Source organism: Scyliorhinus canicula, chromosome 12 (assembly GCF_902713615.1).
Source record: "Scyliorhinus canicula chromosome 12, sScyCan1.1, whole genome shotgun sequence".
Classification (NCBI taxonomy): Eukaryota; Metazoa; Chordata; class Chondrichthyes; order Carcharhiniformes; family Scyliorhinidae; genus Scyliorhinus; species Scyliorhinus canicula.
In genome coordinates, this window is record NC_052157.1 from 61,297,304 (window position 1) to 61,419,199 (window position 121,896).

At 49.5% G+C, this 121,896-nt stretch overlaps 1 protein-coding gene across 2 annotated transcripts; it reads left to right on the forward strand.

The window, feature by feature from the left end:
- Positions 1 to 29,496: 29,496 nt before the first annotated feature.
- LOC119975258 (myelin-associated glycoprotein-like) lies at positions 29,497 to 121,096 on the forward strand. Of its 2 annotated transcripts, XM_038814947.1 has the most exons (12): positions 29,497 to 29,682; positions 37,038 to 37,293; positions 39,176 to 39,257; positions 61,677 to 62,033; positions 69,338 to 69,694; positions 96,370 to 96,663; positions 98,673 to 98,954; positions 101,464 to 101,739; positions 106,357 to 106,650; positions 108,545 to 108,641; positions 118,051 to 118,132; positions 120,678 to 121,096. In XM_038814947.1, exons 3-12 carry the CDS (start codon positions 39,218 to 39,220, stop codon positions 120,924 to 120,926), a joined length of 2,328 nt encoding a protein of 775 aa, XP_038670875.1. In that variant the 5' UTR covers positions 29,497 to 29,682; positions 37,038 to 37,293; positions 39,176 to 39,217; the 3' UTR covers positions 120,927 to 121,096. The 2 variants fall into 2 exon arrangements, with proteins under 2 accessions (XP_038670875.1, XP_038670876.1); XM_038814948.1 differs by lacking the exon at positions 37,038 to 37,293.
- The last annotated feature ends 800 nt before the right edge of the window (positions 121,097 to 121,896 follow it).

The following is a 121,896-nucleotide window of genomic DNA, read 5'->3' on the forward strand; positions in this document are numbered from 1 at the left end:
AGACAGTTCAAGGACCATCGCTCCCGGAGTCCAGGACATCAGCGGAACCACCACCATCGGCTGAACCAACATCACCAACTCCACTGCGGCAGTCTGCCAGGACGTCACGGGCAACAAAAAGGCTGATCGAGTCCATTTAACTTTCAACACCACCATGGACCTTGTATGGACAGTATGTACTGTTGTTAAATGTCTGGGCCAGTGGGAAGCCAAGGATACTTTTTTTTCCCCTTCTCTCACTACGACTCATACCACCAGTTCTCCCCACCCCCCAGCTCTCATTGACACCCCCCCCCCCCCCCCCCCCCCGGCTTCTTTCTCCGCAAGGGGTGAATGTGGTGGGATGATTAGCATAGCTGCCTGCCATTGGTGAAGAACACTGGCTTACCATTGGCCCTGGTCGGTCATGTGCCTCTCGACCGATTGGTTGAGACCAGTCATGTGACGGTTCCCCGATTGGTCGAGAGGCTGAGTTAACCCCGTCTCCAGGGCGGGGTATAAATACCCACTGCTCCCGGCAGTCGTCCTTATACTGTAATCGACCGCAGGGCTAACATCTAGCTGATTAAAGCCATGCTTTTGTACAGCAACTCGTCTCGCGTTCAATTGATGGTACATCAGGGGAGCTCCAAGAAAACCAGTATATTCACAGCACAGCTGTCATCCCACCCTCCACCAGCGCAGAGACACACACCTCAGTGGGCGACAGTAGTGGACAGGCTTCTGGGGCACATTTTCCTGAGCACCACAGAGTGGAGGCAGGGACGACCAGATTCGTCAGCAGTCGGAGGTCTTCAGGATCCCAGGACCCTGTTGGGTCCCAGTCAGATGCTGGGCCTCTGGACAAGGTTTATCTGGAGCTGATGCCGACAATGGGGTGTCATTGTGATATTCAGAGGTGACACTCCGGCAGGGCCATAGCTGATTGGAGGAGTCCCAGAGGCTATGGACACAGTAGATAACACCACCAATGCATGGCACAGAGGCCAACACTGCTAGGGTGGCGACCCAGTGGAGAGCCTGGTGCACGATGTTGGCAGCATGAGTGGAGGTGTCGAAGGCGTGGCTCAGCCAGTGATGACCATGGCTGAGTGTCTAGTCGCTGGGGGATATGTCCCAGTCCCATGTAAACCTTGAATTTTAAAAAATAAATTTAGAGTATTCAATTGTTTTTTTTCCAATTAAGGGGCAATTTAGTGTGGCCAATGCACCCAGCCTGCACATCTTTTGGGTTGTGGGGGCGAGACTCACGCAGACACGGGGAGAATGTGCAAACTTCACATGGACAATGACCCAGGGCCATGTTCAAACCCGGGTCCTCAGTGTCGTGAGGCAGCAATGCTAACCACTGCGCCACCGTTCCACCATGTGAACCTTGATGAGGTACTGCGGAGCATGTCCCAATCTCAGGTGGACATAGCCGAGGCACTGTGGAGAATGTCCCAGTTTCAGGTGGGCATTTCCAGGGCGCTCCAGAGCATATCCCAGTCACTGAGGAGCATCACCGAGGACGTAGACACATTGCTGCTGACTTTGGGGTGCCGCCAGGGCTGGCAGAGCTAGATGATGGAGGGGCAGCTGGGGCTCGATCCAGGGAGGCGGGAAAGCGGGAAGGGAAGGGAGAAAGGGGTGCGATGACGGACTAGGCCACGTCCTATGTGTAATGGGTGAGGGCTTCCCTGGTCCTCTGGGCTTGCCGGACCCTCAACGCTGTCACCTGTCCTCCACCCTCTGGCTGGTCCTGCAGGTTCGGGCTGGGCTCATCCTTCTGGTCCTTCCTGGTCCGACGCTCCTTGTCCTCATCCTCCGATGTGGCCACATGTTCCTCCTCCTCCACCTTCAGCAAGCACCCCACTGCTGTGCTAGGTTGTGGAGGGCCCAACAGACCACCACAAAGCGGGTGACCCTCTTGGGGTGTGCTGCAGTGCACCACCAGAGCAGTCGAGGCATCGGAACCGCATCTTGAGGAAACCGATCCATCGATCAATGACAGCTGGATGGCCACATGGGCTTCGTTGTATCAGTTCTCCGCATCGCCACTGGCATACGTATTGGCGTCATTAGAAAGGGCCTCAGTGGGTATCCCTTATCCCCCAAGAGCCAACCAGCCATTGTGTGGTGGTCCTCGAAAAGGCCCATGATGTACAAGGATGTAGCTGTCGTGCACACTCCCTGGGAAGCGTGCACGCATGCATTATCTTCATGTAATGGTCGCACACAAGTGGACCTTCAGGGAGTGGAACCCCTTATTATTAATGTAGGGCACTCCCAGATGGCCCAGCGAGAGCAAGGCGACATGCGTGCCATCTATTAACCCCTGGACCTGGGCAACCAGGTGATGGCGGAGAATCTAACTGCCTGGGCACCTTGTTGGGTCAGGTCCATGTCAATTTTGACATAGTCAGCTGCCTGGGCAAACAGGGCATCCGTGACCTCACGGAGGCATTTGCGGGTTGTAGCTTGTGGGAAGCCACACAAGTCCCCCTCGAAGAGAATGGTCATGAGGTGTAAAAGTTGAGGGCTGCAGTGACCTTGACGGCCACCAGGAGCAGGAGCATCCTCGTCCTCCATGTGGTGCCAAGGCCACCAGGACCGTCGCCTTGTTGAGGCGGAGCCACCTGCAGCACACGCTGTCCATCATCCGTTCAAAAGACCAGCGACACCTGTACACCTTGGGCCATCACGGGCCTCCCCCTCTGGGTCCATCCCCGTCCTGATGGGCGGCTGGGTCCTCAGGGTGTGGGGCCGCTGCCTCTAGTCTCTGTCGATGCTGCTGATGCTGCCTTTTCCCTGCCAGCAGCACCACTGGGGCAGCTTCTGCGGGGTCCCAGATATCATCCATCCTGTGTAATATCTGTCAGGAATTGAGGAGGTGTGAGAATGACAACCAGCGGTGTCTTCCACGCAAAGACCCGCCATTCCTCCATTGCTCCCCCCATCCCCACCATCCGACACGCTTTGCCCATGCGTCCCCGGCCTCAGTGAGGGCCCCTGGTCACTGGATTCCACACCCTGTATCCCAGACACCCGCACATAATTTTACCTGGACCGGGCGCTAGTCCCTTCCCTGGTGCACACAACCACCCTCTTGTTGCCGAAATGTTCCCGGTGCAGGCGTTCAGATGTTGGCTGCTGCATCCGTGATGTTGCCTCCCGCAGTGTTCAGGCTTCACAGTCTGATTGAGACGCCAGGCAATAACTCCCACTTGCTACATGGCACGCCCATCCATGGGTATCCACTTGGGAGCTGTAAAGTGCTCACTTAACTACGATTGTCAATCCCCTAACAGCAATAACCTTTAGCCATGCGGCCAGCGGCCACCACGGTCAGTGGGAGTTATGGGTGGTCGGTGGGGAAGACAGGCAGGGCTGAACCTACGGGCACTGAGGCACGCATCTGCCCAACCACCCCCCCCCCCCCCCCCCCAGCCACCCCCAGCTCTACACCCACCTCCCCACCCCACCACCGATGGCGGTACAACGCAACCGAGACCATTCCCTCTCTCCAACCCCCTCCCCCCGGGACACCCGGGCAGCAACCCCAGTGCCCCCGGGCTCATTCCCCGAGAGCGAGGAAGACCACTCACCTCCTTTGGTCCCTGCAGCAGCCATTCCGCCACATTCAGGTTTTTAAAAGGGTGTACTAATCAGCGCCCGCGTGACCACTTGCTGGGGAGGCAGTTAGATCATGGGAGCCGTTAGATAGGGGGTCACTTCCATTAATTGTATGGAGGTTGGCCTTAAGTGGTGATTATTGGATTCTCACCATGCCACAGCGGGATCCTACTTTTGCCAACTGGAGCGGGCAGGTTAGATCGGTGTGGTTCTCGTTTTTGGCCCCTCCCGCGGTCTAATGGCCTCACCGTGCTCTCGCTGAAAAGCAATGCAGTTATTAAATCACACCCTAAATCTCTCCAAAGGTATAACCTCAGACTTTGTAAAATTAATTTTATAAGAGAAAAGGCTAAATAATAGCGGGAATAGAAACATCCAGCTAACAACTGGTCATGCACATATAGTGTAATCTCCTGCTGCTCCACTCCACTGTGCAACCCAAAAGCCAAAGGATCCTGTCTGCTTGCCTCCATTCGGGGCTCAATACCTGTTATGAACAATAACAGGGATCGTGGGCATCCCTGCTGGAGACAAAAACAACCTATAACTATTGGTGAGAATTACCACCAGCGGGCTTTTATAAAACACTTGTATCCACTTCACAAACACCCCTCCTCGCCCAAACCTTTGAAGTTTATAAAATAAATTCCATTCCACCCGATCAAACACCGTCTCTGCATCCAAGGAGATTCCTAACCCATCTAACACCCATTTTTCATTGAATCATATAGTACAGAAGAGGCCCTTCGGCCCATCAAGCCTGCACTGATAAAGAAAACCTACTCTGATCTGGACTAATCCCACTTCCCAGCATTGGGCCCATAGCCTTAAATGATATGACATTTCAAGTGCTTTGAAAGACCCGAATGACATTCAACAATTGCCTACCATGTATTTCGGCCCTTTATGAACCCGATCTGATCATCCAGGAGGTTCAGAGTGTTGACCGAGAAACTGTTCGACAGACACAAGAAAACATACAGTCAACTGTGGTTCTATTTTGTATGTGTATTGCAATCTTCAATATCAATCACACAGAATATCAGTCAGACTTACAGCTCAGCTCTAGGTATTGGCCGCACTGGTGGAGGTGGCTGGCCAGGTTCCGATCACTCGGTGCAGAAATCTTCTTTTCTGAGCTCCGAGCTCAGTGTTCTTCTCCTGCGATGGTTGCTCACGGCGGTTTCTGGGTTGTTGCTGATGATGTATTCCAATGACCCTTTTTGTACCCAGGTTCTGCCAGCGCTAAGTCATGATACATACACGTACACCTGGCCTGAGTTCTATTGTCCCATCAAAATGTAAACTCATTAATAGAAATAAACAGGACACTCCAGTTTAACCAAAGAGATTTAGTCAAGATCCATTATCCTCTGAAACACCCTTGCCTGACCAGCTATTAGCCCATTATGGAGTCTGATGGCGTCTTTGTACATCATCCTTCCTGTTGCGTTGTTTACTGTCTCGAAGTTAGTTGTATATTCATAGCATGGCCATTTGTCCTTTTCCGGCTCACAAACAGCAACTCAAGCGTGCTGAGCCAATCAAGAAAACCGTGCAGTGCTGGTCCGAGGCATTACATGACATCCTCTGCGATTGCTTGGAGTCTGTGGACTGGTGCATATTCAAGGCCATGGCAGCCAACCTGGACAAGTATGAAACCACAGTCACAGACTTCAGTGTGTCGAGGACTGTGTACCAAAGACAATACGGGTGGGTGTTCCCCAATCGGAAATCTAGACTCAACCAAAGGATCCACTCCCTGCTGAAGTCCCGGATGGGAACGTTAAAGTCTGTCGACCTAGATCTATATAAGAAATCCAGGTATGATGTACGGCAAGCCATCAGGGACACCAAAAGACGATACCGGATCAATCTAGATTCCCAGGCCAATGACAGAAACCCACAACGTCTAAGACAGGGCTTACACGAGATCACAGAGATAACAAGGCCAGGCGGAATCTCTGGGGCTGGAGCATCCCTCCCCGATGAAGTGAACAAGTTCTAAACCTGCTTTGAACAGTTAGCCAATGTATCAGTGCCACCCACCCCAACAGCCCTCCTGGACACACCCATACCCACTATTACAGCCTTAGGGGTAAGAGCTGCCTTCTTGTGAACCCGCGGAAAGTGATGGGCCCCAATGGAGTCCCTGGACGAGCACTCAGAGCCTGTGCTGACCAGCTGGCAAGTGTTTCACTGCTCCGACGTCCCCACCTGCTTCAAGATGACCACCATAATACCAGTACTAAAGAAGAACAAGGTAGCTTGCCTCAACGACTACCGACCAGTGGCCCTGACGTCTGTTATCATGAAATGCTTCGAGCGGCTAGTCATGAGACAGATCACTGCCAGCCTCCCAGGGGTGTCGATCCATTGCAGTTTGCTTATCACCGCAACCGGTCCACAGCAGATGCTATATCTCTGGCCCTACAATCAACACTCGAACATCTCGACAACATGGATACCAACGTCAGACTGCTGTTCATAGACTACAGCTCCGCCTTCAGCACCATTATCTTGACAAGACTTATAACTAAACTCTGCAATCTTGGATTTGACCCCTCCCTGTGCAGCTGGATCCTTGACTTCTGCACCAACAGACCACAATCTGTCTGGATAGATAACAGCATCTCCTCAACAGCAGTCCTCAACACCAGGACCCCACAAGGATGTGTGCTCAGTACTCTACTGTACTCCCTTTACGCACATGACTATGTGGCAAGATTTAACTCCAATTCGATCTATAAGTTTACGGATGATACGACTGTGGTGGGTCGTATCTCAAACAATGGCAAATCAATCAGACTACAGAAGGGAGATAAATCACTTGGTTTCATGGTGTACCGAAAATCTCTCTAAATGTTGGAAAGACCAAGGAAATGATCATCGACTTCAGGAAGCGCAGCACAACCCCCCCCCCCCACCCCCCCCCCGGTCTACATCCATGGCTCTGAAGTGGAGATGGTCGATAGGTTTATGTCCCTGGGGTCACCATTCCCAATGGTCTGTCCTGGCCATATATCTACCTGCCGCATCACCATAGTGCGGCAGGTAGATGTCACAGAGGGGGTTGCAGGCGGGGATGGGTGGGTGCGGGTGGGATGTGCTGTCCGTGTCACTGGCCAGTTCCCCCCCCCACCCGCCCCACCCCAGTCGTTGAACCTGGAAACGATCAGAGCGACCCGTGCACTTTGGCCCTGCCACACATGTCGTGCGGCCTCCCTTGCCTGCCCACATCCCATGTCCTGACATCCTCACCCCCTCACGCATCCTCCTTATCGGAGGAGGCCTAGCATTCATCCTCCTCTTCCAGTACGTCACCCCTCTGCTGCGCGATGTTGTGGAGGATGCAGCAGGCATCCACGATGCAGGCGACCCTCCCAACATCAAACTGGAGAGCCCCTCCAGGCACCTGAACCGCATTTTCAGGAGGTCGAAGCACCACTCGATCATACCTCTGGTCGCTGCATAGGCTTCATTGGAGTTGTCATCAGCCATGACCGCAGTGGATAACCCCTGTTCCCAGGAGCCAAGTTCCTAGCTGTGGGTGAGCCTCAAAGAAATCGGGAATCATCGAGTGTGCCAGGATGAAGGTGTCGCACACACATAGAAACATAGAAAATAGAAGCAAGGACATAAGAATATAAGAACTAGGAGCAGGAATAGGCCATCTGGCCCCTCAAGTCTGCTCTGCCATTCAATAAGATCATGGCTGTTCCTATTGTGGACTCAGCTCCATTTACCCGCCTGCTCACCGTAACCCTCAATTCCTTTACTGTTCAAAAATCTATCAATCTTTTCCTGATAAACATTTAACGAAGTAGCCTTAACTGCTTCAGGTCAGGGAATTCCACAGATTTACAACCCCTTGGGTGAAGAAGTTCCTCCTCAACTCAGTCCTAAATCTGCTTCCCCTTATTTTGAGGCTATGCCCCTTAGTTCTAGTTTCAACTGGCAATGGAAACAACCTCCCTGCTTCAATCTTAACTATTCCTTTCATAATTTTATGTAAGATCACCCTGATTCATATAAATTCCAATGAGTACAGTCCCAGTCTACTCAGTCTCTCCTCATAAGCTAATCCTCACATGCGGAATTAACCTGTTGAATCTCCTCTGCACCCCTTCCAGTGCCTGTACATCCTTTCTCAAGTGAGAAGACAAAAACTGTGCACAGTACTCCAGGTGTGGCCTCACCAGCAACCTATACAGCTGCAACATAACCTCCCTGTTTTTAAACTCCACCCCCTGGGAATTAAGGTCAAAATTCCATTTGCTTTCCTAATTATCTGCTGCACCTGCCAACCAATATTTTGCAATTCATGCACTAGGATACCCAGGTCCCTCTGCACAGTAGCATACTGCAATTTTTTACCATTTAAATAATAGTCCATTTTGCTGTTATTCCTACCTAATTGATCACCTCACATTTACCAACATTGTACTCCATCTGTCAGACCCTTGCCCACTCATTTAAACTATTTATATTCCTCTGCAGACTTTTAGTGTTCTCTGCACACTTGGCTCGACCACTCAGCTTAGTGTCATCTGTGAACTTTGACACATTACACTTGGTCCCAACTCCAAATCATCCGTGCAAATTGTAAACAATTGCAGTCCCAAAGCTGATCCCTGAGGCACACCACTAGCCACTGATCGCCAACTGGAAAAACACCCAGTTGTCCCCACTCTTTACTTTCCGTTAGTTAACCAATCCTCTATCCATGCTAATACAATACCGTATCGCTGTGCACCCTTATCTTATGCAACAGCCTTTTGTGCGGTACCTTGTCGAATGCCTTCTGGAAATTCAGATTCACCACCTCCATCGGTTCCCCATTGTCCAGCGCGCTCGTAATGTCCTCAAAGAATTCCAATAACTTAGTTAAACATGACCTGCCTTCCATGAACCAATGCTGCGTTTTCCCAATGGGACAAATCTATCCAGATGTCTCGCTATTTCTTCCTTGATGATAGATTTAAGCATTTTCCCCACTACAGACGTTAAGCTAACCGGCCGATAGTTACCCACCCTTTGTCTACTTCCTTTTTTAAACAGTATCGTCACATTTTCTGTTTTCAAATCTGCCGGAACTGCCCCAAAGTCTAGCGAATTTTGGTAAATTACCACGAACGTATTTGCTACTTTGCCCGCCATCTCTTTCAGTACCCTGGGATGTATTCTATCAGGGCCAGGAGACTTGTCTACCTTTAGCCCCATTAGCTTGCCCAACACTACCTCCTTAGTGATAATGATCATTTCTACCTGCCATAACCTCCTTGCCATCAATTATTGGCATGTTATTTGTGTCTTCCATTGTGAAGACCGACACAAAATACCTGTTCAATGTCTGGGCCATTTCCTCATTTCCCATTATTAAATTCTCCTTCTCATCCTCCAAAGGACCAATGTTTACCATAGCCACTCTTTTACGTTTTATATATTTGCAGAAAAGTTTGCTTTGTTTTTATGAGCTCATTTACTCTCATAATCAATCTTACTTTTCTTTATCGTTTTTTACATGGCTTTCTGTTGACTTTTAAAGATCCCCAATCCTCCACTTTCCCACTAAACTTTGCAACTTTATATGCATTTTCTTTCAATTTGATACCCTTCTTTATTTCCTTAGATATCCATGGTTGATTAGTCCTTTTCCTACAGTGCTTCCTTTTCATTGGTATATACTTTTGCTGAGCACAGTGAAAAATCACTTTAAAGGTCCTCCACGGTTCTTCAATTGTCTCACCATAAAGTCTTTGCTCCCAGTCTACTTTATTCAACTCCTCCTTCATCCCATTGTTGTCTCCTTTGTTTAAGCACAAGACACTGGTATTGGATTTTACCTTCTCACCCTCTACCTGTATTTTAAATTCTCTGAGAGGATTCCTAACTACGACATCATTAATTATTCCTGTCTCATTACACAGGACAAGATCCAGGATTGCTTGCTCCCTCGTAGGTTCCTTTACATATTACTCGAGGAAACCGTCGTGGATACATTTTATGAACTCCTCAAGGCAGCCTTGATCGACCTGGTTTGACCAATCAACATGGAGGTTAAGTTCCCCCATGACAATTGCCGTACCATTGTTATGTGCATCAGTTATTTCTTTTCTTATTGCCCGCCCGGCTGTGATGTTATTATTTGGTGGCCTATAGACGACACCTTTCGGCAATCTTTTCTCCTTACTATTTCTAAATTCCACTCAAATGGATTCCACATTTCTCTCCATAGAACCTATATCATCTCTCACTACTGCCCTGATGTCAACCTTAAATATCAGAGCTACCCTACTTTCCAGTCTGTCCTTCCGAATGGTCTGATACCCCTGGATATTTAACTCCCAGCCATGACCACCCTGCAACCATGTCTCTGTAATGGCCACTAAATCATACTCATTCGCGCTGATTTCTTCTGTCAACTCATTTACCTTGTTTCGAATGCTACGAGCATTCAAGTAAACTGCCCTTATTCTTGTTTTTTTTAACCTTCTTTTTGAGTCTTAATACCTCCATGAATAACATCTCCTGCATTCTTATTCCCTTTCACATTTTTCATAATTTTCCTGGAGTTGAACCCTCCTCACCACATTCTAACCTGGTGCTATGCTTCTCATTAACCATTATTCTTCCTGTAGTTTCACCCTTACCTCCCCCCCCCCCCCCCCCCCATTTGCTAGTTTAAAGTCCTTGTGACCACCCTTTCCGCTCGAACACTGGTCCCAGATCGGTTTAGGTGATGACCCTCCCAACAGTAGAGATCCCTGCTGTTCCAATACTGATGCCAATGCCATTGAAAAGGAACCCTTCTTTCCCACACCACTCCTTTAACCATGTGTTTACTTCCCTAATTTTCTCACCTCAATGCCAATTCACACATGGCTCAATGAAATTATAACCCTTGAGGACCCGTTCTTTAATTTAGTTCCTCGTGCATGATAATTCCTCAACAGGTCCTCTTTCCTCCTCTTGCCTATGTTGCTTGTCCTCATGTGGACCACGAAAAGCAGGTTAGAGGTGTCCCTCACCCTGGCACCAGGCAGGCAACATAGTATTTGGGATTCTTGATCCTGCTTACTGTCTTGTTATGCTCTAGGTGTAGCATAAGCGGTTTCCTTGTGGTGCACTTGACAAAGGAAGGATCAAACGTGGAGATAACTTCAACACGTTTAATAAACTATATACACTTCTATAACTTGGGTTCGACACTACTGTTAATCCTACTATAGCTACTCAGACTGACTAACCAGACTGCTACAATCCATGTGGTGGGAATGATATCAAATCAACCCTGTGTCTGTACTCACTGACTGTCTCCACTGGAAAGAGGCAGATCATGTGTGTGGTGTCCTTTATATATGAGTTGGTGTAATGCCCTCCTGTGGTAGTGTCACCTCTGTGTGTATCGTGGATGCCCATTGGTAGTGTCCTATCTAACTGATCTATTGGTTGAGTGTGTGTGTGTGATGTCTCTGGTGCTCCCTCTAGTGTCTAGCTAGTCTCCATGTATTTACATTAACCCCTTGTGTATTTACAGTGATGCACATCACCACATCCCACTTTTTTATATGTTGCATATTTTCTGTACACTAAGAAAATTGAACAAAAAACAGGTGGATAAGTTAAGGTATATACAAGTCATGGGAACAGTGATTAAACAATACGTCCAAATCATATGTGTGAGTCCAAAACCCATTATCATGGTTGAATGTCATTCTTGTTTGGTTGGTGAGTTGGTGATTTTGATGGTGGCATGTCCTTGTGAACGCCATCAGTGTCCCTGTACATAAGGAACCAAGAAGTGGTCAAATCACTTTGTTGTCTGATTTGGAGTCTTTTTTTCTTCCGATGCTTGTGATAGTGAGTTGGATGGCATCTGTCCTGAAAGCCAAGTTGCCTGTTGGTAGTGCAGCATACGTGAATTGGGAAGATGCATCTTCCAGCCATGGTATGTACTGAGCTGCGCAGTAACAGTGTCCCTCATGGGCAGAGTTGTACTATGTTGTACCAGTCGTAGTTCCTTTGGTGTAGCCTTTGTCGTTGGTACGCGTCATGTCGTTGTCTTTGATATGGTATTCAGATGTTGTGTTCGCTGCACTTAAGGACCACACTCTGGATAATACGAGTCAGTCACACAGTTACTTGTGTCAGTGTGCGTTGTGGCATCTGCTGTCACCTTGAGCGTGCCATCACTGAGGTTGCGGCACTCCCCGTCTGGAGTCAAGTCCGTGTCACCTGAGTCAGGTGTGGTTTGTCGGTGCTCCTCGTCCAGAGTCTTAGCAGGTTCACTGGAGTCCGCTGAGATGTCTTGAAGCTGCACGTCTGGAGTTGGAACATGCAGGAATGCATTGACATGTAGTGAGGTTCGAGCGAATGAGGTTGGAAGTATCGTGGTGTCACTGGAGTCACCAGTGGTCTCACAGTGATCGTCGAGTGCCTCTGTGCACACTAGCTGAGGTCTGTCACTTTGCACATCTGGCATGGGAAGTGGGATGCTGTCATCACTCATCTCACATACCATGGGTAGAGCCTCAGTAGCTGCTTGCTGTTCACTTGGTTGGGTAAACTGTCAGAGTCTTCATCTGGTGGCGTAAACAATGTGGGTGGACCGTCATTGTCTTGCTGTCGTTCTGCACTTGGGCTTGGACCGTCACCTTGTTCTGCACTGGAGCATGATAGACCGTCATGGTCGTCCTGCTGTGCGTTGGAGTGTGGTGGACTGTCATGGTCTTCCTGCTGTTTGCTGGAGCATGGCAGACTTGCATCGTCTGCTGCTAGCTGGTCAGAGGCAGTTGCTAGACCCTCATGGTCTTGTCACCTGCAAGGACTGCGCATTGGAGTCTTGCATTGCTTCTATTGCGTCGGATCTGGCATTGGGCTCGCGAGGTCCAGAGAAAATATAAAGGTCGGTTTCAAAGTATTCCAGGTCAGGATCATCGTTTGGGCATAGGGAACTGCTTATTGCAGGGTTTCTTGGAGGTAAGTTTCATGTTCTGGTTCAATTTGAGGCATTGTGCAGTTATTCCAGGTGAAAGAATCTTGTTTTACGGCTTGACGGATTTTTTTTCACGTTTTGGGACATTTCCCCTTTAAGTGGGCGTGGTCTGGGGCCTCTAACGTCATGACACGTGTGCAGTAGGTCGCAGGAAGCGACTGAGCGTACTCAGATCGCTGTTCCTTTACTGGGGGCCTTTTTCTCCACTGCACATGTGCAGCACCTTTACCAAGATGGCCGCCGATCAAAATTTTTCTCAGCTCCGGGATCACGGCCTCGTGGTAAGTACAAACGCTTTTCTTACCTTTTCTGGCTGGTTGGAATGAGTTTTCTTCACAATATTTGCCGAATTTGTACAGGACTGCCTGGAAGTTGCTTCTGTTTTGCCTTTTGGCGAACTTTAATTTTTCAAAGATTTCTTCTGCTCTGGCACCGGTGATGGTGAGCAGAAGCTCTACCTTTTCAGCATCGGCCACATCTTGTCGGTATAAAAGTTCAAACCTTTGCCGGAATGCCCGCCAGTTTTCACGGAGATCGCCGTGGCACTGGAGCTGCTGCGGAGCGTGGAACTCGAACATCTTGCCTGGGTACCGTTGCTGGTTGTCACTGTCCGCTGAGGGATGGCTATATGGATTGAAACAGTAAGAAGTCTTACAACACCAGGTTAAAGTCCAACAGGTTTGTTTCAAACACTAGCTTTCGGAGCACTGCTCCTTCCTCAGGTGAATGGAGAGGTATGTTCCAGAAACATTTATATAGACAAAGTCAGAGATGCTGGGTAATCAAATCATTACAGATCCAGGGAGAGGGTTAATCACAGGTTAAAGAGGTGTGAATTGTCTCAAGCCAGAACAGTTGGTAGGATTTTGCAAGTCCAGGCCAGATGGTGGTGGGGTGGATGTAATGCGACATGAATCCAAGATCCCGGTTGAGGCCGCACGCATGCATGCGGAACTTAGCTATACGTTTTTGCTCGGCAATTCTGCGTTGTCGTGTGTCCTGACGATGCTCCACTTCGCCAGCATTCACCCGAAACACATTAAAGAAGCCATGTATTTACATTAACCCCTTGTGTATTTACAGTGATGCACATCATCACACTTACAAAGGATACTATCAATCCCCCTAATTATAGAATCCCCAACAACTACCACTTGTCTTTTTGCTCCCTCCCACCACCCCGCTTGAATGGCTTCCTGTACCACGGTGCAGTGGTCAGCTAGCTCATCCTCTCTACTGCCCTTTTCCTCATTCACACAGGGAGCAAGTATCTCATACCTGTTGGATAAGGTCAAGAGCTGAGGCTCCTCCGTTCCTAAATTCAGCATCGTTCTAGCTGCCTCACCTGCAGTCATCAAACCCTGCTGTCCCTGACCACTGACTGGCTTTGAAGTACCTAGGGCGGAATTCTCCGCTCCCCACGTGGCGTGGGAGAATCGTGGGAGGGCCTCTCGACATTTTTTACGCATACCTGGCGCCCCCAGCGATTCTCTCCCCCCTCCCCCCCCGGCTGAGAAAAATCGGCGCTCGCCGCTTTTTACGGCGAACGGCGATTCTCCGAGCCCGATGGGCCGAGCGGCCGGCCCTTCACGCCCGTTTCACCACGGCAGCAACCACACCTGGTCGCTGCATTCATGAAACGGCCGCCAGATGCCCGTTTGGGGCATATAGGGGCCCGATTTGGACGGGAGCACTGCGACTGTGCTTGGGAGGGGACAGGCCCGCGATTGGTGCTCACCGATCGTCGGACCAGCGTCCAAAACAGACGCACTCTTTCCCCTCCGCTGCCCGGCAAGATGAGGAGAAAGACGGCCACCGCGCATGCGCGGGTTCGTGCCGTCTGCGTGATGAAGTCATCCGCGCATGCGAGGGTTGGAACCGGCAACCCACGCATGCGCGGATGACATCACATTCCCGGCGTGACGAGGTCGCTGCCGAGAAAGACGGAGGCCCGCTCCTAGCCCCCTGGGTGGGGTGAATTAGGTGCGGGGAGCGGGCTCCGAGGCCGTCGTGAACCTCGGCCGAGTTCACAACGGCCTTCACGAATTCGGCCCCCTGCAGAGAATTCCGCCCCTAATCTGCGGGGTGTGACCGCCTTCTGAAACAAAGCATTCAGGTAACTCTCCCATCCCGGATGTACTGCAGTGTCCGAAGCTCAGATTCCAGCTCATCAATTCTGAAATGAAATTCCTTGAGCAACCAGCACATGCTGCAGATGTGGTCACTGCAGCTCGCAATGGGATCTGCCAACTCCCATACAGCTACAGGACATTACCTACACAGTCATCTCCATCTAGTTAATTAATTCATTAATTAGTTTTGCAGTGCTCTCCTTCAAATTCCGCAGATTAATCTCTACCCCCCACCGCCCCCCCCCCCCCCCCCCCCCAAGACTGTGATCTCCAGGGAGAGGTGAAAAAAAACAGAGTTAAAAACCCAGGCCCAATGTGGGGAAGAATTCTGGGAAAATTTGTCCCTGACCCCTTGTGGCGATCAAAACGAGCCCAGGACATCACTGTGGCCGGGATGATATTTAAAATGAACTCTCTCCTCTCTCCCCGCTGTTCAATATGAACTCTTGCCTCTCTCTCCAAGCTGTACAATATGAACTCTTGCCTCTCTCCCCGCTGTTCAAAATGAACTCTCTCCCCGCTGTTCAATATGAACTCTCGCCTCTCTCCCCGCCATTCAATATGAACTCTTGCCTCTCTCTCCCAGCTGTACAATATGAACTCTCTCCTCTCTCCCCGCTGTTCAATATGAACTCTCGCCTCTCTCCCCGCCATTCAATATGAACTCTTGCCTCTCTCTCCCAGCTGTACAATATGAACTCTCACCTCTCTCCCCGCTGTTCAAAATGAACTCTCTCCTCTCTCCCCGCTGTTCAATATGAACTCTCTCCTCTCTCCCTGCGCTTTTTGAAATGAGCTCTCTCCTCTCTCCCCCGTGCTTTTCGGAATGAACGCGTTCTGTTGTGTTCGGTGTTCGATGTCTAGCAAGGAATTTACCATACGACTTGAGACTTGTCCAAACCAGAATCTTTATTGAATGACACCTGGTAAGATAACGATCTGTTACAGAGCAAGTTATCATGGATTTTTCTTTGTACTCCTCTGGAACTACCCTCGGGACGGCTGTCCACTTGTATATCTTACAACCATCTGCCAATGACCTTGGTGCCCCACTTATATTGGACTGCCTTGTCACATGACTACTGTCTTGAGACCGCATGGTGTGTCTGTACCGACAACTGCTGGTTGGAGGTTGCACCATGATATTGCTTACAGGCATATCATCATATCCCTCTTCCTCAGAAAACATTAACATTTGTTTCCAACCATCATTGCTGTTTTAACTTTATACATTCATGATATGTTTAACAATGTGAATAAGTTTAACTAGGGTGTCCATAAGCATGATATGCCTGGCCAGTGTCCGTCTCTTTAGGATAGGTCATTGTGCCTCCCTCACGGGATCAACCCTGTAATCATTTGGGCTTTTGCCAGCCTTTTCGAAGACTGGTTTACGTGCCGGCCTCTTACTTCTCTCCTCTTTGCTCTGTGCCTTTGGAAGGCATGGATCCGGGATCCTTGCTTTCTGGTGTCTGGGTGGAGGTTGGAACTACAGCAACAGGTGGCGCCTCTTATTGGCTCGCTGGAGCATCGCTTAATTGCTCTTCTTCACTAGGGACGACGATGCTCTCTGGTCGTGATGATCCAGGCATTGGGTCATCATGGTCTAGTTCGAGAATGTATGAGTGATCCGTTGAGCTGCATAGCGAGTTGTCATCAGCTACTCCTCTGTTTCTCACTTGGAGTTGTCAATCACTTCAACATCAGAGTTGTGGTCATCGTATTCATCATCAATGTCTTCCCATTCATCCTCAGTGTCCTCGAGGATCTCCGCTGTTTCACTCTTGGAGTCGTCAAACTCTTCAGCATCAGAGTTGCTGTCATCGTTTGCATAATCAATGTCTTCTCACTCATCCCTAGTGTCCTCACTGATCTGGGAATCGACCACAGGAATCGTTTCAAAGGCCTGGAACGAGTCAGCGAGTACCTCTGGAGTACGTTTCTCTAATATTAGGGCGATACCTTCTGTTTCTAGCTTGGTCAGTGACTAGTCCTCCATGGTATCAGCAGCTTCAATTTGAGTTTTTGTTTTGGAGTGCGCGATATCCGAGCTCCCGCTCTTCTCAGTGTCCAGCACGGTCTGGGCGTCCCACGTGACCACCTTGCCGTTGCATCCAAACCATCGGAGTAGCATTTCTTGAGCCTTTTCATTGACCCTGTCTTTGCTCCTGCGAAAAAGATTTACAAGCAGTTTATACCGGTCTTCATCTGCCTCACCTTCCACGCCATTACTGTCTGCATCCTCTTCGAAGTCTTCAAACATATATTCATGGTACTCATCATCGGATTCAGCATTGCCTGCAATGATTTCTCCTGTAAAATACAGATTGCCATGGAATTATGTGTTCACACAGGAGGCCGCCAAGTTCATAGTCAGCTTTGAGTTTGGCTGCCGAACTTTGGCTTAACATTCCACCCTGTGAAACCTCAGGTGGACTGAAGAAATTAAAGAACGACTCATTTGGTACAGTTTTGGTAACCGTTCTGCACGGGGTTCGGCCTCTGTGTTTCGGATGAGTTCGAATTGTTTTCAACGTTACATTTCTACCCTCTCTCTGGTCTTTCTTACAGCCTGTGCACCCAATGATTTCTGGTTCATCAAAGAATGATTGAAGCGGCTGTGAATCCAGCTGATATACTTTTGTGATCACTGTTATATTACGTATAGTAATGTCTTGTTACTCATTCGCTTACTTCCAGCATGGTCGGATGGTTGATGTTCAGTAACACTCTAAGTCTTCAAATTAAGCAAATATTGTTTATTGAGTAACGATTATAAATAACTATGGGCGCGATTCTCCGCTGCCCACGACGGGTCGGAGAATAGTGGGAGGGCCTTCCTGACAATTTTCATGACCTCCCGCTATTCTCCCCCCCCCCCCCCCCCCCCCCCTCCGGCCGCCCCCGACACGAATCGCTGCTCGCCGTTTTTTACGGCGAACAGCGATTCTCCGCAGGCGGATGGGCCGAATACCGCGGAGTTTACGGCCGTTTTCACGGCCGCGATCACACCTGCTTTCAGCGTTCGTGAAAACGGCCGCAAAGTGCCCGCCCCGGACAACCATGGCACCGATTGGCACGGCCGCACCACGGCCGTGTCAAGGGTGGCATGGGCCTGCGATCGGTGGGCACCGATCGCGGGCAGCGGGTCCGATACCCGCGCACTATTTGTTCTTCCGCCGCCCCGCAGTATCAGTCTGCGCATCAACCCGCGCATGCGCGGCTGACGTCATTGTGCGCGTCAGCCGCTGTGACTCTTGACGGGCGGAGTTAGCGACGTTCGCTAACTCCGCGTCGCCGTGATTCCCTGGGCCCCGATACTAGCCCCGCCCGGGGGGGAGAATCGGGTCCCGGGACGGAGCTCCGAGGCTGGCGTGGAACACGGCCAGTTTCACGCCAGCCTTCACGGCACACCGGATTTGCGGAGAATCGCGCCCCATGAGTTTGTTCACTCTTCCACAACTATAACTGAAGATTTGATAAATAAGATTAAGTAGGGGCTGGTTTAGAACAGGGCTAAATAGCTGGCTTTTAAAGCAGACCAAGGCAGGCCAGCAGCACAGTTCAATTCCCGTACCAGCCTCCCCGAGCAGGCGCCGGAATGTGGCGACTAGGGGCTTTTCACAGTAACTTTATTTGAAGCCTTATAGCTTTATAGTAAAGTATAGCTTTATTTGTGTCAGTTTTAAAGTCTATTGATCAAGTCAAATTTTATGCGAGTACAGAATCTAAAAAGTTCGTTTGTCGAATGCAAATACAGATGATTGAGTTGAATTCAAAATATAATTCAGTTCACGGTAATTTCTTCAGATCAAAATGCACAATACAAAAATGAAACAAAAGCAAATAGCAGTTTGTAAAGCAAAGTAAAGAATAGGTTTCAAAAGTTAGGTTAAAGATGATTTTGGAGAGAGCAAAAAAGGTTCTCTCCCAGTCTGTTGAGGAAATCATAATCTTTTAAGGTTCTGTCCCCTTTCTGACTGTGATTGGGTTCAAATAATTATAATTCATCTAATTTGACCAAAATGTCTGTCTACCAAGTGGTAAGAGATAATGTGGCATGAGAGAATTTCTATATGTTTCCATAATATAGAACATAGAACATAGAACGATACAGCGCAGTACAGGCCCTTCGGCCCTCGATGTTGCACCGACATGGAAAAAAAAACTAAAGGCCATCTAACCTACACTATGCCCTTATCATCCATATGCTTATCCAATTAATTTTTAAATGCCCTCAATGTTGGCGAGTTCACTACTGTTGCAGGTAGGGCATTCCACGGCCTCACCACTCTTTGCGTAAAAAACCCACCTCTGACCTCTGTCCTATATCTATTACCCCTCAATTTAAGGCTATGTCCCCTCGTGCTAGCCACCTCCATCCGCGGGAGAAGGCTCTCGCTGTCCACCCTATCTAACCCTCTGATTATTTTGTATGCCTCTATTATGTCACCTCTTAACCTTCTTCTCTCTAACGAAAACAACCTCAAGTCCATCAGCCTTTCCTCATAAGATTTACCCTCCATACCAGGCAACATCCTGGTAAATCTCCTCTGCACCCGTTCCAAAGCTTCCACGTCCTTCCTATAATGAGGCGACCAGAACTGTACGCAATACTCCAAATGCGGCCGTACTAGAGTTTTGTACAACTGAAACATGACCTCATGGCTCCGGAACTCAATCCCTCTACCAATAAAGGCCAACACACCATAGGCCTTCTTCACAACCCTATCAACCTGGGTGGCAACTTTCAGGGATCTATGTACATGGACACCGAGATCCCTCTGCTCATCCACACTACCAAGAATTTTACCATTAGCCAAATATTCCGCATTCCTGTTATTCTTTCCAAAGTGAATCACCTCACACTTCTCCACATTAAACTCCATTTGCCACCTCTCAGCCCAGGTCTGCAGCTTATCTATGTCCCTCTGTAACCTGCAACATCCTTCCGCACTGTCTACAACTCCACCGACTTTAGTGTCGTCTGCAAATTTACTCACCCATCCTTCTGCGCCCTCCTCTAGGTCATTTATAAAAATGACAAACAGCAACGGCCCCAGAACAGATCCTTGTGGTACGCCACTCGTAACTGAACTCCATTCTGAACATTTCCCATCAACTACCACTCTCTGTCTTCTTTCAACTAGCCAATTTCTGATCCACATCTCTAAATCACCCTCAATCCCCAGCCTCCGTATTTTCTGCAATAGCCGACCGTGGGGAACCTTATCAAACGCTTTACTGAAATCCATATACACCACATCAACTGCTCTACCCTCGTCTACCTGTTCAGTCACCTTCTCAAAGAACTCGATAAGGTTTGTGAGGCATGACCTACCCTTCACAAAACCATGCTGACTATCCCTAATCATATTATTCCTATCTAGATGATTATAAATCGTATCTTTTATAATCCTCTCCAAGACCTTACCCACCACAGACGTTAGGCTCACCGGCCTATAGTTACCGGGGTTATCTCTACTCCCCTTCTTGAACAAAGGGACCACATTTGCTATCCTCCAGTCCTCTGGCACTATTCCTGTAGCCAATGATGACCTAAAAATCAAAGCCAAAGGCTCAGCAATCTCTTCCCTGGCTTCCCAGAGAATCCTAGGATAAATCCCATCCGGCCCCGGGGACTTATCTATTTTCACCTTGTCCAGAATTGCCAACACTTCTTCCCTACGCACCTCAATGCCATCTATTCTAATAGCCTGGGTCTCAGCATTCTCCTCCACAATATTATCTTTTTCTTGAGTGAATACTGACGAAAAGTATTCATTTAGTATCTCGCTTATCTCCTCAGCCTCCACACACAACTTCCCACCACTGTCCTTGACTGGCCCTACTCTTACCCTAGTCATTCTTTTATTCCTGACATACCTATAGAAAGCTTTTGGGTTTTCCTTGATCCTACCTGCCAAAGACTTCTCATGTCCCCTCCTTGCTCATCTCAGCTCTCTCTTTAGATCCTTCCTCGCTTCCTTGTAACTATCAAGCGCCCCAACTGAAACTTCATGCCTCATCTTCACATAGGCCTCCTTCTTCCTCTTAACAAGAGATTCCACTTCTTTGGTAAACCACGGTTCCCTCGCTCGACCCCTTCCTCCCTGCCTGACTGGTACGTACATATCAAGAACATGCAATAGCTGTTCCTTGAACAAGCTCCACATATCCAGTGTGCCCAACCCTTGCAGCCTACTTCTCCAACCAACACATCCTAAGTCATGTTGCGTTTGGTTAGGAACCATCCAACAATTTGATTTAAATTGTTAACTTTGGATGGTTCTACCAGTTTTAACCTGATAGTTACGCTGAACAAGTTGGAGGAAACAAAAATTGCTTCGAACCACAGGGCCGGGAATCTCCCCTACCCCTACGGGGCGAGGGCACCCGGCGTGTTGGAGTGGTGTGAACCACTCCGGCGTCGGGCCGCCCCAAAGGTTCGGAGGTCTCTGCACCTTTTGGGGCCAAGCCCTCACATTGAGGGGCTAAGCCCGCGCCGGAGTGGTTCCCGCTCCGCCGACTGGCGTGAACGCCCTTTGGCGCCACGTCAGCCGAGGCTGAAAGGATTTCGCCGGGTGGCATAAATCTGTGCATGCGCTGGAGCGTCAGCGGCTGCTGACATCATCCCGGCGCATGCGCAGGGGAGGGTATCTCATGTGCTTCCGCCATAGTGAAGACCATGGTGAAGGCGGAAGAAAAAGAGTGCCCCCATGGCACAGGCCCGCCCCGCCGATCAGTTGGCTCCGATCACGGGCCAGGCCACCGTGGGGGCACCCCCCGAGGTGAGATCGCCCCATCCCCCCCCCCCCCCCCCCCCGCCCCCAGGACCCCGGTGCCCTCCCGCGACGCCTGCTCCCGCCGGTAAGGTATGTAGTTTAATCCATGCCGGCAGGAGAGGGTTGACAGCGGCGGGACTTCGGCCCATCGCGGGCCGGAGAATCGCCGCGTGGGGCCCGCTGACAGCGCAACGCGATTCCTACCCCCGCCAAATCCCTGGTGGCAGAGAATTCGCGGGGCGGAATTGACACCGGCCCCGCTCGATTCTCCGACCCGACGGGGGGTTGGAGTCTCTCACCCCAGATAACTATTTAAAAAACCCGCATGGGACACCACCCACCCGAGGGCAGTGACCTGACAGTGCAGCGCTCCCTCAGTACTGACCCTCTGACAGTGCAGCATTCCCTCAGTACTGACCCTCTGACAGTGCAGCATTCCCTCAGTACTGACCCTCTGTCAGTGCAGCACTCCCTCAGTACTGACCCTCCAACAGTGCAGCACTCCCTCAGTACTGACTCTCTGACAGTGCAGCTCTCCCTCAGTACTGACCCTCCAACAGTGCAGCACTCCCTCAGTACTGACCCTCCAACAGTGCAGCACTCCCTCAGTTCCTGACCCTCTGACAGTGCAGCACTCCCTCAGTACTGACACTCTAACAGTGCAGCATTCCCTCAGTACTGACTCTCTGACAGTGCAGCTCTCCCTCAGTACTGACCCTCCAACAGTGCAGCATTCCCTCAGTTCCTGACCTGACCTCTCCCCATCATTACCTCATTCCCCCACTCCCAGGCCCGACACAACCATGCCTCCTGCCAACCCAATACCCCCTTCCGATGGAACCCAGTCTAAACCCCTCTCCCCTTGCGACCCAGTCGGACATCAGACCCCATACTGAACACCCCCCCCACCCCCATTTGGACTGACCGATCCCTCCAGTTCAAATCCCCAGCTCCCCTTCCCAGACTGACTTCCCAAGTCTCCCTCGCGGCCTGTTCTGTGTGACCGAGACTGAGCCCCTTACCTGGACTGAACCCCCATTAGATTTCCAATGCCCCCTCGAGGACTGAAGTCACCATCGCAACTACCTACTGCTCTTGAACTGACCCTCTCTCCCTCCTGGACTGACCACTCCTCCGGAATGTCCCCTCCCCCTCCTGGACATATAGTCCCCCTCCCAGACTGAGACCGTTCCCACCTTCCTGGACTGACCTCCTCCCAGAGTTGAATAGTCTACTCCAGCTCCTATTTCTTATGTTCTTAGATTCTTATATAGCCACAGGGTTTGTTGATAGGTGAAGGCAAAGTGCTGTTTTCTCACTTCTATCCATTGTCCTCCTTTAAATTTTTTTTTAGATTATCCAATTATTTTTTCCAATTAAGGGGCAATTTAGCGTGGCCAATCCACCTACTCTGCATATTTTTGGGTTGTAGGGGCGAAACCCACGCAGACATGGGGAGAATGTGCAAACTCCACACGGACAGTGACCCAGAGCCGAGATTGAACCTGGGACCTTAGCGCCTTGAGGCAGCTGTGCTAACCACTAGGCCACCGTGCTGCCCCATTGTCCGCCTTTTGACATGTGGTAACAGGAACTCCAGGCGACCATCAGCAGATAACAGCAACAGTTTATTTCGAGGCAAAAACTATTCACAGAAAGTATAAATGAACATTACAATACCAGCCAGCAACTCCAACTCTTCTCCCAGACTGGATCTATTCTGTAGGTTTTAAATGCCCCCAATCTGCTAGATTGGGAACCAATTCAGCAGTGACCCAGTGGACAAACTCACACCAAGTCTTTTTCGCCCATCACCCCTGTGCACGCTGATATAACCTGACTCCCAGTCTGACAACAGAATTGGAGAAGAGCAAAGATCTCAGGTTGTAGGGACTGGAGGAGATTATCAAGGAAATGAGTGGCGAGGGAGGTGATAAAGGGATTGGAAATCGAGGATGAGAACCTTAAAATCAAGGTGTTGCTAGACTGGGGGTCAATGTAGGTCAGTTAGTGAAAGCGGGGTGATATTTTGAGTACAAAAGTAGGGGTAAAAACTATGAATAAAATCTATCTCAATGTTCGAACTCTGATAACAATGGCCTGAAAGTTGGGTCTTTTGCTGATTTTAGTCAGAATTTACATGAAGACAAAACAGCAGCTCCGAGAATAGACGGGCTGTTCAGCGTCACACTTCCTGTCCATTCTCACCAAGCTGGAAACTTCAATAAGGGTGAAAGATAACTGAGAGAGAGAAGGAAGACAAAGCGGTCAGTAGAGAAACGTGTCAAGCATTCCGTTGCATATTTATCTTTGCTCTTGACACGCGCAGAACTCAGGCTGGAGGTGCTTTGCTCGTGTGCTTCACAGTTTCTGCTGTAGTTTTGTTCATGAAAAGCTGTTGTTTTGAGAAATACCTTTGTCCACATTGACTTGCCAGATCCATGGGACCAGTGATATAAAGATTTTGATATAAAGATTTTTAAATAATAGGTTTAAGGCAATAGCCATTTTACACACCACAAGAGCCAGATTCACCAAACAGGGGCCTGAGGACATGAACCGATGTAGAATTAACTTGTCCACTCCTGTGTCCAGGATTCTCATCCACCTGTTCTAAAACCTTGGGGAGTCCTTGTGTGTCGGGTAGATGGTCCACACTGCAGACACTGTGCACCAGTGATGTGGGAGTTGATATTGAGACTACTGGATCTACAAGCTCTCTAGTGTTAAATATTGATATTTCTCTCCCCAGTTAGACTGTCACAAGAGTGGATGGAAATGTGACACTCCACGAGAGGTGACAGCACAGGAAGGATCGCGTGTACAGATCTCACAACATTCCAGATATCCATCATATTTGGTGGAATCAGTTTAAAGGTGAGGTCTGGGTCTCTTGTGGAACATGGTCCAGAGCCTTTCACTCCAAGGATCACAAGCACGAGTTGCCACAGTTCTGTCATTGGACCGGGCTGTCTGGAATCCTAAACGATGGCAAATTTCCCTGATTACAAACAACATCACACGGGATGATGCAGGACCTTTTTATTTCAGAATAAGAATTTGATAAGAATAGCTACAATAGCTACAATGACGATGCTATAATCCACCATCACGTTTCTGGTAAGTGCGGTTTTATAATTACTCAACAATTCGCACTCAACGGGAAATAACACAAACTGCGACGTTTACATATTAAACACAGCTTATTATAACACTGTGTCTGAGCAGCAAGAGAGAAGGTGTGATATTTGAAGTTCTGCTTCTTCATTTGGTGCAATTATGCTCATACTGACCATGCAGAGTCTGCCTGCTGTCCATGACAGCTTCACTGAGTAGGCAAATATTTGTGGGATGTAATATAAGGAGGGATAATGTCTGCAAATCCACTTTGGTAGGAAGAATAGAAAGATAGGTGGTGGAATTCTCCACGGCAGAAACTAAGTGTTGACGCCGGGACTGAATTGGTGGTGTTCTACGACAGCAAATTTGGCATCGTTCCCAGACCAATCTGCTGACCGTTAAGGGGCTAGCACAGGCTCCACGTGGAATACGACCGATTCAATGAAATTTGGTGTCTGATTCACTGGATACGGTATTGGCATGTGAGAAGCTGACAAGCTACAGTCGCATATAAGCACTCCACTCCCACACACACCATCCCAGCCTGTTGGCAGCAAAAAGAATGGCACCCCGATTCACTGATGCTGAACTGGAGACCCTACTAGCCGCAGTGGAGGAGAGGCGGGCCAGCCTCTAACCCAGGGTGGGGAAGTAGTTGCCACCCGCCAGCGTGCACCAGGCCTGGGTGCAGGTGGGAGAGGTCGTGAGTGCCGTAGGCAACACCGCTCCGGTGACCCACCCCCCACCCCACTGACCACCCCTGCCCCATGGCCCTCACCTCCGACACCCCAGGGATCTGATGGGACGGTGTAAGAGAACGGCCAGCTCACATGCAGGGATCACCCAGGTGGATGGCGGAAATGCTGCCATGGGCAGGAGTTAGAAACGATGTGGAGCACCAAAGCTCATCGCATGATGGATTGTCATCCTCCTCCATCCCATGGGCCAGACCTGCTGATGCTGCCAGCCCAGGACCCCCAGCCTTTAGTGAGGCAGGTAGGTACCATGAAGGGGCTTGCAAAGGTGGATCGGGGTATTCATGGGAGAGGGTGGCTGGCCAGTGGTGGGGGGGGGGGGGGGGGGGGGGAGGGGGGGGGTAGGGGGGGTGGGGCATCCTCGACCTCTCCCGAATCTACCACGTTGGATAAGGACTGCCGCTCATCGAGTGCACTAGGATGAAGGCGTTGTGCACACTGCATTGGTATCGGGCACAGACAGGCATGATGAGCAGCTCATGGTCACACATACCAGCTGCACATTAATTGAGTGGAACCCCTTTTGGTTTGTGAAGACCGGCCAATCAGGGTGAAGTAGGACATTTTCTAAGGCTATATTGGATTCGTATTAATATTTACATCATCAAAGCATTCTTCATTTATTGGACTGATTGGCACCATTTATGATGTAAAGGGATGGGCATTCGTTTGAATCCCATTTTTGCACAGCTGAGAAACCTTTTTAGAACGAAATGGAGAATCTATAATCTGCCTAGCAACAGCACGAAGCTGCATCTTAAAACGACACCATGGCCAGAAGATCGGGATATCTGCGAGTCAAGACCCTGACAGTGGGGCAGATATATATATATTTTGATTAAAACTAAGACTTATAAAAAGAAATGTTATAAAATGAAATGTTGTAAAACCAAAATGACCCAGGCAGGCAAAAGAAACCTAAGGATTAAATATATTGATTAGATTAGTTTTACACACAGACACAAATCCTATCAAACAGGAGGCTGACACAATATGTTCCCCGGTTAACCCAGGAACCACACTCAACACCTAATCAAGGTACAGCATAGAGATAATGGGACCCCATTGTAAGTCAAGGGAACACCTATTAAAACCAAGCAGATGCCGAGACATTGACGTCAGAGTCAGGATGCCCGGGAAATCATGTATCTGTACTATTTATCTGTACTATTCAAATGTAAAACGGCAAAAGCCCGCCAAAACCTTGCAAATGCTTGTACTCTCTATAAATATTGAACCTCGTCTGCATATCGGGGAGATCACCGTGGTCAAGCCATTGTTAGGAGCTGGCTGCGTGGGTCTCCCTGAAGGACTTCAGGACTTGTACAATACAGTAAAAACGCTTTGAATCTTGCCTTGAGACTCGACCTCTTGAATTCACTGGCACAAGGGATTTTTCCCTACAACAAGGGGCTGGTGCTCGAATGACAACATGTATCCCATAAATCACTCTCTGGATCCGGGGAATCTCAGAGATAGTGTCAAACCCTGTTGTCCGGACTTCCTGGTGAGATAGGTCCACATTGAACTTGATGAATTGAGCGCCCTGGGAATATAGGGCTTCCGTGCTAGCCCGGATGCACCAATGCGCCGAGGTCCGAGATTCCGGACAGGTCCCCACTCGGCGCCTGGAAGGACCTCATTGCTTAAACATTCAAGGCGACTGTTTCATTGAAGGCCACCCAGAGCGGGTGTCCTCGCATATTCCCCAGGTGCACCATGATCTGACAGATATCGCATGGTCCCCCTGCTCAGCCAGAGTCTTTGACAGCAAGCCCGGAGTGACAAGTCCTCAAATGACAGGCACTGCCAGTACGCACAAGGCCTTATGCAGCGCCTCCTTTGCACCTCCTACTCCTTGGCCTGTTGGGCGGCTGGCTCTCCAACCTCACCGGCTGACTCCTGTTCCTCTGGGGCAGTCTCTGCTGCTGTAGCATCCTCCTCGAGTAGCTCCAGCTTGTTCAGCCTCAGTGCATTTCCCAGGCTGCGGCGACCAGCAGGAAGGCCACCATTACTGACTGAATTTTGAAGTCCATTGTCTGCAGGGGGTGAAAGGCTGATATGTTAGCATGGTGCATACCCCCATGCCCAACCAGATCCACCTGGCTACACGGTGGTCCTAGTCTGCACTGCAGATTCTGCTCCCACATGTCCCCCTCCCCATCCTTGGCCATTCCTCCTCGCACCTGTGCCCACGGCAAGCCTGGGCCCCATTGAGGCCCAGCACTGTGGGGGCCTCTTGCTTTGACCCTTGTCCCTGCTATCAGGGGTACCAGTGGCTGGAGCTACCCATGCCAACGGACATTCCACCACCGCAGTCTGGCACCCACCTGTAGGGGCTACTGTGGCTGTTGCCTTTGGGAGGGTCGCATGCTGCCCCAGCAGGTGTTGGCCGTTTGGTGGGAGGAGGTAGTCAGTGGGGCTAGGAATCAGGGGTGGGTGCACCCATACAGCCGATGTCACTCCGCACAACCAGGGGCCACGGTGGGCAGTCAGTGGGGTGCGCAGCAAGATGCTGCCATGCAGGCCGCGGCAATGGTGGACTGTGCCTGGACACCCCGGTCTCTTGAGGGGTCACCCCGACCCCACTGCCCATCCCCTGGTCACCCCCCGCTGCCATTTCCAGGCTTGGCAGGATGCCCCTCCCCCCACCCTGCCAGCCCTGCCAGTAGCAGGACCGGCAGCCTCTGCGTGTCCTACCTCCTCTCTCTCCCTCATCAGCCAAGGCACCTGTTGGAATGCATTGATGCCGCTGTCGAGGTGCCGGAGCATTGAAAATTGGCAATTTTGGATTCACGACTGATTTTCCACTCAATCGCCTTTCCCGATTTCAGTGTTGGCCCATGGAAAATCCCTCCGGGTCGGAGAATTGCCAGGGGAGGCGGCGTGGATCCCGCCCCTGCCGGCTGCCGAATTCTCCGGCGCCGGGGTTTTGGCGGGGGCGGGAATCGCGCTGCGCCCATTGGGGGCCATTGGCAGCGCCCCCCCCCCCCCCCGGCGATTCTCCGGCCCGCGATGGGCCAACTGGCCGCCCATTTTAGCGGGCCCCCCCCGGCATTAATCACAACAGGACCTGGCTCCACAGACGGCCTGCAGAGTCCTCTGGGGGGGGCGCGGGGGGATCTGGCCCCATGGGGTACCCGTCCGCGGGCAGGCCTCCGAATCGGCCACTGTCAACCTCCGCCATGGCCGGTACGTAAAAGAACCCCCCTGTGCATGCGCTGGGATGATGCCAGCACACGCTGGCGCTCCCGCGTATGTGCCAACTCGGGCCAGCTGGCGGAGGCCCTTCGGCACCGGTTCGCGTGGCGCCAAGCCCTTCCGCGCTGGCTGGCGTGGCGCCAAACACTCCGGCGCTGGCCTAGCCCCTGAAAGTGCGGAGGATTCGGCGCCGCAGTGGCCCGCCCCTCCAGTTTGCGGAGAATCTCGCTCGTCCTGTCTGATCATTTGAACATTCTGAATTCTCCCTCTGTGGACCCGAACAGGTGCCGGAATGTGGTGACTCGGGGCTTTTCACAGTAACTTCATTGCACTATAAATTTAAGCCTACTTCTGACAATAAAGTTTGTTATTATCATTATATACTTGCATTGGAGAGAGTTCAGAGAAGGTTCATTAGACTGATTCCTGGGTTGAAGGGGTTGTCTTGTGAGGAAAGGTTGATCAGATTGGGCTGGCACTCATTGGGGTTTAGAAAAATGGCAGGTGATCTTATTGAGATGCTAAAGTTTCTGCGGGAAGTTTGACAGTGTGGCTACTGAGGGGGGATTTGCCCTCGTGGTGGAATCCGGAACAAGGGGACAGTTTTAGAATTAGGGATCTCCCATGTAAAATGGAGGTGATTGGGTTTTCCTCTCTTCGAGGGTAGTTAGTCTGTGGAATTCGCTCTGCCAGAGAGCAGTGGAGGCTGGGCTGTTGAATGCCATGAGTGAGAGTTTTGAGAGAGTAGGGAGTCAAAGATTATGGAGGCAGGCAGGAAAGTGGAGTTAAGGGCAGATCATAAATTATAGTATTGAATGATGGAGCAGCCTCAAGGGGCTGAATGGCCATCTTGTATTACTACTTTGTTCTGATATTTTTTAACCGCAGGGTTTGCTGGAAGGGAAGGGGAAAGTGCTCTTTTCTCACTTTGATACAGCTTCCTCATTTTGAGTCAAAGTGACAGATCAAGCCTTTCTGGTGAAATGCACAGAGGGAGCAGCAGATGAAGAGCTCATTCAAACCAAGCAGATTGTGTCGACACTAGCTCTGCAGTCAGGCAGCCGGACAGATCCTGGGTAAGTAATAAACAAATGGAATTTACATCCATGACCAACATTGTCCGTTGTTGATTTTGTAACTTTATGAATTCAGATTCCAATGATTGATGCCTTTGAAAGGTCTCTACTTATTGAGATCTGGATGTGAAGCTCAAGTCTATCGTACAGAATATCTTTCTAGCTAAATGGACGGGGGACGTTCAGAGACATAAATTTATGAATGTTCTGAGGTGGTGAAAGGTGCAAAAGAAATGCAAGGCCTTCATTGTTTTTCTTTCTCAAAGCCTTGTAGCTCTCTATGGAGTGCAGCACTCCCTCAGTATTGACCCTCCCCAGTATTTAAATGTTCTTATCCACCCCAGTATTTAAATGTTCTTATCCACCTTTCAAAATTTTTCTGTTTGATTCTTTCATATTCAAGAACGTTTGACCTGCCTCATTCTTAAGATTCCTAAACATCTGTCTGTCGGCTTTGGGTCCTAGTTCAGCTGGTATTACTCACCTCATCATAACCCCTAGATACCTCCTCTGATAGTGATGTAAACACTTCACTAGCTCTACCTACCAACATTGTTTGAACCAACAATGCCTGTATGGCCTTTGGCCAATTCAATTGCTTCCTCAAATGAGACCTTAACAAAAGGCTTCCACATCTTTGTCATCAAACCATGGCAGTGCTTGAATATATTTCAACATATCCCAGCTGGCTTTTGACAAGGAGGGTTTTCTCCTTCCTCTGGACTTTCCTCACTGTCTGCCAATGTTTGAAATTGTTATTCTCTATTCCTTTCCATCTCCCTCTCCTGCATTTCCATTTTGTGATGTTCAAACTCTCTATCTTTAAGCTTTTCTCTTGCCATTACCTCTCTCTCTCTTTCTCTTTCTCTTTCTTTTGCTTCTGCCATAGGCTTACTCTCTGTTTCTTTTTCTTCTCATTAAACCTGTCTCATTTATTCCAATGCTCCACACTGTGTGTTTGGTAAATATAAATGCTGAGCTATCACTGTAATTATTTCATGATGTGGAGATGTCGGGTGAGCACAGTAAGAAGTCTTACAACACCAGGTCAAAGTCCAACAGGTTTGTTTTGAATCACTAGCTTTCAGAGCGCAACTTCTTCCTCAGGTGAATGAAGAGGTGGGTTCCAGAAACATATATATAGACAAAGTCAAAGATCAGTACGATACTTTGAATACGAGTCTTTGCAGGTAATTAAGTCTTTACAGGTCCAGATGGAGCAACTGGAGAGAGTCACAATCCCAGGTTAAAGAGCTGTGAATTCTCTCAAGCCAGGACAGTGGGTAGGATTTTGCAAGCCCCGGCCAGATGGATGTAATGCGAAATGAATCCAAGGTCTGGACCTGTAAAGACCTAATTACCTGCAAAGAAATGTTTCCATTAGTGATAGTGGGAAGTGCAGAGAGTTTCCTGACGCTTGACCTGGCAAGGCCGTTATTGGTATCAAACGTTAATGGATCCACGTAACGGTGAACCGCGGGCATAACTGCAAATGATGGTCCCGCCAGCTGATTCGCTGGACAGTGCCTGCCGCTCCCCATCAATAAGCGGGAGGAGCACTTAAACTCATCCTGCAGGGCAAATCCCACACGACTTGCAGACATGCCACAGAGGCTAGCCCCGCGGTTTAGGGTTTCCAACCTGGTCGGATTGTCGGACACTGTCGAGTCCAAACAAGGTGTCCTGTTCCCCCGAGGAGCTCAGTGGGAGTTATGGGTGGTTGGTGGGACAGGCAGGCAGGGGCTGGGGTTGCTCCCGTTATGGGTACACACAATCCAGGGGCCTGCAGGTGCTGAGATATCCCGATCCCACCCCAACGCCACCCTCCATGGGGGCTCCGCTCTGGGGCAGCAACCCCAGGCTAATTGCCCAGGTGTGACGATGACTACTCACTGTGGGAGTTGCTGCAATCCTGACTATTTTCTGAAATAGGAAGTGGTTAAGTCAAAATCCCTCAAATTGCCTTACACAATAGTTCAAGTTACAGAATCTGGTTTTGTTACTCTAATCCTTTCTTTCACAATAACGCACAGAAGAAACATACTGATGTAGCTGAGGTTGACAGAAATCTCAAACCAAAAATACACTTTCGAAAGCAATTTGACCATCTGTCTCCTAAAGCAATCCCAAAGCATTTTTCTCATCCCTTACCTTCTCTCACACTCCCGTAGCTCACACATCCACACCTTCACCAGTGTGCAACTGGCAACAGTCACTCCCTCAGCCAGTCTCGGTCACAAAACTCTCAGATTTCCAGTACAGTTTTTCCATGAAGAGATATCTCAGCACTCTTTCCATCATGTTAGTCTCCGATGCTTTGAAGTATCAGAGTAAAACTGTAAAATTATCATTTATCTTCACCTGAGTGGGCAACTGGAACTTAATTCTTCTGAGCACCCTCAGTACTGACCCTCCCACAGTGCCGCGCTCCCTCAGTACTGACCCTCTGACAGTGCAGCACTCCCTCAGTATTGACCCTCTGACAATGCAGCACTCCCTCAGTACTGACCCTCTGACAGTGTAGCAATCCCTCAGTACTGACCCTCCCACAGTGCCGCGCTCCCTCAGTACTGACCCTCTGACAGTGCAGCACTCCTTCATGTTATGAGCCAGGGTTTAGAGAACCCCAAAGTGTATCATGGAGTTCACCTGACCCACAACCTTTCATAGATTGTGGTGTGGGGAGCACACAGCCCCATCTACAGGAGTGGCAGAGCAGAAATGGCAGCACGGTAGCATTGTGGATAGCACAATCGCTTCCCAGCTCCAGGGTCCCAGGATCAATTCCGGCTTGGGTCACTGTCTGTGCGGAGTCTGCACACCCTCCCCGTGTGTGCGTGGGTTTCCTCCGGGTGCTCCGGTTTCCTCCCACAGTCCAAAGATGTGCAGGTTAGGTGGATTGGCCATGATAAATTGCCCTTAGTGTCCAAAATTGCCCTTAGTGTTGGGTGGGGTTACTGGGTTATGGGGATAGGGTGGAGGTGTTGACCTTGGATAGGGTGCTCTTTACAAAAGCCGGTACAGACTTGATGGGCTGAATAGCCTCCTTCTGCACTGTAAATTCTATGAAAACAAAACAATGTTTATTCTATGAACTCAAGTTAATCTTTTTCAAACATATAGTTAACATCTTCACAACCATCAATTCAAATGCAACCCCCAAAGAATACAACACTAAGTAATCCTTAATAACTTCCCAAACAACATCCAGACGACAAATGAAACACCCTTTAACAGAAGCACATTAGGTTTACATTCACTACTGAGAACATTTATAATTCTGAATTCACCAAATAAGCAAGATATAGTCTTTTCATGGCAGAGAGATCAACAGTACACCTGCTCTGTCTGGCTTCATCTCCAACACTGAAAACAAAACTAAAACACGCCCTGCAGAAAACAGCCTAAAAGAAAGTAAAAAGCTGACAGACAGCCCAGTTCCACCTACACTTTGACATCACTGATAAACACCCATTTCTTAAAGGTACATTTCTTAAACACCCATTTCTTAAAGGTACTCTCACATGACACTCAGTACTGATCCTCCAACAGTGCAGCACTCCCTCAGTACTGTCCCTCCGGCAGTGTAGCACTCCCTCTCTAATGCTTCCAGAGGAGTGGATCAGAATCATGAAGCTCAATATTCTGGATTAGGACTCGATAACCATATTTTCTCTATCTGAGTCGACATTGAGGATTCTCATCGGAGAATCTTGCTCAGCTTCGAGCAGATCTACCAGCAGATCTCAGGGATCCGTGTTGGGCCCACAATTGCTCACAATTTACATAGATGATTTGGAGTTGGGGATCAAGGGCAATGTGTCCAAGTTTGCAGATGATACTAAGATGAGTGGTAAAGCGAAAAGTGCAGAGGATTCTGGAAGTCTGCAGAGGGATTTGGATAGGTTAAGTGAATGGGCTAGGGTCTGGCAGATGGAATACAATGTTGACAAATGTGAGGTTATCCATTTTGGTAGGAATAACAGCAAAAGGGATTATTATTTAAACGATAAAATATTAAAGCATGCTGCTGTGCAGAGAGACCTGGGTGTGTTAGTGCATGAGTCACAGAAAGGTGGTTTACAGGTGCAACAGGTGATTAAGAAGGCAAATGGAATTTTGTCCTTCATTGCTAGAGGGATGGAGTTTAAGACTAGGGATGTTATGTTGCAATTGTATAAGGTGTTAGTGAGGCCACACCTGGAGTATTGTGTTCAGTTTTGATCTCCTTACTTGAGAAAGGATGTACTGGCACTGGAGGGTGTGCAGAGGAGATTCACTAGGTTAATCCCAGAGCTGAAGGGGTTGGATTATGAGGAGAGGTTGAGTAGACTGGGACTGTACTCGTTGGAATTTAGAAGGATGAGGGGGGATCTTATAGAAACATTTAAAATTATGAAGGGAATAGATAGGATAGATGCGGGCAGGTTGTTTCCACTGGCGGGTGAAAGCAGAACTAGGGGACATAGCCTCAAAATAAGGGGAAGTAGATTTAGGACTGAGTTTAGGAGGAACTTCTTCACCCAAAGGGTTGTGAATCTATGGAATTCCTTGCCCAGTGAAGCAGTTGAGGCTCCTTCATTACATGTTTTTAAGGTAAAGATAGATAGTTTTTTGAAGAATAAAGGGATTAAGGGTTATGGTGTTCGGGCCGGAAAGTGGAGCTGAGTCCACAAAAGATCAGCCATGATCTAATTGAATGGCGGAACAGGCTCGAGGGGCCAGATGGCCTACTCCTTCTCCTAGTTCTTATGTTCTTTTGTTCTTATGTTCTTATGTACCATCACAGAATCAGTTTGATACGGTCAACATTTTGCTGAAAGCTCAAAACAACGAGAGTTTCTCACTGTTCACACACTTCCTTATTTTGAGTCTCATTGACACATAAACCCTTTCTAGTTAAATACACTGATGGAACAGCACAAGAAGAGGTCATTCAGCCCAAGCAGATCCTGTCGGCAGTTACTCCCCAGGCAAACAGTCGGGCAGGTCCTGAATGAGTAACGTAACGATTGGAATTCAGTTTCATTACCAACATTGTCCTTTGTTGATGTTGTCACTTTATAAAGACAGATGCGAATGATTGATGCCTTTGAAACATTTCTGCTTATCATTGAGATCTGGGTGTGAGGCTTAGGTCTGTTATAATGAATATATTTCTAATTCAAAGTGCAGAATTCTCTGATGGTTAACGCCATCAGGTGGAGAATCGCTCGTGAGGTGAAAATCGTGGCCAGTGGCACGTGCTCGACAAAATGCCATGCTCCAGTACCTTGAAAGCGGCATCAATGAATTCTAGTCTGCACATACAGTAAACGGCATTGGCATATCAATGGCGGGCCTGACTCGGTGTTTTCTGGGTCATGTGCGATGCTCCGCCACCACCGGGAGGAATTACCGAGGGCAAGTTTCACTTGTAGTTTTAAAAATCTGGAATCAGGTGCCATGGCTGATGAGGGAGTGAGGGTAGGTAGGACAGACAGAGGCACGACTGTGGGCTGCTGATCCTGCTGCTGGGGTGGGGGCATCTTGCCAACGCTGGGGGGGGGGGGGTGCAGCGGGGGAGTGACGGAGGTGACCAGCGGATGGGCCGTGTGGTTGGGGTGACCTCCCATGACTGGGATGCCAAGGCACGGACCGCCATTACGGTCACAGAGGTCCTTTATGCTCACTTGGTACAATATATCAAATATTAAATGTGGACTGAGCCACCAGGATACCTGGGCAGCGGGGTTCGCCATCATCGACGAGATGCTTCAGATCCAGGTGGTGATTGATGGGATGCATGTCACCCTCCGAGCACCAGCCCATGACAGGCCGGTCTTCACAAACTGAAAGGGGTTCCACTCGATGAACATGCAGCTGGTGTGTGACCATGAGTTGCACATCATGCACGTCTGTGCCCAAAAGTCGGGCAGTGTGGTTGACACCTTCATCCTGTCACACTCGATTGTTCCTGACATCTTTGAGGTGTACTCCTGGATGAGGGGCAGGTTCCTGGGTGAGAGGGATTATCAATAGCGGCCATGGTCGCTGGTGTCCACAGACCGCGCAGAGACCCGCTACAACAATGCTAATGCAACAACCAGGGGAAGTTATCGAGCCGTGCTTCAGGATCCTTAAGATGTGGTTCAGGTGTCTGAACTTTTTTGGAGGGGCCCAAAAGACCCAAAAGAGACTTTCCTGGCGCTAGGAGAGTCTCCCACATTGTGGTGGCCTGCTGCATCCTCCACAACATCGCACAGTACAGGGGCGTTGTGCTGAGGGGGAGGATGAATGCCCGGCCTCATCCGATGAGGAGGATGTGGGGAAGGGCGAGAATGGGCAGGTAATGGGGTCCAGGCAGGCATAGGAGACTGCACAAGGTGTGCACCTGGGTTGGCGCGCACGGGACACTCTAATTGCCTCCAGGTTCACCGATTAGGGAGCCTGGCCAGAAGACGCATTCCCATGACCACCCACCCTGTGCCACATCCCACCCAGTGCCTCCCAGTGCCCCCTCTGCAGCCAGCCCAGCCAATTCCTCACACCCTTCTGACAGAGCACCAATGGAGGCTGAAATGTTGTGAAGATGTGTTATTGTGAAACAGTGAACATATTCAGGTTTGTGCTCTAGCCCCGCACACTACACTGTGTGCTGCACCTGCGCTAACTTAACTGGTGTCTATCTTTCTGGCCTTTATGGGCCTGAATGCTATATCTAGGTGGATCCCTAGTTGGTATATCAGCAATGGAAGCGGCCTGCTGTGGTCCCGCCCTGTGACTGGATCCCCTTTGGCGTCCGTCCTGTGGAGCAACCGGACCTGGATGGGCCCAGTTGCTGCTCCGGTGTCCCAGGTGACGTGGTGCCACCCTGTTCTGCCTGTTGCCTGTCAGATGTGCCAGGGAATGGGGGGGGGGGTCTGAGGTGCTGAGGGGAGTCATCGGCACGGGCCTCATCACCCCCTCCTCCATCAGGTTACTCCTTGGGACAGGGGTGTGAATGGAGCTATCACCACATCACCTGTAGCTCCCTCGCCATCTGGTGTTTCCAGTCTAGAGGCTCACTCCCATCTTGACCAGGGTCTCAATGCTCACAGCCATGGAGCACAGGGAGTAGACCACCTCCCACTGGCACTGTACCACATCAGAGAGTAACTCTGCCACCTCCTTCTGTGACTGGTTCAGATCAGCCTGCACCCTCAGCCATGACCTGCTGTGACTGCACCAAGTTCTTGAGCATTGCTGCGAGGAAATGAGACCCCGCTTGGTTGCGGTTCCCCGTAACACGTGTGTTCACCCACTCCAACATTACCCCCACCCCCCCTCCTCCCTGGCCCGCTGTCTAATCATACGCCTTGTCTTGTGTCTTGCAGGACCTGCAAGTGATGGGGCGGGTCCACCTGGTTTCACCTGCCCCCAGCCAGTACCACAGCCGGAGCTCCCCTGTGAGCTGAGCAGCAGCCCACCGCCTGAGATCCAGGGCACTCCGGAGCTCGACTCCGATATTGACACAGATTTCCTGTCACTGCGGCTTCAACACTCTCCATCTCGATTGGGCACTTCAGTGAAGAGGCTCCTGGGACACTCTCTGATGCCCACCACACAGCTGATCCTTGTCATCAGGTGGAGGTAGGAACTCCTGAGGGGGTGGATGGTCGGAGGGCAGGCCAACCCGAGCAACTAGCTTCCAACCATACTGGTTCTGGAATACATGAACAGACAGTCCCATCTATAGTGGAGATGCAGTCACAGAGCCAGGGACTACATGAGGGGCTTTCGACAAGCATCCAGCACCTATAGGTGCAGCAGGAGGAGTCCAACCGTGTGCAGGAGAGGTGGTGGTGTGCACCATGCGTGCCGCCCAGGCCAACACCGCACGGCTGGCATCCGCGGTGGAGGCATTGAGGGCGAGGGTTTTGGCTATGGATCAGCTTGTATAAGGCCTGGGGCATTCTGTGCAGGCGCTGGCTGTGGTCCAGTACAGAGTGGCCAAATCACATGCAGCCACGTGTCAGAGTCGCCTGGAAATTGGCGCTTCTGAGCATGGCCCAGTCACAGCCGGCAATCGCTGAGAATGTGCCAGACATTGCCCAGGCGTGGCTGACATGGCACTGATCAGGGGGAGGTGGCCCAGCCCCAGAGCGAAATGGCGCAGTCACTGGCTGATATGACACATATTCAGAAGGTGGCAGAACAGTCAATAGGTGATGTGACGCAGTCCCAGATGGCGATGATCCAATCCCTGTGCTCCATGGCTGGGAGAATGCAGACATTCAGACATGCAGACACTGGTCGAGACAAGATGGCTGCCTTGAAAGCCGTGGTAATGGCAGTCTGTGCCTGGACACCGCCCCAGTCCCGTGGGGGCCACTCCGGCCACAAAGCCCATTCCCCCGTCACCCACAGCCCCCCCCCCCCCCCCCCCCCCCCCGTCCAGGCCTTGGCAGTGCCCCTCCCAAACCCATCCAGCCAGGCTAGTGTCCTGCCCGGCAGCTCATGGGCACTCCTTGTCCTATCTCCTCTCTCTCTCTCTCATCAGCCACAACGCTGGTTTCACGATTTTAAAAGCACAAGTGAATCACGCTATGGGGAATTCGGCCCAATGGAGGCAGAGAATCGCGGAGGCCCCAGAGTATATCGGGTCCAGACTGCTAATGATATGCCAACGGCGTTTACTGTCTGGGCGTTCTGGAACGCATTGACGCTGCTGTCGAGGTGACAGAGAATTGTGATTTGGCGTTGGAACTGATTCTCCGCCCAATCATGTTCCCCGATTCCTGCGTCGGCCGACGGAGAATCCCGCCCTTCGTTTTTGGATCAGAGAATCCTGCCCATGAGCTCTGGAATATCCTGTGGTGGTGAAAGGCACCATAGAAATGTAGATCCTTCATTGTTTTTAATTCTTAAGGCTTTGTAACTTTCTGAAGAGCACCTATCATCCCACACAGAATCCAATTAGTCTGTGAAGACATTGTCTAAAAGCAGCTCTGATCTCTCGAGAGCTGTCAGACAAGAAGCGAGCAGCGGGATTCTCTGTCGTTGGGATCGTCCGCTTTGCCAGCAGCACACCCATAGGTTTCTCTGCGGCGTGAGGTGGCTACAATGGCAAATCCCATGGTCCGGTTGCTGGAATGGAGGATTCCGCTGCTGGCGAGGCTGCGCTGCATGGGAAAATGCTGGTAGCACAGTGGTCAGCTCTGTTGGTTCACAGATCCAGTGTCCAAGGTTCGATTCCCGACTTGGGTCACTGTCTGTGCGGAGTCTGCACGTTCTCCCCGTGTCTGCGTGGGTTTCCTCCGGATCCTCTGGTTTGCTCCCACAAGTCCCGAAAAACATGCTGTTAGGTGAATTGGACATTCTGAATTCTCCCTCAGTGAAATCGAACAGGCGCCGGAGTGTGGCAACTCGGGAATTGTCACTGGAGCTTCATTGCAGTGTTAATGTAAGCCTACTTGAGACAATAAAAATTATAAGAATCGCGCCGAGATCTCATAACTCCTTTCTCTTTCAGATCTTGAGATTGTGAAACTGGTGAAATATTTGGGAGTGGACAATGATTGGGAAATCTTACTTCCTCCTATCACTTCTCCAAGGTAACACCATCGTCAGCTCGTACAGATATATGATAAATAGTGTTTATAAACGATCATTCTTCTTGAGCTCTGATTGGGAACCAATTCAGCAGTGACCCAGTGGACAAACTCACACCAAGTTCTATTCACCCACCACCCCTCAATGATATATACTGACTCTCTGTCTGACAGCAGAATTAGAGATGTGGGGGAGGCACGGTGGCGCAGTGGTTAGCACTGCAGCCTCACGGCGTCGAGGACCCGGGTTCAATCCTGGCCCCGGGTCACTATCCGTTTGGAGTATGCACATTCTGAATTGACCACACTAAACTGTCCCTTAATTGGAAAAAAATTGGATACTCTAAATTTAAAATAAAGAATTGGAGATACGGACTAAGTTACAGAGAGGGTGGGGAGGGGAGATGGACGATTTGGAACTTGCAGATAAGAGTTTTAAAATCGAGCCTTTTCTGCACTGGAAGCCAAAGCGAGTGAACAAAGAAGTGATGGTTTGAGCAGAGAACCAAGGATAAGAACTGGGGAATTAATTCTATCCCGACGCCAGGACTCCAATTGCAATGGCCTAAAATTTGGTGATTTTAGTCAGAATTTCCCATGAGCACAACACATCAGCTCCTAGAATAGACGGGCTGTTCAGTGTCACACTTCCTGTCCATACTCACCATGCTCGAAACTTCGATAAGAGTGCAAGATAACTGAGAGAGAGAAGGAAGATAAAGCAGTCAGTGGTTAAAAGTGTGAAATATTTCCAGTTCTCATGATTGTATCTGATCTGCTGCAAAGTTTAAATTTCACAGTCTCTGAACTTTGCAGCTCAGATGGAGACCATTGACTCACTGGCTGAAAGGGCGCTGAAAGCAGATTCAAGAGGAACTTCCAAAATGGGGAAATTGAACAAATACTTGAAGGCGATAAATTTACAGAACTGTGGGGAAAAGAGCCGGCGGTAGAGTGGGACAAATTGGATAGCTCTTTCAAAGATCCAGCACAAACATAATGTCAAATGGCCTCCTTCAGTGCTGTATCATTCTATAATCCGATGATAAAGACTCATATCTGCAACTCTTCAGATTTCTGCTGAAGTCATGGGTGTTTGGGAAGGACAGTTTCTGGTGTCTTGTTCATCTTTAGTTACCATGACAGAAGTGTATCGAGCTAATGAACCTCTGAGTTTCTAAAGTGCTCAGGCAATTGGCCGGTACACCCAGATCTGCACTGGCCTGCCAAACATTAGCTCTGCTGGTCATGAAATAGCTGCACTTAAAGATGTCGCTCTGAGATGTAACATTGCAATGCGCAGATCTTGCTTGCTCTACATTGGAGAATTAAGGGTTTCACCACGCAAATTATTCATTCAGCTAGGCTGTTAGATCTAGGCTAATGAAGAGAAGTAGTTGGTTCGATATTCCATTTCTCACTCAAATCCTGAATTGATTCCCCAATAATTTATCGGGACACATCAAATAAACTGAAAATAACATGACAGTTGTGCGTGACGGATTGTGCAGTTGTCAAATAATGGGGTATTTGGCAAACAAGTCGATGTTGCCAATGAAGTCAGAAGCAAGGACATAAAAGAGATGGGATCTAATTTTGGACGATGGCTGTGTCGGAACTTTATGTGAATTCAATGCTACCTTGGCTTATGCTTATTTTTTTTAGAACAGTACAGCACAGAACAGGCCCTTCGGCCCTCGATGTTGTGCCGAGCAATGATCACCCCACTCAAACTCACGTATCCACCCTATACCCGACATGCTTCATACTTGATGATGACTCTATGTAATTCTGGCAGATGCGTAACTAATTTGAATAAGACCAAAAAGGACTCACACGAACATGGACATACTGGATTGAATCAGACCATTTTCGATTATGCTTTTCTCCAGTTTTTGTAGCGTGGTATTATTAGGCTCGAAAATGTAGACAAGGATCAAGCACTGAATTTGGTTCATATGATTTAGTAAAGATGGTAAAGTGGCCAGGAGAGAAGGTCTGCCTTAACTCCAGGTAAGAAGTCAGACAGAAATCACCTCGACTTACAGACACGAGGGTACACGTTTTTTACAGTTTTATCACTCCTCTTTGCTCCTCCCACTATTCTGTAGCTAGCCCTTCCCTCACAAGTATTGTTTATTCAACTCAAGATCTCCATGGTAACACTATTATTCTTCATATCCGAGTAGTTTCCCGTGACCTTTAGAATTGATAACAGGCCATGACCCCAGACATTTGTTAGCCGGAGACTCCTTCATCCAACAGATGATCAATTGGTGACTGCTACCCCCCTGTAACAGGCTAGCACTGGCAGCCTGTATTCCTGTCCTTATTAGTTAACTCACCATGAGGCTCCAGCCAGTTTCACAGCAGCTTTGAAAGCTGTACCAGGTCTTTTTACTTTTAATACAAAGCATAGTATGGTCATCACTCGTAATTCACATCATATTTTATAATGCTTGATGTAATACAAATTATACTTAAGGTCAGACAAGGTGTGTCCTTAATATAACCATATATCCCAAATTACCATTTTTAAAGGTTATACAGAGTGAATTCATAACATAAATGCCTGGCATTAATCACAGTTTATAATGTGACCTTCTACATCACTCCCTACATATGTTTTAGTTAATACATAGTGTTGAATAATAATAGGTAAACTTGTGTCATTCCAAGTTAACCATATACTGTTTATTTATTTAATAATCTTTATTGTCATAAGTAGGCTTATATTAACACTGCAATGAAGTCACTGTGAAAAGCCCCGAGCCACATTCTGACGCCTGTTTGGGTACACAAAGGGAGAATTCAGAATGTCCAAATTACCTAACAGCACGTCTTTTGGGATTTGTGGGAGGAAACCGGAGCACCCGGAGGAAACCCACACAGACATGGGGCGAACGTGCGGACTCCGCACAGACAGTGACCCAAGCTGGGAATCGAACCCGGGACCCTGGAGCTGTGACGCAACAGTACTAACCACTGTGCTACCGTGCTGCCCGCATTAATTAATGCATGGGAACAGGAGAGGAGGCTGGGGGAACTGCAACTTTGGTTGATGGTGGCAAGTTTTCGCTTCCTTGGGATACAGATGATGTGGAGTTGGGCCCAGCTGCACAAGCTGAACTTGGTGCGGCTGGTGAATTTTAAGAGGTGGGATGTGCTGCGATTGCCTTTGTTGGGTTGAATACAGGCAGTGAAGATGACAGTGCTGCCAAAGTTTTTGTTTATATTCCAGAACCTCCCAAGTTTTGTTGATAAGTCCTTTCTTCGGAAGGTTAATGGCATGGGATGTGATGACCTGAAGTGCTGCCAGCCTTTTTAGCACCTCTTCTTTATCCATCACTATACTACTCAGTTGCTCAACACTCACATTTTAAATTTGGCCATTGTCATCATCTTCTAATTTGGTAAGGACAGAAGAAAAGTACTGATTTAGGACTACCGCCATACTCTCCATTTCAGTGAGCAGTTTACCCTGCTGTGTACGTTAGGTGGATTGATCATGCTAAATTGCATCTTAGGGTGGGGTTTCAGAAATTGGGTGGGAATTTGGGCCAAGGTAGGGTGGTCTTTCGAAGGGTCAGTGCAGAGTCGATGGGCCGAATGGCCTCCTTCTGCACTGTCGAGATTCTATGAGATTTTATTATTTTGAGGTTTGTGTGGGTGGGGAAGGCTCTGTGGGTTAGGAGGGTGTTCATGGAGAGGGATCAACGGGTGGGGGTGGGTCAGTTTAGGGGCGAATGGAGGCAGCCTCGTGTCAGGGGTCAATTTGAGGTCACTAATGTTGACCCCCCTTCCGTTCACGCCGGTCACATACTCCACGAGTCTGGTGGTGGTATCAGCATTGAGGGTTTGGAACCAGTGTCGGAGCACTTTAGATTGGAAGGTATGTCGCTGTGGGTGCCGATTTGCGACATTCATAAGTTTGTGCCAGTGGTGTTGGATGCGAGGATCCGGAGGTGGCGACAGGTCGGGATAAAATGTTTTCGGGATTTGTTCGTGGAAGGGAGGTTGGCAGACCTGGAGCAGCTGGAAGGCATGTTCCAGTTACTATGGGGGAATAGGTTTAAGTGTCTGCAGGTTAGGGAACTTGTTCGGAAGGAGATCATCTCGTTAGAAGCTCAGGTGGACAGGTCGGCAAGAGGCGAACAGCAGCGGCTGGTGGAGGAAATTTTGGAAGTGGATGGGAAGTATGCAGAGGATCCCACTCCAGAAGTCCTGTTGAGGAGGAAGGAAATGCACACGGTTTGAACTTCTGTCCACAGGGAAGGTGTTTCTGCTGTTAAGGCGGGCGAAGGGGGTAGTGTATGAATATGGGGAGAAGGCCAGCTGTTTGCTGGCGGGCCAGCTCCGCCGACAGGCGGCTGCACGATAGATTGTTGGGGTCTGGGATGGTGGTGGCGCCCGAGCAGGTGAACAAGGCATTTGAGGAGTTTTATAAAATGTTGTATAGCTTGGAGACCCCAGTGGTCAAGTCAGACATGAGGAATTTTTTGTGGGGGTTGGAGTGTCCTAGGGTAGCAGAGTAGGAGAGGGCAGGGCTGGAAGAGCCATTGGGGATGGAGGAGGTTTGAGCGGCGATTGGTACGATGCAAACAGGCAAGACACTGGGGCCGGATGGGTTCACAGTGGAATTATATCTGATGTTTTTGGATAGGTTGGCGCTGCTATTGGTGGAGATGCTCAAAGATGTTGTGATTAAGGGGGTAGTCCCGGAGACGATAGGACAGGCATCCATTTTGTTGTTGTTATAAAGGATAAGGAACCGGTGGAGTGTAGGTCGTGTAGGCTAATAACTCTACCAAAAGTGGATGCCAAGATTCTGGCCAAGGTGTTGGCGGTTAGGGGGGCTGGAGTGGTTAGCACTGGGACTGCGGCGCTGAGGACCCTGGTTCGAATCCCAGCCCTGGGTCATTGTCCGCGTGGAGTTTGCACATTCACCCCTTGTCAGCGTGGGTTTCACCCCTACAACACAAAGATGTGCAGGTTAGGTGGATAGGCCACGCTAAATTGCCCCTTAAGTGGTAAAAAAATGTAAAAGTTAAAATTTAAATTTAAAAAAAGAAAGAAAACAAAAGGTGTTGCCGGTTAGGTTGGAAGAGTGTCTTCTGCAGGTGATTGGAGACGATGAGATGAGGTTCGTAAAGGATAGGCAGGTGTCTTTTAACGTGCACCGTTTGTTAAATGTGGTGCTGTCCCCATCAGAGGGGAGGGAGCCGGAGGTGGTGGTGGCGCTGGACACGGAGAAGGCATTTGACCTTGTAGAGTGGAGTTATTTGTTTGCAATGTTGGGGAGATTTTGGATTGGGCCTAAGTTTGTGGCCTGTGTCAAGTTATATAGGGTACCGAAGGCGAGTGTGTGCATGAACAAGGTGAATTCGGGGTACTTTAAGTTACATAGGGGAATGCGGTCGGGGTGCCCATGTCCCCCATCCTGTCTGCGCTGGTGATAGAGCTCTTGGCCATTGTACTGAGGTGCGCAGATCAGTGGAAGATGATGGTGGTGGTGGTGGTGGGGGGGGGGGGGGGGGGGGGGGGGGATTTATTGAATTGGGATAACCTTCCCTATCATTGGCAGGCCGGATGCAGGCAGTGAGGTTGAACATTTTGCCACGGTTTTTATTCTTATTTCAGTGCCTGTCGGCCTTTTAGCCGAAAACATTTTTTATGGGGGTGGCACTGTTGCTCTTTTCGTTTGTTTGGGCAGGTAAAGTAGCAAGGATTAGGAAGAGGGTGTTTCAGAGAGGACGGCAGTCAGGGAGTCTGGCCAATCCTAACCTGTTGTATTATTATTGTGCAGTGAATGCCAAGAAGTTACAGGGTTGGGGAAGGGAGACGGAGGCTTTGTAGGTGATGATGGAAGCAGGCTCTTTTTAGGGATCGGAGTTGCGGGCACTGGTAACAGCATCGCTCCCGTTCGTCCCAGGAAAGTATTCGGGAGTCCGATGGCGGTAGCCACGCTGAAGATATGGATATATTTTGGTCGCACATTAGGTTCATGGCGGGGTGGATGTTGATCTGACGGAATCATGTGTTTGAGCCGGAGAGGCGGGATGCTTCGCTCCAGGGATGGGATGAGCCAGTTAGGTGGCGGAGATGAGGGACTTATTTTTAGAGGGACGATTCGCGAGTATGGAGGAATTGATGGAGAAGGTTGGAATTCCGCGGTGGAGGCCTTTGGGTATGTGCAGCTATGGGAATTTGCAAAGAAAGTGTTCCCAATTTTTCAGATGGTGCCGCCTTCGTTGTTGGAAGGGATGCTGACAGTGTAGTGATCTGCATATCTGTATGTACACAAGGGGTTAATATATAGGCATACCAGCTAAGTAATCATTAATGGGCAGCACTAGAGATGGATATAAAAAGACAGACTCAAGCCAAGATCCGTCTCTTCGTAAGGACAGTGACTAGTGACCAGAGGTAGAGAGAGACAGCTCAGTGCAGGGGTAGTTAATCATAGTTAATTCTTATTCTTTTATAAAATAAATTTAGAGCACCCAATTAATTTTTTCCAATTAAGGGGCAATTTAGCGTGGCCAATCCACTTACTCTGCACATCTTTTGGGTTGTGGGGGAGAAGCTCACGCAGACACGGGGAGAATGTGCAAACTCAACACGGACAGTGATCCAGAGTTGGGATCGAACCTGGGACCTGGGCGCAGTGAGGCAGCAGGGCTAACCCACTGCACCACCGTGCTGCCCGTTAATTCTTATTCAACCTTGTTCATTTAACATCTAGTATAAGTATTGGAGAGAGACAAAACTCACAGTTTATTTGTGAACGTTACTCAATAAAGTATTTGCTCTAATCAGAAGACTACAAGTGTTAACCAACTTCGAGTTAAAGATCATTCTGGCAAGAAGCAAATAAGTAAAATATATTGCACAAAGTAATATAACATTACTACCAGGAGCAATAATATAACATGGTACCAGGGAATTGACTTCAAATAAGTTTACTAAATAGATTAGATAAGAATTAGAAAGAAAAAAAGGAGAAATTTTGTGCTGGCTTTTCGACTTTGGAAGGCTTTGCTGCATTCGGATCCCTCGAAGAACAATCGACTTGATGGACCACGTTCAAGCTCCACGTCAACTAAAAACTACCGGTAATCTTAACTCAAAGTGGAAAGTTTTCAAACTGCAATTCCAAATCTTTCCCGAAGCACATGATTTGATCACCACTTATGAAGCTAGAAAAATAGCTCTACTTTTATCTATAGCAGGACAGCAGGCTGCAGAAATATCCAACTCTTTCCCTGATTCTGAAAGGGAGAACCAAAGCAAACTTGATGTAATATTTAACAAATTTGATGACCATTGCAAAATGCAGACAAATGAAATCTTTGAGAGATTCTGGTTCAGCAGACGTATGTGAAAACATGGGGAATCTTTCATCAGTTTTGTCACCGATTTAAAATTACTGGCACAAACTTGCAGCTGTGCAGATCTGCACAATTCTCCAATCAGAGACCAGGGGTTGGATTCTCCGCCCCCGCCGGCTGCCGAGTTCTCCGGCGCCGGGGATTTGGCGGGGGCGGAAATCGCTCCGGTCGGGGGGCCATTGGCAGCGGCCCCCTCGGCGATGCTCCGGCCCGCGATGGGCCTATTGGCCGCCCGTTTTCGGCCGGTCCCGCCGGCATATGTTACGACAGGTACTTACCGGCAGGACCTGGCTCCGCGGGCGGCCTCGGGGAGGGGGGGGGCCGCGGGGGGATCTGGCCCTGGGTGTTCCCACATGGTGGCCTGGCCCGCGAGCGGAACCCACCGATCTACGGGTGGGCCTGTGCCGTGGTGGCACTCTATTCCTCCGCTTCGGGCGCTATAACAGTCCGCGATGGCCGATGCGGAGATGACCCCCTTGGCACACGCGCTGGGATGACACCAGCACACCCTGGTGCTCCTGCGCAGGCGCCAACTCGCACCGGTCAGCGGAGGCCCTTCGGCGCAGGTTGGCGTGGCGCCAAGCCCCTTCCTTGCCGGCCGGCGCAGCTCAAACCACTCCCGCGCTTCTGGATTCCGCATCTTCAGGGTGGCCCGACCCCGGAGTGGTAACACGCCATTTCTTCGCGCCAGAGTTGCCCGTCTCGCCGGTTTTTGAAGAATCCCACCTCAGATTGTACATGGATTATGTGATGAGTGCCTCCGAGAATCATTGTTAAAACAGCAAGATTTAAAGCTGAAAATCTGAATTCAAACGTGTTCATCTCACGAACAAAGTGAAAACCAATATAATGAGTTTTACGACCATGAAAAGGGCCCACAAGTCCACCACGAGGTTGAGGCTGTTAAAATGGTGTCGCAGGCAGCCAAGAAGCACATTTCAAACGACAGCTGTCCTGTGTGTGCACACTCCATCCGGGACATATGCACTTTGCACAAAAATGCGAGACTGAAGAAAAGGCGTCTGCGCATGCGCGAACTTGTTTAATGCATCAGAGAGACGATGTCATGACATGCCACCAATGTGGCAACGCCCACTTAAAAGGGTAATGTCCGACTCAAGGCAAACAATGTTTAAAGTGTGTAAAACTCAATCACTATGCCTCACAATGCAGATCTGCAGTGCAATTTAAAACTCCGAAACCAAAACAAAGGAACATCAACGTTCGCAGTGTGGATTCATCGGAGCATAAAAAATCCGAATACAATTATTCTTCAGAAGAGGACAATTACTCATTAGAAAACAAGCCTTTTGTGGGAAAAATTGAAAAAAGTGAGGAACTTAAAGCAACGACCAGCACTCCCCAATGATCGACTCTAGCAATGAATGGACTTCAACAATGCAAGTTAACCATTTTCCAATACTGTTCAAGCTTGACACTGTGGCTTCAGCCAACCTGCTAACAAGCAAAGTTCTCCACTATATTCCAGGAGAACATGAGAACATATAGCAGCGGGAGTTCAGAGACAGACAGCCCAGAAAGCGGTGGGAGTTCAGAGACAGAGGGAGCCCATAAAGCAGCGGGAGTTCAGAGACAAAGAGCCCAGAAAGCGGCGGGAGTTCAGAGACAGAGGGAGCCCATAAAGCAGCGGGAGTTCAGAGACAGAGAGCCCAGAAAGCGGCGGGAGTTCAGAGACAGAGGGAGCCCATAAAGCAGCGGGAGTTCAGAGACAGAGAGCCCAGAAAGCGGCGGGAGTTCAGAGACAGAGGGAGCCCATAAAGCAGCGGGAGTTCAGAGACAGAGAGCCCAGAAAGCGGCGGGAGTTCAGAGACAGAGAGCCCAGAAAGCGGCGGGAGTTCAGAGACAGAGGGAGCCCATAAAGCAGCGGGAGTTCAGAGACAGAGGGAGCCCATAAAGCAGCGGGAGTTCAGAGGGACACAGGATAAAAGAGCGCGAGGAGAGCGGCAGTGAGTCAGTGAAAGAGCGCGAGGGGACACATTGAGAGCGGCGGGGTGCCAGTGGGAGCAAAGATAATATAAGGCGGGAACCGGAAGTACGACCCGCGGACTTCTGGGAAGGATTTTCTCCTAGCCAATAAATTCTGGTGGAGAGGATACCCGAGACACTACACGTGTAGTGTCTCCCACCCGCCCTCCTCCTCTAACCTAATAATAAGACCCATTGGTGTGAGCAGGTAAGTGCTATATTATATTATTATTTTTTATTTGTTTTATATTTGTTTACCAGAACTTGGTTGAAATTAAGTGGGATGGCAGGGAAGGCAGTGCAATGTTCCTCCTGCAGGGTGTTTGAGGTGAGGGATGCCATTAGTGTCCCTGCTGATTTTACCTGCAGGAAGTGCAGCCAGCTCCAGCTCCTACAAGACCAAGTTACTGGAGCTGGAGTTGGATGAACTTCGGATCATTCGGGAGGCAGAGGTGGTCATAGATAGGAGCTTCAGGGAAGTAGTTACACCAAAGACTGGAGATAGATGGGTAACTGTAAGAGGGACTGGGAAGAAGCAGTCAGTGCAGGGACCCCCTGCGGTCGTTCCCCTGAGTAACAAGTATACCGTTTTGGATACTTGTGGGGGGGGACGACTTACCAGGGGTAAGCCATGGGGTGCGGGACTCTAGCACGGAGTCTGTCCCTGTTGCTCAGAAGGGAAGGGGGGAGAGGAGCAGAGCATTAGTAATTGGGGACTCAATAGTCAGGGGCACAGATAGGAGATTTTGTGGGAGCGAGAGAGACTCACGTTTGGTATGTTGCCTCCCAGGTGCAAGGGTAAGTGATGTCTCAGATCGTGTTTGTCGGGTCCTTAAGGGGGAGGGGGATCAGCCCCAAGTCGTAGTCCACATTGGCACTAATGACATAGGTAGGAAAGGGGACAAGGATGTCAGGCAGGCCTTTAGGGAGCTAGGATGGAAGCTCAGAGCGAGAACAAACAGAGTTGTTATCTCTGGGTTGTTGCCCGTGCCACGTGATAGTGAGACTAGGAATAGGGAGAGAGAGCAATTAAACACGTGGCTACAGGGATGGTGCAGGCGGGAGGGATTCAGATTTCTGGATAACTGGGGCTCTTTCTGGGGAAGGTGGGACCTCTATAGACAGGATGGTCTACATCTGAACCTAAGGGGCACCAATATCCTGGGGGGGAGATTTGTTAGTACTCTTTGGGGGGGTTTAAACTAATTCAGCAGGGGCATGGGAACCTGGATTGTAGTTTTTGGGTGCGAGAGATTGAGAGTAGAGAGGTCAGGAGCACAGATTTGACTTCGCAGGAGGGCGGCAGTGTTCAGGTCGGTGGTTTGAAGTGTGTCTATTTCAATGCCAGGAGTATACGAAATAAGGTAGGGGAACTGGCAGCATGGGTTGGTACCTGGGACTTCGATGTTGTGGCCATTTCAGAGACATGGATAGAGCAGGGACAGGAATGGTCGTTTCAGGTTCCGGGGTTTAGGTGCTTTAGTAAGGTCAGAGAAGGGGGCAAAAGAGGGGGAGGTGTGGCGCTGCTAGTCAAGGACAGTATTACGGTGGCAGAAAGGATGCAAGATGGGGACTCTTCTTCCGAGGTAGTATGGGCTGAGGTTAGAAACAGGAAAGGAGAGGTCACACTGCTGGGAGTTTTCTGTAGGCCACCTAATAGTTCTAGAGATGTAGAGGAAAGGATGGCGAAGATGATTCTGGAAAAGAGCGAAAGTAACAGGGTAGTTGTTATGGGAGACTTTAACTTTCCTAATATTGACTGGAAAAGATATAGTTCGAGTACATTGGATGGGTCGTTCTTTGTACAATGTGTGCAGGAGGGTTTTCTGACACAATATGTTGACAGGCCAACAAGAGGTGAGGCCACTTTGGATTTGGTTTTGGGTAATGAACCAGGCCAGGTGTTAGATCTGGAGGTAGGTGAACACTTTGGAGACAGTGACCACAATTCGGTGACCTTTACATTAGTGATGGAAAGGGATAAGTATACCCCGCAGGGCAAGAGTTATAGCTGGGGGAAGGGCAATTATGATGCCATTAGACATGACTTAGGATGTGTAGGTTGGAGAAGTAGGCTGCAAGGGTTGGGCACACTGGATATGTGGAGCTTGTTCAAGGAACAGCTATTGCGTGTTCTTGATCAGTACGTACCAGTCCGACAGGGAGGAAAGGGTAGAGCGAGGGAACCGTGGTTTACCAAAGAAGTGGAATCTCTTGTTAAGAGGAAGAAGGAGGCCTATGTGAAGATGAGGAGTGAAGTTTCAGTTGGGGCGCTTGATAGTTACAAGGAAGCGAGGAAGGATCGAAAGAGAGAGCTAAGACGAGCAAGGAGGGGACATGAGAAGTCTTTGGCAGGTAGTATCAAGGAAAACCCAAAAGCTTTCTATAGGTATGTCAGGAATAAAAGAATGACAAGGGTAAGAGTAGGGCCAGTCAAGGACAGTGGTGGGAAGTTGTGTGTGGAGGCTGAGGAGATAAGCGAGATACTAAATGAATACTTTTCGTCAGTATTCACTCAGGAAAAAGATAATATTGTGGAGGAGAATGCTGAGACCCAGGCTATTAGAATAGATGGCATTGAGGTGCGTAGGGAAGAAGTGTTGGCAATTCTGGACAAGGTGAAAATAGATAAGTCCCCGGGGCCGGATGGGATTTATCCTAGGATTCTCTGGGAAGCCAGGGAAGAGATTGCTGAGCCTTTGGCTTTGATTTTTAGGTCATCATTGGCTACAGGAATAGTGCCAGAGGACTGGAGGATAGCAAATGTGGTCCCTTTGTTCAAGAAGGGGAGTAGAGATAACCCCGGTAACTATAGGCCGGTGAGCCTAACATCTGTGGTGGGTAAAGTCTTGGAGAGGATTATAAAAGATACGATTTATAATCATCTAGATAGGAATAATATGATTAGGGATAGTCAGCATGGTTTTGTGAAGGGTAGGTCATGCCTCACAAACCTTATCGAGTTCTTTGAGAAGGTGACTGAACAGGTGGATGAGGGTAAAGCAGTTGATGGGGTGTATATGGATTTCAGTAAAGCGTTTGATAAGGTTCCCCACGGTCGGCTATTGCAGAAAATACGGAGGCTGGGGATTGAGGGTGATTTAGAGATGTGGATCAGAAATTGGCTAATTGAAAGAAGACAGAGAGTGGTGGTTGATGGGAAATGTTCAGAATGGAGTTCAGTTACGAGTGGCGTACCACAAGGATCTGTTCTGGGGCCATTGCTGTTTGTCATTTTTATAAATGACCTAGAGGAGGGCGCAGAAGGATGGGTAAGTAAATTTGCAGACGACACTAAAGTCGGTGGAGTTGTAGACAGTGCGGAAGGATGTTGCAGGTTACAGAGGGACACAGATAAGCTGCAGAGCTGGGCTGAGAGGTGGCAAATGGAGTTTAATGTGGAGAAGTGTGAGGTGATTCACTTTGGAAAGAATAACAGGAATAAGGAATATTTGGCTAATGGTAAAATTCTTGGTAGTGTGGATGAGCAGAGGGATCTCGGTGTCCATGTACATAGATCCCTGAAAGTTGCCACCCAGGTTGATAGGGTTGTGAAGAAGGCCTATGGTGTGATGGCCTTTATTGGTAGAGGGATTGAGTTCCGGAGCCATGAGGTCATGTTGCAGTTGTACAAAACTCTAGTACGGCCGCATTTGGAGTATTGCGTACAGTTCTGGTCGCCTCATTATAGGAAGGACGTGGAAGCTTTGGAACGGGTGCAGAGGAGATTTACCAGGTTGTTGCCTGGTATGGAGGGAAAACCTTATGAGGAAAGGCTGATGGACTTGAGGTTGTTTTCGTTAGAGAGAAGAAGGTTAAGAGGTGACCTAATAGAGGCATACAAATGATCAGAGGGTTAGATAGGGTGGACAGCGAGAGCCTTCTCCCGCGGATGGAGGTGGCTAGCACGAGGGGACATAGCCTTAAATTGAGGGGTAATAGATATAGGACAGAGGTCAGAGGTGGGTTTTTTTACGCAAGAGTGGTGAGGCTGTGGAATGCCCTACCTGCAACAGTAGTGAACTCGCCAACATTGAGGGCATTTAAAAGTTTATTGGATAAGCATATGGATGATAAGGGCATAGTGTAGGTTAGATGGCCTTTAGTTTTTTCCATGTCGGTGCAACATTGAGGGCCGAAGGGCCTGTACTGCGCTGTATCGTTCTATGTTCTATGTTCTATGAGATAATACCTGCTGCATGTAGGCTGAAAGACTACAATGGTAATCAGATCACATCAATGGGATTGTGCCATCTTCAAGTCAAAAACTTTAATTTGTGGAAAACGACAAATCATCACTGTTAGGTGCTCAGGCTTGCAAAGATTTGCGGCTTGTTCAACAAATTTTTATGAATACTCAGGATACATCACGCATGGAAGATGAAAACCAGCAGATGCATCAAGAATACCCTGACGTATTTAAAGTTATGGGCACTTTACCTGACCAGTACAAGATTTTGCTAAAAAGAGATGCAACACCTGTAATTCATCTGCCTAGGAAGGTTCCAGCTCCTTTGCGAGAGAGGTTGAAATTAGCATTTGAAAGGCTGCAGTCACAAGGAATCATCTCTCGAGTCACGCAGCCGACTGACTGGGTCAATCCTCTAGTATGTGTTCAGAAACCATCTGGAGATCTTCGAATCTGTTAGATCCAAAGGATTACTGAACAAAAACATTTGTAGGAAACATTACCCTATCCCCAAGCATGAAGAGATCACATGCGAGATGGCGAATGCTCACATCTTCACTAAACTCGATGCTTCGCAGGGATTCTGGCAGATGGAGCTTGATGTCTTCAGCAGATTGGTGTGCACATTCAATACTCTATTTGGATGCTTCTGCTTTAACCGCATGTCCTTGGGAATAATCTCCGCCTCAGAGATTTTCCATAGGATAATGGAGCAGATGACTGAGGGCATCGATGGTGTAAAAGTCTATGTCGACGACAATTATATGGTCCACAACATATTATCGTTTGAAGAAGCTGTTTCAAAGAATCCATCAATATGGATTTAAACTGGCAGGTCAGCAAGCGGAGCGGTCGGAAGGCGAGGGGCTCCCGTAGCGGTGGAGAACAGGGAAGGGAAGGCTCCCGTAGCGGTGGAGAACAGGGAAGGGAAGGGAAAGGACGCGCACCCCCCCCCCCCCCCCCAACAAACCGAAGGATCCTTGGCAGCGGCGGCAGCAGCAGGAGAGGCCCAAGCGGCGGCGGCGGCGGCAGCAGCAGGAGAGGCCCAAGCGGCGGCGGCGGCGGCAGCAGCAGGAGAGGCCCAAGCGGCGGCGGCGGCGGCAGCAGCAGCAGCAGGAGAGGCCCAAGCGGCGGCGGCGGCGGCAGCAGCAGCAGCAGGAGAGGCCCAAGCGGCGGCAGCGGCGGCAGCAGCAGCAGCAGGAGAGGCCCAAGCGGCGGCGGCGGCGGCAGCAGCAGCAGCAGGAGAGGCCCAAGCGGCGGCAGAGCGGAGCGGCATCTACATCCCCCCCCCCCCCCCCGGCAAGGAGCGGAACGGAGCGGCGTCCATACCCCCCCCCAAAGGCCGGAGCGGAGCAGCGTCCATACCCCCCCCCCCAAGGGCCGGAGCGGAGTCTACCCCCCCCCCCAAGGAGCGGAGCGGCGCCTACCCCCCCCCCCCCCCCCCAGGGCCGGAGCGGCGTCTACCCCCCCCCTCCAAAGGGCCGGAGCGGAGTCTCTCTCCCCCCCCCCCAAACAGGCCCGGAGCGGCGTCTCCCCCCCCCCAACAGGCCCGGAGCGGAGTCTCCACATACCCCCCCCCCCCCAAAAAAAAAACCGGCAGCAGCCACCACGTGGCTTGAACAAAGGACTGGACAGACTCCTCTCACTCTCTCTCTCTCTCTCCTGCATGAGAGAGGTAGGGGAAAAGTGAGGGGGGGGGGGGGAAAAAAAAGAAGGACTTTTATTTTTTAAAAAAGAACACTATTAAAGAGAAAGGGGGAAGGATATATATATTATTTTCTCTTTTTCTACACCCACTCCCATCAAAGCAAGCCCACCTGAGGGGAGTTGCATAAAAGGAGGTGGGAGAAAATAATTAATAAACAAATAAATAAAATAAAATCGGGCATCGAAAAAGGGGGAACAGAAAAACAAGGGGAGAAGAAAAGATGAAAGGGAAGGGGGAGAAAAAAACGCCAGAAGGGAGCCAAGGGAAAGGGGGCACCAAAAGCAGGCGGGACAAAAGGCAAGCCAGCTCACGCGAGCGGATTAGCACACGAAGCGGCGGGACGGATGTACCGCCGCATCAAAAAGAGCCGGACAGACAGGTGCCCTCTCCCCTGGGGTTAGAGGGGGGCGTGAATTGGAAGGAAGCCTTTACTGAGGTGGTGAGGGAGCAGCTGCAGGCAATCAAGGCAGAGTTGAAAGCAGACGCAGAGGCCGCAGCACAGGCAGCAGTGGCCAGGGCCATGTCAGGGGTGCAGCAGGCTCTGACCAGATTGGAGGAGAAAGTGGAAGCTCAAGGGAAGAAACTGGAAGCTCAAGGGAGGAAACTGGAAGCCCATGAGGCAACCATTAAGGAGCTAGAGAAAGCAGCGACAGACATGAGCGACCGGGTCACGGCCCTAGAAAGGGAAGTGGCGAGACTGGGCGCAACACAGGGGAGCCTGAAGGGCAGGGTAGACGACCAAGAAAACAGCTCGAGAAGGCAAAATGTTAGGATAGTGGGCCTGCCAGAGGGGACCGAGGGTAGAAACCCCACAAAATACGTGGCTGCAATGCTGGGCAACTTAGTGGGCAGGAAAGCTTTCCCCACCCCACCGGATCTGGACAGAGCACATCGGTCGCTGCGCCCGAAGCCCAAGGAAGGGGATCAACCGAGAGCAGTCATAGCCAAACTGCACCGGTACCGGGATAGGGAGGCAATCCTGCGCTGGGCCAAGGAAAATAGAGCCAGCAAATGGGACGGGCACACCATCCGAATATATGAAGACCTTGGAGTGGATATATCTAAGAAACGGGCTGAGTTTAACAGAGCGAAAGCGGCTCTCTACAGGAACAAAGTGCGTTTTGGTATGCTGTACCCAGCGAAGCTCTGGGTCACATACCAAAACAAGGAATATTTCTTTACAGCCCCTGCTGAGGTGAATAGATTCGTCGAGGAGCACGGGCTGGAAGAACAGCAGGGGGGGTAGGGACGAGGGGCCCCTGGCAAGGAGCAACGACACGCCAATGGGTAGGATGGGGGAAGAGCAGGCAGAAAACCGTAGAGGCCAGGTAGAGGAGAAGCGAGACAACAACCTCCGAGAGGGGAGCCACCGTAATAGCAGGAAAGCTAGCGCCGGGGGCACGCAACAAAGCAGGGCCGCTGCGCACCCCCAACAGGGGGGGAGGCGCCAGGCAGGGGCGGGGGGAGATCACCCACCAAAGTCGGGAGAGCAAACGGGGACAGGAATAGGGTACAGAGGAGCAAAGGAGGGGTATACAGGGGAGGAGGGTAGAGGGAGAGACCAGGGGGGGGCACACAGGGAGGGGAAAGGTAGGGTCAAAGGGACAAACAAGGCCAGAAAAGGAACAGGGCTACAAAGTACCACAACCAAGGGCTCGGAACAAGGAACCGCTGCAAGCACCCACCCAGTACGGTCTGTGGGCAAAGGGGCCCCCCAGAGTGCAGGGGACTACCCGCGTGGCGGACACGCAGTGGACGGCCATGGCGGGTGCCCCCAAGACAAGGGGAAACCCCGGAGCGCAGAGACCCGAACGCATGGGGAGAGCAGTGGTAGCGGCCATCCTGGACGGCCCCCTAACAAAGGGAAACCCCAGAGGGCAGTGGCTCGTCCACCAGACAAACATGGTTAATCCCACAGGAACGAGGGGGCAGAAGCCCCCCACCAGGATAATCACCTGGAACGTAAGGGGACTTAACGGCCCAGTGAAGAGATCCAGAGTCCTCACCCACCTCAGAAATATGAGGGCCGACATAGTCTTCCTCCAAGAGACGCACCTGAGGGAGCAGGACCAACTGCGGGTAAGAAAGGGCTGGGTGGGACAAACCTACCATTCCTGCTATGGGACAAGGGCCAGGGGGGTGGCGATACTGATCGGCAAGAGGACAATGTTTAGGGCGACAAAGACGGTTACAGACCCAGGGGGGCGATATGTCATGGTCAGCGGGGCCCTGGATGGGGCGCCGGTAGTCCTAGTCAACGTGTACGCGCCCAACTGGGACGACACGAGCTTCATCCAAAAGACCATGGCAGAAATCCCGGACATAGCGACGCATCGACTAATCATGGGGGGGACTTCAACTGTGTACAGGACCCAAAGACGGACAGATCAAACCCCAAAACGGGGAAAACCTCAAACATGGCAAGGGAACTCGGTCACTTTATGGAGCAGATGGGAGCTGTGGACCCCTGGAGGTTCGCCCACCCGGGGGAGAAAGAATTCTCCTTCTTCTCCCCAGTACACAACGTGTTCACCAGAATTGACTTTTTTGTGGTGGGGAAAACGGTGCTTCCAGGGATAGACAAGGTGGAATACTCCGCAATTGTGATATCAGACCACGCCCCACACTACATGGACATGCGGCTGGAGACGGGAAGGGCCCAGCGCCCCACATGGAGGTTGGACGGTGCCTTACTAGCTGACAAGGCCTTCAGCGAAAGGATAGCGCGGGCCATAGCGGAGTACACGGAGAACAACCAAAACGGGGAGGTATCATCCTCCACGTTCTGGGAAGCGCTTAAGGCCGTACTAAGAGGGGAAATCATTGCCTTCAAAGCGCAAAGAGATAGGGAGGAAAGGGTGGCTGGGCAGAAGCTGGTCGACTCCATACTGGAGGTAGACCGTAAATGCTCCGAGGCCCCGACCGTAGAGCTCCTGGCGGAGAGAAAAGAATTACAAAGGAACTTTGACCTGCTCTCCACCAGGAAAGCAGTGCACCAACTCCGCCAGGCGCGCGGAACCCTGTACGAACACGGAGACAAAGCCAGCCGCCTGTTGGCACACCAGCTGAGAAAGCAGGCAGCCACCAGAGAAATGGGCAAATCAGGGGTACCAGAGGCATGTTGGAAACAGAACCAGAGAGGATTAACAAAACCTTCAAGGCCTTCTACCAAGAGCTGTACACCTCAGAGCCCCCAACGGGGAAGGCTGGGATGAACCGGTTCCTTGATGGACTGGTCATACCAGTCGTGGGAGAGGGAAGGAAACGGGACCTGGAAGCACCAATTGCACTGGGAGAGATCATGGACAGTATCAGCTCCATGCAGACGGGGAAGGCGCCGGGACCGGACGGATTCCCGGCGGACTTCTACAAAAAATTTGCGACAGCGCTGGCCCCGCACCTGCGGGAGATGTTCACAGACTCGCTAGCAAGGGGCACACTGCCACCCACGTTAGCACAGGCCTCAATCTCGCTGATACCTAAGAAAGACAAAGACCCAACGGAATGTGGGTCATACAGACCCATATCTCTGCTGAACGCAGACGCCAAAATACTGGCCAAAATCCTAGCCAAAAGGCTAGAAGACTGTGTACCTGAGGTGGTCACAGAGGACCAGACGGGCTTCGTCAAAGGTAGACAGCTCACCTCGAACATCAGGCGCCTGCTGAACGTGATAATGACCCCCTCTGGGGAGAGAACACAAGAGGTGATCGTCTCCCTGGACGCAGAAAAGGCCTTCGACAGAGTCGAATGGAAATACCTCATAGAGGTACTGGAGCGGTTCGGGCTTGGAACAGGGTTCACCGCGTGGGTAAAACTCCTATACAACATGGCGAGTGTACGGACCAACAATACCAACTCCCAATACTTCCAGCTGCACAGGGGCACCAGACAAGGATGCCCACTGTCCCCACTGCTGTTCGCACTAGCAATCGAACCGCTAGCAATTGCGCTCAGGGCAGCAAAAAATTGGAGGGGGATCCGAAGGGGAGGCAGAGAGCACAGAGTCTCACTCTATGCAGACGATCTGCTCCTCTACATCTCGGACCCACAAAGCAGCATGGACGGAATCATCGCGCTCCTGAAAGAGTTTGGAGCCTTCTCGGGCTACAAACTCAACATGAGCAAAAGCGAGATCTTCCCAGTACACCAGCAAGGGGGGGGGGGGGGGGGGGCAGCACTAAAGGGGCTGCCGTTCAAACAAGCCCGACATAAATTCCGCTACCTGGGGATCCAAATAGCCCATGACTGGAAAGGGATCCACAAATGGAACCTCACCAGCCTGGCGGAGGAAGTAAAAAAGGACCTGCAAAGATGGAACACACTCCCACTCTCCCTCGCAGGAAGAGTCCAGACGATCAAAATGAACGTATTGCCCAGGTTCCTCTTCCTGTTTAGATCCATTCCGATCTACATCCCCAAGGCCTTCTTCATAGCGCTGGACAAACTTATCATGGCGTTCGTATGGGGGGGTAAAAATGCTAGGATCCCAAAGAAGGTCCTACAGAAAACAAAATCCAGGGGGGGGCTAGCCCTCCCGAATCTACAATTCTACCACTGGGCGGCAACAGCCGAGCGAGTAAGGGGATGGATCCAGGAGCCAGAAGCCGAGTGGGTGCGTGCGGAGGAGGCCTCCTGCATGGGGACCTCCCTCCGGGCCCTCGCCACGGCAGCACTCCCATCCCCACCCAAAAAACACTCCAGCAGCCCAGTGGTGACAGCCACCCTCCAATCCTGGAACCAACTGCGGCAGCAATTTGGCCTGAACAAAATGTCGGACAAGGCTCCCATCTGCAACAACCATAGGTTCAAACCAGCACTGACTGACGCCACCTTCAAAAGGTGGAGACAGGACGGGGGGACACTGACAGTCAGGGACCTATACACGGACGACAGGATCGCAACACTGGAGAAATTTCAGCTAGCTGGGGGGAACGAGCTACGGTACCTGCAGCTCAAAAACTTCCTACGAAAGGAGACAAGGACGTACCCACAACCGCCACGACAGACACTACTGGAAGACCTACTGGACGCAAGTATCCTAGAGAAAGGGAACTGTAGTGACATGTATGGCCGACTGGTAGATAGGGACGACACCGTACTGGACGCAACAAGAAGGAAATGGGAGGACGACCTGGGGATGGAGATAGGGTGGGGACTCTGGAGCGAAGCACTGCATAGGGTCAACTCCACCTCCACGTGCGCAAGGCTCAGCCTGACGCAACTAAAAGTGGTACATAGAGCCCACTTAACGAGAAACCGTATGAGTAGGTTCTTCCCGGAGGTGGAGGACAGATGTGAGCGGTGCCAAAGAGGCCCGGCCAACCACGCCCACATGTTCTGGTCTTGCCCCAGACTGTGGAGTACTGGACAGCCTTCTTCGAGGCTATGTCCAAAGTGGTGGGGGTGAGGGTGGAGCCATGCCCGATAGTGGCGGTCTTCGGGGTTTCAGACCAGCCAGATCTATCTCCTGGGGAGGAGGGCGGACGCCCTTGCCTTTGCCTCCCTGATCGCCCGCCGTAGAATCCTGTTTGGCTGGCGGTCAGCAGCACCGCCCAGAGCTGCAGACTGGCTGTCCGACCTCTCGGATTCTCTCCAAATGGAGAAAATCAAATTCGCCATCCGAGGGTCGGACGACGGCTTCCACAGAACGTGGGAGCCATTCATGCAATTGTTCCGGGACCTGTTTGTGGCCAGCGTGCAAGAGGAAGAATAGTCGGGGGAAGGTAGCCAGCGGGGAGGGGGGGGGGCTACGGGCTCGTTACGGGGGTTTGATGGCTAGCTAAGGCCCTAAACCAAACTAAATAAATGCCAATAAACATGTTGGGGAATGTAAAATATGTATGCCGGCGAAAAGGGGGAGGCCACAGTTATTACTACGAAGATGCTCACCTGTAAATATATATGTTAATTTTTACGTGTTTTTTTTTCTCTCTCTAACAATTTGTAATTTGTTCAATATAAAACATGAAAACTGAATAAAAAAACATTTATAAAATATGGATTTAAACTCAACCACTCAAAGTGCACATTTGCACAAACATCTTTAAAATTCTTGGGAGATACAATATCATCACAAGGTGTCAGATCTGATGATGCGAAAATCTCTGCGATCCAGAATATGAAAACACCACATGATAAAAAAGCTGTGTTAAGATTTCTGGGCTTTGTAAATTTATTGGGCACATTTATCTCAAATCAGTCCACGAGGACGTCAGCTTTACGCAATCTGATAAGGAAGACCACTGATTTTGAATGGACACAATGTCACCAAAATGAATGGGTGGATCTCAAACATCAACTGATAACTGCACAAATTCGTACCTTTTTTGACCCAACTAGGCCGACCAAGATCTCCCAGTGACGCCAGTCAGGATGGGATAGGTGCAGTTGTTCGACAACAGAATGATTAATCTGATTGGGTTCCAGTTGCATAAGCTTCCAGGGCTATGACTGCAACAGAGTGCAAATATGCACAGATAGAAAAGGAATGTCTCGGACTACTCACTGGGAATACTGAAATTCCATGTGAAACGTTTCCTGATGTTTCAGATGGTGCTGCCTTCTTTGTTGATGGAAGGGATGTTGGCAGTAACGGGGTGGACATTCGGCGATTTATGGGAGGATGTTGGAGGAGGGTAGAGTGTCTTTTGAGCCGGTCAAGGCCAGGTGGGAGGAGAAGCTAGAGTTGGCGCTGGAGGAGGGGTTGTGGTGTGAAGTGCTGAGAAGGGTGAATAATAATAATTGCTTATTGTCACAAGTAGGTTTCAATGAAGTGACTGTGAAAAGCCCCTAGCCGCCATATTCGGCACCTGTTTGGGGAGGGCGGTACGGGAATTGAACCTGTGCTGCTGGCATCGTTCTGCATTACAAGCCAGCTGTCTTAACCCACTGTGCTAAACCAGCCCCTGGGCAGAAGACTGGCTCTTAACTAAATAGGTTCTGAAGACCATGAGCCAACGTAGAATACACTTGTCCACTCTTGTATTCAGGATTCTCTTCTATCCATTGTAAAACTTTGGGGAGTTCCTTTTATGTCCTGTAGATTCCACACTGCAGACATGTGCACCAGTGATGGAGGGGATAGATATCGGGTTTAGTGGATCTACAAACTATCCTGTGTTAAATGTTGATATTTCTCTCTGCAGTTGGACTGTCACAAGAGTGGAAAGCCAACATTCCAGAAAAGTTGACAGCGGAGAAAGGTTCCTGTGTACAGATACCATGTCATTACAGTTACCCAATGCACTTGGCAAGCCGACAGCGAGTTGGAATCTGGTATTACTATAAGCGTCGAACTACAGCCTTTCATTCCAAGGATCAGAATGTTATATCACCACAGTTCCAGCATCGGACCCGGCTGTCTGGAGACCTGAATGATGGCGACTGTTCCCTGATTATAAGCAACATCGGACTGCAAGATGTAGGAAGATATTATTTCAGAATAGAATTTGATGCCAGTAATAAAATCACCTACAAACCTGGAACCAGGCTTCAGGTTTCTGGTAAGTGCTGTGTTATATAATTCCTCAACAATTCACATTCAATATTCAATGGGAAATAATACATCCAAGTGTTTGATTTGCTTGTATTGTGGCTGTGTTAACCAGCGTCACTGCTTTTAGTGATTTTCTATTTCTGCTCCCAGATCCAATGAAAATTTCGGGCGGGATTCTCCCGCAATTGGCTGGGCGGCCCGTACCGGCGCCAAGGGCGGCACGAACCACTCCAGTGTCGGACCACCTGGAAGTTGCGGAATCCTACGTACTTCCGGGGGCTAGGCCAGCGCTGGAGGGGTTGGCGTCGCGCCAACCAGCGCCGAAGGACCGCCACTGGCCGGCGTGAGTTGGCACACGCGCAGGACTGCCAGCGTGTTCTGGCACATGCGCAGAACCGCTTCCGTGTTTCCTGCGCATGCGCAGGGGGTTTCTTCTCCACCCCGGCCATGGCAGAGCCTTACAGAGGCCGGCGCAGAGGGAACGAATGCCCCCGCGGCACAGACCCGCCCGCGGATCAGTGGGCCACGCCACCGTGGCCCCCCTCCCCCCCGGGCCGGATCTTCTGCGCCCCGCTCGAGGACCCCGCTAGCCGGCCGACAAGCCAGGTCCCGCCAGGATAGACCATGTCCATTTCACGCCGGCGAGACTGGCCGAAAACGGGCGGCCGCTCGGCCCATCGGGGTCCGGAGAATTACTGGAATGGCAGCTGCCAACGGCCCACGACCAGCACGGCGTGATCTTTGCCCCCACCCGAAAAACCGCCACCGGAGAATTCGGCAGCTGGCGTCGGAGTGGCGGGGCGGGATTCACGCCGCCCCCCCGGCAATTCTCTGACCGAGCAGGGAGTCGGAACAGGCGCTGAGGACCCTGGTTCGAATCCCAGCCCTGGATCATTGTCCGCGTGGAGTTTGCACATTGACCCCTTGTCTGCATGGGTTTCACCCCTACAACCCAAAGATGTGCAGGTTAGGTGGATAGGCCACGCTAAATTGCCCCTTAATTGATAAAAAAATGTAAAAAGTTAAAATTTAAATTTAAAAAAAGAAAGAAAACAAAAGGTGTTGCCAGTTAGGTTGGAAGAGTGTCTTCTGCAGGTGATTGGAGACGATGAGACGAGGTTCGTAAAGGATAGGCAGGTGTCTTTTAACATGCACTATTTGTTAAATATGGTGCTGTCCCCATCAGAGAGAAGGGAGCCGGAGGTGGTGGTGGCGCTGGACACGGAGAAGGCATTTGAACTTGTAGAGTGGAGTTATTTGTTTGCAATGTTGGGGAGATTTTGGATTGGGCCTAAGTTTGTGGCCTGTGTCAAGTTATATAGGGTACCGAAGGCACAAACAAGGTGAATTCGGGGTACTTTAAGTTACATAGGGGAATGTGGTAGTCGGGGTGTGGAACGCCCTGCCTGCAACAGTAGTAGACTCGCCAACTTTAAGGGTATTTAAGTGGTCACTGGATAGACATATGGATGAAAATGGAATAGTGTAGGTCAGATAGGTTTCAGATGGTTTCACAGGTCGGCGCAACATCGAGGGCCGAAGGGCCCGTACTGCGCTGTAGTGTTCTATGTTCTATGTTCTATGTGGTCGGGGTGCCCATGTCCTCCATCCTGTCTGCGCTGGTGATAGAGCTCTTGGCCACTGTACTGAGGTGCGCAGATAAGTGGAAGATGATGGTCGGGGGAGCGGGGGTGGGGCGGGGTTCGTGGATCATAGGATGTTTCTGTAGCCTGATGATTTGTTGTTGTACATCTCCAACCCAGGTTCTACAGTGGGGATATAATGGAGCTGCTCAGGAGATTTGGGGTGTTTTCAGGTTATAAATTGAATTTGGAAAGGAGTGTTTTCTGGTGTCTTCTCCGGGAGCAGGAGCCGGTCTGGGGAGGGTTGCCATTTATGGTGGCAACAACCCACTTTAAGTACCTGGGAGTGCAGATTGCGATTGGACCCGGTTTCATAAATTGAATGTCATGAGCCTGGTGGGTAGGGTCGGGGCGGATTTATTGAATTGGGATAACCTTCCCTATCATTGGCAGGCCGGATGCAGGCAGTGAGGTTGAACATTTTGCCACGGTTTTTATTCTTATTTCAGTGCCTGTCGGCCTTTTAGCCGAAAACATTTTTTATGAGGGTGGCACTGTTGCTCTTTTCGTTTGTTTGGGCAGGTAAAGTAGCAAGGATTAGGAAGAGGGTGTTTCAGAGAGGATGGCAGTCAGGGAGTCTGGCCAATCCTAACCTGTTGTATTATTATTGTGCAGTGAATGCCAAGAAGTTACAGGGTTGGGGAAGGGAGACGGAGGCTTTGTAGGTGATGATGGAAGCAGGCTCTTTTTAGGGATCGGAGTTGCGGGCACTGGTAACAGTATCGCTCCCGTTCGTCCCAGGAAAGTATTTGGGAGTCCGATGGCGGTAGCCACGCTGAAGATATGGATATATTTTGGTCGCACATTAGGTTCATGGCGGGGTGGATGTCGATCTGACGGAATCATGTGTTTGAGCCGGAGAGGCGGGATGCTACGCTCCAGGGATGGGATGAGCCAGTTAGGTGGCGGAGATGAAGGACTTATTTTTAGAGGGACGATTCGCGAGTATGGAGGAATTGATGGAGAAGGTTGGAATTCCGCGGTGGAGGCCTTTGGGTATGTGCAGCTATGGGAATTTGCAAAGAAAGTGTTCCCAATTTTTCAGATGGTGCCGCCTTCTTCGTTGTTGGAAGGGATGCTGACAGTGTAGTGATCTGCATATCTGTATGTACACAAGGGGTTAATATATAGGCATACCAGCTAAGTAATCATTAATGGGCAGCACTAGAGATGGAAAAAGACAGACTCAAGCCAAGATCCGTCTCTTCGTAAGGACAGTGACTAGTGACCAGAGGTAGAGAGAGACAGCTCAGTGCAGGGGTAGTTAATCATAGTTAATTCTTATTCTTTTATAAAATAAATTTAGAGCACCCAATTAATTTTTTCCAATTAAGGCGCAATTTAGCGTGGCCAATCCACTTACTCTGCACGTCTTTTGGGTTGTGGGGGAGAAGCTCACGCAGACACGGGAATGTGCAAACTCAACACGGACAGTGATCCAGAGTTGGGATCGAACCTGGGACCTGGGCGCAGTGAGGCAGCAGGGCTAACCCACTACGCCACCGTGCTGCCCGTTAATTCTTATTCAACCTTGTTCATTTAACATCTAGTATAAGTATTGGAGAGAGACAAAACTCACAGTTTATTTGTGAACGTTACTCAATAAAGTATTTGCTCTAATCGGAAGACTACGAGTGTTAACCAACATCGAGTTAAAGATCATTCTGGCAAGAAGCAAATAAGTAAAATATATTGCACAAAGTAATATAACATTACTACCAGGAGCAATAATATAACATGGTACCAGGGAATTACTTCAAAAAAGCTTACTAAATAGATTAGATAAGAATTAGAAAGTAAAAAAGGAGAAATTTTGTACTGGCTTTTCGACTTTGGAAGGCTTTGCTGCATTCGGATCCCTTGAAGAACAATCGACTTGATGGACCACATTCAAGCTCCACGTCAACTAAAAACTACCGGTAATCTTAACTCAAAGTGGAAACTTTTCAAACTGCAATTCCAAATCTTTCCTGAAGCACATGATTTGATCACCACCTATGAAGCTAGAAAAATAGCTCTACTTTTATCTATAGCAGGACAGCAGGCTGCAGAAATATCCAACTCTTTCACTGACTCTGAAAGGGAGAAAAAAAGCAAACTTGATGTAATATTTAACAAATTTGATGACCATTGCAAAATGCAGACAAATGAAATCTTTGAGAGATTCTGGTTCAGCAGACATATGTGAAAACATGGGGAATCTTTCATCAGTTTTGTCACCGATTTAAAATTACTGGCACAAACTTGCAGCTGTGCAGATTTGCACAATTCTCCAATCAGAGACCAGGGGTTGGATTCTCCGCCCCCGCCGGCTGCCGAGTTCTCCGGCGGCGGGGATTTGGCAGGGGGCAGAAATCGCTCCGGTTGGGGGGCCATTGGCAGCGGCCCCCTCGGCGATGCTCCGGCCCGCGATGGCCTATTGGCCGCCCGTTTTTGGCCGGTCCCGCCGGCATATGTTACGACAGGTACTTACCGGCAGGACCTGGCTCCACGGGCGGCCTCGGGGGAGGGGGGGGGGCAGCGGGGGGATCTGGCCCTAGGTGTTCCCACATGGTGGCCTGGCCTGCGACCGGAACCCACCGATCTACGGGTGGGCCTGTGCCGTGGTGGCACTCTATTCCTCCACGTCGGGCGCTATAACAGTCCGCGATGGCCAATGCGGAGATGACCCCCTTGGCACATGCGCTGGGATGACACCAGCACACCCTGGCGCTCCTGCGCAGGCGCCAACTCGCACCGGTCAGCGGAGGCCCTTCGGCGCAGGTTGGCGTGGCGCCAAGCCCCTTCCTTGCCGGCCGGCGCAGCTCAAACCACTCCCGCGCTTCTGGATTCCGCATCTTCAGGGTGGCCCGACGCCGGAGTGGTAACACGCCATTTCTTCACGCCAGAGTTGCCCGCCTCGCCGGTTTTTGAAGAATCCCACCTCAGATTGTACATGGATTATGTGATGAGTGCCTCCGAGAATCATTGTTAAAACAGCAAGATTTAAAGCTGAAAATCTGAATTCAAACGTGTTCATCTCACGAACAAAGTGAAAACAAATATAATGAGTTTTACGACCATGAAAAGGGCCCACAAGTCCACCACGAGGTTGAGGCTGTTAAAATGGTGTCATAGGCAGCCAAGAAGCACATTTCAAACGACAGCTGTCCTGTGTGTGCACACTCCATCCGGGACATGCACACATTGCACAAAAATGCGAGACTGAAGAAAAGACGTCTGTGCATGTGCGAACGTGTTTAATGCGTCAGAGAGACGATGTCATGACATGCCACCGATGTGGCAACGCCAACTTAAAAGGAAAATGTCCGACTCAAGGCAAACAATGTTTAAAGTGTGTAAAACTCAATCACTATGCCTCACAATGCAGATCTGCAGTGCAATTTAAAACTCCGAAACCAAAACAAAGGAACATCAACATTCGCAGTGTGGATTCATCGGAGCATAAAAAATCTGAATACAATTATTCTTCAGAAGAGGACAATTACTCATTAGAAAACACGCCTTTCGTGGGAACAATTGAAAAAAGTGAGGAACTTAAAGCAACGACCAGCACTCCCCAATGATAGACTCTAGCAATGAATGGACTTCAACAATGCAAGTTAACCATTTTCCAATCCTGTTCAAGCTTGACACTGTGGCTTCAGCCAACCTGCTAACAAGCAAAGTTCTCCACTCTATTCCAGGAGAACATGAGATAATACCTGCTGCATGTAGGCTGAAAGACTACAATGGTAATCAGATCACATCAATGGGATTGTGCCATCTTCAAGTCAAAAACTTTAATTTGTGGAAAACGACAAATCATCACTGTTAGGTGCTCAGGCTTGCAAAGATTTGCGGCTTGTTCAACAAATTTTTATGAATACTCAGAATACATCACGCATGGAAGATGAAATCCAGCAGATGCATCAAGAATACCCTGACGTATTTAAAGTTATGGGCACTTTACCTGACCAGTACAAGGTTTTGCTAAAAAGAGATGCAGCACCTGTAATTCATCCGCCTAGGAAGGTTCCAGCTCCTTTGCGAGAGAGGTTGAAATTAGCATTTGAAAGGCTGCAGTCACAAGGAATCATCTCTCGAGTCACGCAGCCGACTGACTGGGTCAATCCTCTAGTATGTGTTCAGAAACCATCTGGAGATCTTCGAATCTGTTAGATCCAAAGGATTACTGAACAAAAACATTTGTAGGAAACATTACCCTATCCCCAAGCATGAAGAGATCACATGCGAGATGGCGAATGCTCGCATCTTCACTAAACTCGATGTTTCGCAGGGCTTCTGGTGGATGGAGCTTGACGCCTCGAGCAGATTGTTGTGCACATTCAATACTCTATTTGGATGCTTCTGCTTTAACCGCATGTCCTTGGGAATAATCTCCACCTCAGAGATTTTCCATAGGATAATGGAGCAGATGACTGAGGGCATCGATGGTGTAAAAGTCTATGTCGACGACAATTATATGGTCCACAACATTTTGTCGTTTGAAGAAGATGTTTCAAAGAATCCATCAATATGGATTTAAACTCAACCACTCAAAGTGCACATTTGCACAAACATCTTTAAAATTCTTGGGAGATACAATATCATCTCAAGGTGTCAGATCTGATGATGCGAAAATCTCTGCGATCCAGAATATGAAAACGCCACATGATAAAAAATCTGTGTTAAGATTTCTGGGATTTGTAAATTTATTGGGCACATTTATCTCGAATCTGTCCACGAGGACGTCAGCTTTACGCAATCTGATAAGGAAGACCACTGATTTTGAATGGACACAATGTCACCAAAATGAATGGGTGGATCTCAAACATCAACTGATAACTGCACAAATTCATACCTTTTTTGACCCAACTAGGCCGACCAAGATCTCCCAGTGACGCCAGTCAGGATGGGATAGGCGCAGTTCTTCGACAACAGAATGATTAATCTGATTGGGTTCCAGTTGCATAAGCTTCCAGGGCTATGACTGCAACAGAGTGCAAATATGCACAGATAGAAAAGGAATGTCTCGGACTACTCACTGGCAATACTGAAATTCCACGTGAAACATTTCCTGATGTTTCAGATGGTGCTGCCTTCTTTGTTGATGGAAGGGATGTTGGCAGTAACGGGGTGGACATTCGGCGATTTATGGGAGGATGTTGGTGGAGGGTAGAGTGTCTTTTGAGCCAGTCAAGGCCAGGTGGGAGGAGAAGCTGGAGTTGGCGCTGGAGGAGGGGTTGTGGTGTGAAGTGCTGAGAAGGGTGAATAATAATAATTGCTTATTGTCACAAGTAGGTTTCAATGAAGTGACTGTAAAAAGCCCCTAGCTGCCATATCCCGGCACCTGTTTGGGGAGGGCGGTACGGGAATTGAACCTGTGCTGCTGGCATTGTTCTGCATTACAAGCCAGCTGTCTTAACCCACTGTGCTAAACCAGCCCCATGGCAGAAGACTGGCTCTTAACTAAATAGATTCTGAAGACCATGAGCCAATGTAGAATACACTTGTCCACTCCTGTATTCAGGATTCTTTTCTATCCATTGTAAAACTTTGGGGAGTTCCTTTTATGTCCTGTAGATTCCACACTGCAGACATGTGCACCAGTGTTGGAGCGGATAGATATCGGGTTTAGTGGATCTACAAACTATCCTGTGTTAAATATTGATATTTCTGTCTGCAGTTGCACTGTCACATGAGTGGAAAGCCAACATTCTAGAAGAGTTGACAGCAGAGAACGGTTCCTGTGTACAGATTCCATGTCATTACAGTTACCCAATGCACTTGGCAAGCCGACAGCGAGTTGGAATCTGGTATTACTATAACAGTGGAACTACAGCCTTTCATTCCAAGGATCAGGATGTTATATCACCACAGTTCCAGCATCGGACCCGGCTGTCTGGAGACCTGAATGATGGCAACTGTTCCCTGATTATAAGCAACATCGGACGGCAAGATGTAGGAACATATTATTTCAGAATAGAATTTGATGGCTGTAATAAATTCACCTACAAACCTGGAACCAGGCTTCAGGTTTCTGGTAAGTGCTGTGTTATATAATTCCTCAACAATTCACATTCAATACTCAATGGGAAATAATACATCCAAGTGTTTGATTTGCTTGTATTGTGGCTGTGTTAACCAGCGTCCCTGTTTTTAATGATTTTCTATTTCTGCTCCCAGATCCAATGAAAATTTCGGGCGGGATTCTCCCGCAATTGGCTGGGCGGCCCGTACCAGCGCCAAGGGCGGCACGAACCACTCCAGTGTCGGACCACCTGGAAGTTGTGGAATCCTACGTACTTCCGGGGGCTAGGCCGGCACTGGAGGGGTTGGCGTCGCGCCAACTAGCGCCGAAGGACCGCCACTGGCCGGCGTGAGTTGGCACACGCGCAGGACTGCCAGCGTGTTCTGGCACATGCGCAGAACCGCTGCCGTGTTTCCTGCGCATGCGCAGGGGGTTTCTTCTCCGCCCCGGCCATGGCAGAGCCTTACAGAGGCCGGCGTGGAGGGAAAGAGTGCCCCCACGGCACAGACCAGCCCGCAGATCGGCGGATCCCCATCGCAGGCCACCGTGGGGGCCCTCCCCGGAGCCAAATTCCCCCCACGCCCCCCTGAGGACGCCGCTAGACGGCCAACAAGCCAGATCCTGCCGGGATGGGCCATGTCCATTTCACGCCGGCGGGACTGGCCGAAAATGGGTGGCCGCTCGGCCCATCGGGACCGGAGAATTGCCAGGGGGGGCCACTGCCAACTGCCCCCCGACCGGCGCGGCGTGATCCCCGCCCCCACCCGAAAACCGGCACCGGAGAATTCGGCAGCTGGCGTCAGAGCGGCAGCGTGGGATTCACGCATCCCCCCGTGATTCTCCAACCCAACGGGGGGTCGGAGAATCCCACCCCATGGGCTTAACGGCAACCGAGCTGACGATTGATGACACTTTCCCCTTAATGAAGACTCCACTCCTCCTGGCTACATCTTCCACCACTCGTTCCATCAAGTCCAGCTTGGTGACGGTGTGGAACTTGTCACCAAATTATACCTTGACCTGACCCCCATCCCCTACTTTCAGTCACTTTCTTCTCCTGTGAACGTCTCACGTTGTTCCACTCCCTCACATCTCTTTCAAAATCTTCATTTTCTATCACACTACCAGGTACGATAAAAAAGTTCTCCCCGAGATATCTTCACTACCTACCTCACTCATAGTCGGCACTGAATAAATTTCCATCCTCGGAGATTTCAACCTCCATCTTAACTCATCTTGCTCTCTCTCCTCTGGGTTCACTGTCCTCCTGATGTCCACAGGGAAAACATCCACCTCAAAGAAAACTGCCTGCTGACAACTCATGGATTCTCTGTTACTAAGTTCGAGACAATCCTATCAGCTGCCTCTCACCAGGCTAACTCGCTGGCTTTTAAAGCAGACCAAGCAGGCCAGCAGCAAGGTTCGATTCCCGTATCAGCCTCCCCAGACAGGCGCCGGAATGTGGCGACTAGGGGCTTTTCACAGTAACTTCATTGAAGCCTACCCGTGACAATAAGCGATTTTCATTTTCATTTTCAATAACCCACTGGGACAAACATCCATTGATGTCCCCCCCCCCCCCCCCCCCCCCCCCCACCACCACCACCACCCCCCACCACCCCCTCCCCTCCACCTTATCCCTGAACTCACATCTTTCTCCAGTTTCTCACCCACCTTCCCTCAGGTCCTTTCTGAACACATCTTGTCCATGAGAGCCATCTCCCCTATCCTTTGACTCTATTCCTAGCAAACTGCTGACCGCACAACTTCCAGACGATATTGTTCTCTCTTCATGTGTCACCCCTCTCTCCTTCAGATCTGCCACCATCGTCCCTCTCCTCAAAGGAACAATTCTTGACCCCACCGACCTTTAAAGTCCCATCCTATGTCCAACCTCTTTCCTCTCCAAAATCCTTGAACTTGTTTTCATTACTCAAATCTGTTCCCATCTCTCTTGGAATTCCATATTTGAATCCCTCTGATCAGGTTTATGTTCTAGTGACTGCAATGAAATAGCTCTTATTAAAGTCATTTATTAAAGACACTTTGTGTGACTGTGACAAAGGGAAACTTTCCATCCTCGTCCTTTCTGCAGCCTTTGACATGGTTGACCACACCATCTCCCTCCGATGCTTCTGTACAATGTTCTCCAGCTGGGCGCTCTCACCTGGTTCCAATCCTATCTAATCATAGCAGAAAATCACTTGTAATGGCTTTGCTACATCATCTAAATAAACAGTGTTAGTTTTCACATGCACACTGACGACACCTTGATTCTCCACTGTTGTTTAATTATCTTATCCAAAGTCCTGCAGAGTAGAAAGTGGCTCCTATAAAAATTGGGGAGACCGAATTAATTGATTCCAGTCCGCGTTACAAACTCCATTTTCCAGCATCAATTCCAGGCTCTTTGCCTGTGAGCAAAGATGGCTACTCACCTCCTCAGCTCCCCGCAGAAGCCCTTCCACCAGGTTCACGTTTCCAAAAGGAGTACTAATCGGCACCAGCGTGATCACTTGCTGGGGAGGCTGATGAATGAAGGGAGGCCATTGGATACGGGCTGGCTCTCGTTAATTGCACGAAAATAAGACTCAAGTGATGATAATTGGTTTCTCGCCACGCTCCGCCCAGATTCCGATTGTGCCAAGGGGAGCGGGCCGGTTGCATCGCAAACTGTTTGGCGCTTGGCACGGGTCTCATTTTCAGCCTCTCCTGCTATTAAACGGCCTCAGTTCGAGCAAGAGCCCAACGAGGCCAGAGAATCGCATCCACTATTTCAAAACTCTCATCTTTATTTCCTGCTATCTCTGTAGTCTCACAGACCCACAACCCTGCAAGTTCTCAGGGGCTGGTTTAGTACAGTGGGCTAAACAGCTGGCTTGTAATGCAGAACAATGCCAGCAGCATGGGTTCAATTCCCAGACCGACCTTCCCGAACAGGCACTGGAATATGGTGACTGGGGGTTTTTCTCAGTAACTTCATTGAAGCCTACTTGGAACAATAAGCAAATTATGATTATTATTATGAATTCTCTGCACTCCTCCTATTCTGGCCTCTTGAGCATTCCTGAATTCCCATTGCGCCATCATTCGTGACCATGCCTTCAGCTGCCTGGGGTGCTAAGCTGTGGAATTGCCTCCCTAAACCTCTCCACCTCGTTCTTTCTCCCATTTCTTGCTGCCTGCCCCATTTAAACCTTCCTGAAAGATGGCGACTCTTCCCTGATTATAAACAATATCAGCCGGGAAGATGCAGGACCTTATTATTTCAGAATAGGATTTGACAAACGTCCCAGCCATTGTTATCACCCTGAATTCTGGCTCAATGTTTCGGGTAAGTGCTGGGTTATAATTATCCAACAATTCACATTCAACACTCAATGGGAAGTAATGTAAACTGTGACATTTATAAATTGGAATCATTTCTTGTTTTCAAACTCAGACTTATAGTTTGTTCCAAGTCACAATTTAAAAGGGAACAAATTGGTGACTCATTCAAAAGGATAGTTTGCTGATAAAGGTTAATTTATTTGTCTGCATGATTACTGATATACCGCAAGCACAGATTTAAAATGATGACAGGGAAATTAAAATGGTTACTGATTGAACAGCCTGGTAAAGAAGAGAATAGCAAATAATAAAATGGAAATTGCAGTGTCAGGGTTAACAGAATGGGCATGCCAATATATGACATAGATAATGATGTATCATTGAAACCGGTCAGTTATATATTATATTCTCTCTCTCCCGAGAGGGGAAGGTCACATGTCCAGCTGAAACCCCACCACTTGAAGATGCTCGCTCCCATATCCTTCCCCCAAGAATTCCCTCATCAACATATACCATAATTTACATTACAGCACCATAAAGGAATTCGTTAGCACCGTCCATTATAAAGTCAGTCAGGGGATTTCCTCTGTTTGGAATGATGTCGCTCATGGTGAGGATGACTCAACAGCAAATTCGATTTAGTTTCCAGAAATCGAATTTCATCTTGGAAAGGTGCATCAGTGCTGATCACTTCTCCAGTTCCCACAGGAACTACAACAACATCAGTGGCAAAAATACTTGCCACGGACTGCCCCCGGTTCTCTAAATAGGTTGTTTCTTCTCAAGTGATCTCAATGTTTCTTCAGTTTTTTACCTTGAACTTCGACTTCATACAATACCGGGCCCATCCTCCCAACTTTGACCCACCCCCAAATCGTTAGCATATACTAGATCATCCACTTTGATCGTTCTCTCAGGCTTTGGAGAATCATGTGACTGTCTCACAGTCTAATTTGCCTCCATCCTCCCCATAAAATTTGGAAAAACGATGGGCATGATTTAACGAAAAAGTTCCAAAGGGCACGATTCAGTGGCCTCGTTGCGCTCGAGCAAGACAAGGCCGGTGAATAGTGGGACCGACCAAAAGTGAGAACCGCGCCGGGCCGCAAAACGTTTGTGATGGAACCGGCCCACTCCCGTAGGCAAAAACGGAATCATGCCAGAGCAATAAGCCCGGGGGCACTGGGCTTGCTGCCCCTGTGCTTGGAGAAGAGTGGGGCACTCTCAGCTGGGGAGATCCACCATGGGATGGGGGCGGGAGGGGGTGCTCCGCTGAGGGGGAACTGCGCGCGGCTCTGCAATGCCAAACCCTGGATCATTGGTGCCCGTTCTGGGGGCAAACCCTGCCCCTGCCTGTATGCCCCACCAACCACCCTTAACCACTGATCATGGAGGCCTCAGGCCATGTGGTTGAAGACGAGTGCGAATAAGGAATTCGCAATCGCAGTGAAGTGAGCATTCCACACAACCCAAGTGGATTCCCGTGGGTAGGCGAGCCATGTAGCAAGTTGGAGTTATTGCCCAGCATCTCAATCAGACCATGATGCCTGGTCATTCTGCCAGAACACTGCGGGAGGCAACAGCAGCCACATGCCAGAGGGTGGGTGAGTGCCATGGGGAGGGGGCCAGCATCCGGGGATCCATCGGCAGGGCGTCCCGGCTGGGGGGGTGGTTTCAATGGGGAGGATGGAGGGTCCCGGGGCTGAGCCACCACTGTGTGTCAGTCTAGCACCCTCTCCCAATTCCTTACAGATATTGAACTGTATGGATACTGCTCCACACCATGAGGGCCCAGCAGCCCATCAGTGTGAGACCCAATGGGGGAGGTCCAAGACAGCCCAAGTTGTACAAGTGATGCACTATCAATTACCACAAAGACGAGAGTAATCTCTAATAATCGAGGCTTTATTGAGCAAAGATATTGTGCCTCCTGTTGCTGCTACCAGAATGGCTGCAGCACCGGCGAGCACACACATTTATACACCGCCTACTGGGCAGAGCCAGCAGGCAGGGATTTACCCATGTACCTCTAGTATATGAGTCTCACCGTACTACATATAATACAGCTAGTGGTGACTGCCATACTCATCCGCTGTTAAAAAAAGAATCCGGCGGGGGTACTGGAAAAGATTTACAAGTTCAGTCTGTCGGGGGCCTTGACCCTCCTCTGTGATCGCCTCAGTCCTGGAGGTGATGTGGGCGCCGACTTGGTCACCTGCCACTCCGGGAGCGTGTTGTCCTCATCTTCGTCACCTCTGAGTGGAACCATGAGAGGACGGATCCTCCTGGGGCTGGGGGCTGCAGTGAGGTTCGCTGGGGGGAGGGTGAGTGGCGCAGGGGTGAATGAGAAAACCGGAGGAGGGGGTGGGGTTGGTGTCGGGTTGGGGGCCACGGGTGGGGATCCAGCGGGTGCCAGGTCCCGGAGGGAGACTGTGTCCTGGCGTCCGTCGGGGTGCGCCACGTAGGCGTACTGCGGATTCGCGTGGAGGAGGCGGACCCTTTTGACCAGAGGGTCCGACTTATGGGTCCGCACATGCTTGCGAAGGAGGACTATGTGATGAACGGTATTTACCTTTAATACCTTGCCCTTTTAAGAGGCTTGGAACCCTGGGGGACTCCGCCTCTGGCTACGCCCCCAGGAAGCAGTATATAGGATAAGGCTCCATGTGGCGAGCACACTTCTCTCGAATGCTGTCCTGTTACACACACATAATTTACAGTGCAGAAGGAGGCCATTCGGCCCATCGAGTCTGCACCGGTTCTTGGAAGGAGCACCCTACCCAAGGTCAATACCTCCACCCGATCCCCATAACCCAACCCAACACTGACGCCAATTTTGGACACTAAGGGCAATTTATTATGGCCAATCCACCTAACCTGCACATCTTTGGACTGTGGGAGGAAACCGGAGCACCCGGAGGAAACCCACGCATACACGGGGAGGATGTGCAGACTCCGCACAGACAGTGACCCAAGCCGGAATCGAACCTGGGACCCTGGAGCTGTGAAGCATTTGTGCTATCCACTTGTGCTACCGTGCTGCCCTGTTCTCTGTATATTAAAGCCTTTGATTACCGACCTCGCTCTCGCGTCGTAATTGAGAATGCCTCAATTTAATCTACAGACACATCAAGATGGACAGCGCTCTAAAACCGGAGACGCTCAACCTGGACGCCACGTCGCCGGAAGGCCCGTAAATTTTTAAATATTGGCTCCAGTGTTTCGAGGACTATCTGGACTCCTCAACGACTGATGTCGACAGCACTCGCAAGCTGCGCTTACTACATGGCCGGGTGGGCCACCGACTCTCCGCCGTGATCAAAACCGCTACGACCTATGAGGCGGCGGTCGAAATATTGAAGAAACGCTTCATAAAACCTACTAACGAGGTACACGCCAGACATTTGCTCTCAACCTGCAGCCAGCGTTCTGGGGAAATGATGGACGAGTTCGTGGAAAGACTCAATGCGCTCGCTAGGAACTGCGACCACAAAGCAGTGACGGCTGACGAACACAGGAACTTACATATCCGCGACGCCCTTGTGTCTGGTATCAGGTCTTCGTACATCCGGCAGCGGCTCCTAGAAGACGGGGCACAGGATCTCCAGGGCACGGTAACGCTCGCCTCTTCTCTCAAAACGGCCCACCGTAACCTCCGTACGTACTCCGCGGACCTTGCGAACCCCTCTCGATCCCCTCCAGACTGGGCCACGCTACAGGCCTGTGCCACGCTACGATCCACTCACTCCGGGGGTTCCCCATGCTATTTCTGTGGGCAAGGCCAGCACCCACGTCAGCGTTGCCCGGCCCGATCCGCGATCTGCAACGATTGCGGGAAGAAAGGGCACTTCGCGAAAGTCTGCCTGGCTGGGCCCAAAGGTCACAAACAAAACCCTCACCAGGCCCAGAAATCAAGCTCCCGGTCTCACAGACCCCGCAACGCGGCCGCGCTGTGGCCGGGCACGCCCACTTCCGATGCGTCATCGACCTCGTGCAAGTCATGGGAGCGGCCATCTTGGCGGCGGCCATCTTCGAAATACAACACGTTCGACCGGCGGCGGCGGCCATCTTGTGACTCCGCGCGGCCATTTTGTGAGTTCGACTCTGACGGCCCGCAACCAAAAGCGATCACACTCGATCAATCGCGGCCGAAACACCTGCGAAACTCAATGATGCGGGTTCGAATCAACGGCCACGACACTCCCTGCCTACTCGACTCCGGGAGCACGGAGAGCTTTATCCATCCAGACACGGTAAAGCGCTGCTCCCTGCGTACCCACCCCACCTCCCAAACTATCGCCCTCGCCTCAGGGTCCCAATTGGTTCAAATCACGGGGTATTGTATCGCTGACCTCGCAATCCATGGCGCTAAATACTCCTGTTTTAAACTTTACATCTTTCCTCAACTCTGCGCCCCCCTGCTGCTCGGCCTGGACTTTTAGTGCAGCCACCGGAGCCTGAAACTGCAGTTCGGCAGACCCCTGCCCCCACTCACGGTGTGCAGCCTGGCAACACTCAAAGTTGCGCCACCCCGCCTCTTCGCGAACCTCACTCCCGACTGTAAGCCCATCGCCACCAAGAGTCGCCGGTACAGTACCCAAGACATGACTTTTATCAAGTCAGAGGTTCAGCGGCTACTAAAAGAGGGGGTCATAAAGGCCAGCAACAGCCCTTGGAGGACTCAAGTATTGGTAGTCCACACCGGGGAAAAGCAAGGAATGGTAGTGGATTATAGCCAGACCATAAACCGCTTTACACAACTCGATGCTTACCCACTTCCCCGCATAGCTGAAATGGCCACTCACATCGGCCAGTATCGGGTATTCTCCACGGTTGACCTAAAATCGGCTTATCATCAACTCCCTATCCGCTCAGAGGACCGCCCCTACACGGCTTTTGAAGCAGCCGGTCAGCTGTTTCACTTCCTCAGGGTCCCCTTTGGTGTTATGAACGGAGTCTCCGTTTTCCAGAGGGCGATGGATCAAATGGTGGACCAGTACGTCTTACGGGCTACCATCCCGTACTTGGGCAACGTCATCACCTGCAGCCATGACCAGCAGGACCTCGACGCAAACCTGAGGAAGTTCCTCCAGACTGCCCGGGCCCTCAACCTCACGTACAACAAAGAGAAATGCGTGTTCCACACAACCCGGCTAGGTCAGTCGCCTTTATGTTCGATAAAGCACAACGAGGTCGCTCCTCTGTACGGCCACGAACGAGACCCCACGAACGAGACCCCTCACAATCGTTTGTTTGTCTTCCCCAGGAAGTCCACTTCTGGGGTCTCGCTTCCACTCTGGCGAACGACTCCGGGTCCAGTCCTACTCCGGAGGCATGTGAGGAGCCATAAAACGGATCCAATAGTCGAGAGGGTCCACCTGCTGCACGCAAACCCTCAATATGCCTACGTCGAGCACCCCGAAGGCAGGCAGGATACTGTCTCCCTGCGAGACCTGGCACCCGCTGGCTCTCCCACCGACCCCACCGACTCTCCCACCGACCCCAACGTTTTCCCCAACGACCCCCCCCCCCCCCCCCCCGACCCCCCCACCCCCTCTACCGACGCTCCCCGCCCCACACCGACCGCCGACTCGGACAGCGCCCCCCCCCATAGCGCCCCCCAGCCGGCGCCGGCACCGACCACCCTAATCACCCCTGATACCCCCCCTCCAAGGCGAGCAAAGGCTCAGTCAACCGTGCTCCCGGATAGACCACCATCGGAACCGACCGCATCCACGGCGCCACCACCGGAGCAGCGAAAGTCAGCACGGATGATCAGACCACCACAAAGACTGAACTTATAATTTAAAACACTTCACTCCGCCTCTGGCTACGCCCCCAGGAAACAGTATATAGGATAAGGCTCCATGTGGCGAGCACACTTCTCTCGAATGCTGTCCTGTTCTCTGTACATTAAAGCCTTTGATTACCGACCTCGCTCTCGCGTCCGAATTGAGAGTGGCTCAGACTGGTTGGGGAGGACCTCCTGCCAGCGGGAGACCGGGAGATATTTAGACCACAGGGCCAGCAGGACGGCCTTCTCCACCTTCCCATTTCCCCGGGAGTTGGAGCTGGTCATCCTGCTCGATGCAATGCCACAACGCTAACCTTCTAAAATTTCTCCACACCGCCAAACTACTTAATCTCACGTACAATAAGGAGAAATGCGTGTTCTGCACCAACCGCTTAGCCATCCTTGGCTATGTTGTGGGAAAATGGAGTTCTAGGGCCCAAACCCGACCGCATGCGACCCTCATGGACTCCCCCTCCCCCACTGCACCAAACAATGCCTGGGGTTTTTCTCCTACTGTGCCCAGTGGGTACCTAACTATGCGGACAAGGCCCGCCCACTTATTCAGACCACAGTTTTTCCCCTGACGGCTGAGCCCGCCAGGCCTTCAACCACATCAAGGCAGACATCGCCAAGGCCATGATGCACGCGGTCGACAAGCCCCTCCCATTTCAGGTCGAGAGCGATGAATCGGACGTAGCTCTGGCCGCCACCCTCAACCAGGCGGGCAGGCCCGTGGCCTTCTTTTCCTGCACCCTCCATGCCTCCGAAATTTGGCACTCTTCTGTCGAAAAGGAGGCCCAAGGCATTGTGGAAGCTGAGCGGCATTGGAGGCATTACCTGGCCGGCAGGAGATTCACTCTCCTCACTGACCAATGGTCGATTGCCTTCATGTTCAACACTGTAGTACACAGCGGGGCAAGATCAAAAACGATAAGATCTTGAGATGGAGGATCGAGCTCTCTACCTATAATTATGAGATTTTGTATCACCCCGGGAAGCTCAATGAGCCCCCTGACGCCCTATCCCGCAGTACATGTGCCAGCGCACAAGTGGACCGACTCCAGGCTCAGCTAGTGGTGACTACCACAACAAATATCGCTGGTCATTTGAGCAGATGACGGACAGCACGTGCCGCAGGAGGCTCTGCCTCAACAAGGAGATGGTACGGCACCTGTGCCATGTCCTTGAGGACACAATGTGGAGCAAGAGGACACCCGCTCTCCCTCACCGTCAAGGACACCACAGCCCTGAACATTTATGTCCTAGGATCATTCCAGGGTTCGAGCGGGGACCTGTGCGGCATCTCTCAGGCTACAGCCCACTGGGTCTGACAGGTCAAAGATGCCCTGTTTGTCCTGGCAGAAAATTCTATAAACCTTCACACGGACCAGTCCCAACAAGATGCCCAGGTCGCTGGGTTCGTTGCCATCATTGGGATAGCCCAGGTCCAGGCGCTGATAGACTGCACGCATGTCGCCTTGCGTACCGGGAGGATGAGGAACATGTGGCCACCTTCGAGGAGAAGGAGCAGGTAGATTATGATGAGGTGAGGGAGCAGCAGGGCTTGGATGATGATCCTGGAGACGAACAGGAGGACCAGCCAGAGACTGCAGGACTGGCAGCAGCGGCGAGGGTTCGGCGAGCCTGGAGTGCCATGGAGGCCATCATACTCACCAACTTCACATTGGACGTTGTCCGGTCAACGCTACCCTCAACCCCTGATGGGCCGGCCCCATTGGTTGGAGGAGCTGCGGGAGAATAGCTATGTGGATAATGCAAGGAATGGGTCTTACAGTCTGGCTGGCATTAACAACTTACGTTTCACAGTCCATCTGGGTGGGGCCCGATGTATCCTCACCTCTGCAACATCCTCGGTCATCCCCATAAACTCCAGGGCTTGGTCCTCGAAAATGGTGAGGATTCTAATGTCCTGCACCCTTCCACCAGCCTGGGCCCTCTCACAATGGTTGTGGGGCAGCTTCTCTTGCGGAGACACAGAGAGGGCATCAATAGCCTCACACGTAGTTCAGCGGGAGTGGGGAGGTTTGGGGGGGAGGTCATGGTTGGGGAGGGGACTTGGGATGTGGGGGGGATAACATTTTGTGGAGGGGACAGCATGGGCAAACCAGGGCACGTCATGGTGCTGGGCGGTAATGGTGCCAGGTGCAGGCTCGTGGGAGGGGCAGTGATGGCAACTCACCCGTACAGCCCAGTAGAGACCGTTGACCTTTCGGCACTGGGCGCCGGTCCTCTTGCTCACGCCATCCGAGCTGACAGCCGCTGCAGCTTCATCCCTGGCCTCGACCGCCTCCAGGAGCCTCCCCAGGTCTGCATCTCCAAATCCTGGGGCCGGACATCTTGGCGCCATAGCTGCAAGATGGGGTTGGCTGTGCAAGTGCAGTTTGAGTGCACCTGATACTCCTTCTAATCCCACTTTCCTACACCCGGTCTACAGTCCTGTAATTACGGCACTTAAGATGCAGATCCAGCTACTTTTTAAATAATAAATTTAGAGTACCCAATAATTTTTTCCAATTAAGGGGCAATTTGGCATGGCCATTCCACCTACCCTGCACAACTTTGTGGGGGTTGTGGGGGTAAGACCCATGCAAACATGGGGAGTGTTGTGTTATGTAATTTGCAATAACATGTGCTGCCCTTTGATGCAGTTTTGAGTAAAAGACGCTTCAGACTTTGAAGTGAGTTCAATGTGTTTTTTTAAAAATAATTTTTATTGGAATTTTTTACAGAAAATATAACAACAAACAATGAAATGCAACAAATTAACCCCATAATAACTGTAACACCCCCAAGACCGTATCAACGCATGTATCACATCCCCCCCACCCCCCCAAACCCAGTGAACAACCAGAGAACTTAAAAATAAATTAAAATTAAATAAACAAACATAGTCATCGTACCCACTTCCCCCCCGGGTTGCTGCTGCTGCTGTCCCAGTACCCTATCGTTGAGCCAGAAAGTCGAGGAAAGGTTGCCACCGCCTAAAGAACCCTTGTACCAATCCTCTCAGGGCGAATTTGACCTTCTCTAGCTTAATGAAACCCGCCATGTCATTGATCCAGGTCTCCACGCTTGGGGGCCTTGCATCCTTTATTGTAGCAAGATCCTCCGCCGGGCTACTAGGGACGCAAAGGCCAGCACACCGGCCTCTTTCGCCTCCTGCACTCCCGGCTCCACCCCAACCCCAAAGATCGCGGGTCCCCAGCCTGGCTTGACCCTGGATCCTACCACCCTTGACACCGTCCTCGCCACCCCCTTCCAGAACTCCTCCAGTGCCGGGCATGCCCAGAACATATGGGCATGGTTCGCTGGACTCCCCGAACACCTGACACACCTGTCTTCGCCCCCAAAGAACCTACTCATCCTAGACCCGGACATGTGGGCCCGGTGCAGCACCTTGAATTGGATGAGGCTAAGCCGCGCACATGAGGAGGAAGAGTTAACCCTCTCCAGGGCATCAGCCCATGTCCCGTCTTCGATTTGTTCCCCCAGTTCCCCCTCCCACTTAGCTTTCAGCTCCTCTACTGACGCCTCCTCCACCTCCTGCATTACCTTGTAGATATCAGATATCTTCCCCTCTCCGACCCAGATCCCCGAAAGCACCCTGTCGTTCACCCCACTCGCGGGAAGCGAAGGGAATCCCTCCACCTGCCGCCTAGCAAACACCTTTACCTGCAGATACCTGAACATGTTCCCCGGGGGGAGCCCAAATTTCTCCTCCAACTCCCCCATGCTCGCAAACCTCCCATCAATGAACAGGTCCCTCAGCTGTCTGATGCCCGCTCTGTGCCAACCCTGGAATCCCCCATCAATGTTCCCCGGGACGAACCGATGGTTCCCCCTTAACGGAGCCTCCATCGAGCCCCCCACTTCTTCCCTATGTCGCCTCCACTGCCCCCAAATCTTGAGGGTAGCCGCCACCACCGGACTCGTGGTATACCTCGTAGGAGGGAGCGGCCATGGCACCGTTACCAGGGCCCCCAAGCTTGTATCTCCACAGGACGCCCTCTCCATCCGTTTCCATGCTGCCCCCTCCCCCTCCATCACCCACTTGCGCACCATCGACACATTGGCCGCCCAATAATACCCCGAGAGATTGGGTAACGCCAGCCCCCCCCCCCCCCATCTCTACCCCACTCCAAGAAGACCCTCTTCACCCTCGGGGTCCCATACGCCCAAAGAAAGCTCATGATGCTGCTAGTCACCCTTCTAAAAAAGGCCCTATGGATAAAGATGGGCAAACACTGAAAGAGGAACAAGAACCTCGGGAGAACCGTCATTTTGACGGACTGCACTCTACCCGCCAGCGATAGCGGCACCATATCCCACCTTTTAAATTCCTCCTCCATCTGCTCCACCAGCCTGGTAAAATTAAGCTTATGGAGAGTCCCCCAACTCCTGGCCACCTGCACCCCCAGGTATCTGAAACTCTTCATTGCCCTCTTAAACGGGAGCCTCCCAATTCCCTCCTCCTGATCACCCGGGTGCACTACAAATACCTCACTCTTGCCTAAATTTAACTTATAGCCCGAGAAGCCCCCAAACTCCGCTAACAGCTCCATCACCCCCGGCATTCCCCCTTCTGGGTCCGCCACATTCAACAGCAGGTCGTCCGCATACAGCGATACCCGATGTTCCTCCCCACCCTGCACCAGACCCCTCCACCTCCCTGACTCCCTCAACGCCATAGCCAGAGGTTCAATCGCCAATGCAAAGAGCAAGGGGGACAGGGGGCACCCCTGCCTGGTCCCACGGTAGAGCCTAAAGTACTCCGATCTCCTTCCATTGGTAACTACACTCGCCATCGGAGCCACATAGAGCAACCTCACCCATTTGATGAACCCCTCCCCGAATCCGAACCGCTCCAGCACCTCCCACAGGTACCCCCACTCAACTCTATCAAACGCTTTCTCTGCATCCAGCGCCACCACTATCTCCGCCTCCCCCTCCACCGCCGGCATCATAATAACATTTAGCAATCTCCGCACATTCGTGTTGAGCTGCCGTCCCTTGACAAATACTGTCTGATCCTCGTGTATCACCCCTGGCACACAGTCCTCTATCCTGGTGGCCAGGATCTTCGCCAGCAACTTAGCATCAACATTGAAGAGCGAGATAGGCCTGTATGATCCACACTGCAAGGGGTCCTTATCCCGCTTCAGGATCAGAGAGATCAGTGCCCGCGACATCGTCGGGGGCAAAGCCCCCCCCCCTCCCATGCCTTATTGAAGGCTCGCACCAACAGGGGGCCCACCAGATCCGCATACTTTTTATAAAATTCCACCGGGAACCGATCCGGCCCCGGCGCCTTACCTGACTGCATTTGACCAATCCCCCTGACTAACTCCTCCAACTCTATCCGCGCCACCAGCCCCTGTACCAGCTCCTCTTGAACCTTTGGGAAACATAGTCTGTTCATGAAGCTCTCCATCCCCCCATCCCCATCGGAGGCTCCGACCGGTACAGTTCCTCGTAGAAGTCCCTAAAGACCCCATTTACCTCTGCCCCCTTCTGCACCACATTCCCACCCCCATCCGTCACTCCACCAATTTCCCTAGCCGCATCTCGCCTATGGAGCTGATGCGCCAACATCCTGCTCGCCTTCTTCCCATACTCATATACCGCACCCTGCGCCCTCCTCCACTGTGTCTCCGCCTTTCTAGTGGTCAACAAGTCGAACTTGGCCTGGAAACTACACCGATCCCCCAGCAACCCCTCCTCCGGTGCCTCCGAGTACCTCCTATCCACATCCAGGAGCTCCCCCACCAGTCTCTCCCTCTCCTTCCTCTCCCTCCTTTCCCTATGGGCCCGGATAGAGATCAGCTCCCCCCGGATCACTGCTTTCAGAGCCTCCCAGACCATCCCCACCCGGACCTCCCCTGTGTCGTTGGTATCAAGATACCCCTCAATACTTCCCCGGACCCTCCTACACACCTCCTAATCAGCCAGCATCCCCACATCCAGGCGCCATAGCGGACGCTGGTCCCGCGCTTCCGCCATTTCCAGATCAACCCAGTGCAGAGCATGGTCTGATATTGCTATGGCCAAATACTCGGCATCCTGAACCTTCGGGATCAATCGCCTGCTCAGGATGAAAAAAATCTATTCGGGAATAAACCCTATGGGCATGAGAGAAAAAGGAATACTCCCTCGCCCTCGCCCTCGCCCTCCCAAACCTCCAGGGATCCACCCCTCCCATCTGGTCCATAGACCCCCTCAGCACTTTGGCCGCCGCCAGTCTCCTACCCGTCCTTGAACTGGACCGGTCCAGTGGGGGATCCAGCACTGTGTTAAAGTCTCCCCCCCCATGATCAGGCCCCCTGCCTCCAGGTCCGGAATGCGGCCCAACAAGCGCCTCATGAAGCCAGCATCATCCCAATTCGGGGCATACACATTAACCAGCACCACCTTCTCTCCCTGCAGCCTACCCTTCACCATAATATATCTGCCCTCCTTGTCCAATACCACCTCAGCCGCCTCGAACGCCACCCTCTTCCCCACTAGAATCGTCACCCCCCGGTTCTTCGCGTCCAATCCTGAGTGAAAAACCTGCCCCACCCACCCCTTCCTCAGACGAACCTGGTCCGCCACCTTCAAATGGGTCTCCTGGAGCATAGCCACGTCCGCCTTCAGCCCCTTCAGATAAGAAAATACCCTAGTTCTCTTAAACGGCCCATTCAGCCCCCTCACGTTCCAGGTGATCAGCCGGATCAGAGGGCAACCCGCCCCCCTCCCCCGCCGGCTAGCCATAGCTTATCGTCTGCTCGCCCCAGGCCAGCGCGCCCCGCCCGACCCGTTCCCCATGGCGATGACGCCTCTCCTCTACCCCTCCGGCCCACACCAGCTCCTTTATGGCCATTCCAGCAGCAACCTGGTATCCCCCCCCCCACCCCCTCCCCCCCAGGCTAGGGCCCCTCCTAGCCGCGACGCACCCTCCATGGTACTTCCGTGAGTCAGCTGACTTCTGCTGACCCCAGCAGCTCCCGCCAAAACCCATCCCTCCCGACATGGGGTCACCCCCCTCTTGCCACACCTCCTTGGCACCGCTTCAGCGCGGAAAAGAAAACCAGTAGAGGCCACGCCCCGACCGCCAGTTCCACCCCCCCTGCCCCGCAGCGCGGGAAACCAGAGGAAAGCCCGCGCTTTCATACTGCCACACCCCATCCTTCTGACGCAGCTCCCCAAAATCCAGTTTCACCCCAACCCCCAGCCCCGTACAGAAGGGAACATAAAAAACACAAACCCCCAACGTTCCCCACATACCCCACACCCATACCCAACAGACAGACCCACCCGGAAACAGAGCAAAAAAACAAACCAGCATAAAAAACACATGTCAAAATTGCAAAACAGCAACAGCGAAAACAGCAACGGCCATAGTGTGTCCCCAGACCCTAGTTCGAGTCCAGCTTCTCCACCTGTACAAAGGCCCACGCCTCCTCCGGGGACTCGAAGTAGTGGTGCCGGTCCTTATATGTCACCCACAGACGCGCAGGCTGCAGCATTCCACATTTGACCTGCCTGGCATGCAGCACCGCCTTCGTCCGGTTGAACCCGGCCCGCCGCTTAGCCACCTCGCACTCCAGTCCTAGTAGATTCACACTACTGAGTTCTCCCACTTGCTGCTCCTCTCTTTCTTGGCCCAACGCAGCACACACTCCCGGTCGCTGAATCGATGGAACCGCACCAGCACCGCCCGCGGGGGTTCATTTGTCTTGGGACTCCTGGCCAGCACTCTGTGAGCTCCCTCAAGCTCCAGGGGTAAATGGAAGGATCCCACTCACATCAACAAGCTCAACATCGTGGTCACATAAGACGGAAGATCCGACCCCTCCAGCCCCTCCGCCAGGCCCAGGATCCTCAAATCCTTTCGCCTTGTGCGAACGTCGAGCTCCTCCAAGCGGTCTTGCCACTTTTTGTGAAGTGCCTCGTGCAACTCCACTTTCCCCACGAGGACCACAGCCTCCTCCTCCCGCTCAGCGGCCTGCTGCTGCAACTCCCGGATGGACACCTCCTTGGCCGCCTGGGTCTCAAGCAGCCTGTTGGTAGTCGCATTCAAGGAGTCCAGCAACTCAGCCTTCAGCTCCGCAAAACAGCGCAGAAGAGAAGCTTGCTGCTCCTGCGCCCACTTCCACCAGTACTCGGGTGTTCCGCCGGCCGCCATTTTGTCCTTCTTCCCCCGCTTTTCTTGGAGAGCTGCTGCTGCCTTTTCCCTTGCCCCACTCCAGGTCAGCACCATAAATTGCGGGGAATGCTCCTCCGGACACCTTCCCCCACCGGGATTTGTCGAGACAGCGCCGTTTGGGGCCCTCAAATAGGCCCAAAAGTCCTTAGGTAGCGGGAGCTGTCGAACGTGCGGCTTAGCTCCGCATAGCCGCAACCGGAAGTGTGTTCAATGTGTTTTATTGAACTATTAGCACAGTTCTCAATGAGTTTGACTCTGCTGATTTAAATGTAGTAACTCAGTCTAACTGAACCAGTATTGGTCTCAGCCACGTGCTGGGGTGTGATTCTGAGGATACACCATGTCTCACTCTGTAGATGTTGCCCTGTGGAAAGAGGCGGGATGTGAGTGCCTCATCCCTTTTACAGTGCAATACCACCTCCGAGTGTCCTGACTGCTCATTGGTCGTGTCCTGTTCTATGTGTTCATCAGCTGCATGTTTGCATATCATGACATTTCCCCCTTTTTTTTGTTTTGTTGGTGTATGTGAATGTATTTACATGTAAATGAGTCTGTCTAATATGACTGATGGAGGACAACAGAACAGAGCAAACAAAACAAACAGTCACAAGTCCAATCTTTGGGGCTTGCGTCTGATCCTGGTTGACCGCCGGAGAGGTGGCAGAGGGGACGACGGCGCCTTGACAGGCGGGATGGCAGCCTGACTGGTGGCCTCGCGGTGCAAGGTATCAGGAGGTGGCAATTCAACATATGGAAATGGAGGAGAAAGTGGTTGTGGGCAAGCAACTTTGTGCAGTGCCCATTGATTCCTTTGCAAGATGGAGCCATCAGCCATACGGATAACATAAGAGCGGGACGCGGCCTGTCGAACAACGACAGCCGGGGCAGACCATACTGTGGTAAACCACTGTTGCACCTCTATTAGAGGATGTATGGTAGGACCTGTACTACAGGAACGTTGGTAGTCCCTGAGTATAAATATGTGTGTCCTCCATGCTGCAGCCATTACGCCAGTTGCTGTGGGAGGCCATACATCGTAGAGCAGTAAAGCCTCAGTTGTATCCAACTCAAGACTTTGTGCAATTGATCGTGCATCACACCCACCATCCGGTATCTTGATCCTGACAGTGTCTGCCGGGAATAGCACAGCCAGATCGGTGGTATGGGCATCATAGCCCTGCTTTTGACGGTCTCTGAGCTGCTGCATCTTCTGCAGCACCGGGAGGTGATCCAGGTTGGGCAGGTGTATGGCTGGAAGTGTCGTCCGCAGGTCCCTGTTCATCAGGAGTTGAGCCGGCGACATGCCATTGGACAATGGAGTCGCCCTGTAAGCGAGCAGTGCAATGTGTATGTCGGAAGCAGAGTCCACGGCCTTGCAGATGAGCTGTTTCACAATGTGCACCCCTTTCTCGACCTTTCCATTGGACTGTGGATAGTGCGGACTGGAGCTGACATGCTGGAAATTGTATGACCTGTCAAACGAGGACCATTCTCGACTGGTAAAGCACGGGCCATTGCCGCTCATGACGGTGATTAGGATGCCATGTCTTGAGAACGTCTCCTTACAGGCCTTGATGACGCTCCGAGAGGTGAGGTCCGGGGCTTCAGCACCTCAAGGTAATTCGAGAAATAGTTGATGATGAATACGTCGTCGCGACCATTCGCATGAAAGAGGTCGATGCCAACCTTGGAGCACGGAGAGGTCACTATGTCATGCTGTTGGAGCGTCTCCTTGCTCTGCGCTGGCTGGAACTGCTGACAGGTAACACAGTTCAGGGCCATGATCGTGATGTCCTGGCTGATGCCGGGCCAGTAGACAGCTTGCCAGGCTCTGCGTCTTCACTTCTCGATGCCCAGGTGTCCCTCATTAATCTGGTGCCGCACCAAACTCTGGAGACTGAGCGGAATGACAATCCTGTCCAGCTTGAGGAGGATACCATCAATCACCGTCAGGTCATCCTTCACAGTGTTAAATTGTGGGCACTGCCCTTTCTGCCAGCCATTGATGAGGTTGTGGATGACCCGCTGCAAGAGTGGGACCTTGGCTGTCTCATCACAGATGAGAACTACCTTCTCGTCTGTTGCCGGGAGAGTGCTAGCACACAGCTGCACCTGTGTTTCGATGTGCTGGATGATCACCAGCAGCTCACTGGGCGAGGTGATGGAGCGGGACAATGCATCAGCGATGATGAGCTCCTTGCCAGGTGTGTACACCAAGTTGAAGTCATACCTCCTCAGTTTAATCAGGATTCTCTGCAACCGAGGCATCATGTCGTTCAGGTCCTTGTGGATGATGTGGCCCAGAGGCCTATGATCCGTCTCGACAGTGAATGTCGGCAGGCCGGCGACATAATCATAAAATTTGAGGATGCTGGTGAGAAGACCCAGGCACTCCTTTTGAATCTGAGCATAACTGGTTTCAGTGGGCGTCATCGCCCCTGATGCGTAGGCTACTGGTGCCCAGGATGATGTGTCATCTCGTTGAAGCAACACCGCACCGATGCCATCCTGACTCGCATCTGTGGATATCTTTGTCTCCCAGTCCGGATTGAAGAATGCCAGGAGTGGTGCAGCAGTGAGCTTGGCTTTCAGCTCCGGCCTCTCTGTCTGGTGTGCCGCCTTCCACTCAAAGGCAATTGACTTTTTCACCAGGTTGCGTAGGGTTGTGGTGTGTGTGGCCATGTTTGAAATGAACTTGCCCAGAAAATTACTCAAGAAGCTCAGCACCACCTTTTTGTCCTCGGGGACCTTCATCGCCTCGATGGCCTTGTTTTTGTCTGTGTCCGGGTGCACACAATGCTGTGAGATCTGGTCGCTTAGAAACTTGAGCGTCGGTGTGCCAAATCAACATTTGGACCTGTTTAACTTTAGGCCGTTGGCATGTACACGGCGGAATACCTTCTGGAGGCGGGACACATGTTCTTCAGGGGTTGTGGCCCATATGATGATGTCGTCCACGTACACACAAACCCCTTCAATGCCTTCCATCCTCTGCTCCATGATGCGATGGAATATCTCCGATGCCGAGATCATGCCAAATGGCATGCGATTGTAGCAGTGTCTGCCAAAAGGAGTGTTGAAGGTGCAGAGCCTTCTGCTGGACTCTTCCAGTTGGATTTGCCAAAATCCCTGTGATGCATCCAATTTGGTGAAGAAGCGCACGTGTGCCATCTCACACTTGAGTTCCTCCCGCTTCGGGGTGGGGTAGTGTTCCCGCATGATATTCTTATTGAGATCCTTGGGATCAATGCAGATGCGCAGGTCCCCCGAAGGCTTCTTTATGCACACCATCGAGCTGACCCAGTCAGTTCGGTGACCTTGGATATGATGCCTTTTTGCTGAAGGTCCTTGAACTGTGCCTTCAGGCGCTCTCTCAGTGGAGCAGGGACACATCGTGGTGCGTGGACCACTGGCTTGGCATCAGGTCGTAGCAGAATCTTGTATCGATATGGCAGCATGCCCATCCCGTTGAACACATCTGGATACTGGGCGAGGATGTCGTCGATCCCGGCCAGATGATCCACATGGGAGGATGGCGTGGTGTAAACCCTTTGAATGAGGTTCAGCTGCTTGCAGGCATGCGCACCTAGGATGGACGCCCTGTCTGGCTTCACAATTTCAAAGCGTAACCGTGCTTGTGTGGGTTGGTTGGATACATGCAGATGGCAGGATCCCAGTGCCGTGATGGCATTCCCGCTGTAATCCAGGAGCTTGCAGGCAGCTGGAAGGAGCGTGGGGGACTTCTTAATTCGCTTGAAGTCTGCCTGTGAGAGGAGGTTGGCAGAGACACCTGTGTCCAACTTGAACTGGATGGGGCAGTGGTTAACCTTCATCACTGCTCGCTATTCGTCCTTAAAATCCACAGCTAGGATTGACTGGACTTGCGATGAGTCTGGGGTGTGATGCTGAGGAGACACCATGTCTCACTCCGTAGATGTTGGTCTGTGGAAAGAGGCGGGGTGTGAGTGCCTCATCCCTTTTATAGTGAGATACCACCCCTGAGTGTCCTGACTGCACATTGGTCGTGTCCTACTCTATCTGTTCATTAGCTGTATGTTTGCATATCATGACAGGGAGAATGTGCAAACTCCACATGGACAGTGACCCAGAGCCGGGATGAAACCTGGGACCTCGGCGCTGTGAGGCAGCAGTGCTAACCACTGCTGCCATAGATCCAGGTATTTTTAAAAAGAGATTAGGGTCTCTGCCTCCAAACCGACTTCCAGACTCCCACTATCCTCTATGTAAAAAAGTTCTCCCTCATGTCCCTTCCACACCTTCTGCCATTTATCTTGAATCTATGGCCCTTTGTTATTCCCTGAAGCCAATCTTACCCCATTAAACTTGACTCTTAACCCTCAACTACAATTAAAGGCAGTTGGGCAACTGCTGCCTGTAACTGACAGGTGTTATAGTTAGTCCCAAAATCCGTTTTGCCTCCCCTGTCTAGGTCACCAGCCTGGTTGTTGTGTTTTCTAAACTCAGGAGCCAGGCCTCTCCCCTCGACGTATTGGGATGTTTATTCTCCCACTACTGAGGCGGGGGGGGGCTCCTGTGTCGGCCTCCATTTTGAGCAGACGTGATAGGAGCCACTTTGCGCGCTTTCATGTTGTGCACTGGAGCCAGAATTATTTTTTTCTCGAGCGCCGGGCAGGTCCTGTTTAGCCGTGCACTTGTTTGTTACATGCACTTAACACCAACTCACATCTTCCCTAAATCTACACTTCTCCACATCTTTATTTGTAGACTGATTCTCCAATACCTATGCACTATCTGGTTGAGTACTTTTTTGTTCTTAAAGTTTGTGCCCAACTGCAGTTACCCTCCAAACTTGGTGAACCTCACCAGCTTGCACACTTTGAAGCTCCATTGTGCGATTTTCTGCACTTTCCATAGCAAGGGCAATTTCTAACAATTTCTTTAGAGTTATTTCTGTTTCTGCCAAGTTTCTTCAGTCTGACAGTATTATTCAATCCACACACTAACCCGTCTCTCAACATCTCATCAAGGGCAGGGCAAAATTCACAATGTTCCATTCTTTGCCTCAACCTCGCCACAAAAGCTCCTGGCACACCCCCGGGCATTCTTGTCATTGAAATAAATTTATATCTCGGCATAGTCACCAAGGACTTAGGGTGATAATGCTGTTATACTATTTCTATGAGACCTTCCAAAGTCATAGTGTTCGGGGCGTCTGGAAAAGGCAAACTCCTCCCCCTCCAGTTTGTTTGCTTCGGGGAAATACCTCAGGAGTTCAATGTAGCGAACCCAATCCTCCGAATAAGGGTGGAATGGCTCAAGATTTGCTAATTGAGGCATTATAACTCACTGACTACTGAATAGACAGGCATCTAATGGCTTGCACACGGGGTCTGCTTTGCCATGGGGCCTCCGTGGCTAATGAAAAGCACTCTGATGATCCTAGTTGCTAAATGTAATATTTGTGAAGGAATGGCAACCACCAGAGTGAATATAGAACTATTTATTAACAGAATAATAATGTACAGTGAAGGATAATCAAGCTACCGATCACATTGACCCCAGTTTGTAGCCTGCCTGGATAGACTGCACTCAGCCCCAGGATTCATTCTCTTCAGCCTGATTGGCTGAACATGACTCTTCAAAACCCAGCCCTTAAAAGGGTTCGTTACCACAGTGGGACTGCTCTCTCCTGGTTCCATTCCTTTCTATCTAATCATTACCAGCGAATCATTTGCATAGCTTTGCAACATCAAATGAAAAGTGTTAGTTATCGCATGTATACTGACGACACCCAGCTCTACCTCACCCCCACCTCTCTTGACTCTTCCACTGTTGTTTAATTATCAGACCTCTTATCCAGCGTGCTACAGAAGATAAACATAGATTACTTCCAAATAAATATTGGGAAGACTGAAGCGATTGTTTTCAGTCCCCATTCCAAGCTCCGTTCACCAGTGACCGACTCCATCCCTCTCGCTGGCAAGTCTCTGTGATAAACCAAACTTTTGACAAGTTTGGCGTCACATTTGATTCTGAGATGAGTTTCCGAACTCATATCCCAGCATCCCTAAAACCGCCTATTTCCACCTTCATAACATTTTATGACTTCACCCAGTATCAGTTTGTCTGCTGCTGACACTCTCATCTATGCCTTCTCTCCACGCTCAACTATTCCAGCAGACATTCTACCCTGCATAAACTAGAGGTCTTCCAAATATCTGCTGCCCGTGTCTTAACTTGCACCAATTCCACTGACCTCTCACCTCTGTGCTCACTGACCTAGACTAGCTCCTGGTCAAGCAAAGACTTAATTTCAAAATTCTCGTCCTTATTTCCTAAAGTTTGAAATCTCCTCCAGCCCTACAACCTTCCGACATCTCTGTGCTCCTTCCATTCCCGACTCTTGAGCATGCCCCAAATTCCCACCATTGGCGACTGTGCCTGGGGCCCTCAGCTCTGGAATTGACACCTTAAGTCTCTCCACCTCCCTTTCTTTCTCCTTCTATTTCTCTCGCACTGTTCCTTTTAAATGCTCCTTAAAAACTTACCTCTTTGACTGAGCTTTTGACCACCTGTCCCAATATCTCGGTCTGTGCCTGGCTGTCACTCTTTGTTTTATGATGCTCCTGTGCAGCACCTTGGGATATTTAAATATGTTAACATTAGTCTGTAAATATCAGTTGTTGTTGTTCTTTCCCCCTCTACCCCAGTTCGAGTCTTCTTTCTGAGGTAATATACAACCTCCTTATTTTTCTTTCCCAAATAACGTTTTTAATTTGAATTTAGCGAATGCCAATCCCCAAGTCCAAGCATTAATCTCCTCATTTACTGAGTTTACTCTGTAGAGGGGACGTTCCTTCATAATGTGTTGTATTGTTTGTCATTCCACAATTGCAAAAGGGGTTTGAGGCCCCAGCTGTTGGAGGTTTGCTGCACAGGGTGCTGCCGAATCCTGACCTCTCCTGAACATGTTTAGCAAGGCACACATTTACCTGAGAACTTCAAGTACTCGAGCCTGCTCCGTCATGAAAACTCTGTCTAACTCAGCCTTGAATACATTCAATGTCCCACAGCCTCCACAACAGTTATCAATCGTGTCTGGGAAATCAATCGAGAGGCGGAGTCTGGTTTAATGAGCAATAGGGAAGATCGCAGCTAGCCTTTCACTCCAAGAATCACAATCACGAGTTGCCACGGTTCCGCCACCGGACCAGGCTGCCTGGAGACCTGAAAGATGGCGAATGTTCCCTGATAATAAACAATATCAGGCAGGAAGATGCAGGACCTTATTATTTCAGAATAGAATTTTGACAATGGCCTCAGCCTTAGTCATCAACCTGTTACCCGGCTTCATGTTTCTGGTAAGTGCTGGGTTATAATTCCTCAACAATTCACATTCGGCACTCAAGGGAAAAGAACAAAAATTGTGATGTTTACAAATTGTAATCATGTCTTGTTTTCAAACTCAAACTTATAGTTTGTTCCAAGGCACAATTTTCAAGGGAACAAATTGATGACTCATTCAAAAGGCTGGTTTGCTGATAAAAGTTAATTTATTTGTATGCATGATTACTGATATACAGCAAGCACAGATTTAAAATGATAACAGGGAAATTTAAATGGTTACTGATTGAGACTGGGAAAGAAGAGAATAGCAAATAATAATATGGAAATTGCAGTGTAAGGGTTAACAGAATGGACATGTCAACATATGATGGAGATGATGATGTGTCACTGACATCGATCGGTCATGTATCAGACTCCCGAGACAGAGGGGTTGAAAACATTACAGGAGCAACATGCTCACTCTGTAACCTGTGTAGAGAGACAGTTGTAATAAGTGTTAAGCAAGTACCAGAGTATGATGACAGTCTGTCCGATAACCTAGAACCTCGCCAAGAATCCACAGACCATCCAAAACAAAAGCAACAAATCTGCTTTGTTTCTCTCCTCCAAAAAGGTACATTTCTCAATAATTATCTCAAATTTAAATGATGAAATATGTTACAGGAGCCTCATTCGCTCAGTCACTGAAGTGGTCAGCTCCTGTTGATTGGAGGTTAATACTTCTGAGACTCAAGTTAATTTTCCCCCTTCCTTCGACAGCAGTGCTGGTCCCTTGGGTTTGAAGTAAAAGCTTCTGCTGTGTTCAAACATTTAAACATTTTTCAGGGGATGGGTTTAACATAGTGAGAAGCCGGACCATCCTCTGGTGATATAAATATAAAAATGCTAAAATCAAAGTGCCCAATAACATTTTTAGTCCTTTGTTTTTCCCATAGAGTTTGAACCTGTCCAGAAACGTGCTAATCATTATTTCCCTATATCCAATAATTTTCCGTGAGGTGAAGACCCTTGCAGCCCACCATCCAAAAAATGAGGTTTGCATTTTGGAGGTACACTGTGTCATCTGATTTAAGTTTGACTGCACCACATCTTTGTCATAAATTTAAACATCAGTGTCCCTCGCTTGCCTGCGCTGTCTTTGTTGTTTCTAATGATGACATTTGTTTGGGTCTCACAGCTCAGGAAATTAAGCAGGTTTATTTTAGAAAGGCTGAAATTTCTGGAAGAGAATCTCTTTTCAAGCCAGTTTAGTTTATTGCAGAACATGATGGGGAATATGGCTAAATGCTTTGCCCTGATTTCAATTCAGAATTGTTTCACTTTGTTCCACAATATTAGCCAAAAGCGTAGCATGTGAGAATACTGTATCAGTAACCTGGTGATAGCTTCCAATAGAGACATAAAACAATCTCTAATACTCACTTTGGTATCAATGATTAAATGTATTCAGTGCCCATCAATGTTATCAGGTTACCCATTCCCCTCAATCTCTCTAATCCTGTTTAAAACTCTTACAAATCAATAAAATAAACATTCACATTTCTATGGCATCTTTCACCACCTCAACATGTCCCAAATAGATTCATAGACAATTAAATCATTTCTGAAATGTGGCCCCTGCTTTGATGTTCATTTTCAGCAGCCAATTTGTGCACAGCAAGCTCCCACAAACAGCAAGATGATCAATAGCCTGATAATCTGTATTAGGTACTCGTTCACAGATTGTTTCAAATTGTTTCTGTTCAGATGGAGACAGGATAGAATTTAAATTTGTCAAATTGTTGTGAACATAATGAATCATTTCACCATGAGCTGTGAGCAGCTCCTCCTCCCTCACCCAAGATTGTCAATTGGAGTGAAAGTGTATTAAGCTGATTGACAGACACTCCACTAGGTCTGAACGTAGGAAATAATTTCTCAGTGCTGTATTACCCTTCCAAAAGAGCTTTCTCTTGTGGGACTGTGATTTCTATTTGAACTGATGCTTCACGTTATATTTATCTGAAAGTATCATTCTGTGTTTGTCAGATTTCACAGATAAACCCAGGATATTTCCGGCTGAAATTATTGCAGGAAAGCGTGTGGACATAAGCTGCACCTTCAACACAACGTGCAGTGGAATAGCACCTGTCTTAACCTGGGACACTCCCACTGACGTACCTGGATCAGTCTCAAAGACAGTAACTCAGCATGGCGTCGCTCTGACCTATACTTCTGTTCTGACCCTGATCCCATCACTCAGACACCACGGACAAAATCTCACCTGTGGACTGAGATATCCATCTGTTTCATCGGAGCGGACCCTCGTACTAACTGTGCAATGTAAGTACAGACATCCTTTATTCGCCATTAGGTTTAATGATCCAGTTTGTGCTCAGCAAGATCCCACAAACATCACTGTGCTGAAGACAAAAATTGTCCGTTGTCATTGAGAAAAATAGATGAGGGTGAACTATCCCTTGTCTAGTGCAGGCTTTTTCAAAGTGCGGGTCGTGACCCGTAGGTGGGTTGCGAGCGGGTGTCAGAAGGGTTGTGGAGTTAAGGGTCTCACTCCGCACTTTTGTCAAATAGGGAAGTGTGGGGGATTCCCGTAACAGCCTCCCCGAACAGGCGCCGGAATGTGGCGACTAGGGGCTTTTCACAGTAACTTCATTTGAAGCCTACTCGTGACAATAAGCGATTTTCATTTTCACATGGACACACATACCTATCCTTTGAACAATTCAGTGAAAGTAAGTGAGAGACAGAACTGTGACAGAAGAGATGAGGAAAATAGTGAAATAAAGCAGAGTCACAGAGTTTACTTATTCAACCATGTGCAGTGAATATTTTGTGCTGCCTGTGTGCCGTATCTCTCGCTTCCCTTCGCCCCACTCCTGATTTGTGCAACTGCTCAGTGTTGGGAGTAAGCTGCTGTCACCAGAATCCATTCACCTGGTGTTTTATTTTGACCCACTCTAAAGTACTGACCCCTCAGCACTTTGACACATACCAGAAGTGGAGGCTAGAAATACTCCTTGTTAACACAGCGTCCCATTATTCTTAATGTGTTATAATCCTCATGGTTATGGGAGGGGAGCGCTTTTTTGTCATCCCTTATCTCGATTATAATTGATGAGTGGAGCCAGGGCCGGTGTGGGGTGGATGGCTGGGGTGGAGTTGGATGGTAGGGTTAATCAAACCGAATGGAGATTGACGATAGCCCTCCTCCCTCCCCAACCCAAGTTAGAGCTAGCCGTATGCAGTTTTTATTTTGAATTTTTCTGTTATTTCAAATTTAAGAATCCGTGCCTTTCTCCTTTGATGGCCTAGGCAGACTGTGTATTCTGGGGAGGACTGGGTTCCTTCTGACTCTGCTTGAGGTTGTAGCTTTTTCTTTGGGCCTCTTATTTCTCTTTTTGAGCTATTAGACTGAGAGGATGTGAGTAATGGCGCACACTGTAGTGTTGTTGGTTAATCTGTTATTGGTCTATTGAACAGAGGGATTGTTTTTTATATCCTATCTGTGATGGCGGATATTTTGGGCAGTGGTTGATATTTTTGGGTCAGTTCGAGCGTCCTTCCCTTTGTTTTTTTTTACTTCTCTTCATCTCGGAGAACAGGGGGCTGTTTATCATCCTGGCCGGGTCCATTGGTTTAGAGGAGGTTCCCTTGGTTGTACCGGAGGGGAGGGAATCGGCCTTCCCTCCGAGGGTGTCTAATTGTTGGGTGACTTTAGGATTTTTCATCTCTTCAGCTCACTTTGGCTGGTGCTGGCCATGTTCATCCTTTTTACTTAGTGTAAGTGGGGATGGTGCACTGCCCAGGGTGTGGTTGGAGAGGTGCACGTTGACTGGGGTGTAGGTTTTGAGGCGCGCTAGAGGTCATGGGGTATTGATTCATATGTGTCGGGATGTGCTGAGCTAGGTCAGGTCCGGTGCTTTGGCTGGTATCCTGTTGCCCCATGGGACTTGAGGCTCTTATTAGGGACATCCTTAGAGGTTGGGTTTTGCTTCTTTCGAGCATGGTGTAAGCCGAGTCCTGTACTTTAGTTGATATCCTGTTGCCCCCTTCAGGGGTGGGACACTCTCTTGATTGAATGAACAGCCTGTTCTCTTCCTCATTAATGAGTGTTCAGCATGCACCAGGGGATACATGGAACCAGGGTTGGCTCCTGATCCCTGGTTAGCCTGTGGTTTACTTCTGGTCTTCCCGAATATGTTGCAGAGATAGGAACCTGTATTGAGGAACGGAGTCTGGAAATGCATACAAACATCAGATAAAGAGAGGTGAAGTGCAGAGTCTTGTTGCACACAGTGCTTGCTCACAAGAAATTCTTCCTTTGTTTTTAGTCTCACCACAGAATCTCTCAATGACTTCTCTTGATATGATTAACGCTTCATGGATCAATATAATTGAGGGGAATTCTACAGTGATAATCTGCTCTGTCGAGAGCTTCCCAGCTTCTAACCTGACGTGGAGACATCTTAATGTCACAATGAACAGAACAAGTTCCAACAATGAGCTGTGGTTGGTGATTCCTCAAGTTACATCCAGGGACACTGGAGACTATGAGTGTGCGGCAGAGAATGAACATGGAGCAATGGAGGGGTCCATAGCCATCACTGTGGAATGTGAGTGTACACAGACCTCAACATCGCACATACACATATGCACACAGACAAATACACAGATGATCAGCGACCCATTCACAGCATCTTAATCATTCATTCATTATCACCACAGTCTTAGCGGAGCCATTGGCATTGTCTTGTTTCTTCACTGGTTATCTTCAATTCGCCAACAATCCATGTCCCTATGTTATCCGCCCATCCAATTTTTCTTCTCCTCTTCTGATTTTTTCTCTCAGTTTCTCCTTCAATTGGTGTCAAGACAAGGCTGTCAGGTCTTTTCTCACCTTCGTACTTGACTATCTTTCTCTCTCTGACTGTACTGAGAAACCCTTTAAATTCCTGAACTTCTCGTTTTGATCGAAGACACTCATGGGTCTTTCTGCCCATTCAGCTGATTCCCAGCATCCTCCTCCAAACCCACATTTCAAAAGTTGTTCTCCTCTGTCCAACTCTCGCATTCACAGAGTGGAACACTCCACACTAGTGACTGGGCTAGAGCTTTATTCAGCTTTGTGCTGATCCTTTTGCACTTCAGTTAGTGGTTGTGCCTCTTGCCGTGTCTAATTAACTGGGATTTCATTCTTGGATGTAATTTTGGTCTTATCATCAAGTTATTAGATGCCGTTACGTCTTTCTCAGTGCAAACAGATGTATCTCCAAGAGACTGTGGGATTTACAATGTCTATTTCATGCAGTTGAATGGACAGGATCACAGATGCACTTAAAAAAAAATTAGACTGCCCAATTATTTTTGTTCCAATTAAGGGGCAATTTGGTGTGGCCAATCAACTTCCCTGCAGATCTTTGGGTTGTGGGGGTGAGACCCATGCAGACATGGGGAGAATGTGCGAACTATACACAGACAGTGACCTGGGGCTGGTTTCGAACCCGGGTCCTCGGCGCCGTGAGGCAGCGGTGCTAATCACTGTGCGACTGAAGTGCTGCCTGTCACAGACACATAGCGCTGGATTCTCCGCTCCCGATGCCGAAATCACGTTCGGCATGAGGGCGGAGAATTCCCGATGATGCAAAATCGGGGACGGCGCCACTTTTGCGCTGCTCGGCCCCCTGAATAGCTCTGCACTCTAGGAATATGTCGCGCCACGTTGCCGCGCGATGCTCTGTCCCCGACCGGTTGAGTTCCCGAAGGCGTGGGACACATCTGGTCTCATCCGTCGTGAACTTAGCGTGGTGGCTGCGGACTCAGTACAGAACCGCTACAGTCGGGGGAGGGCCGATCCGCGGGTAGGGGGACTTCATTTGGGGCTATGGGCACTGTGGGCGGGTGGTCTGGGGCATGCGAGTGGCCGAAGGGGGGTACTATTTTTGTGGTCCGGGTCCACGGGCTGAGTCCGCCATGAAGCACGTGGCGGCCGCTGCCATGCGCATGCACGGCCACGGATCCGGAAATGCTCAGGGCTGTATTGGCAGCAAGAGCTAGGATGTCTATGCTGCCTCCCTGCTAGCTCCCAGCAAAACAACAAATTGGTGGCCATTTTACCCCAGTTTTCCTGGCGTAAGCCACCACTGTTTTCACACTGGCGAGGGGACTGAGACTCCCAAACAGAGAATCCAGCCCATAATCTCCAACTCTCTCACAACCTGTAGGACGCTCCTTAAAACTTTGAGATTGGGGTCAACTGTTCTAATATCTCCGATGTGACGGTGTCAGATTTTCTTCTGAGGAGATGAGAAATGAGGGAGCGATTTCCAAAGCTTAGGGTCCAGGCAGCTGTCATGTGAGAGTACCTTTAAGAAATGGATGCTTAAGCAATGTACCGTTAAGAAATGGAGCAGCTCATATTACTGAGGTGATGTCAGAGGGAGGGGGAGCTGAGCTCACTTCTGCTTTTAGTTTCAGTTTGAGCGAGAGCAGCTGAAAAGTGCCTGGCTGGTTTTCTGTGAGTTGTTTGAAAGGAGAAAGCCAGTTTTGAGGAAAAGAGCTTGGGTGTGTCTGTGTTTGCAGTGAGCTGTATCTGCTGTGATCTCTGCCATGAAAGACTATCTCTGAGTCATTTGGGTGATTTAAACTCATAATAGTTAATGTCTTTAACCTGATGTGTTTCTGTTGTTAAAGGTGAAGTCTTTTGGAGGTTTGAAGGAACATTCTGAGGGATTATTTAGTGTTGTATTATTTTCGGGGTTATCTTTGAAGTAAGGGAGTGTTAAGTGATCAAATGTTTATTCAAAAGGTTAAGTTGAATTCATGGAATAAACATTGTTTCGTGTTTAAAAACCCATGTGTCCATATTGTAACACCACACCCGGAGAACAAGCCGTGTGCTTCAAAAGCAACAATCCATTAAAGGGAGAGATTGTTTGAACTCCATGATACATTTTGGGGTTCTGAAAACGGCACTCCCATAACACAGCTCTGAGCACGACTGCCATTGGTGGGGCAACAGAAACATGAGGATGGCCAAGAGGCTGGAATTGGAGGAGCATGGAGATCTTGGAGGGTTGTGGGATGTGGGGATGAGCTTCTGATTCTCCTCTGTTCCTGTTCCAGATCCCCCACAGGAGACGATGGTGTCCATCAGCAGACCCTCAAGTGGAATAAGGGAGGGAAACAGTATCACATTAACCTGCTCTAGTGAAAGTGTCCCACCGATATCCCATTACACCTGGTTCAGGATCGAGGGGAACACCAGCATCCAGTTAAACACAAGTAGCCGCACTCTCTCCTTCACTTCTGTAACACGGGAGAATGATGGAAGTTTCTACTGCACAGTGAGGAACCCACTGGGTAACAGCACCTCCAACATTACCCACCTGGATGTGGAATGTAAGCATTTAACACCATCTGTCTCTTACTTGCTGTAGTTTAGCATAACTAGTATAATCCTTGTTGCTTTTTTGACCTTGTGCCTTTCAGAGATACATAAGGAGTTATTATAACAGTGAAGCTCAGAGGATATGTTAGATTTTTGAAGAAGTACCCTAAAGGAGGAGAGCGATATAAGTTGACAGATTTATCTGGGCATGGGTGCCCAGGGGGTGGAGGGGGGAGAGGAGGAAGGGAGATTAGGGTTTACGGCCCCAGTTAGCTGAAAGGATGCTTACGAAGCTGGAATTGGATGAGGTTCGGGTCTGGGAGTAGGTTACAGAGAAACGGAGGATTCAAGGGGCTGGATGAGGAGCATAAATGTTAAGAGTTGTCAGGAAAGGTGAACGTTAAAGAGATCAAGACTGTTGAAGGGGCTGAATTAGGCTGCAGAGGTATCAAGTGTTATTGGGCTGGAGCAAGTCACAGAGACAGAGAGAGTAGTAGAGCCTGAAGGTGATGACAGAGAAACAGAGGATGTTTAAGTGCTGGAGTGGGTTACAGACATAGGTGTGGTGATCGTAGATCTGAGTAGATGCAATACAACTGAGCAAGCACTAGAGGGAGCACAGGAGAGCTATATATACACAGGGACAGGAAGTGACGACACACTTCACGGAAGGCAGAACTCATAGCAGGACAGACACACAAACAGGCAGCATTTGAGGTAGCCGTAAGTTAAGGTCTGAAGGGAGAACAAATTCACAATAAAGCATCTTCTCCACATTTGAGACTACGAGCTTTATTCAGACACGAGGAACAACACATGGTACCAAGGAGTGACTTCAGACGCTTACTACAGGACAACTCAGCTGCAGATACAGAAAGAACAAAATGGCATGGAAATCTCCTACTGGACATTCGACTTGGGAAGACATCGCTAATTCGAGGATGTAGCTTGGATACCCACCTCAGCTGGACATGACTGGCAATGTAAGAAATGTCTGGAAAATGTTTAAACAATGGTTCGATTTATATATCATAGCTAATGATGTAGCAGCAGCCTGAGACGAAATTAAAATAGCAAAGCTCATCGCAGGACATGAAGCTAGGAAAGTATATAATGGATTTAAATACTCAAAAGATGAAGACAGCAACAGCTTACAAACAATACTAAACAAATTTGAAGAGTACTGTAAGAAATTTGAACAGCACGGTATGCTCAGAGGCCAAACTGCACAGAGACTGAGTGATGCAAAACTCAAACAATCAAAATCAGAACAGAAAGGGTTCAGTCAAGAAAAGTAAAGATCAAAAAGAAGAAATAACTTGAATTTTTCACAAAGCCAAAATGCTGAAATCCAGTCCAAATCGAAAGGAAAAGGTAACTTACAACTTTCAGAAAGAAAAAACGCTGAAATCCACGATAAAATGGCGTCGGACCACATTTTGCAGTCTCGGGCAGACAAAGAACTACAAACTGCGTCTGCGCATGCGCAGGACACGGAAGCCGCGCATGCGCAGTTACAATCACCCGTTTTGCGTTCTGCGCATGCGCAAGCTGCGCATGCGCAGTTTAAAAAAGTTTGCATTGCTGATCGTTATGCACATGCGCAAGCCGCGCATGCACAGTGCACACAAAACCGCACAGTGAAGGAAGGTCGATTTGCGCATGCGCAGTTGATTCATACGCATGATGTCACGAGCGTCATGACGTCTGAACATCCGGACCACGCCTACTTAAAAGGGAAATGCCCGGAAATTGAAAACAAAATACTTAAAGCTGTAAAACCAAATTTTCTTGCCTCAGAACACAAAAAAACGCCTGAACTTAAACCAGCAGTTAAAAACAACTCGCACAACACCCTGGAAAAAGCAGTCTGCACCACCCAAAGTGAAGAGATCAAAAAGAAATCAAAAACAACAAAAGATGATTTGTTTTTCGAAGAATACTACTCAGACATGGCTGAGTTATTCGGATATGCTTATCACAGCATCAGCGACACGGTCGCAACGTTCAACACAAATCTACTCGTGGTAGATTAATCCAACCAAGGTGATTTGGTTTTCGAAGAATACTACTCAGACATGGCTGAGTTATTCGGATATGCTGATCACAGCATCAGCGACGCGGTCGCAAAGCATAACACGAATCAACTCGTGGTAGATGAATCCAACCAAGATGATTTGGTATTGGAAGAATACTACTCAGACATGGCTGAGTTATTCAGATATGCTGATCACAGCATCAGCGACACGGCCGCAAAGCTCAACACGAATCTACTTGTGGTAGATGAATCCAACACCATGGTGCCATAGCAGATCGTCGATACATTGGATGACAGCAATGCCCAAGAAGAAGACGACGCCACGCAGAGAGCACAGAAAGACTCCACACAGAGAGCGATGACAGGCTCCACAGTGCGAGTGATGAAAGACTCCAAAAGGGAAGCAAGCAAACACTCCCTGGCGAACACCATGCATGAACAAGACCATGAAGGTCAACCCGCTGTATCTGAGCAACCGCAAGCAGACTATGAAAGTCTACCAAGCTCACATAATCAAAAAGAAGACACTGTACATCTACCCACTGCATGCGAAAACAGTGACAAGGTGATCACACTCGACATACAGGAGGTACAGGATCAGAGCGAGACTGACAGTTCGCAGCTTGTCTGTACAGAAGCACAGAGTCAGGCCACCCAAGAATCCAGAGAGACAACGCCAATGGAAACCATGCAGACTTTGACTCCAGAAGAGGAGCACCAAGAGTCCAGTGAGACCACGCCAAAAGAAAGCATGCAGATTTTGACTCCAGAAGAGGAGCACCAAGAGTCCAGTGAGACAACATCAACAGAAACCATGAAGATTTTGACTCCAGAAGAGGAGCGCCAAGAGTCCAGAGAGACCACGTCAAGTGAAATCATGCAGATTTTGACTCCAGAAGAGGAGCACCAAGAGTCCAGAGAGACCACGTCAATTGTAATCATGAAGATTTTGACTCCGGAAGAGGAGCACCAAGAATCCAGAGAGACCGCGTCAAATGAAATCGCAAAGAATTTGACTCCAGAAGAGGAGCACCAAGAAAGCAAAGACAAGGAATCAAATCCTCGACAAATGACTGATGTCACCAGCATCGATGCAACATCAGATCATTCTCACCATTCTCGAGACGAAACGTTCAATGCAACAGATTCCACAAAGGACACTCGCACCAATAACTGTGACAATGACTCAAATTATCTACACGGGACACTCATTGAGCATAACAAGAAAAACAAAAGCCAAAAGAAGCACAGCAGAAACGAGAACAACAACAGCAAGAACAAAAGCAACATGCAGCGCGACAAGAACAACAAAAATCGCAAGAAGCACTGCAGAAACAAGAACAACAACAGCACCAACAAAAACTACAAGCACAACGACAAAAACTACAAGAAGAACAACAAAACCAACAAGAAGCATAACAAAGATAGCGACAACAACAAAGACAGAAACGACAAAAACAGCAACAAGAACGGCAACGAAAACAACAAAGACAGGAACGACAGAAACAACAGCAATGAAACAACGACTTGTACAAAATGGTACAACTCTGCACATGAAGGACAATGCCACAGCACACTGCAAAACAATGACAAGACTACAAACATGCCATGGGATGACAATGAATCGCACAAACTCACATCTGCTCCAGAACAAGCAAGCACACCAGCTTTCAAGGCAGATGACATAATAAATCAATACCACAAGCACAGAAAAAAGTCCATGTCAGTCAACATCAGTGGTTCGACCATGCAAACATCTCGGGATGACGCATTGGGTACTTAAAATAACAAGGAACACCAACAACATTCACAACGGAGTTGCAATATCAATATCACCACGTCAACAACAACAAAAGAAAAAAACTCTGAACAAATTCATCAAGTTTCGACTCATAAATGTTTTTACTGAGTGGACTCATAAATATAAATTGGATTTGTAAAATATGCAATAGCACCATCACTTGTATAGATCCACATATCATAAGTAACTGTTTTGTACAATTTTCCTTAACGATGTACAAAAAATATGTAAAGCAAAAACGGGGGATGTGGTGATCATAGATCTGAATAGATGCAATACAACTGAGCAAGCAGTAGAGGGAGCACAGGAGAGCTATATATACACAGGGACAGGAAGTGATGACACATTTCACGGAAGGCAGAACTCGTAGCAGGACACAGACACACAAGCAGGCAGCATTTGAGGTAGCCGTGAATTAAGCTCTGAAGGGAGAACAAATTCACAATAAAGCATCTTCTCCACATTTGAGACTACGAGCTTTATTAAGACTCGAGGAACAACACAATAGGGAGGGGACAAAGAGGGATATTGTAATGGGAGCAAATGCTGTTCAGTGAACAACAGGGTGTGATGAGTAAACGGGACTTGGTATGAGTTAGGAAACGGGCAACAGAGTTTGGGATGTGCTAAAGTTCATGGAGGTTGGAAGATGGGAGACCGGGCAGGAGAATATTGGAATATTCCAATCTGGAAGTAACAAATGCACCAATGAGTGTTTCAGTGTCAATTTTCTATCGTACACTCTTAACTTTGTTACTAAGTGTCCCATTGTTGTCATTTCCTCCTTAGATGAGCCAGATATTTCCCAGGAGTCAAAGTGCTATCAGCAGTCAGAAGGGGTCACCTGCTTTTGTGTGTCCAATTCCAATCCACCTGGAGTCCTCACCTGGCACCTGCCTGCTGCCAACATTAGTGATGACCAAACACACAAACATGTTGTGTCACGTTCGGTCAGAGATGGGCATCTGGTGAATGGCTCCCTGATCCTGACGGGACTCCACAATGAGGAGGAAGTGACGGCATCCTGCTTGGTTCGAAACCCACATGGGGAAGCCATGTTCAAGGTGTATCTGTGGGCCAAAGGTGAGAGAATTGTTTGGGATTGATCTCCGCTCAGCTAGCTTGATCCTTAAACTCGAGAATTTCCTCCCTCACTCACTCCACCAGCACCTTTAAAATATACTTTACAACTAATCTCTTTGACCAAGCTTTTAATCATGTCAACACCTTGGTCAAATTCAATGGTGAGATCAAGATACAAGGGGAGGTGGTGGAGTAGTGGCATTGACATTCAACTGGTGATCCAGGCACCCAGGGTAATGCTAAGGGGACTGGGGTTCAAATTCCATCACACCAGATAGTAACATTTGAATTCAATGAATATCTGGAAATAAAGTGTAGAGATAATCTGAAACCATTGTTGTGTTGTAAAGTGCCCTTTACGGAAGGAAATCTGCCATCTTTACCTGGCTTGTCCTATTGTGACTCCAGATATTGATTCTTAAATTCTGGCCCAGCCAGTGATGCCCACAACCGATGAATGGATTTTTTAAAAAGCATTTCTTCACACAAAGGCAAATGGAAATCTGGTAATCTCTCCCATCCCAAAACAGCTATTGCATTGAAAACGACTATTTTCAAAGTAGGATTTAATCCCCTGGGCTTTCAAGGGTTAACAAGTAATTGGATCACATTTTCAAGATATTAATGAGAACAGATAGGGGTTGATTGAGAGAAAGTATTTCTTCAGGGAGTCTTGGACGAAAAAGCTGAAACTAAAAATGTGAGGCATATTTTTCAGGCGGGAAATCAGGAAAACCTTTGACACTCAAAGGGTGGGAGAAATCTGGAACTTCTTTATCCAAACTAAAATCAATATTCGATCAAATAGTTAATTTTAAATCTGAGTTTGTCAGATTTTTTTGGAAACAGAAGACAGTAAGGGAAATTTGGCCATTGGTGATTCTTGGAATCCCCACAGTGCAGGAGTCAATTCAGCCCATTGAGTCTGCATCAACTTTCCGAAAGAGCACTCTATCTAGATCCACTCGCCCGCCATATCTCCACATATTGATCATGGCCAATCCACCTATCCTGCACATCTTTGGACTGTGGGGGGAAACCGGAAAGCCTGGAGGAAAATCACGCAGGCATGGGAAGCACGTGCAAACTCAACACAGCCACCCAAGGCCAGAATCGAACCTGCATACCTCTCACTGTGAGGCAGCAGTACGAACCACTGTGCCATCAATCACAGAATAAGGTGATAGATCAGCCATGATCTCAATGAATAGTAAATCCAGTAATGGCAGAGGGGCTGAATGGCCTCTTCCTGTCCTGTGATCCTTCCTATGGTCCAATGTGTTAAGGGTCAATCTTTTTACAGAGTGGACAGTGATAAACTGGAGCTTGACTTGATATTACATCGAAAAATATTATATATATAAATGTTACATATATTACATTGAGATGGAAGATTTCAATTCATAAATTGCTTAGACAGTCTCGAAACACTCCACAGTCAATTACATCATTTCAAAATGTGGTCACTGCTGTAATTTAGGAAACACAGCTAATGATTTTTGCACAGCAAGATCCCACAAACAACAGTGCGATTGTGATCTGATCATTATTTTAATGAGATTGGTTGATGCATCCCGAGAGATTCCATACATTTGGTCATCATTGCCCCTTCAGCAAAGCAAACTTTCCATCTTTTCCCGATCTGGGATGTATCCGTGACTCCAGTCTGAAATAGCAACATGGTTATTTTTTAACTCCCCTCCAAACTGGTCTCTAAGTGGTTCAGGAGGAAGGTCGCCCTCCAGATTCACAAGGAGAAACTGGGATTGGACAACAAATATAGGCATTGCTCGTGAATGAGTATTTACAAAATTGAGTGGAGGCATTGTTGCTCGAGATACATTGTAGCATCATTCTAAAAGTGCAGTGCAGTAATTAAAGGCTGTTTTTACAGGTAGAAACTCTAATAAATGGACAGTAGGATTGCTCACAGCTGGGATCATACTGAGTGTATTTGTGGTTGGAATCTTAATCTTCTTGAATGTGAGGAAGTAAGTATGAAAGTTAAACTTGATATATTTTGAAATATTTACTTCAACATTTGTTCCTCAAGTCAGTGATTCTATCCTTTGAGGTTAGAGTCATACAGCTCTCCTATAAGCAGTTTATTTGTCCCTCATGATCTGGAGTGCATCTTTCATTGTCCTGTATTCAAACAAATACTAATAAGCTGTTCAAATCTGAAGGCGTTGCCTGACAGAGTGATAGAAGCAAATTAATTCTGAACTTTCAAAAGGGAATTGGATAAATATTTGAAAGGGAAAAAATTGCAGGGTTATGGGGGAAAAAGCAGGACTGGAGAGGAAGAAATGTTGCAATATTGTGGTGAGATAATACATGGATTTATGCACTGTACTAGAAACAAGGCACCAATAACTTGTGGTGAATTGGGAAACACATTGTGGATTCATTTTTTTAAAAAATAATTTTTATTGAAAAATGTTGTATTTATATAACAACGAACAGCAATAAAATACCAACAATAACAATAACAATAACAATCATAAACATTCGCCCAACCTCAATGAACAACAAAACATATTAACAACAAAGTAAATTAACACAATATTAAGTTAAATAACCATAGAAAAAATAGAAAAAATAAAGAACAACCCCCGGTTGCTGCTGCTATTGACCAAGATACTTATCTTTGAGTCAGAAAGTCCAGAAAAGGCTGCCATCGTTTATAGAACCCTTGTACTGATCCTCTCAGGGCAAGTTTGACCCTCTCCAATTTTATAAATCCCGCCATGTCACTGATCCAGGACTCCACACTTGGGGGCCTCGCATCCTTCCACTGCAGCAAGATCCTCCGCCGGGCTACTAGGGACGCAAAGGCCAAAACACCGGCCTCTTTCGCCTCCTGCACTCCCGGCTCCGCTGCAACACCAAAAATCGCGAGTCCCCAACCTGGTTTGACCCTGGATCCAACCACCCTCGACACCGTCCCCGCCACCCCCTTCCAGAATTCTTCCAGTGCCGGGCATGCCCAGAGCATATGGGCATGATTCGCTGGACTCCCCAAACACCTGGTGCACCTGTCCTCACCCCCAAAGAACCTACTCATCAGAGTCACAGACATATGGGCCCGATGCAGCACCGTAAATTGGATGAGACTAAGCCTTGCACATGAAGAGGAAGAGTTAACCCTCTCCAAGCCATCCGCCCAAGTCCCATCTTCTATCTGCTCCCCTAGCTCCCCCTCCCATTTAGCCTTCAGCTCCTCCACTGACGACTCCTCCACCTCCTGCATTACCTTATAAATGTCAGACACCTTCCCCTCTCCGACCCACACCCCCGAAAGCACTCTGTCCATCGTCCCCCACGAGGGCAGCAAAGGAAATTCCTCCACCTGTCGCTTAGCAAACGCCTTTACCTGCAAGTATCTGAACATGTTCCCTTGGGGGAGCCCAAATTTATCTTCCAATTCCCCCAGGCCCGCAAACCTCCCGCCAATAAACAGGTCCCTCAATTTGCTGATGCCCACCCTATACCACCCCCTAAATCCTCCATCAGTGTTCCCCGGGATGAACCGATGATTTCCACCTAATGGAGCCTCCATCGAGCCCCCCGTTTCCCCCCTATGTCGTCTCCACTGTCCCCAGATTCTTAGGGTCGCCGCCACCACCGGGCTCGTGGTATACCTCTTAGGAGAGAGTGGCAACGGCGCCGTTACCAAGGCACCCAGGCTCGTACCTCTACAAGACGCCATCTCCATTCTTTTCCACCCCCCCCCCCCCCCCCCCCCACCTCCATCACCCATTTATGCACCATTGACACATTGGCCGCCCAATAGTACCCCAAAAGGTTGGGCAGCGCCAGCCCGCCTCTATCCCTCCCTCGCTCCAGGAAAACCCTCTTCACTCTCGGAGTCCCATGTGCCCACACAAAGCTCAAAATACTGCTAGTCACCCTCCTAAAGAAGGCCCTGGGGACGAAGATGGGCAGGCACTGAAAGAGGAACAAGAACCTCGGAAGCACCGTCATTTTGACGGACTGCACCCTCCCCGCCAACGACAATGGCAACATGTCCCACCTTTTGAACTCCTCCTCCATCTGATCCACAAGCCTGGCGAAATTACGCTTGTGAAGAGTCCCCCAGTCCCTGGCCACCTGCACCCCCAGGTACCTAAAACTCTCACCTGCCCTCTTAAGCGGGAGCCTACAAATTCCCTCCTCCTGGTCCCCAGGGTGCACCACAAACACCTCACTCTTGCCTAGATTTAGTTTATAGCCTGAAAAGGTCCCAAACTCAGCTAGCATCTCCATCACCCCCGGCATCCCTCCCACTGGGTCCGCCACATACAGTAGCAGGTCATCGGCATACAACGACACTCTATGTTCCTCCCCACCCCGCATCAAACCCCTCCACCTTCCTGAAGCCCTCAACGCCATCGCCAATGGTTCGATTGCCAATGCAAACAACAAGGGGGACAGGGGGAAACCCTGCCTGGTCCCTCGGTAAAGCCGGAAGTACTCCGACCTCCTCCCATTCGTGGCCACACACGCCATCGGGGCCTCATACAGTAGCCTCACCCATCTAATAAACCCTTCACCAAATCCAAACCTCCCCAACACCTCCCATAAGTACCCCCACTCCACTCTATCGAAGGCCTTCTCCGCATCCAGCGCCACCACTATCTCAGCCTCCCCCTCAATCGTCGGCATCATGATGACATTCAACAACCTCCGCACATTCGTGTTCAGCTGCCTTCGCTTAACAAAGCCTGTCTGGTCCTCGTGTACAACCCCTGGCACACAGTCCTCTATCCTGGTGGCCAGGATCTTTGCCAGCACCTTGGCATCCACATTAAGGAGAGATATGGGCCTGTACGAACCACACTGCTGGGGGTCCTTGTCCCTCTTTAAGATTAAAGAAATCAGCGCCCGCGACATCGTCGAGGGCAAAGTCCCCCCCTCCCATGCCTCATTAAGTGTCCGCACCAACAGGGGGCCCACTAGGTCCACAAACTTTTTATAAAACTCCACCGGGAACCCATCCGGCCCCGGCGCCTTCCCTGACTGCATCTGCCCAATCCCCTTAACCAGCTCCTGCAGCTCAACATTGTGGATTCATAAAGACTCAGCACCTATGAACAATTGTACAGTTATAAATCTTGAAGTCATCAGAGTTGTGCATGTGAGCTCTGCTCAATGAAAAAGTGAAACTAAGACTGGACCAAACAACAAATTTCCTTTTGCATGATGTCATGATGATATCCCTTAAAGATGTATTCCAACAGCAACCTTTCTTTTTCAGGATACTTCTCCTTCCTTAAGAACTATAATTATTAACAATACATATTTATATTTAGGTATGATTACATAAGTGCATAAACAGATGAATTTGAGTCTCTAAAGCGGAGAGGAAATCAGTCGGTACACGCAGATCTTGTGATGGCTTCTTTCATTTCTCACAGTGATTCGTGAGGTTGTCTATCTTGAATATTGTTCCTAGTTGCATTTGGGATCTTGTCCTCAATGCAGTAAGACTATAAGGTGATTCAGGAGCTGGAATGGATCTGATTTGTCCTCAGTTATACCTCACCATTGCGCCTCTATGTGTAATTACGTCATTGGACCTTGGTTCTGAACAAATCCTTGTCAGGGGCTGGTTTAGCTCACAAGGCTAAACCACTGGCTTTTAAAGCAGACCAAGCAGGCCAGCAGCACGGTTCGATTCCCGTACCAGCCTCCCCGGACAGGTGCCGGAATGTGGCGACTAGGGGCTTTTCACAGTAACATCATTGAAGCCTACTCGTGACAATAAGTGATTTTCATTTTTCATTTAATTTCATTTCATTTTCACCTCGGCTGGTTTCCACGTACCTTCTGTGGGATCCTGAATCTGAAATTGTTGCCCCAATTGTATACCTGGCAATTATGTACCTGCATTATCTTTGTGCCCGTTGGTCATCTTCTATTGCAGTTATAACGGTTCTGCTCCAGTTCTCAGTGAATATAATGGGTAAGAATAGGTATATCAATAATCACTGGTCTGCCAAACATGAGCTCTGTCAGTGATGGAACAGTCGCAATCTCAGATGTAACATGACAACATATAGATTTTGTCTGACTACTTTTGAGAATTAGGGATTTCACTAAGTGAATCATTCAATAGCCAGGCCTCGGGTGATGAGAAGTAGTGTGATTTATACTCCACTTCCAATCATACCAATAAATTGCGACTGTTACCTGAAATGATATCACAAGACACACCAAATTATATGAAAGTAGCACTTGGAGATTGTGTAACAGTTCTGCTTGATGTAATGTTGAACATTTGAGGTATTTGGTTGAGTAGTCGACCTTGATGATGGAGACAGTGTCACGAACATGAGAGAGATGCAATTTTGGACCAAGGATGGGTAGGAACTTTATGTCGAATCAATGATTCTTGTCAGATTAAAATGAGTGGCCAGTTATGTTTTTCTCTTTTTGGCTGGCGGGGACAGGATGGGCTGAAAGGCCTCTTTCTGTGATGCAACTTCTCTATGGTTCTATGGATTGTTTTTAATGTGGGGTCACATAAAACTGATAGACCTGCAATTGTCAGGCCTTTAGTTTCCATGTGTGACACCCAGGAAGATTGATTGTATTTGCACTCCAGGATGATGGAACCCGCACATGGAATTAGTGAACTATTGTATGCTGAAAGTTACACCGCTGTATTTTAGAATTCGCAGGGAAAGGATGTTAGCACTTGCCCCCTGTCAATCTTGGCCAATCATGAGTAATAAACAACTTTGTAAGGACAGAATCTTGGCAAACACTTTGAACAGTTTGACAGCATTTATATTTTCCATGAAATTGATGATGTGAAATGTGTTCATTGTCTCCCCGTGCACACACCGGGCGGGATTCTCCCCTACCCGGCGTGGGGAATTCTCCGCACCTTTGGGGGCTAGCCCCGCGCCGGAGCGGTTGGCACCAGAAGACTGGCGCAAAAAAACCGGCGCCAGCGGCCTTTCAGGCCCGCCGCCCGGCAGCGGGGCTGGCCGAAAGGCTTTCGCCGGTCGGCGCATGCGTCGGCCAGCTGCCGCTGACGTCACCACCGGCGCATGCGCGATGTGGGTTTCTCTTCCGCTTCCGCCAAGAGTGCACCCAGGGCACTGGCCCGGAGTCTGGGGGGCCCTGATCGCGGGCCTGGCCACCGTGGGAGCACCCCCCCGGGGTCCGATCGCCCCGTGCCCCCCCCAGGACCCCGGGGGCCCGGTCGCGCCGCCGATCCGATCCGGCCGCCACCAGAGGTGGTTCAAACCTCAGCAGTGAGAGAGGCCTCCCAGCGGCGGGACTTCGGCCCATCGCGGGCCGGAGAATCAACGCAGGGACCTCGCCGATCAGCGGGGCGTGATTCCCGCCACCACCACTTCCCGGGTGGCGGAGAATCTCTGCCACGGCGGGAGCAGAATTTTCCGACCCTGGCGATTCTCCGACCCTGCTGGGGGTCAAAGAATTTCGCCCACCATCATTATTTTCTGTTTTGTCAGTTACCTCATGTATACGTTTCTGATGGTATAGCAGACGGTCGTTCTTATTACCTGTCGGTACCCATCATGAACAATCTGCTTGGATCAGTGTATGGTCCTTTGTCGCTGCATCAGCATTTTCATCAATGCACTGTCATTGTCAAAAGCCCTTTCTGCATCATTCCTTGCAGAGTTGATGAAAAGTTGGAAATTCCTTGGTGCAGACAGGAAGTCGCACCTATCACATGCCTTGCTGGGTTTGGGTGTTCTAGTGAGTGTGTCATGAATTAGGGTTTTGCTTTGGATCTGCAAGCTTTGTCAGTTTGCGAGGATCGCTTCTGTTATGACACCCCGGGCTAGTTCACAGTCAATTCAAGTCCCACAGGCCCTGGAGTCCCAATTTAAGTGAATTAACCAATAATTTATGTGTTTTCATGAGATGTGTGAACCTTGACTGCTCCAATGGCTTACAGGCACCAGATTTGTAAGTAAAACATTTAAAAAAACTATTTATCTATAATAAGAGATAAACAGGTCATGGAAACAATAGAATAATGGTGTACTAATCTAACTACTTCCCAAACCCCGCCCCACCCACCACCCAGACACACACAATAGACATGGTCGGGGAGGAAAGGTTAAAAAATAACAGGGATTAAAAGGACCAAGATGAATCTTTGCTGCTGAGTTGGTAGTCCTTGTAGTCAGCGATCTTGAAGTCATTGGTTGGTTTGGATCTTTTTGAATGTGCCTTCAATTAAACCTTGTGGGCGGCAGGACTACTCTGGAGTCACTTTCACTTGTACAGGCCTCCACCAGAATGATTTAGTCTCACTGAGATAGAGTTCTCTAACTGAGAGTTTGCAGAAAGTTCACCGTCCACTCTGCCTTTCAGCTGCTTGTCTGGTCTTTGTGCAGGGTTTTCCGCTGCGGTATAGAGAGAGGGAAAAGGGCCCGGACTTCAGGACCCTTTTTGGATTCTCAGGAGAGATTATCAGCCTTGGCGTTTCCCAGACTATCTCACAAAGGTTTGAACTTGCACAGGCCCGGCTGGATAGAGAATGCTTGCAGCATTTAAATCAGGAGTTAAAACCTTGACAGGCCTGGCTGGATAGTGAATCCTTTCAGCTTTTAATCAGGAGTTAAACCTTCACAGGACTGATAGAGTGTCCAAACCAGCTCACTCCAGCCGAGCTATCAGAGGGAGAAGTTCCAGCCTTTTTGGGAGAGATATTTAACAGGTACCGGAATTGCAGAAGAGGGGTTGGCTGCCAGCCAAGCCCAACAAAATGACATCACGAGCTATGTCACAGAACACACTGCATCAAGGGGTGTGCCTGGGTCAGTTCAAATAGCAGCTTGCAGCAGGGATTTCAGTTCAAAACCAAACTTCTGTTAGTTTAAAAACAGCCAGCAGGACAAGCCTTAAAAAGGGAACCAGGGTCATGAAAGGATTTAAAAGAGGTTCCTTACACTTTGAATCATAGAATCATAGAATTTATAGTGTCGGAGAAGGCCGATCGGTCCATCAAGTCTGCACCGAGCCTTGAAAAGAGCACCCCACTTAAGTCCACATCTTACATCCACCCTTGAGTAGCTGTTTGATGCTATACTTTTGGGATTGTCTTTCAGATCTTTCTGAAATACTACTATGAGAGTGGATGTGAATATGACTCAAAGTTCTGTATGTTTTAGAAAAATCACAGGATGCACCCTATTCTGTGTTCCTGCTGACAAAGTGGACTCTGCCAGCAGTTTTCAAAATGACATGAACTCTGTGACAATATAATAATAATCTTTATTGTCACAAGTAGGCTTACATTTACACTGCAATGAAGTTACTGTGAAAAGCCCCTAGTCGCCACATTCCGGCGCTTGTTCAGGTACACAGAGGGAGAATTTAGAATATCTAATTCACTGAACAAGCACGTCTTTTGGGACTTGTGGGCGGACACCCGAGCACCTGGGGGAAACCCACGCAGACACATGGAGAATGTGTAGATTTCACACAGACAGTGACCCAAGCCAGGAATCGAACCTGGGACCCTGGAGCTGTGAAGCAACAGTGCTACCCAAATATGCATATTGTATAGTAAATGAAGGGTTAACAATTTAATGTGTATGCTTCCAACCACTAAATGGTGATCAAGAGCGCACACGTGGATCACGTGATACCTTGATTCTGGGAATAGGTGATTAGGCGGGATAGAGAGTCGTCGTGTTTTCAGAAGCTCTGTAGATAGAATAATAGTCTTTGTGTATCCTGTAATATTCATATCTTAGTAAGTTGGTTCAAACCTAGTTTAGTTGTGTTAATAAATAAGCTTTGTTTGAAACATAGCTTGAAGGTCTTTGTAAGATACTCAACTTCAAGTCATCATCATCTACAAAGCAAAGAACATCACAAACTCGGGTTGATGAATACAGTTTAGCCAGTTTATAAGTTTTCCAATGGGAATCCATTAACTCCTCTTCTGTTAATCCTGACGTGTTCTGCCTGTGTAGTCCTTCGCTCCCAATTGCTAAGTCAATTGTAAGGCTTGCTTGTCTGGTTCAGACACACCTGAATCAAGAAACCATAGCTCTGTTCGCTACTAAGACATTTTAAATTTGGATAGTAGGTCGGCTGTTTCCCAATTTAAACTCTGGATTTTAATTGACATTTTGACAATACCTCTTTAACCTTCCTTCCTTTATAGTAACTGGGAGAGTGTTACTGCAGCCGCTTTCACATGTTTTCCGAAGCTGTGTCCATGAAAACTAATTGTGGTGGGAACACACCACCCAGTAATTGCGACTTTGCTTCTCAATTCAAACTATTGTTCAGGAACTCTTGAAGCCGACCATTATAATCGTAACCTTTCCCGGCTCAGGATTTTATGACTGTCTTTTTCTTCGACTCAGAGACTCATAGAATTTACAGTGCAGAAGGAGGCCATTTGGCCCATCGAGTCTGCACCAGCCCTTGGAAAGAGCGCCCCAACTAAGCTCACATCTCCACCCTACCCCGTAATCCAACTGAACCGTTTGGACACCAAGGGGCAATTTAGCATCTTTGGAATGTGGGAGGAAACTGGAGCACCCAAAGGAAACCCACGCAGACACAGGGAGAACGTGCAGACTCTGCAAAGATAGTGACCCAAGCCGGGAATCAAACCCAGGTCCCTGGTGCTGAGAGGCAGCAGTGCTAACCACTGTGCTACCGTGCCACTCTCCCTTGCTCGTTATTGATCTGGCTCACACCCTCATCACTCGCCTTTACTGACTGAGTTAACCTGGTGCTGGGTCTCTGGACGTGCTGTCCACTCATGGAACTGGGCAGGCTCAACAGGAGGGATTCATCTACTGACCAGCTCTTTACTTGAGCACATGATCGGTGCTGTGTCTCTGAAACTTTTCTGCACAGACACCATGCTACGTTTGCAACACTCCGACACCGTGACTTCGTTGAGGACCGAGCAAAGCCTTCTCATGCCATGAAGGATAATCTAAGACTGATCACCATGATGTACCTATTCTTAAGCTTGTTGCAATCTGTTTTACGAGCACCAATTATCATGTCGCGTTTATCTAATGATATGATAGGGCTTATTTACTGTACAAGCACAAGGCACCAATCACTTTTAAGGGATTTCGTAAGCATGTTATGAATTAATTTATTAAGACGAGGCACATGAGGGAAGTTATAGATCAGGAGAAAGGTGAAGACATCAGAGCTGTGGGTGTGTGCACTGCTCAAAGCAAAAGTGAACCTCCGACTGGATCACATGGCACACTTCCCTTCTCGTGATGTCAAGTTTTTATCGCTTAAAGACAAATCAAAAACAAGAGACATTTCAGAAGTTTGTGTAATGTTACAGTGGGCTCTGTGTCTGTGCCGCACTGACTGTCTGATATATAATAACCACAGTGTGATATTGTATTATTGCAGGATAAAGACATTGAATAAGGAAAGAGGTTCAGAAACCAAAGATCTTTCATTGAGTACCAGACCAGTCCCTGTGAAGCACCAGGTACAGAAACTGTTTACATTCACTACAAAGCTTCTGTCTCAGTATGTAGATAATACGTATCCCAGATCCCCAGTGGGATACCCACAGATTCCTACCTGTGCTGTCATCAATGATTAGCATGTCTCTCTCTCCCTTTCTTTCCCTCTCTGACTCTTTATCACTCTCTCTCTCTGAGTCAGAGGGCTCAGAGTGTCGTCCGCATTCAAGTGAGTGTTCTAAATTGGCATCCAGCAGAGCCACAACCAGGTGAGCGTCACATTCATGGTGGATGTGTACTGAGTGCAAACCCCACACAGCCACCCAATGCCGGAATTGAACTCGGAATTGAACCTGGGTCCCTGGCGCTCTGAGACAGCAGTGCTAACGCCTATGCTACCATGCCGCCCTGTCGGAGGATCAGTACTGAGGAAGTGCTACACTGTCGGAGGGTCAGTACTGAGGGTGCACTGCATTGTTGGAGGGCCAGTACTGAGGGAGTGCTGAACTATCGGAGGGTCAGTGCTAAGGCAGTGCTGCACTCTTGGAGGGTCAGTACTGAGGGAGGGCTGCTACACTATCGGAGTGTAGGAACTGAGGGAGTGCTGTACTATCAATGAGTCAGTACTAAGGGAATGTTGCATTGTCGGATGGTTAGTACCGATGAAGTGCTGAACTTGCTGGAGCTCAGCACTGAGGGAGTACTGCACTGGCTGAGGATTAGTACTGAGGGATGCTGCACTTTCAGGGGAGGATTGGCACTGATGGAGTAAGTACTGCACTGTCGAGATGCTGCACTGTTGGAGAGGTAGTCTTGAGAGAGTGCTGCATTGTTGCAGGGTCAACACTGAAGGAATGCTGCACTGTCAAAGGGTAATTTGAGATGGAATGTTACACTGTCAGGGACTAGCATTGCACTGTCTTCGGCTCCATCCTACAGTTGAGATGGTAAATGAAGGCTCCAGTTGCCCTATCAGGTTATCATAAAAAGTCAAATGTCCAACAATTTCAAAGGAGCTGCTGAAGGAATGCTACACTGTTGGAGTGTTAGTACTGAGGGGGTGCCACGCAGATGTAGGGTCAGTACTGAGGGAACTCTGACTCTCAGAGGGTCAGTGCTGAGCGAGTGCTGTACTGTCGGAGGATCACTACTGAGGGAGCGCACACTGTTGGAGTGTCAATACTGATGGACTACTGCACTGTCAGTGTCAGTACTGAGGGAGTGCTGCATTGTCGGAGGGTCAGCCTTGAGGGACAGCTACACTGTCAGAGGGTCAGCCAGCACTGAGGGAGTGCTGGACAGTCCAAGGGTCAAAATTGAGAGAGCGTTGCACTGTCAGAGGGTCAGTACTGAGAGTGCGCTGTACTGTCTGATGGTCAGTATTGAGGGAGTGCTGCACTGTCATAGGGTCAGCACTGAGGGAGTCCTGCAATGTCTAAGGGTCAGTACTGAGAGAGTGCTTCACTGTCAGAGCGTCAGTACTGAGGGAGTGCTGCACTGCCAGAGGGTCAGTTCTGAGGGAGCGCAGCACTATCCGATAATCAGCACTGAGGGAGCGCAGCACTATCAGTGGGTCAGTACTGAGGAGCGGATCAGTAATGAGGGAGTGCTGCACTGTCAAGTGTCAGTACTGTGGGAGTGCTGCGGCGTTGGGGCGGGTCAGTACTGAGGGAATGTTGCACCGTCGGACGATAGGACAGATGAGATGCTGCACTGTTGGAGAGCTAGTCCTGAGAGAGTGCTGCATTGTCGCAGGGTCAATACTGAAGGAATGCTGCACTGTCAAAGGGTAATTTGAGATGGAATGTTACACTGTCAGGGACTAGCATTGCACTGTCATCGGCTCCATCTTACAGTTGAAATGGTAAATGAAGGCTCCAGTTGCCCTATCAGGTTATCATAAAAAGTCAAATGTCCAACAATTTCAAAGTAGATCACAGGGGAATTCCTCCCAGTGTCCTTGGACCAACATTTATCCCTCAACCAACATCACTAAAACACATGGCCTGGGTCATTATCGCCTTGTTATTTGTGGGATCTTGCTGTGCTCCTTGGCAGCAACATTTCCAACACCACAGCAGTGACTCAAGTCACAAAACGTCCTTCATTACCTGTGAGTGTGATTTGGAAGTTCTGTGATTGCAAATAATTGTTCTGAAATCTCAGCATTGAGATTGTAATGTAAGACCGACTTAGGGGCAGCACGGTAGTATGGTGGTTAGCATAAATGGTGGGAGGGGATGGCGGGGGTGGGAGGGGGGAGGGGGGGAAGAAGAGTGAGAGAGAAAGAGGGCATGAGAGAATGAGAGACACAGAGAGAAAGAGACAAAGAGAGCATTACAGGTTGGGAGTGAGAGAGGATGAGAGAGAAATAGAGGGTGAGAGACAGACCAAGAGAGGCAGTCTGAGAGACAGACAGCAAGAGAGAGAGATTAGAGAGACATTGAGAGAGACAGACAGAAAGAGAATTGATTGAACAACGACCGTCACTTCTGAGGCTACGCAATAATTTAACCTTATCATTGCCAGTGAATGATGTGAGAATGTCTTGTTTCCATTTCTCTCTAGGGTAAACCGGACATGCTGCTTACTGACCCCGGGAACACAAACAGAGGCACAACTGGAGATGGGAAGACACCAGCTCTCCGTGATCTCTCTGAAGGTCCAATGGGAGGTGATGCTGAATGTGGGAATGCTGACAATCCTGCCGACCTTCTCTATGCGAACATCAACTTCTTGAAGCTGCCCAGTGCTGACGGGACTGTTCACAGGGAAGAGGAGACGGAATACGCACAGATCAGATTCCAGCAGAACTGAGTGTGAAACAGGGAGACGGGCTGTGGACAGCCAGTTTGGTCAAATAGTAATTTTAAAAATATGATGTTGCTCAACTGTTTTTTATCAGTTCTGAGCGTGCTCTACAAATGCTGCAGCTTTTCCCAGGCTGTCAAAGATTGCAATATGCTTATGAAGTGCGCATAATTTTACATCTATTAATACAAGCGATTAGAATGCTCAGTTACACACATTTTGAAAATATCATAATCTACTGAACAATTCCTATCTCCAGAGGATCATGACCTGCTATCACATGCTCATTTCATTATGTAAATTCCTGTGTCTTCATTTGTGGTGGAAGATTCCCATGTAAACATGTCACCCTGGAATTATGTATTTTCGATAATACGAATTCCAGTATTGTGCTTCAAGTGTGGTCTAACCAAGGATTATCGAGATCAGGATTGTGGTCAGTGCTCCAAGTGTGGTCTAACCAAGGATTATCGAGATCAGGATTGTGGTCAGTGCTCCAAGTGTAGTCTAACCAAGGATTATCGAGATCAGGATTGTGGTCAGTGCTCCAAGTGTGGTCTAACCAAGGATTATCGAGATCAGAACTGTGCTCAGTGCTCCAAGTGTGGTCTAACCAAGGATTATCGAGATCAGGATTGTGCTCAGTGCTCCAAGTGTGGTCTAACCAAGGATTATCGAGATCAGGATTGTGCTCAGTGCTCCAAGTGTGGTCTAACCAAGGGATATGGAGATCAGGGGCGGGATTCTACGTTGCCCGACGCCGATATCATAATTGGCGCTCGGGCGGAGAATCTCAATTTACAACCGAATCCGGGGCAGTGCCTGTTTTCGGATGCTCTACTCCCTCCAAAATGGCATCATCAAGGAGTACACCACACTCCATTGGGATGGCATCAGGACATCACCTGAAGACCCTGCCCGATGCTCCGCTCCCAAAGGGCCGAGTTCCTCTTGGTGCAGGACACGTGTGCTCTCA

Excerpts from the sequence above, each read along its gene's own strand:
- LOC119975258 (XM_038814947.1), top strand. The coding sequence starts at position 39,218 with ATGATTGGGAAATCTTACTTCCTCCTATCACTTCTCCAAG. Across the intron at positions 39,258-61,676 it reads CCTCCTATCACTTCTCCAAG|TTGGACTGTCACAAGAGTGG; the intron begins GTAACACCATCG and ends TTCTCTCTGCAG. Across the intron at positions 108,642-118,050 it reads ATCTTCTTGAATGTGAGGAA|GATAAAGACATTGAATAAGG; the intron begins GTAAGTATGAAA and ends GTATTATTGCAG.